The 144,179-nt window shown below is 45.7% G+C and overlaps 1 protein-coding gene across 1 annotated transcript; it reads right to left on the reverse strand.

Moving 5' to 3' along the window:
- Nucleotides 1-42,753: 42,753 nt before the first annotated feature.
- On the reverse strand, nucleotides 42,754-121,517 carry LOC146190468 (paired box protein Pax-6-like). Its single transcript, XM_084600166.1, has 10 exons — nucleotides 121,474-121,517; nucleotides 99,356-99,541; nucleotides 85,714-85,772; nucleotides 75,757-75,922; nucleotides 72,277-72,457; nucleotides 59,574-59,844; nucleotides 50,301-50,423; nucleotides 49,264-49,346; nucleotides 45,655-46,162; nucleotides 42,754-45,167 (listed from the first exon to the last, which is right to left on the reverse strand). The coding sequence occupies exons 1-10, from the start codon at nucleotides 121,515-121,517 to the stop codon at nucleotides 45,073-45,075; spliced, it is 1,716 nt and encodes a 571-aa protein (XP_084456292.1). The 3' UTR covers nucleotides 42,754-45,072.
- Nucleotides 121,518-144,179: the final 22,662 nt, after the last annotated feature.

Below are 144,179 nucleotides of genomic sequence, written 5' to 3' on the forward strand. Positions count from 1 at the left end.
CACATACGTTAAAATCCATTCGATGTAAGTATAAATCCCACTGACCAAGCTGTCCAAGTTCGTAGCTCCTGCCCACTCGGCCATAACATGTGGTTCCGTGACGTCACAGAACCCTGCGACCAATCATTACCCGACCGTGTCGTCTGCCAGCTTCCACCTACCAGACTTCATGCCGTTGACTTTTCGCTCGCAGCGTCGACGTCAAAAACACAGACAACGCCGTCGTCGGATTCTCCGGATAGCAGAGCCTTTAACGCCATCGCATTGAAGCAGTCTGTAGCAGTGTAACTTCCGATTTGAAAAATGTAACAACCCTGGTCTAAAGTCGACACGTATGACACTTCTCACCCCCCCCCCCCGCCCCTTTCCTTCCCCGCTCGTTTTTTTCTTTATTTTTTTACGGTCTTCGTTATTACATCGTATGGTCGACATTCTATACTGCGGGTTTTAATGACGGTTACGTGACCAATTCGAGATCTGAAGCACGCGGGGTGATGCATATATAGCACCAAAGAAGAAGGAAAGATTTATCTCTCTTTTATTTTTGACGTTATGCAGTAGAGACACTGCTTACACTAGGGGCACTGTACTTTCCCTCCTTTATTACATGCGCACTATATCCGGAAGGGAATGCCACGAAATTCGTGGAGCGGAAGCTTCGCACGACCCTCTTCCTCTCTGTATGCGTGCAAGGTAAAGAGAACGAGGCCCTCGTATAGAAGACGTCGAGTGAAAACCGAAGCGCAGCGCGCGGATATGCATACAAGACCCCTGTAAGACTTGAACGGGGGGAAAAGAATAAAAGCATTCTCGAGCTTCGTGTGGAAGCGGCGTGCGCCGTAGAGCGTAATTAATCAGGGCACTTCCTTTACGGGCCGCGGTGTCGCCGGCTTTTGTTCAGAACCGCGAGCCTGAACAATGGAACGACGATGAGGAGGACGCGGCATGACGAGCACCCTCTTCTCTCCTTTGCGGCGCCGCCGCCGTCGCTGCAGGGCCATGCTGCAGGGCACTGCCGCCGTGTGCCAGCGCGTGCTTTGTGGAGAAGCGGTCGTGGAAAGGCACATCGTCTTGTGTAGAGGTTGCCGCAGCCGCTCCGCTGCTGCCACTTCTCCACCACGCGAGAGGAGGCGGAATCGTAGAAGCGGATTCTCACTCCAAGGCGGCGCGCACGTCGCTACCAGGAAGGGTGCCTCGATGCGCGCCCGCTCTCCGAGAGCAGGCGCGCATCGAGGCACCCTACTACCAGGGAGAACAAACTTCGGGTGTGCGGGCACAAATCGATCGCACTTCCTCAGCGTGCGATCCTTCAACTGCGCAGACCAGGGTCTTGTGAACCGGTTCCTGTTGTCTTTGTAGTGCGTTAGCACTAGGTGACTCGCTGAAGAAAAAACCGTCCGCTGTGTGGGTGAAGCCGGCGGGGCAACAGGTGCGGCCAAGTAGAAAGGAAGAAAACCGGTTTCGCAGAAGCTGCAGACAAGTGGGAAGGATGCTATAGCGGCGTTTACATGAACTCGACAGGAGCGAGTTGAGTTGAATTATCGGGTCGAAAACCGGTTATCGGGTTCATGTAAGCCCCGTCGAGTCGAGTCCAGTCAACCCGCGTGCAGGGAGTGGGTTGACTGGACTCGACCCGTCGCGGGAAGCGTGTAAACGCTGTCGGGCTGAGTCGGAGCGCAGTGGGAGAGGAAAACAGTACGGAAAACACTAGAGATGCGCGAGGGAAAAACCGGAATCTGGCGCCGTCTGCTAGTTCTTCCCTTCGGCGCGAAGTGCCGCCGTAATCGCCGCTCGTCCTGAGCCGGTTCTGCGCTCGTTGGGTCGGGTTCATGTAAACCCGATAGAATTTGGTCCACACAACTCAACTGACTAATTCGACCCTCCGCTGTCGGGTCTATGTAAACAGGGCTTATATCGCCAGCGGCGTTTCGGGAACGAAACTATAATTTTGTTCGGCGACTTTATTCGACTGTGGCAATTGTCCTATTTTATTGAGTGTTTAGAACATGGTGGCGACACCTAGTCGTATTGTGACGACGGATCAAAACAAAAAGAAAGAAATGAAGAGCCAATTCTATCTAGATGATCAAGGGTGCTCAAGACAACGGGAGCGTCATACCTCCAAAGATACAGCTTAACTGTCCCCGCCTCCGCCCCCACCCACCAATTCGCCACTATATGGCTTACTCGTATATGTATACGCATACTTGCTCGATCCCTGGGCGCTGCAGCGCGTGAAAAGCCCCAAGTTATTCATTTCACATCATCGTTCACTTCATTAAATATAAAATAGTCTCGTAAAGAACAACACAAACAACGTACGCAGTTGTACTCTCAGTTGTGTTTATATGGATGTGAAATTTAAAAGAAATTGTGCGACTCTTCAGATCCGCCTCTAAGAGTAAAGGTTCGATTCCAGCCTCACCCACCCATTTCAAAGCCCGAGTTGGCAGCTCCTGTCATGTCTTGTGGTCTCGTGACGTCACACAGCTAGCCGACCAATCAGCACCTAGCCATGTCACCTGCCAACTACCACCTGCCAAAAATATATTCGCTCCACATTCGGTTCCGCAGCATTGAACCTTTCTCATCTATATATGGGCTGGTAGCTTACGCTCTCGCGTCATACTCTTAAAGGATAAGTGTCCCCAATAATGTAGCACCTTACACTGATAAGGCGTGATAGGGGAATAATGTAGCAGGCAAAAGAAGCTTCCGCCGTTGTATCGCCTCCGCCCCCACCCACCCAATTTTGGTCTTTTTTTTTTTTCACTCTTTCGTGCGCGTTGTGGCGATGTCCTGAGCAGAAAAAGGCGAAGATCTTTAAGCTGGTATAAGCGGCGTTTACATGGACCCGACAGGAGTGGGCTGAGTTGAGGTATCGGGTCGAAATTCGGTTACAGTGTTCATGTAAACGCTGTCGGGTTGGGTCGAGAAGTCGAGTCGAGTCACTCCGGCGCCGGGGGTAGGAATTGACTGGACTCGACCCCGCTGCAGAAAGCATGTAAACGCTGTTGGGTTAATTGAGTCGGGGCAAGTGGGGGAGGAGAACAGTACGGAAAACGCTAGATGTGCGCGGGGGAAAAACCGGAACCGGGTGCCCTCTGCTAGTTCTTCGCCTCGATACGAGGTGCCGCGTAAACACCGCTCGCGCAGAGCTGGTTCTGCGGTCGTCGGGGCGGGTTCATGTAAACCCGGTATGGTCGAGTCCACTCAGCTTAACTCCCCAACTCGACCCTGCGCTGTCGAGTCCATGCAAACAGGGCTATAATGCGCCTCTCGTCCAGCTGCCGGCAGCGCCCTCTGCGATCAAGGATGATGATATTCCGTCATTTTTATTTCCCATTCAACTCTTCTCATTTGCTTCCTCGGACAAAGCAGCCAGCCACGGGTGTGTAATCACGTGCTTTAAGGCGGAAAACAGTTGGAGAGACAGATAGCATAAAGTTGATTCCAGCTTTTTCTTGGTGCCGAGCTGGACGCAATCGGCTCGATAGAAGCTTAAAACTGAGGGCATCGCAGGTTCGTAAACACACACGTGTGGTTTCTTAGACTTAATACAGCGCTGTTGCCATTTTTGCACCTGTAGTGCGCCGCCAGAGCGCTTGGCTGCTCTCAGTTACATCTATCTTGCATGTTCATCATCCTCTTAGTTGGGCCATGAGACACTGACATCGACTACGGTGACAGAGTCGTATAGAAATTATAGCGTTCAGTGGCGTCGTTTATTTTGGTGGGTCAATTTTATGAGAAGATGAAACTTTCCGGTTTTGTTTGCTTAATCTGAGAACCATGCCCTGCATGCCAGCGTCAGCCACAACATGGTCTTTCTTTTGTCGATAATATTAAACATGTAATTTGCTTTATATATATATATATATATATATATATATATATATATATATATATATATATATATATATATATATATATATATATATATAAGCAGATCAATCAAGGGGAAATGAGGGTGCTCGTTATAATACATGAAGGAAAGAAGCCAACAGTCGGCGAGGCCAAGGAAAGCGTTGGGGATGGTATGTTTATGTCATTTTTTTTTTTAATGTTTACTTCGATAACCACAGAAATTAGTAATGTAATCTGTTTAGGGGAAAGATAATTAGACACAAAGTAGAAGAAAAAACAACGTGCCGATGGTGGGATCCGAACCCACGACCTCCGAATAACGCTGTGGTTCGGATCCCACCATCGGCACGTTGTTTTTTCTTCTACTTTGTGTCTAATTATCTTTCCCCTAAACAGATTACATTACTAATTTCTGTGGTTATCGAAGTAAACATTAAAAAAAGTGACATAAACATACCATCCCCAACGCTTTCCTTGGCCTCGCCGACTGTTGGCTTCTTTCCTTCATGTATTAAAACGAGCACCCTCATTTCCCCTTGATTGATCTGCTTGTAGCTTACGGGGGTCTCGGTTCTGGCAGTCTTGAAGCCATAGGTAGCGTAAGAGGGTTCTAGCACAGCTTTCGCCCTCGCTCTTGATCACGTTCTACGTGACGCTGGCGGTAACAAAGGACGTCCCACGTCCGCCGCTATGGCTGAGGGCGACGCTGGTGAACACTCTCAAGGTTCGTATACAGACAACATAAATACCCAAGAAAGTAGCAGGGGGGACAGCGGCCGATGTAGCTCAGTTGGTAGAGCACCGGACGCGTTATTCGGAGGTCGTGGGTTCGGATCCTACCATCGGCACGTTGTTTTTTCTTCTACTTTGTGTCTAATTATCTTTCCCCTAAACAGATTACATTACTAATTTCTGTGGTTATCGAAGTAAACATTAAAAAAAATGACATAAACATACCATCCCCAACGCTTTCCTTGGCCTCGCCGACTGTTGGCTTCTTTCCTTCATGTATTATAACGAGCATCCTCATTTCCCCTTGATTGATCTGCTTGTAGCTTACGGGGGTCTCGGTTCTGGCAGTCTTGAAGCCATAGGTAGCGTAAGAGGGTTCTAGCACAGCTTTCGCCCTCGCTCTTGATCACGTTCTACGTGACGCTGGCGGTAACAAAGGACGTCCCACGTCCGCCGCTATGGCTGAGGGCGGCGCTGGTGAACACTCTCAAGGTTCGTATACAGACAACATAAATACCCAAGAAAGTAGCAGGGGGGACAGCGGCCGATGTAGCTCAGTTGGTAGAGCACCGGACGCGTTATTCGGAGGTCGTGGGTTCGGATCCCACCATCGGCACGTTGTTTTTTCTTTTACTTTGTGTCTAATTATCTTTCCCCTAAACAGATTACATTACTAATTTCTGTGGTTATCGAAGTAAACATTAAAAAAAAATGACATAAACATGCCATCCCCAACGCTTTCCTTGGCCTCGCCGACTGTTGGCTTCTTTCCTTCATGTATTATAACGAGCACCCTCATTTCCCCTTGATTGATCTGCTTGTAGCTTACGGGGGTCTCGGTTCTGGCAGTCTTGAAGCCATAGGTAGCGTAAGAGGGTTCTAGCACAGCTTTCGCCCTCGCTCTTGATCACGTTCTACGTGACGCTGGCGGTAACAAAGGACGTCCCACGTCCGCCGCTATGGCTGAGGGCGGCGCTGGTGAACACTCTCAAGGTTCGTATACAGACAACATAAATACCCAAGAAAGTAGCAGGGGGGACAGCGGCCGATGTAGCTCAGTTGGTAGAGCACCGGACGCGTTATTCGGAGGTCGTGGGTTCGGATCCCACCATCGGCACGTTGTTTTTTCTTCTACTTTGTGTCTAATTATCTTTCCCCTAAACAGATTACATTACTAATTTCTGTGGTTATCGAAGTAAACATTAAAAAAAAATGACATAAACATACCATCCCCAACGCTTTCCTTGGCCTCGCCGACTGTTGGCTTCTTTCCTTCATGTATTATAACGAGCACCCTCATTTCCCCTTGATTGATCTGCTTGTAGCTTACGGGGGTCTCGGTTCTGGCAGTCTTGAAGCCATAGGTAGCGTAAGAGGGTTCTAGCACAGCTTTCGCCCTCGCTCTTCATCACGTTCTACGTGACGCTGGCGGTAACAAAGGACGTCCCACGTCCGCCGCTATGGCTGAGGGCGGCGCTGGTGAACACTCTCAAGGTTCGTATACAGACAACATAAATACCCAAGAAAGTAGCAGGGGGGACAGCGGCCGATGTAGCTCAGTTGGTAGAGCACCGGACGCGTTATTCGGAGGTCGTGGGTTCGGATCCCACCATCGGCACGTTGTTTTTTCTTCTACTTTGTGTCTAATTATCTTTCCCCTAAACAGATTACATTACTAATTTCTGTGGTTATCGAAGTAAACATTAAAAAAAAATGACATAAACATACCATCCCCAACGCTTTCCTTGGCCTCGCCGACTGTTGGCTTCTTTCCTTCATGTATTATAACGAGCACCCTCATTTCCCCTTGATTGATCTGCTTGTAGCTTACGGGGGTCTCGGTTCTGGCAGTCTTGAAGCCATAGGTAGCGTAAGAGGGTTCTAGCACAGCTTTCGCCCTCGCTCTTGATCACGTTCTACGTGACGCTGGCGGTAACAAAGGACGTCCCACGTCCGCCGCTATGGCTGAGGGCGGCGCTGGTGAACACTCTCAAGGTTCGTATACAGACAACATAAATACCCAAGAAAGTAGCAGGGGGGACAGCGGCCGATGTAGCTCAGTTGGTAGAGCACCGGACGCGTTATTCGGAGGTCGTGGGTTCGGATCCCACCATCGGCACGTTGTTTTTTCTTCTACTTTGTGTCTAATTATCTTTCCCCTAAACAGATTACATTACTAATTTCTGTGGTTATCGAAGTAAACATTAAAAAAAAAAATGACATAAACATACCATCCCCAACGCTTTCCTTGGCCTCGCCGACTGTTGGCTTCTTTCCTTCATGTATTATAACGAGCACCCTCATTTCCCCTTGATTGATCTGCTTGTAGCTTACGGGGGTCTCGGTTCTGGCAGTCTTGAAGCCATAGGTAGCGTAAGAGGGTTCTAGCACAGCTTTCGCCCTCGCTCTTGATCACGTTCTACGTGACGCTGGCGGTAACAAAGGACGTCCCACGTCCGCCGCTATGGCTGAGGGCGGCGCTGGTGAACACTCTCAAGGTTCGTATACAGACAACATAAATACCCAAGAAAGTAGCAGGGGGGACAGCGGCCGATGTAGCTCAGTTGGTAGAGCACCGGACGCGTTATTCGGAGGTCGTGGGTTCGGATCCCACCATCGGCACGTTGTTTTTTCTTCTACTTTGTGTCTAATTATCTTTCCCCTAAACAGATTACATTACTAATTTCTGTGGTTATCGAAGTAAACATTAAAAAAAAAATGACATAAACATACCATCCCCAACGCTTTCCTTGGCCTCGCCGACTGTTGGCTTCTTTCCTTCATATATATATATATATATATATATATATATATATATATATATATATATATATATATATATATACATACATACATACATACATACATACATACATACATACATACATACATACATACATACATATATGTGAGATGAGGTAGGGGCGCACAAACTAAAACAACGGTTTATTTCCGACGTTACACATATTTCTGGATCCTGGAAGACTTTTATGAAACACACACATATATATATATATATATATATATATATATATATATATATATATATATATATATATATATATATATATATATATATATACATATATATATACGGGGCCAGTAAACAACGTTCATGCCTATGAAACGTGCAAGAACTTGCAGCATATGTGCGCCGTATCTCTTTCCATCTTTAAAACTACTATCAAAGCTATTGTATATCATTCTGTAAAAACAAAACGATAATACGTTGAAACCATGGCGGAGAGATGAATTATGGTTGATGGTGATGCAGTTGTATAGGAATGCCCCTCGAACCTGAGTAAGTGAACGTTTATAATATGCTGCAAAGAACAAGCTTACCAGGGAGGAAAACTAATGACATTTGAAGAGGGAAAATATTCTGTCCTGATATTGGTTTTTTTTTTTTTTTTTCAGCGTCGCAATCTGGCTAGGTTTCATTCATTTGCACAAGGTTGCCACTTGGCATCCTCTAGCGGTGTTGCTGACAGCACATGTCCAGAGGGTACACAATCCCAGAAAATAACTATGTGGTCTTCGCTTCGACGAGAGGAAGAAGAAATAACGACATCTGTATCGCATTAGTCCTCTGGGAGGGGCCACATTCAGGCGAACCAATAAAGTCTGTACTAGATTCTGCACATATATACTATAGGGTTTGAAGCTCTGCTAAAGGTAGCTATATGTCTTTCAAAGCTTTCTTCAAGCATGCTATTCTTGGTGGCGAAGAATTCAGTTTTGCAATAACATAATTTTGCCTTTATAAAGTGGCAGTCATTGTAAAAGCATAATTAATTGAACTGGTTTCCTGCTTCTAGCAACGTTGCAACCTTCAAGAGACGCATATAACCTGAGGCCGAAACCTTCCGTAAGTTATCTGCTCAGCGAGATAGAACTCTCGTGCACACACGGGTGGAATACGCAGACCCAAAGGCGAACTCCATTACATACACACAAACACACCCCTGGAGCTTTATTCTTTGTTCTCCAAGCGAAGAAAGAACCAGAAATGAGGGCACAGGGAGAGACGGAGAAGCAGGAGACGGCGGCGGCGGGCTCTATGAGCTGACGTTTTGAGCCGGCCTGATAAAGTGAGCCATGCTTCGACGCTTGGGATAATCTGGGATTTCGCGCGCACCCGGAGAGCCTCCGCGCTCTCTCCAGCGCCGCCCGAGTTTGACGCTTTGTTCTCGCGCCAGCCGTCCAGCGCCGCCTCTGCTCTTCTCCGCTTGGCCCTGACTCCGTCGCTGCTGCTGCAGCCAGATCGCCGGCCGTTCGTACTTGCGAAGCGCCTTTCCGCTTTTATTTCGTCCGTCCGCCCCTTCTCTTATGGTTTGTCTTCGCTGCCCCTGTCCATCCCTCTCTTCCCTATCTCTTCCACCTTCTTCCAGAATTTCCGCAGCGACATCGCCCTCCTTCCTTTTCCCTTCCCTCCCGTTCTCTATATTGAGTTTTCGATAGCACCCGCACTGTTTTCAACTTCGAAGTTTTTTTCCTTTTATTGCGCTCACCTTCTCTTTCAAAGTTCACCTCGCTCGTCGTTTCTCGACTTCTCTGCGAATTGCTTCTTCTATTCCTTCTTGTCGTCCATCGACACCACATGGCCTTTCCTACCTCTCAGTTTATCTGCCCCTTCCTCTTCGTCTTTACCAACACCACCGCTCCCTTCAGCCTTCCTTCACTGGCTGGATTTTTTTTTCTTTCCGACACCCTTTTGTTTTGAGCAGTCTCTCACTCTCTGCTTTGTGGGTTTCATTTTGACTCCTGCGACGGCTTTTCGTCCCTGGTTATTTTTGAGCGCGACCAGGGGCCTCTTCTACCACCGCTTGCTGCTCTAGCGCCTCTTTGTTTGCGCTTTAGATCCCCTCCCATCTTGCTTTTTACACCCCTCCCTCCCCCTATGCCTGGTTTACTGGCTCTCAGTGGGGCCTACAGCGTTTTCTCCTTTGTGCGGCGACAAAATCCTATATTGGGCTTCTGCTATTGCTTCCAGCCCTTTCATCGTGCTTTTTCTCTGTCTTTTGTTTCTGGCAAAAAGCGAATTTCCGCCTCCTTCCTTCCATTCACTCGATTCACTCGCTGTCCTGCTGACGTGGAGCAGCCGGCGTTGCAAGCGGCAGCGATTGAAGTCTGTTCCTCGGAATTTAACTTCTTTTCTGCTGTAAACGCTGTTGGTCTTCTTTCTTATTTTCGTTGCACATAATTGCAGCCAGGCTGTACGCCATGTTATTGTTCCTTAGGTATACTACTTTGCACCGGTAGAACTGCCAGCTTATTGTCTGTCTAGCCAACATTGTTCTGCTGGGCATTGTTTCCTCATTATGATGCATGCTGGAAAAACAGTGGGTAGCAGTCCATGACCAAAGCAGGGGCGATACCCGCTACCGTGATATCCCCGCTATCAGATGCGAGTTCAGCATGAGGACGATTTTGCTTGAAACGGAAAGCAAAACAAAAGAAACGCTTTGGGCGGTAAATGGAATGCGCATGTGACTGGCTATATGTGATACGTGAAGTTTAACGTCACAGAAGTGCACATGAAATACGAGAGACGCTTTAGTGGATCACTAATGATGAATTGTGAATACCTGACGTTGATCGGCGTCGTACAGCGCGAGAACGTTTTCTGTTAAGCCTAGCTGATGACAAAATGCGACGACCGCGGCCGGAAGTCGATCCCGTGCACGACATTGAGCTCAGCAGCTGAACGCCATTACTGCGGAGCCGCCGTGGCGGGTGAAGCACAACAAATAGCCAGTAGGTTAACTTATATCATATATGTATATATATATATATATATATATATATATATATATATATATATATATATATATATATATATATATATATATATATATATATATATATATATATATATATATATATATATATATATATATATATATATATGTGTGTGTGTGTGTGTGCGTGTGTGTTTGTTGGGGGGGTTAAGTGTTACAAACATCTTGCAACAAACTGGTGCACACGTTATGCAATCTTTTCTGCAACCAGGAATGTCTCGCAGGATTAACGCTTTGCATAAGTTCTGTTTTCCGCTATGTTCACATGATTCCTCACTCCTTGCATGTCACTAAGGGCAACGCATACGCAGTTTTCTTCTGCCCTTTCTTCCGTAATCTAAATCCGCCGTAAAAGAAGGAGAGCAGATCGACAGGACAAGTTGTTCCCCATTGCTTCATAATCCCCATGTCAGTCCTGCAGCCACCGAGTGCGCTTGAATGAAGGATGAGGTCCCTCTGCAACCGCGTACACCTCTGATCTGGACAGCATCCGCCATTGGGCAGTTGCTCCTCACGGCATATATATAGTTCAAGCTGTGCAAGTAATATTTTCTCTCATTTAACGCCTTTGCCTCTTAAAAGCCCAGGTAGAACTCGTCAACTGCGCGCCTGTACAGCTGTGCGCAGGATTTGAATTCACGGTATACGTAACATTTCGTTTCAAACAGTAATTCACTGAGTTTGCACACTGTTTGCTATGAGACGTCTGACAACACCGTCACTACTATTGTACACAAATTTTTGCGCACAGTACGTGCCCTCAAAATGAGCGAAGCGATGCATGGCTGCATATCTGCCAGAAATTTTGCATAGCGGAGGTGTTTATAGTTGTGAACAGCATGTATATGCGTCAAACTTCTCGAAAAATGACGTTAAAGAATCTTGTATTAAGCACTAATGAGTTGCTTCATCGCACGCTTGCAATGTTTTGCGTGCTTGACTACGAGCGAGTTTGTCTTGTGCGTTGTAAGAATTAAAAAAAGCCTCAAAAGGCAGGAATTTCTCTATGTTGATCATGACTTAGCTGTCTTCACCAGTCGAGACGAAGTGTCGTATTTTGCCCCGAAAATCCCCCCTTCCCTTTTTCTGGACTTCATGTATGCTCATAAAAGGGAATCGCCAGGGTAAACAGGCCTTAAACAGGAAGTCTTCTCCAGTCACTTTCAGCGGGACACATGTTCTTAATCGCACAGGCAAAGCGACCCGTTTAAATTGTGCTGGCTTCTCCTTGTGGCGTCAGTTCTGGTTAACTTCCAACGGCTATTAAAATAATAAAGTCGTAATTATTCGTTACTGTCCATACAAACAATCAGAAATTCGCCTTGTCACGGGGATCGAACCTGCGACCTTGCACCACCTGTCGGGCGCAGCCAGTCGCGCTACACCGTCTAAAGCCTGTTTCACATGTAAGCTAAAACGCTAGCGATTTCGGTCGTGGCGACGGAAACACGTGTTTCGAGTTGTCGCGGCGGCTCGAGCGGCCAGAGCGACGCAGTTCCAACTTCCAACACGTTAGAAATAGTTCGCTGTGTCGCTGTCGCTCGCCGCTTAGAAGAGAGAGAAAAACACTTTATTCCTCTGAGTTCGCTCACTCGCTCACATGTGAACTAGCCTTAATCTATAGCCCGCACGGCTACAGATATATAGGGCTAGGCAGAATTTATCAACAATTTTCTCGACCTTGGGCGTTTCCCTTAAATAGGTTCCACTAATGAGCATTATACACGATCGGAGCCAAACTAACCCCAAACTAGGTATCTCAGATGGTGATGAAAGTACACCGGAGCACTTCTTTTTTCGACCGAGCAGTGCTGCATTCGGATGTCAACTTCCGCAGCGCAGCGTATACATAGCGCGCAGCAGTCGCAGTGTATTCAGAGAGTCGCGATTAGGTCTGTAAACTCGCCATACACCGTATACCGCGTCGACCGCGTTACCTATATCATTCTACTATTTTCTCTGTTCAGTTCCACTCCCCTGCAGTCTCCCACTACTTTTCCCCATTACCCTCGGCCGCGTCGGGCAGCCTTCTCCTGCGATCCACGCCTCTTCTCTCGAGCCGGCGGCAGCTTCTCTTCCCGCTCGGCGGATACCGACAGTCCCCAGACGGAGCGTGGCTCGGCGTGAAATTAATGAGCGCGTCCGTGTCTACGACGAGCGGGCCGACCCTAATGACGGGAGAGGGCCGGTCAACGGGACTTTTTCTCTCCCCCACACTTCTCCGTGTACGTTGCATCGAGAAGGAAGGAGAGCAAAGCGAAACAGAGGGAAGGGGATAATGAGAGAAAGGAGAGGGACAGTTAACGACTCCGTGACTTATTGAAGGATTTCGTGTTCCTGGCGGCTGCTGTCTGTTGTGATCACTCTGCGACCTCCCCGCTTTCTTCTTCACCACTACGCCCTCCTTACTTCGTGCCTCCTCCTTCTGCTTCCTTTCTCTGAGAGCTATCAGCCCTTCTTCCCCACCGCCTCTGAAGAGTTTGGGAAGAGCGTATAATGCTCTCGTTTGTGGATGCGGTAGCGGCGGCGGTGAGCCATTTGTGGGAATCGTGTCAAGGCTTTCTTCCGGATTTCTGTGTCGCAGTCACGGTTTTCTGTTTCCTGATATATTTATTTTCTTTTTGGTCTGGTAGTATACTCAGACTAAGCGCGCAGCGACTTCTTTAGGTTCCGTGTCCGAGAATGTTGCATAGTTTGTCCAGAGACTCGCTTTGTTTATACATTACCTTCTGTTCTTGCGCTTGGCGTGGCCGTGCTGTGGTTCTTTTCAACCGCAAACAGCAGCTTTTCCGTGCAGAAGAATTTCTATAACGTCAGTTTGCTGATGTTCTAGAGTACGTTACAGAATAGCGGGCGTTCAGATGCAACCGCAATTCGCCACTATATGGCTTACTCGTATTTGTATACGCATAGCTGCTCGATCCCTGGGCGCTGCAGCGCGTGAAAAGCCCCAAGTTAATCATTTCACATCATCGTTCACCTCATTAAATATAAAATAGACCTGTAAAGAACAACACAAACAACGTACTCAGTTGTACTCTCAGTTGTGTTTATATGGATGTGAAATTTAAAAGAAATTGTGCGACTCTTCAGATCCGCCTCTAAGAGTAAAGGTTCGATTCCAGCCTCACCCACCCATTTCAAAGCCCGAGTTGGCAGCTCCTGCCATGTCTTGTGGTCTCGTGACGTCACACAGCTAGCCGACCAATCAGCACTTAGCCATGTCACCTGCCAACTACCACCCGCCAAAGATATATGGCCGTTATTTGTATTGCGATAGCAATACTACGCCAGGTTTCGGCCCGTCGCATAGTCCCGAGAAGGGCCACGTTTCACCTTGAACAGCTGCGAAGAAGACGAAGAAGATGAAGACGAAAAAGACAAAGAAGAAGAAGGCGACGAAGAAAGCTCGTTCACCCGCAGCTAATGCTTTCTCTCCACATTCGGTTCAGCAGCATTGAACCTTTCTCATTTATATATGGGCTGTGTGGCCCCAATAGTGTAGCACCTGATAGGGCGTGGTAGGGGAATAATGTAGCAGGCAAAAGAAGCTTCCGCCTTTGCTATCGCAATTCAACTATAGGTTGAACCAGAGTTAAAACACAACTATTTTTTCGGGAAATCGTCGACAACGCCGGGTTTCTACAGAACTGGGCCTTTAACCTCATCGTGTCAAAATTTCAAACAGCTGATTTTGTCTGCAAGAGACCCCTCGAATGGATGCGTATACGCACTGAGAGCCAAGCAACTGATTTAACACACAGCTGCCTGCTCTGAACTATCGATTGCTTGGCCTTATTTCGCATTTTCAGCTTCAGTTGCTGTTGTCCTTCCTGCAGTGGGTAAGAAGAAATTAAAATAAAGTAAAAAAAAATTAAAACGTGCTATTCGGATTTTATTGATCCACGAAGAAGGTAAAGGGATTTGGGCCTGGCTATAACAGGATAGTCTATGTATACCGGCGGCATCGATGGGTATGCCGTTTCCTGTGGCTCACCTATAATCCGGTTATCACTATCACTATCATCATCATCATCATCATCATCATCATCATCATCATCATCATCATCATCATCATGAGGTACAGGGCAGCACCAATGCCTCTCATATTGATCTCTGGCGGTCATCTTATTGGCCTGTACCGGTGTATAACGCATTAAAACCAGAAACATGAACTCGCATTGGTCTACCGGGAAAAAGTTGACACACATATTCCTGTTATGTACTTCGTCTTCTATACATTCGTAGTACTGCGTTTCAGAGTTATTTCTTGAGCGCCTCATAACTCATTAATAAACTATACCGCACCCGTCTGCGCCTTCTATGCCGCGTCAAATACTATACTGTTATATAGGCTTGATATGTACTGCATTGTATTCCTGCAGATGTTGCGGTCGAGACAATATCTTGATTCGAAATGGAATTGCTTTGGAATCGGGCGTGATAAACTTTCTGGTCTTTTTCAATGCAAAGAAAAGCGTCACGACAAAGCCTAACTTCAGTACGCGTGACCACATGTGTTACTTGTCCAGCTGCCAAAAGTTGGAACAAAACGATAACATAACATAAAATAATATAAAATAATATAACGAATGATCCCTATCCATCCGAACGCGCCAGCTGCAGTTGGCGCGTAACAAATCGCTAGATTGACGAGGCGGCGAATGCAGGGGCTTGATAGAACGCAGTATATTCAGACTTTAAAAGAAAGTATGAGAGAAAGAAGGCGTCACGGGCAGTCACGAAGCAGGGGATTTTCTAATGAGGGGCACAATAACGTAATGAATCCGTCGTCAAGCCCCGTCAACCAGCGTGCTCGCGAGTGTGGAAGCTGACGACGCATTCACAATGAACCTCGCTCTCCACTCCGCACCCACAACCCGACCTCTGTTTCCCCCAGCTTCATGCGCGCTCGCGGTCGCGTCAACCCGAACCGAGAACGTATACATAACAGCGTCTCGCGGCTTGGCTGAAATTGAGCTCATGCTTGCCTCCCCCCCCCCCCCCCCCCCCCCCCTACCCCCCTGCAGAACGTAATAAACGAGGAGTAGAGGAGCGAGACAGATCGGATTGAAATAGCGAAACTTTTGTAGGCTGTCTGGTTATCTTTTCCTTTTTCTGTCATGTGGCAGCCGCTGTCGCCTATACAAAGACTCTTACCGTACATACTTGAAGCGAAATTTAAATGTATATATAACAGCTGCATCCTACGGGGCCGGAGCTCAGAGGCTTACAGTAAGGTTGAAATTAGACAGGGAATCAAGGAATGCGCTCGAGTTAAAAATGTAAAAAAAGAAAATAAATAAAAATACTTCGCAAACAGGTAAGCGACAACAAACAGCAAATAGCCCGTTAGGCCAACAAAATGGATTCCAATGCAAGATAAACGTAACAATGGTGGTATAGATTATGTCTGGTAATGAGAGTAGGAAATTGGTTAATTTAGTGCGATCATGAGTGGCGCAAGCCAGGACTTACTTTGTATCAGAGGGAGGAACTATTATCCCGCAGTGCACGTAATTGAGCTTATGTTCATGCCAATAAGTGTCAGAAAGGAGGTGAAGCGAGACTGATTGCTGTGATTGAAATGGACCGAAACGGACGTGAACCAGCTTCTGTCCCATGTACAGTACCAGCTTCTCATGTACGGCTGACTGTCGCTAATCGCTATACCTTCTCGCTCCTGGCTGCAGAAAATACCCGGCCGCACTCACTCCATTTCAGGCTCTTGCTGGGCACTCGCCTCTAGCATGTATGCTATACCGCCGCGACACATGAAGTTCTGATTAAAAAACAAAATGAGTAGGTCATGAGAGTAGTGAGTTGTGACGATGTTCATTTCCCTGGGCTTCCTTTCTCACTACCGTTTTCGTCTTGCTGGCCTTTTTCTGAGGCCTCTTTCTCAGCTCGCGCATTTGTTTAGCCAGCGTAGCAAGACGTGCTCAAAGCACTAATCTCGACGAACTGATTAGTATAGTCAGATTAAAGGATAGGAGGGAATATATAGAGAAGACGGGACCAGAAATGACAGGAAGCAGCAGTGGCAAATGGTGTCCTGCGAACAGTGCGGCTTGCACGCTTCTATCCCGCATTGCGCGAAAGGCGATCGCGCGCTCCAACCCATAGTCGCACGACTGTGCCGGGCTCGGTGGTTGAGGGGCGCGGAGTGAAGCAGGGCCAGATGTGGAACCAAACGGCCAGCGACGGCAGCAGTAGCAGCAACCTCCACTTTTGCTATTCGCTAGCACGGCTGTCACTGCTGCTGCCGCTGTTGCCGTCCTAGCAGCAAAAGCAGTGGTGATAGCGGGTGGAGGAGGATGGTGCTTCTCCTGCGTGCACCGTGAGGGCTTCTCCTCCCCCACCGCTCCTCCCTCCTCCAGAGCGCCGCGCGGCCATTGTCCCTGGCTGCTCGCGTCGGCCGCGCGCGCCTGAGCAGCACAGCGAAGCAGCACTAATCCGGCCGATCTTTTACGCTTTGCACCGACGCCAAGCTCGGAACGGGCAAGGGGAGGTGAAGGGGGGAAGCGGCCCGTTGTGCGCACAATGCTAGTTAATAAAGCCGGCACCGCTAGAACACTCCCCAAATAAAACGCGCTGGCCGCCGCCACCGCCTCTGTCTCCCTTTCCAGGGAGGCTCAGCTCTGCTAGCTGCATCGCGCAGCGCGTGTATCGCGGGCGGCCACTGCGAGGGAGGAACTTTTTAACGAGCTCCTAGTTAGGGGAGCCGTATCCAATTGATTCTGCGGCTGCCACGGCTCTGTAGGGATCGAGATCGGTGGGGCTCACCACGCTATCGCTTCACGTTTCTCTCCCTTATTCTTTTTAAATTCTTTCTTTCTGTCTCCCTCTTAACCTCCTGCGGATCCTTAGGCTCGCTCTCTTTGTCTTCTATTTCTTCTTCATCTTTTCCCTGTGCTCATAAAAGCAACTCTTCAGGTGTCCCGTGCGATGCATGCAGAGTTGAAACCGATCGCTATTATTCGATCGGGCGGTCGCCTGCGGGCAAGGGGTGATTTGTAGTTCGCTAATTAGTCTTAAAAAGCACACTGGCTCTCGTTTGATGCTTCAATCTCGTTGGATTCTGCTCTATACTCATTGGCAAAAAGGACAAATGTACAAAAGCTTCCCTATTGTGTTCTAGTACGCAACTACGTTTTACGTTGATCAAACTTCTATGATCAGAGAGAGGCAATGCATGTGACTTCTTGGGATGTAATCATTGGTAACACAGACAAGTAGGCAAGACAAGGAATTCCTGCCTAAGACTTTCCCCTTCTCTCTCTCTCTCTCTCTTTTTTTTTTTTTTTTTTTTTACCCAAGAAGAGATACAAGCACGATAATAACCGATAAATGTATGCTTCAAGTTTCACTTAGAACATGACGTCTTGGGATGTAATCCTTGGCAAGACAGATATAAGGAATTTCTGCCTGTGATCTTTCTCTCTCTCTCTCTCTCTCTCTCTCTCTCTCTCTCTCTCTCTCTCTCTCTCTCTCTCTCTCTCTCTCTTTATTTATTTTTTTTTTTTACTCAAGAGGAGATACAAGAACGATGATAACCGATAAATTTTTGCCTCAAGTTTCACTTGCAACAGTTAATCAATATTTCTGTTTTTCATGGCTGAGTATATATGCGAGATAAGACTCGAGTCTTCAGAGGTCAAGATCGTGAGAAACACAACCATTGGCGTTGAAAACACATACCGTTGGTATATAGGGTCTTCTCTGCAATCTTTTTCATTGCAGCTGTATAATAGGAGCCAGGGGGGGAGGGGGGCACCTAAAGCAGTATGTTACAACATTTAACGCTAGTTTTCTGTGGCACATTTGGTATCTTGGAGCTGAATAAACCGTACTTATCACTGCGGCGAACAAAATGGTCAGTGCCGCGCGTATACCGAACCGCGCGCTAAATTTCCGCTTTTTATAAGTAAGAATAGGTGATATAAATTAGAATAAAAACAGGTTTCTTGAAAATTTCAAGAGTAGAACCCTGGTTGGGAATCTATTATTGTGTACAGTTCTCATTGAATACTTCATGCAGGAATCGACCCGAAATCGCGTACGTTTTTAAATTCTATTTCAAGCGTTTTCCCCTCACGGTGCGGCGAGCTGCGAGAGCAATAAAAACATGCAATGAAAGCTCTTTCTTCCTTGGCTCTTCACGCAAAAAACGACGGTCAAGGTTTTACTGGAGCTCACCCTCCGAATCCCACAAAAGAGGCTTTGTCTGCCCACGGGTTTAAGAGCAGAGGATTACTTTCTCCCGCTGAAGAAATGAATAAATACTGCGCTCACAAAGAATATATGTGACAAAAAACGCGGTTCTCGACAAAACCTTTCGTGTATTGGTATACATCGTTCTGCTGCCAAAGTAGTTAACGTGAACATTATAAATCATAAACATGATTTAGAATCAGTATTTGTCCTCTTTCTTACACGAATCAGGATTCCAGGAAGACCCTGTACTATTAAAAACTTCTTGTAGATATTTTCTAGGCTCACAGCACGCGATCGCATTGCGATGAGACTATGAAGCTTGTGGTCTCACTACGTCGGACGCGGGAGTCCTCGCATAACAAAGCGAGGCAGCACAAATGGCCTAACACGCAAAGAAACTCCTGGGAAAGGTGACAGACATGACGATAGGCATACTGTGAAATGTTTGCAGCAATGGTTAGAAATTTATTTTTATTTAGACCCTGACCCCTTGGATAAACAATATAATCAACTTGATCGGGTTTCGGGAATTGCGCGCACGGTCGTCCTTATTCAGATTCCAATGGCTTATGGGCTGCCTCCCGGGTCCATGGTGAGCAGCATGCTCTGCTCAGAGGCCTGTGTGGGCCATCTTCGCCTCTCACACCGCCTGGCTGAGTGCTGGAGTGTTATGTTGATTTGAATGGTCTCTGCAGTTCCATACCATGTAAATGATGGCGGACATCTTGTGCGCATCTGCTGCAAGTGACATCTTTGAAGTTTTCGGGAGAAATTTATGGCACTTGCCTGGGACTGGGAAGGTTCTATAGCATACAAATCAATGCAATGTTGAAGTTGCTGCTGCTGATTTTATAGGGAGGGTACACATTGTCCTCGCGTGGCGGCGCAGTGCATCAGCATCTACGGTGTCGTGTCGTAGAATTTCAGAATATTTTTGTAACCATTAAGTAGCATTCGCAGAAGCGTCATGCAAATCCAAATTCGTACATTTTACGGATAATACGAAAGAATTGACAGACGCATATGCGATGCCGCAGTCCAAGACAAAATCGTTCGATAGCTTTGAACAATAGGCACACGCACAAACCCGCCTCGTATAAAAACGCACACTGTGTAAAAACGCCCCCGGCCTCTTCACGCACCCCTCAAGAGTGTGTACTCTAGTTTCTTCTCGTTCCGCCCTCCCCTTTCTATACATCTGCCCAGTATATACCCCCTCCCCTCCAGCGAAAAGCTGTCCTTCTCTCAGTCAGTTGTTTCAAAAAGTGAGGACGTCAGCGCGCAAATCTCGCTGCGTCGCACGGCTCGCTGTGCAAACAGAAAAGCGCGCGCTTTCTCCCTTCGCGCAACTAGAGGCGCGCAATTCGCACTTTCGCGCACGTCTGCGCAAAGGCGCTGCTCGCACGCGAACGCCTCGCTAGCAGAAGCAGCCGGGCGACGACGCTATGCGGCCTCGAATGCGCTGCAAGCTCGGGTGCGAACTCAGCTGATTGAACCGCGCGGTGCCGCATGTCCCAGTTTGTCTTCCGCATTACCCATGCGCGCGCGGTCGAGAGCACGCTTTGCACCTCGTCGCTCAACCGAGCCTGCATTGCCAGCGGACCTGGGGAAAACGTAATATTTAATACTTTTTCACATACGCATACAGAACATCTGTGCCTGAATAAGTTAATTATTTATTTCGTTTTTCGCTTTTCAGCCTGTCTTTTCCTAGCCAAGTATAATACTTCAGAGTTTGTGCATGGCGGCTAACTACTTCGAAAAAAACATTTTTTGTTGGCCCCGCCGCGGTGGCGTAGTCGTCATGGCGCACGACAATGCTGTGCCTAAGGATGTGAGGCTTAATCCGGTCCGCGGCGGCCGCTTTTCGATGCGGGCGAAAAGCAAGGCGCCCGTGTGCTGTGCGATATCAGTGCACTTTAAAGAACCCCAAGTGGTCGAAATTTCCGGAGTCCTCCACTACGGCGTCTTTCATGGCCTGACTCTCTTTCGGACGTTAAACCTCATAAGCGAAACCAAGCCTACACCAACCATTTTTACTGAAAGGAACTATAGACTACAACGTATTCGTGTTGAGCTTGTACTGGCATAGATGTGTTGCAGAGGTGCTCTAGTACTCGCCATTAAAACTCATTATTTTCCGTAATAAACTTGGTGCCTTTTGAAACTAAATGCTGTTTTTAGTTATTCCCAGAGTAGAGATCGCCTCTGCTGCCCGATTCATTACCATTGTAGTCTATTCTCTTTATAGTTCAGCGCCTTCGCGAACGATAACACTTTAGTGATTAATTTTCTTTTGTAATTCGAATACCATGCATACTGTATATACTCCAACTGCGAAGCCCTGCTCTGCTGAAAAAGCGCAGCGGAAGCCGCTGTTCACCCTGTGGGCCTCGCGTTATCTATACCGCATTTCAGTTCGCCCTATAGCGTTTCGGTAATAGCAAAATGAAAGACAAATACAAACGGACGTCTCACCGCAGCGAGAACATGGAATCCTGGGAGACCAGAGGGTGCCGAACGGGAGAGCGGCGCCGCATTGGAAAATACAGCATAAATACGGGGCCCTCCCCATTGCGAGCGGTAAATTTCATCGTGCACGTGCCCGCTCCCGTTATCGAGATATCTCCCCGGCTGCGCAATTCACAAGGCGCCGAAAGCCCCTTTCTTCCCGAACGGGGTCCTCGCTCCCTGCCGCCAGCTTTCGCTATTAAAATCTCACTCGATATCTCCGCCCGATAAGAGGAGCGGAAGTGTTTATGGAAAAGTATAAAGGGGACACATGTGTGTGGGAAAAGCATTCGTGGCTCGGGGATGAGGAAAACGGGTGACACGTTCCTTTCGTTTTCTTTTCAACGCTCGTTTGCCGCTCATTGCTCGTTCAGCTTCCTACATGTTGTACCGTGCCAGGTGGTCGTTGTGCACGCGAAGGCAGCACATGATTTAATGCGTACAAGTGTGTGTAAATGAACAAGTATAATATTTTTCGCATTACCAATGTTTTCCAAAAAGCAAGTCTGCGAAATTTTATTTTTATACAGATACACTTGGTTGATCAAATCAGGTTCCTATAAACGCGCCTTCAAAGGTAATGGCCATATCATGATGCGTGGAAGAAATCGGGGAACATTCTTCTAGTGCCTCCGTCTTGTTTCCACACTCAGAATTTGAATTTATTCACTTCCTCAGGGCTGCTTTCTAACCTGTTTCATTGCAGATTGTGCGAATGACACCTTTCGCGAAATTATGTTGCATCAATGAATCAACAATTCGATTTTTATCAGCTGCTTTTTAATTACCTGAGGTGGCAGAACACAGTGAAAAATTGCACGCTCGTTTTAAGTATATGCACACATGCGCGGTTCAGAATTGTGCCAAGATTGGCTTGTTTTTGCTTGGCCAAGAACTCTGCGAGTCCTCTTCGTATAGGCTACAAAAAGAACGAAGCCATTTTTCGTGGCTTGCTGAGAATTCGGTAAAAAAGCTTGGCCTTCTTTATGTTTTTCCTGTGTTTCGAGCAGTGCAGCAACTTGAGAAATCAAGTTCAGGTTTGCACTTGATTGTGCGCAAGCGAATTTTGTAATTTATCCCGCCAGTTATTGCTGCTCAAGGATACACGCTCACAAGCAGACATGGCAGTAATTGGATTACAGTAATGAAATTACTGTAATTTAATTACTTTTCTCGGTAATTTGTAATGTAATGAATTACTTTTTCGGTTTGGTAATTTAGTAATGTAATGAATTACTTTTTCGGTTTGGTAATTTCGCAGCAAAGTAATTAATTCCTCTGGAAATTACTTTTACTAAAGTGCGCCATCACTCCTTCGATAGAGAACAAAGTAGAGTGCGCGAAAGCAGGAACGATGTGCTGCAATCCGAAGCCAGCGTAACGGATTGGCAAAAGGAGACAGAATTGAGCAGAACTATAGTCAACTAGAATACTCTGGAGAACAAGTTGTTGTTTTGTTTAATAGCTTTACTTGGTTTTTGCATCTATGGAAACTAGAAAGTAATTTCAAAGTAATTGAATCACTGAGTAGAAGTAATTGTAATGCAATTTCATTACTTTTTGGGGAGCAGTAATGAGTAATGTAATTTAATTACTTTTCTGCGATCTTCAGCAAAGTAATTAGTAATGTAATTTAATTCCTTTTCAAAAGTAATTTTGCCATGTATGCTCACAAGTTACTTTATTATTCACATATAGACGTCCAGACGATGTACATATTTGGCATAATATGACGATTGACCCATTCGTGATCCAGGACAGGTTTATGCGGTTGAGCTCACAAACCAGATCGGTGAGTTCATACATGTGGAAGTGCGTACATGCAGTGTGGGACATATGCTTATCCCCATGGATCATATATAGTTGGATTCACTTGCTCATATATGCCCTATACAAAAAGCGATATTGGTCCGGCATGAGGGTTTATATTCGCTGTAAAATTATTCATGGATTGTTCAATAGGTTTGATATGTTACTGATACAAAACTAGCCGCAGCCAACGGTGCTAAGAGTGCTATTATTATACACAGTACATTTAATCGCTCAAAGAATTATTCGCTGGTTTAGCTTGTATAAACAAGAATATACATTTAGAAGCAAAATTTAGCCCTATAGTTAGCTAAAATTTGCTTCGTTCAGCCCTGCTATGTTGAGCCTAGTTTCTCACTTTTTTTTCAAGTGATTCCTCGAAGGAGCCTTAAAATGTGGCTAGTAAGGATTCTGCATTAAAATAGGTAAGGTCCGCCTCGCGTGCCCGCCACTACGATGCATGAAGCCCCTGCATGGTGGCACCTGCTCGGGCTGAAAGCGCCGCTTTACGTGGTAGCCATCGTTGATGGTATAGCCAACTCAGCGCCAGGCGGCCCTCCCATTATAGACGCCAGTGGTGTGCGGCTAACTCGTTGGCGAAACCGTTCCCTGCCAGGCCGTCCATCACGTCGTTTTCTAAAAGAGCGACGACGTGCCTCACCAGTTAATATACTTCGTGCATATATACCCGGCCAATATTTGGCCATCTAAAGCATTCATTATGTCACTGGACGAACTCATTCCAAAACCAAAGATATCCCTTCAAGGGAAGAATTTTGTTACACTGGCTGAGTTGTTATAAGGTGTGATGACCGAAGTTAGCCCATCTTATAAGGCTTCCGCTCAAGAGTCATGAAATGCTGCTCAGAGGCGTCAATTTAAACCGCAGAAAGCAGTGTTTGTGACGTATATAAGCGCACTTCTCGAATGGGCTTTTATTGTGTCCTCGGCTTTCGCTGACGGATACAAAGAGGGTATTTCGTCTCGCAATAAAAGTGTTCGTCCAGGCTAGCACTCCTCACCTATACAACCCCTCTTAAACTCCGCTCGTTAAGTGCGACCCAAAGCCATGCCTGCAACTGCATGCCCGGCGGAAGGTATGGAGTGAGTAGGGATAGACACAGCTAAGCGGGGGCACCCCCGAGGGTTTCCGAATTAACTCGATACAGCCTCCCCCGCTCCCTGCCGAAGTTTGCCAGTCTTCCGCCTGCTCCCCCCTCCTTGCTCTTCACAAATGCCACCGAACCCCGCTCCTGCGATCCCGAGGTCGTCGCGCTGGGCAGCAGTAGCAGACCACTTCCTTCCTTTTCGGGCCGCCGCCGTCTAAAGAGAGCGACAACAACAACAGCTACTCCAATAAAGCAGGGTGACCCACGCACACAGCAATGCCTTTACATCGGGCCCCTGCTCACAGTTCCGCCAGATCGCTTTGCGCTCTTTCGTTCGCCATATAACGCGTTCGGTTCACCAAAAAGAAAGCGACCGGCAGGGCTGCATACGGCGGCGGCGCAGGGAAAAAAAGGAAGCTTCGCCACCGCGACCACTGCGCCGCACAATTGACGCCTTTGTGCGCGCCCCGCCATTAGAGCCCGACGCATCGCCAGAGTGGTGTGCGTGCGCAGTCGCTTAGCAGCCTTCTTTAAACCACCCATCTGAGTGAAAGGAAGCCGCCGCGACTATAGAGACGTATACTGGTATATGTGCGCGGCTAGGTTCCGTATATACGCACTCTCCGTTCGGGGCGACAGGCGGGGCACGCCGAGGGTCGTCGAGAATAGCGCCTTGAGGCGATGCGACGGCGATATATACGTGGTGCGCGGCAAAAGAGTGAAACATCGGCCCGAGAGGCGGGGAGAAAATGCGTAAAAACCTCTTAAGCGGCACCGCTTCTGTGCGAACACGGGGCGAGGACAAATAGCGGAGGCAGCCGCCACGGGTTTGCGGTCGGTTGACTCTGCTCTAAAGCGACGCCGCCACCGCCTGCGGCTGCTGCTTCTGCCTTTGGCGAGATGGTCGGAGAGGCGAAACGAGTGATTTCTCCAGTGTGCCTGAGTGTGTTTGCTTATTTGCATGTGCGTTCGTGATCGCATTGTGGCGCTGAGCTTCTGGAGTTGCATATAGGGCGAAGTGCAAGGGAAAGAAAAGTGAGCGGAAAGGGATTGAAGACGGCAGTCATGGAGGCGAGATTCTCAGGAAATGTGTATGTGTGTGCGTGTGTGTGTGTGCGCGCGTGCGTGCGTGCGTGCGTGTGTGGGCAAGTGAAGCAAAAATGTTAAAGGATGGTTTTGATGTAAAACGCTTGAGTTCGGTAATAGAGCACCACATTAGGAAATGACAACGGTGTATAAGCCAGTTTCCACCAGTAGAAACATTTCCCTTCCATGAGATAGCATTGTACCTTATTTATTTATCTTTTTTTTTTTCAGCTGCGTCCTATAGGCAAAAAGAATACTCAAGAAATGTACACTTTCCCCAAACTACAGTAAAAAAAAAAAGGAAAAAAGAAAAAAAAAACTGGATGTGGTTCTTGAGACCATACAAGGCAACACGGAAGCCGCAAGGCTTAAAAAGCGGCACGCAGCCGCTGTTCCGCTTTTCTATTTATTCAGCACTTCATTTTTCTTTATCTGAAGGCTAAGGCCGTGGTGCCAAGCGGAATAAACGAATAACAAGACGATGTGTACGAAGCAAAATACGACGCACCGCCAGGAGGAGGAACTCCAGAAAGCGACTGTGCCTCGCTGAAGTAGTCGAATCAGATGCTGCAAAGAAAAAATATAACACCGACGAAAATATCAACCGTGAGACTGTCCGCGGGAAAGGGGAAACAGTAAGAGTAGTGAAGGTACAAAAAAAAAAAAAAGAAAAAAAAAAGAGGAATAGAAATGGCGGCCAAAAGGCAGCATGGGAGTACTGGGACAGCCAGAAAGCCCGAGAGGAGGAGGGTGATGCCGACGAGGTGTGGGTGTTACGATGAAGCACAGGGTGCTCGTTTTTGGGGCCTTATAGTATACTATAAAGCTGCGCAGAGAGAGCACGCGCGTGAATGAAGCTGCGAAGCTGTGTGTCGAGCAGCGCCCCGTGGCGGCGACTCGGAAGGTGACAGAGTGGTTTTGCGGTCTGTTAGATCGCACCGACGTCCTGGGCCTGTACATCTTTAGTCTGCCTTGTTGCACGCTATACGTAGCCAAAGTCTGTGACCCCGGCCCCCTTTTCTCGTCATGCATTTTTTTTTTTTTGTTCGTCGCATAGCCTGCCGCGAGATCGCGACACGAACCACCTTTTATGCGCTGAGAATAAAGGACGTTACGTCGTTTTTTGCTCCTTTTTAGCCTTTGTTTGCGAGCGCAGTGGCGACCGCGACGACGCGGAATACACCGCTGCTGAACGATGCGGTCGCTGTGGTTCTGGGATAAAGCCTGGCGCAGAGAAAAGGGAGTCGAAGGAGAGGGCGAAGGTTAGGAGTGAAAGAGAGACCCACAACCGCGCTCCAACCGACTTTTTGTGGCGCCGCCTCATTCATTACCCGAATACAGTGACTTGGCTTCGGTCAATATGCCGTGTGGGGAGTCGAACACCGAACGCGTTGGAATAGAGACGTAGGAAAGAGAAAAGGAGACGGGATGTGAGCGGTGACTGCTCAAATAAATCGACGCGCAGTGTTCGTTGGCCCGCTTGGGGCGGTATTTAAGCAACCCAGTTGTTCGGAAAAAATGGAAAGAGAAGGGGGAATGAAAAAAAAAAAAAAGGTTTGCATGTTATTTTAGTGGTGCTTTTTCCTAAATGCTCTTGGCTGGTGGCAGTTCTTTGTTGAAAACAATATTAGAACATGAAAAAAAAAATGTTATCGGCCGAGAAATCGCTCGCAAGTTTACCACATGCCTAGTCTGCAGCGAACAATAAAATGTGAGCGCGCTCCTAGTGACTCCTGCCAACTCGGTGTTTAAGGCTGTGCGATGCTTCGCCCACACGCGCGTCTCTTTTTCTTCTGTCGTAAGTACATGCGTTCCATTCGGATACAGCACGACTGCGCATGTCCAACCAATTCTTCGCTAAGTGGATGGAGTGCACGCGCGGTCACGGCCGCCACACGATATAAGCGGGGAGCAAGAAGTCAGCACTGTCTCGCCGGCAGCGGACAACGCGTGTACATTATAGAGCGCCCTAATATATCCTAAAGCTCTGTGGTCCCTTCCACCGACTCGCCTCTAGGGAAAGCGGAGTTCTCAGCGACAACATAGGGTAACATAAACGTAAAGAGGGGACAATCGGACCCTTTGCCGGCCAAGCTCGATGTTCCACGACTCCGCGATACGGCATTGTACCTAAAAAAAAAAAAAAAAAAGTTTTTGTTTAAGGACTGCGAAGGCAAAATAAATTACAGATAGGTAAAAGTAACAAACATACAATAATTGGTCGCTAAAATCAAGGCAAGAATAAGTGCAGAATATAGTAGTCGTGACTACGGCGTGCGCCGCCGCTGCCGCTTTATTTATTCATAAAGAAAGAAGCGCGGCCGGCGGGGCGGCTTTCATGCGGCTGCTGAATTTTCCCAGTTACAGTGACCTTTCAAGATGCAAACGGAAGGCTGATTACCATATCCCCCTCCTATATGAAAAGGTAGGCTGAGGGCGGAAGCCGGTCTGGAACGGGTGGAAGTAATTGGAGGTCTCAAGGTAATGTGTCGATTTGCAGCTGATTCGCCGACACCGCTCCAGGCCAGCTTCATATATAGGACGCTCGAGAGCCTATGAAACTGCTCTCTATAGGAGTTTGATTGGCGAGACACAATAGCGACAGCAGCAGCGGGAACGACGCCTTGAAGTCCGCTTTTCGCTGAGCCCAGCCAAACTAATAATAATTTCTCAATTTCTCGCGAAACTAAAATACCGCGCTTTTAACACCGCGAAACGCGTACCATCTGATATATCTCAGCTCTACTAGAGTCACCAGTGCATCTTTCCGATGAAGTCCATTTTTCCCTGGGCAGACGTTGGCACAAACTTGCTAGTGTTTTTGTGAGCTAGCACTAGAAGCCAGCGCATTTGCCGATATTTCGTTGTCCGGCCTTCTTTGAGCTCGAAATAAAATAAACCACTCTATGGACCGCGAGTCTGTTCCGATCCCGCGGCGACGCAAACAGATCAGCTCCGACGGCCACTGCTTTAGACCCTAATACCATCACCGCTTTTTATTATTATTATTATTATTATTATTATTATTATTATTATTATTATTATTATTATTATTATTATTATTATTATTATTATTATTATTATTATTATTATTATTATTATTATTATTATTATTATTATTACTATTATTGAACAACGTCATCACCGCAGCCGACCACTCGACGTGTTGAGCTGCCAATATACATAATGTTGTGCTTGACATGTCCTCACCAACTTCCATCCGTGCGCAAAATAATCCTTCACCGCACTGCACCCTTAAAGTGCGTTAAGCACTCACCAAAATCGCATATGCGCTATCAAGGCCCTCAATCACCAATTTCGCCGGTCTTTCTATAATGTGCTTCACCTTGAGAACCGAGAAATGAAATGAAAATAACAGAAACCTGACATACTATATGCACCCAATTGGGTGCATATAGTGCTTAAGTTTAGCCCCCCCCCCCCCCTTTCCTTCTTAACTATAGTTCGGTTGCACGTTCAGAAAATTATCCAGCAGTTTAACTTAAATAGGGAGATAGCGAATAGCATATATATAGAACAACTAGATTGGAACTATACCACTTCGTGGTAGTCCGAAACGAAGCACTAATACTTGCCTACTTGTGTCGTGCCTTCTTTATGTATACTTTATTAGAGTTAATACATTGCTCCAGAGAACCTTCGCGAAAGCGCTTTTAATTACGCTGTCGTTCATATAGTTCATACTCTTGAAATTTCTCCCATTGGCCGCTACGTGACGCTGCGCAGCCGGAGACAATAGGGTGCCTCGATGTAGCGCGCGGCGCTGCATGTATCGAGGCACCATAGGAGACACTGTGGACTGTGTGGGACACTATCACTGACAGAACGGATTGATACTTCTGGTTCATGCCGCTGACGACGAAGACGCCATGTATTTCTGTGATGTCAAGAGCTGAGGTCAAATTTCGCGTTGCTCGACTATCGTAATCGTTGGCATTCATTTTCCTTTGCATGTATGTTAACTGCGTGCGTAATCACAATGTGCACACGATGGCTCATTCTTTCGGCGCAATCCGTGTGAGATGCTAAACTACTGAAGTGTTCAAAAGTATGCAGAAGAGCGGAAATCTGGACCAGTTGGCACATTATGAAGAGGAGAACAAGTAAAAAATGACGAGAGAGCATATACGTACATCGTAACGACTGGACCAGTCACGTAGAAGTCTCACCTGTCATCTTCTTTGGTCTTCTGGAACCATCTTGAGGTCATTGGAAGAGGATGGTCAAAGATTCTGAAATCTGAATGCTGGTGGCCGATGACACTTCCACATGATTGGTTCAGTCGTGCTGTACGTATCTCCTCTCGTCCTTGTCCTTTTTCACGTGGTTCTTATGCTCAAAGATATCGCCCGCACGGGTTTATGTATAGGTCCTTATATTGAGTCAATATATAATGCTCTACCTAACACGGGCATGCCAGATCATGTGCTTCGCGGAGCAATGAAAATTATGTTAGTAATTTGCCAGAACTTGCAAAAAACATCCATATTTTACAAGCCAGAAATAAAGAAATGTGGTTAATTCCTACACTTAGAGCATATTACTCAGAACAATCTATCTCTTATACGCTGCCAGTGCTATTAAATAAATTAAAGAAAGAAATGTTTGAACCTTTCCAGCATTCAAATACTGTTATTAAGAATTTTTTTTCTGAACAAGCTTGTGTGTGATGCTGCATGTATTTTTGTGTTGGTACTTTTACTTCTTTTCCCACGGTGTGTTATCTTCTTTTGTGCTATAATGTATCGCTGAGTTCATTGCCGCTTGTCTGATGCAATGCCGATGTGAAAAAGGGGGCAGGACCTCTGTCAAGCTTACGAGCTTTTATTCCTGTCTCCTTCTCTAATGTAGACAAAATAAAAAGCTAATTGATTTATTGATGTACTAGCCGACCGCCCTATACCACTCAGCCACTGCGACGGGGGAGCCGTTAGGAAGAGGTGAAAGGGGCAGATATTATCCAATGTTTACGTTATGTCACACATTGCGCTAAACTCAGGAACAGCTATGCTGCATATTTGCACTGTTTGGGTTCTTTATTGAATTTTGATAGAGAATGTGTGAACACAGCTTTACAGATGCTTCAGCGTTTGCCGGCTCTTGCCTTTGTGTCCATGCCTGCAACGCCGATGGGAGTCTGGAGACTCCCCTGATGGGGCTGGGGCAGGTAGGTCACCGCCGCTTGCGGAGGGGGCTAGCCTGCCACAGAATGTTTATCTGTTGTAGGCCGTCATTGCTTCGGTGGTGGACGACGGCAGTTCTTGCGGCGCGCGTCTTTCTCTCCCTCTTCCTTTTCTTTCTTTTCTATTTTCTCTTCTGTCCGCACGAGGCAGCGGAGGTGGCTCAGCTACAGAGCCAGTAGTATGCCCGTGCATTTTATTTTCCTTCTTCCTACAGCCACAACAACAACGACACGTGGTGCGCCTAATAACGACACGTGTTCCACAGTGTGCGAGGCTGGAAATGTGCGCATGCAGGAGCGGCCACGTGATGAATCGGGAGCGCGCGGCCCACTTGAAGACGACGAAGGCAGAGCTCCATGTTGGCATTGTCACGCACTTACAAGTTTTCGCTTGTGTATTGCGGGAAGTTGCAAACACAGTTCAAACGCAACGTTCGTGCTTGAATTCGCGGAGCCTCTTGGTTTGCGCGGCATAAGCTATACGGCATAAATTTACGCGCGTAAGTTTTAAAATGGAAGTTGTTTCTGGGACTTCATCCCTACGGATTACCGCGACTATCGTTACCACGAATGGTACACACGTCTAATGTGACATACGTTCTCTGGGTGCCTGATAAACGGCGATTTGCGTGTGGAGTATATTGGGCTCGTGGCGCACCCGATCAATGGAGCTCGTGGCGCTCGGTTCGGAACCAGTGAGCTGGTTTAATTAAGTTCGTCCACACACACGCACACAATCGCATGGGTGAGGTGACGCCGCCTGTCTTGTACATGTTACAGAAAAATACTTAAATTCGAAATCGAACTGATTACAGTTGACAGTTACAGCCCCAGAAAAGCAACTGAGTAATTACAGAACAGTAATCGATTACTATCGAGTTACTATTTTCGAACTTTATTTGCCATGGCACAAACTCGCTCAAACTGCAATATGCTAAGGCGGCTTGCTTTAAATATTTAAGTGATAGCTTATACAGCTCGTTCGAATGGAAAGCCGTCGGTGTTGTCACTGGTCAGTAATACAAGCAAGACTACAGCGAAAGCGGCGGCGGAACTCCCATGTAAACCCTCTCCACTCCTTTGCTAATCGTGTTCGTAGCCATAATGGCACTTCGCACTTTCGCACGCGACTTTTGGACCAAATCTAGCTCAAATTTTGGCGTGCTAACCTGACAACGTTGGCAAAACGGCGGCCATGGTGGCCGCGGTGGTGATCGCAGATTGCAGTTGAGCCCTTACGAGCGAGACGTGAAAATACAGCCGTTAAAGAAACGGCTATGAAAGAAAGATATTCCCATTTGAAGTGGAAAAAAAAAAAAAAAAGGAACTACTTACACATGCAATAAAATATTTGAACCCTTTCAGCATCTTGTTTTGCCCGCGATGATGGCATTGTGCTTAAACTCGATGCATGAGACAGCGGTAGATTGCATGGCGCAGATCGAACTGATGGGAGGTTCTTGAAAGTGAACGGTTGCGTTGATTGCTTTGGTTGTGTTCTTTAGCTTTCTAGCGAAAGTAAATCCGCCCACTCATGGTCAACTGACTCTATAGCACGAGCGTTGGCTTCTCTGCTGCCTGTTTCGGGTGTCCGCTTGGACGTCGGGAACGGCCGGGCCGCTATACACTGCCGACGGCTCCGAGAATCCGTGCGCGATCGACCGACGCGCGCACAAGAAATACCATCAACCATAGTGCGCACAGGAAACGACTCACGCAGTACATGCTGCGTGTAGTAAAACATGGCACGTGCATAGATGAAACGATACTGAACTGTCGCAAGTACACTTTTATCAGCATTTTTATCACTCAAATTTTATGGTTGTAAAAATATGCAATTTTAAAACATTTTTTTCTGGCCTTTGTTGTTGTTGTATAGGTTTAATTTTTAGAGCCTTTTGTGAGAATAAAGTGAAAATAATGAGCTAATTTCATTAGCAAAAACGAACCGATAAGTACAGTCAACTATGGGAGTATACCATAACGATGCTACACGAGTGTAGCACAACCTCCTCGCCGCGCTTTACAACCGTGGGCGTCGTATAGTAATAGTTGTGGGCACCGCATGTCGCAAATAATTGGGGCTGCGTTACAAGAAAAAAAAAAAAAAAGACGTATCATGGTACCTAGTGGTTCTAATCGTTAATGACTGAGTTGGACGTGATAACTGGTGGAGTTAATTAAATCGCTCTAATTAATCTAATAATTGATAAATTAAAGGAGTAGAAAAAATGGAAAAGGCGTGCAAAGGTTTCAAAGGGCTCAGAAGGAAAAACTAATGCTGGATGATGCTAATTGGGAAACTTTAGGGCGTGTTAATATTTACCATGTAGTTTAAATAATTAAAAATGAGAAGCTGGAAAAAAAAAGGAGTTCAAAGCTATCAAAATGCTGAAAATGAAAAGCCAACTCTTGACGTTTCCAATTAAGAAAATTTAGAGTGCCATTGATCAAATAAATCTTTCAAATACTTGACAAAATAAATGAAAAGAAGCTGTTCAAAGGTGCCATAATGCTCAGAATGAAAACCCAATGCTTCATGACGCTAATTAAGAAAATGTAGTGTGTGTAATTGAATAATTAATTGAAAAAAATAAAAATGAAAAACTGGAAAATGGGAGTTCAAGGCGTCAAAACGCCTGAAATGGTAAGATAATGCTTGGTGTTACTAATTAAGATGATTTAGAATGTGTAAACTATTAATGAATCGAAATAATTGAAAAACTGAAAAATGCGTTCAAAGGTGTCAACTACTCATACTGGAAAGTCAGTGGTTCGTGTTAAACATCGATGCATAAAGAATAAAAAGTGAGAAAGAAAAATAAAGAAGTGATAAACTTTGGTCAGTGCGTGTGAAGCACCATTGCGTCATACCTGCAACGACGGAGTTTATCCTTCCCCAAAATTTTTTACAGGCTAAAAGCAACTCCTGTAGTCAAAAATTAACAGGAGTTGCTCAAAAATCATTTGTAGGAGTTTTTTTTTTTCTTGAACATCAGACGTGGCTTCTGGAATGGAGCCATAGTAAGACCTGTTCAGTTCTTCGGTAAAAGGTTATTCCTTTACGTTATCGCAGCACGCCAGGTAGCCATGCGCACTGTCGTCGTCAGACCGAACGAACAATCGGCGCATGCCACTTCGTCATGGCCGCTTCGCCGTTGTAACCTATTTTGTAAATATGCAATTGGTTACCGGTAATCAATGCAGTGAAAACCGAATTCGCCGAAACGTTACTGCTTGAAAAAATTAGTCAATTGATTACAAAAATACACGAAACTGCTACGAATTACAAGTAATCAATTACCTACAACTCAAGATAGCGGCTTCAGTGCAAGAGAGGGTATGATGATGTGGGAACCACAGGAGGGCGTGTTTTACGGCATTTCGGATGCTTGGAGCCCTGAGGATAGGGAGGAGTGAGTTTTCACTTGAGGTTACAAAATTATTGCCTTAAAGGACCTTTTCTCCACGAAATCCCGCGGCGACACTGTAGGCGTTGGTGGGGTGAGCAAAAAAAATCACAATACCTGAGGTAGGTGGTAGTTGGCAGCTGACACGGCTGGGCACTGATTGGTCGGCGGGTTGTATGACGTCACGAGACCACGTGACATATCCAAGATGAGTGACCAGCCCTGATAACTCCTTTAAGATTAGAAATTGATTGCATCATCTGTAGAGAGATGCCTGTGGCATCGCTTGCTTACCCATATTGTAGCCCCGTTGTGCCTTTGGTTGCGGGCGGTTGTTAAGAGATGACGCTAGCTACGTCCCTATTTCCGCAAAGGACGTTGGAGTGGTGTGGTGTCGAAGCGGGAGCGAATGTCCGTAAAGCTTATGCGCAAAAGCGAATTGCCGGCGGGTGCCGTAAGGATCGCCAGCTACCACCTCATGTGGAAAGGAGGAAAAGATAAAGGTAAGGGCCGCGGGATTCCGGCACATGCGGCAGGCATCTTTCTAAAGGAGGCGATGGGCAGGGGAATCTAACCCCCCGGGGACACTGTGTTCCCCGGGGCTTGAGACTCCTTTAGGCCACGCAAGCCTGTTCGTACGGCTCGGTTAAAGAGTGGCTTTATAACCTGGTGGGTGGTCTCTCACACAATGTGCTAGCGTATAACTGTATTGCAATTAGTATGTGTAAGATATTGCAGAGGCATAATTTAAGGGATTAGGGATTAAGTGAGCTGCAATATTCATGTACGCGAGCAAGTATCCGCGAGGGAAGCAACCGACGGGAGCCTCTTGAATGAAGACAAAATCTCGTGACAACATGGCTGATAGGCGACTTTTAGTGTGTGCGGAGAGGGGAAGGGAGGCTAGGGGAAGGGGGGGGGGGTGGCAGAAGGGGCAGTCGCCTCATTCCTCCAAGAGAGAAATTTTGCAAAAAGAAAATAATAATGAAGTTCATTTTGTCGACGAAAAAAGTAAAAAAAGAGAAAAGTCCAAGAAGTAAATTGTTTAATTAGGACTTGATCCAAAAGATGCCCCCTCAAGGATTTACCCATGAATATGGCCCTGGTTTATTGTCCTCGTTTCCTTTAAGATTGCCCCTTCTAACTAATCCTATATCCGACAAAATTCGCTTCTGAAAATATTCATGCACCTCGCTGCATTACCGGCATCTCTTCTGGGTCAGAAAGAAAGTTGAAGGAATTGCACTTGAAATAATTATTAACCATGCAAGATCACATACTTGAAATAATGATTAACCAAGATCACTGCGATGGCTACTTATTTCGCATATAAACCTCGATGGCATTAGCCTTCTGTACCAGATCTTTATCGTGGGTTCGTGCGCTATAAGGCTTATTCCGAGCCCGCAAGTAAAATCCCTGCCTCGGCGATCATTTTAAACAAAGGTGAAATGAAATGCGCGTATTGTGAAACGGCAGTGCTCCGCGTATACGTATCTCACAGCCGATGTCGCTTTTCAACGTTAAACCCCCATGGTCCTTGCATACCGTGCCTTATCTACAGAGCCGCATGGACAAAGAGGATACAGAATAAAAAAAAAGAAAACAGCGAGTCAAGAAAGTGCTTCAGCGAATTCGCGGAAAGAGCGCAATTTCTCGCCTCTCAGTGGCCCACTTACTCTCGTGGTCATCGAATGGGCAGTGTCAATGGGCGCATCCCCAGCGCTCTCACTGTGTGATAGTCCGGCTAAAAGGAAGCGCCGGGGGGTGCTTCTCGGCGGCCAAGATGGATGCGCGTGCGGTAACATGGCGCACCACCCCGAATCTCCCGGGAGGACACGCGCGGCAGCAAAACGGATGGCGGCGGGAAAGAGAAAGGGAGAGAAGGGGCAACGACAGCAGTGCCCAAGCTGGGGACGAATTTTGCGGACATCGCCTCCGCCGCCGCGAGATGAACGTTCCTTGATGATGACGGGTCCAGTCTGTTGCAGCAGTGGAGGGAGTGAAAGGGAAGGAAATGCGGGGCAGGGTCCCAACGCCAGACACTCCCCATCCATGCACCACTGGCGCTACTCGGTTGCGCCGTCCCCTGTCGCTCTTCCTCTCTGCGTCTGTTGTTTATGGGAGGTGGTTGCAACTTGGCTAGTGGTAAACACCGCTCCTCAGCCTACTTCTTCTCTATGTGTCCACTCCCCGATGGTTGTGGAGGGAGTTGTTGCTGTTGTGACTTGGCTGGCGGTAAACACGTCATTATGGCCAACCCCTTTGTTGAAGCCCGTGTTCAGCGGCCGTCCAGCCGTGACCATTGATGTCGGTGGTGTTTTCTGGGGCTGCCGATGACTGGCGGACAGTAGGGCCACTGTTGCACACAGTGTTTAGGGTTTCTATATGTTTCCTATATGATCTGTTCAAGTTGTTCACTGATAATGTGCTTCAGCTAGGCAGTCCTGAGTCCACGATATAGTCTAGCCTGTGCGTGCACTATCTCTGTAAGAAACATGAGAGAAAGATTGACTAAGAAGAATGAGTCACCATACTACAGTGCTGTGTTTCCATGAACCAAGAGCACGATGTGAAACGCTCCTGCAAAAGTATAGAAGTAGCAGTATTATGTCTTATCACGCAAAAATAAGTTCTCTGTTTTTCTTTTAGAGCGCAGCTCTTCTGCTCCCGTTCAGCGGTTAAGTACCGTTGTCATTAGCGCAGTTTTCGGTGTCATCGAGTGAAAGAGCTACAAGCTCTGCGCCACAATACGTACATACATACATACATACATACATACATACATACATACATACATACATACATACATACATACATACATACATACATACATACATACATACATACATACATACATACATACATACATACATACATACATACATACATACATACATACATACATACATACATACATACATACATACATACATACATACATACATACATACATACATACATACATACATACGTACGTACGTACGTACGTACGCACGCACACACACATACATACATACATACATACATACATACATACATACATACATACGTACGTACGTACGTACGTACGCACACATACATACATACATACATACATACATACATACATACATACATACATACATACATACATACATACATACATACATACATACATACATACATACATACATACATACATACATACATACATACATACATACAAGCATCTCATATTCTTTGCCTCAATATATCGCATAAACGCTTAAATAAGCCTAAATTTCGCATTATGATTGTATCGTAATTGTATCGCCTTTAGAAATATTTTATCTCGTTTATTCCAATAAACTGACTGCAAAGAGAGGTTATTTCCAAATTATTTGGAATTCGGGATTCCAATACTGCATCATTATAGTGCTCTTGTTTGTTAATATAGTGAAAAAAAAAAAAAGCAACCGGCGAATGGCATCCAGCAAACCAGAAACTACTTCGCGCAATGCTTGCTTGCAGAAAGATTCAAAAGGACACCATACAATGCAAGTATAAATATGCTACAGAGATGCCTCAGCTATAGCATTCGGCCATTCGACGGGCTTTAATTTTATTTATGATATATTTGCTATCACCAGCCACAAAACACACGAACTGGGAAAAGATTGGCTATTATAAGCAGACTATTTCCAGAACATCTAGGAAACAGCGTACATTAACAGACAGCACACAAAAAACAGTATCTATACCACATGAAACTTTAGCAGGTATAAGGAGGGACATAGGACATAGTTCAGGTTGCTACTTCCCTGCTTCTATTGGATGAGGCAGTTAGGAATCAAGCTTATTCAAAATAGCACAGGAAAGCCCTTCTCAGGGCTTGCCGTGACCGCCATTTCGGGCTCCATATCGCTCCGACCCATTTCGCTGACCGGGAAGCTTTACGAAAAAGGTATCGAGACAAGACTGAGTAACTGTCTGGAGGACGACGATATGTTTCCGGACACGATGTTCGGCTTCAAGTCCAGGCTCTCCGCAAAGGACGTCCTACTACAGCTCAAGACTCGTAAACAGAATATCGGCAAGAAATGAAAGCATCATACTGGGCATAGAATTGGAGGGCGCATTTCACAACATTAGCCACGAAGCGATACTCGGGGAACTCTCAGCAACAAATTGCTGAAGAAAGACCTTCGAGTATACCAAAGAGCTCGTAACGGACAGAACAGCCACCATTGGGACAGAGCAGCCACCATTGCTATTAATATAGGGTCAGAAACGAGAAAAACCCATAGCAAGGGCACACCACAATGATCAGTTATATCTCCAATACTGTTTAACATTGCCGTGATAGGGTAGCGAGAAGACTGAGGAATATACAACACATATACAACACGCAACATACGCAGACGATGTAACATTATGGTTTCCAGAAGGAGCCTACCGGGGAAAAAGAACGGTTACAACTCGCTGCGCAAGAACTTGAAGATTTCGTCAGCGCAGAAGGAATGCAGTGCTCACCGGAGATGTCACAATATATAAGATTACACTCTCATATAGGTACAAACCAGTGGACATCGACATAATCATGAACGGACACCCGCTTCGCCGAACGGACAAAATGAGAATACTTGGCCTGTGCTTACAAGAAGCAGACAATGCGATCCCACGATCAGATCTCTTACCATTGTAACCAAGTCTCCAGAATGATAAGCAGGATAACAAACAAAAGAGGGGGGTCAAGGAACAAGACGCAATACGGATAATGACAGCATTCGTCATCCCGCGCCTCACTTATACGGTCTTCAAACTGGCACTGGGATTGCCACCTTACGCCTCTAACAGCAAGTTTGACTATCTGGGAATGCGCTGCATCTTCAAAAAACATAGCGAATTAAGCTTTGTTCGACTACCAATCACAAGACTTAAACAGACCAAGATGCACGCGCACCAAAAGTGCCCCCAGTGACGCAGCGAATTACAGGCTTCTCATCCGCCATGGCTCTGGCACACATCTGCTGACCGCTGATCCGAGTGTGAATGCTGGGTAGGCTCATGTTACACAGAAGTAATTTCCTCACGAGGCTTTGGGCCGCTAGTCGCTGATTCAGTAGACTTAACTACAGCCATACCACAGCATCCAAAACTTCTGTTGCATCCATTAAATGCTCTTTCAGAGTGTCATTCACAACATGGCTACTACTGCGGAGTTTATCTGCGTACGACACTATGCACGCCTCTGTATAGTATGGCCGAATCGCCGACATTCATCGCAACGAGGGGTACGGCAGTGTCGTCGTATATGACCAACCTTACGGAAGCGAAGACACAAGGGAGGCCTACCCGGCACTAAACCCAGACACTGCAAACCACAAACTGTCAAAAGATGGGGCACGTCGTTCACAGTGACGCCAACAGTAAGAGTCAGGGTAATGTTACGATTCAAAGTCCGCATCCCCTCCATTTCCAATACTCTCAAATGCTCCACTGTGATGGAAATAACTTTACCACTAGCACGGAAGACGTCACGGATGTAAAGGCCTTCCATATGTTCGGGGAGCCAAAGAAGCTTGAGTTTCACAATATTTGGTTCAGTGTCATTAACAATTGACACCGGTGGTCTTTTACCTGAAACTCTCCGGAGCTCACGACCTTAGCTTCGGCCAGCGCTGTCTTGCATGTGACCATCCACAAAGAGACATCTGGAACTGTCTGATGGAATTAATATCAGTGAGCTCTATGACGCCACGTAAGGGGCTTCGAAAGTCCTGGGCACGGTAGGGACGGCCGGCGAGGTCGGCATGCAAAAAAAAAAAAAAAAATAATAATAAAAATAAAAACAACAACAACGAGTTGAAAACCAGCTTACCAGCAGTTAGACGAGGAAGGACGGTATACGGTAAGAATTACTGGCGACAGACGCAGCAACAATACCTCGGCCGAGTGCCGATATATCCATTTCGGCGGTGAACATATAAACCGGGATCAATTAGGACGCAGTCATCGTCTTTCTCCATAGCAAAACGCACACTTTAATTCTCCTTGTCCACCATGAGGATGATAGTAGCGATGACAATGACGCCGCAATTAGTTGCAATGACAATGGTGACATTAGCAATGATGATGATGGTGTATACAGTTGATAACGATAATGACAGCAAACATGATGCACCCTGTGCAGCAGCAACTCTCAGGCTTTCGCATTTCTGCAGTGTATACATTCCACAGTGCTGCTGGATTTTTTTTAACTCGAGGTACACCGTCGTCGATTGAAATCCCTATCGCAAAATAGCCCTCAACGTGACTACGATGTGTAATTCACAGCGCAACAGTGTTGCAGTCTGCACGCGAGGCGTCGGCTGTTGGGTTCTACGACGTTCCGTACTCGGTACCAACAAGAAATTTCTGGTTTCGAATGCGATATCCCGCGACGGTTTCTTTTTATTTTAAAGCGGACGCACTACGAGCGCACATAAAAGCGTTACACGATTTCTCTACCTCCGAACCTCTCGATGTGTTAATCCCTTCGCATCAAAAAGGAAAGAAATACCCCATGGCAGTTAGCTGACATGGCCGAGCACTGATTTTTGGATGGTTTGTGCAACTTATTGAGACCATACATGATGTCAAAAAGTTGGGGGAGAGCTGACAACTCGTCTTGCTCATTTAAGGTGGGAAGGTGAAATATGAATCAACCTTCCAGGTGCTCTGGGGTGCCGAATCAAGCACGCTACTCCTATGTGCCACGCGGGCACGTTCATACGGCTTGCTTAAAACAGAGCTTAAAAAATGTCAAGTGGTCTCCTACGCTATTCCGTCATACCCTTAAAGGCAGAGCTTAAGCGTCCCCATATTTCTTCCTAAGCATTGTTATGAATTTTTGTTCTGGTGAAATTACAAATTTCCAATAATCAACCTTATAAGCGAAAAACAAAGTTTCGACGACTGTTTTTCGTCTACAAATGTATGCTGTAATAGCCCCTAACGTTATATATCTGCTTATCTTTATACTTGGAAATTTTTATACGACACTGCACGAAGTAGGAAGAAGCGTATTCCTACCATTGTGTCTCTGTCACTCGGTCTTTACTGAGGGTGCTGTGTGCCGTAAATAGCAACCTGTGTATTTTCTATGGTGAGGCAGATGATTAAGAATAACACGTGATGCATTGTCTTAACAAGCATGCCATGTCATGGCTCACAATGAATACGTAATTTGCGGATGATTCAATGGTGGCGATGTATATCCGCCATGGCAGAATAGTGGTGTGCATGACTCATGTGACACCTGACTCATAGTCGTGTATGTCACCAGACCATAATTGACGTCACACAAACAGGAAGCGGTACCCGACAGTCGGAAGTCGCGACACCTAATCGAAAGTGAAGTCACAAAGACGTGCCTTTAAACAACTCGGAATTCTCTTTGTGTTATCGCTAACCAGATTAAGCATTGATCAAACTGTACTCAGCATGCTGTAACACACTGTAAGCATGCAAAATTTTAGCTTGCTTTCTTTCGCCGGGAAAAAATGTAGGCGCTGTAGTTGATTTTTATATTAGCCTATACAGATATGCGATAACTGCACTGAGCGGTTTTCTCCAAATGCATATGACGTGAAAACTCTGAAGGAAATTTTATGGTTCCCGCGCACAAGCACATGTCCGGTCGCACCGAGACATGCACATGGAAGAATAATTCAGTTCAATTCAACCGACAACCTAGGTCGCACATTAGCAACCAAAATAAATTCATTACCTGGTCCTGAAGCATGCACAGTGCACTGTTGCTATGAGCGTGAGTGAATTAACAGCGATAATTGAAGAGAGCGAAACGACCTAAAGGTGCCGATCGAGGGTTAGATGGTACACGGAGGGCTACAGGGAGAGTTTACATGGGGCTGTGTAAACAATAAAACTTATGGAAATAATAAACACCAGGGAGTCGCTGTTTTGTGTGCACAATGCTTGTCATTGACAAGTATTGGATAAAGGAGTCAGATTAGAGAATAAAACAGATAATCAACAACCTCATCATGGGGTATCATCGGGTTGCCGAAATCTACGGTATAAGTGCGAATTAATTTCTTTTTCATAAATTTCTGAGTTATTCCATCTGCATCATGTACGGCGGTAAACGCTAACCGGTTTAATGAAATGGTACCCGTATTGAATAATTTTGCATTTTAGTGACGTGGACAGCTGCATGACAGAGAGCTGTTTTCAGTGCATAAGAATGACAACCTCTATCCATGTCTCACGACGAAATCAAGTAACAATGCGTATTGCGTCATTAGATGGGCGAGGGCCTTGCATTTTTATAGAAAAGGATCTGCTCCAAGTCTTGGAGTGCACACGAAGCCATTTCGTGTAAGAATCGCAAAGCTTCTTATCGCAAAGTGCTTCAAAGAATGGCATTCCTTTAACAGTAATGGTAATATCTTATATGTCGTCTTAGTTCATCAGCAATAAATCCGACTGATGTTTCACCCTTTTCACCTCAAAACTTTCCTCGAAAACATACAATATAACCGCACCATTTCGCACGACCACTAAGCTGTGCGAACAGTCCCGGAATTGAAAAGTGATCTTTATAATGGGATGTTTATCACTTCAACGTGCTATTTGAAACAACTCAAGTTAAGATAACCGGGGCTTGACAGCGGCTACGACGCTCAGAATTCCAATGGTGACGGACATATTAGTGGAATTCCTGGTAACATTAGCATGTCGGCATTGATTTGACAAAATTAGGGATCGCAAAATATGTAAATTTGTGTACATGTTGAATGCAGATCGAAAGCTGGAGTCACTCTTTGCATTCAGGGACTATTGTAATTGGCCGCGTCAAGCTGCAGGCGATGATGTAATAAGAATCTATCCAAGGACCGTCGAATTACTTCATTTCAGCAGCGGAAGCTTTCTCTCTCTCTCTCTCTCGACACCGCACCCTCACCAGCGCGAGCATAAAACAATATTTCGCAATCCTTCCCACTTTGAGGAGGCAATGAGAAACACAGTGAACAGCTTGCAGGTGTGACGATGAAATGCATTTATTTATTAAACTGCGAGGCACTATGGCGCGCGCGGCGACAGTGCGTCACGTTGCTGTGAGGGGGCGCGAAGTGCGCGTGCCAGCGCCCCGAAGTTCTCTTCCAGCCGCTCACAGCGGAGAGGAGAGCGCTCCCGCACGCGCACACATGCACACACAGCACAGTTGAGTGTCACTTAAGGAGTCCCCGGGAATCCCTGGGTCAGCTGAGCGAGAGACTTGAGGAGGTGCATGCAACCGGCCCGCCACTCATCACCGACACGTCGCCCGAGGTGTTTTCGATTGCAAAACTGGGCAGCATGGTGGTCAGAATATGCCGAAAAATTTGCATTCTCTATTATTCGTTTATGCGCACCGTATAATTGAAGCAGTCGCACGAAGAAAGAACGTAATGTCATCTGTCGAAGAAAGGATGCAACTTTGAGCTATCTCCTAATCAGTTAGGACGTGCTTAACATATATCTTGGAGTAAAAACAACAAAAAACAAACAAACAAAGAAAACAGGCCCAATACTGTTTACGGAGTCTAGATAACTTATTTTTGTCGACAAGAACATCTAATGCTCTGCAGAAGCATTTCTAATCAAGAAAAATGCGAAGCCAAGAGCACCTGTTGTACGCGGGAAAGTGAAGGGCTACATGCTCAGGATACACATCAGGTAATGTGACAATACACGAAGCCAAGTGGTCTATTCAGGTCGCCCTATTACACAGGTGTCAATTTTGCCACATTTCTTACTCATTCAGTTTTGTCTTATTCATTCATCGAACCATTCCATCAGTTATGATCGATTGCAGCATGTTTAAAATACTGTTTACGGAAGAAGTCGAGATGTCGGACTCTCAGGTTTTCTACACAACGAAAGACTGAAATAGTACGGAGGCCGGAGACCTGACCCAAGTGTTTAAATCACGTGATCACATATTCTATTCGAACTCAATTTCCTTCCGAAACCACCCTTTAAACAGCGTCGCTTAACCATTTAGAGCTTGGTTGTTCCATAGCAGCTACCCTTTTCTATACGCATATCGCACAATTAATGACCTTAATCCCGTTTTCCTTAAATGATTTAGAAATCCGCTGCACCTTTAAGGCATAAAGCTTACTTTTTCCTCCCCCATTCGAAGTCCGGTGAGCACGTCCCTTCCTCAGCTGCGACGTCACTTTCACTATACGCTGTGGGCGGCGAGCCGGTGAAGAATTTCAGTTCTGTGGGGACGACGTTCATGAGACGGATCACACAATGAAAAAAAAAAAAAAAAAACGCGAAGCACACACGCCCACTTTTCACTCTGTCTTCATCGGTGCGACAAGTTTCACGAGCACGGGAGTCAGACGTTGCGCACCCGAGTTGATCGTCCGGGGTGTCTTTGCCTTCTGGGTGGAAAGCGTTGTCGACGGATGCCAGTGAGAGCCGCCCAGACTCTGCGGCGGCAGCATCTCCCCGTTCGAGGCGACGGTTCCACATCCACGACGATGGCACACGCACGATGAGCCTCACGACTTGAGCTGATTCACGGATTAAGCACTGCGGCCACACAGGCGAGATCGAGTGCCACGGGGTATGCGTTCGGACGGTTGACGAGCCGATGAGGAGCTGTGTTTACAAACTGTTTTTTTTTTCTTAATTAGTGAAATCAGGCCAGTTCACCAATCATGCCATATGTAAGTACGCTAACGTTTTCAATATAATGGGATGCCTTACAGTTTGCTAACTATTGTTTGCAGAAGTGTTCTGCAAACCGTGCGAGCATAAATCGTGTTCGCATTTGTGGATATACGAAGTGCTGTTCGGCATTGCTAACCTGAGTTATATTTCCTCTCCTGTCCCCTTCTTCTACCCTCCTGTTTAAATGTACTCATTCGTAGTTCAGTACCCGGGTCAACGTGTCTGCAAAGTAAAAAAGAAGAAGAAAAGACTAGTATATCAAGAAATGCGTGCAGCCCGTGATGTATTGCGAATAACGACGCCCCATGCATGGTCAACGCTTAAACTCACGTACCAAAAATAAAATAAAAACTATATTTCGCATCATTGCGCTTCATTTTACTATGGTGTCCGTCGCAAGTCACATCCTCGCTGATCGGCATGCTCTGTGTTCACTTCGCACTGACTTGTCCGCCGCGTACTCGTTATGCCGTGTGCCGCAGTGCCTAACCGTGGCGCACTTTCCAAGCTCGCGTGCTGCCGTAGTCACTCTGTGATGATGCTATTCCGGGATGACGCCTTCGTGGTCATCAGAAGTAGCCCAGTCGTTGGGACATTCGTCCGTTCGCCTCGGCCGCAGAGTCAGGCGGTGCCTACTGTATCCGGGGCCAGTAGCTGGACGCCAGGTGGTCGCCACTGTTGTGACCGGGCACTTGCACGGGCACTGACACGCCCGGTGAGATGAGTCCTGCATATAATGCGCCATCGAGTGAGCCTCAAGCCACCGCTGGCAGTCGTTTTCCTTTCATTACTATTATTTTTTTGCGGCAATTCGTACAAATGTGGCTGGAAATAATTTTTTCTTGGTGGTGGTAATGGCTTATTAAAAATAAGCAAAAAAGCATCAAAAGAATGTTACTGGTCGCCGCAATTGCTATGTAATATCATGCACATGGGCTGCGGTCGGCGGAAAGGAACGCGGAGTAATAAGAAATTTCGCACGTGCAGAGAGAGGGGAAAGAAGGTGTCTGAGACACGTTTTACAATATGCACGTTATAACGGATAATATGTAGATCCACACTATCTTTACACTGCTTTAGACTAACAGAGAAGCGTCCTCTTGGGAAACGAATCAGCACGCATATTGAAAGGGCAGCCATTAGAGTACGACGTAAAAGCGCCTTTCAGATCGCACAGGCATCAGGGACGCTAACAAGAGACCAGTTGCACTCACCCGTCGATCCGGCTCCAGCCAGCTGGGCGTTGAGGTGCGATGGCCTGGACGGGTAGGGGCCTGTGATGGAGTCGTACGGAGACCGTGACACAGCCGCTGCCGCTGCACCTCCCGACGGGCCCAGAACGCACGGGGCGTACGGCGACGCAGGCGCCGGCGGTGCAGCCGCGCCGTGGTGTTGCTGTTGTTGATGCTGTTGGTGCTGTTGCTGCTGCTGCTGGAGGCAGGATGCCGCGGCTGCAGCGGCCGCCGCCGCCGCGGCGTATCCCGTGGCCGGAGACCCGCCGCCGTACATGTCTGGCACGACGCCTCCGGAGCCTCCTCCGCATCCGGAGGGTGCGTGCAGGGACGGGTAGAGCGGGCTCGCGTAACCGGGACTGGGTCGCGGCGGGCTGCACCCGGTGCCGCCGAGACCCGCCGCGCCACCGCCGCTGCCGGCGCCGTCGCGTCGCTGGCTACGTAGCTTCTCCTCTCGCCGCCACTTGGCCCGGCGGTTGGAGAACCAGACCTGACCGAGGTGGAAAAAGAAAAGAGCGCTCGAGCCGTCATGTGGGTTTGCAAGAAGCTCAGTGCGGGGCCACTCCGTTTGGATTCTTTCCTCGTCGTCCGGTTCTGCCGTCTACAGCTCGTTGTTATATACGACATGCACCATCCGGACAACGAACTCGGCACTCCTTCAGGCGCAATTCTTTCTCTCAGGAGCTGGGCTTGTTGCTGCAGTGGCAGGGCTACAGAGTAAGGGGGTATGCTGCACCCTGGCAAGCGCATAGGTCTACACCGGACCGCTGGCTAGTGCCTCACTTAGGTCACTTCTAATTTTTCTTATTGAGACAATACGGCAGCCAAAGCGAGACCTCGGGTGGCCGCAGCTACGCCGTGAAGAGGCGTGAAGAGGCCTATTCACTGCGTAGCTGCGGTCTCCTCATAAAAAAATCAGCCTGCTATGACATTTGAATTCACTTTACCTCTATGCCACGGGCAGGAGCTGCCAACTCAGGTCGCTCCTTTCATATGGGAGGGTGATCACCAGAATCAGCCTGCCAGAACCATTTGCATTCTTGTTACCCCTACGACATGAAGGCACGTCCATACGGCTTGGTTGAAGAGTGACTTTATATATGGACTGGCAGCTTACGCTCTCGCGTCATACCCTTAAAGGATGAGCTTAAGTGTCCCCAATAATGTAGCACCTTACACTGATAGGACATGATAGGGGAATAATGTAGCAGGCAAAAGAAGCTTCCGCCTTGGCTTCAATTCAACTAGGGTTAACCAGAGCTAAACCACAAATAACTATTTTTTTTTTCCGAAATTTTTTGGCAGGGCTCATAAGACGGCAGAACTGGAGTAAAATATAGGTCACTTACAGTCATGTCATTTCGCTTTCACTTCACTGTCGTTTACCAAACGGTTTATCTGCTCGTACAATCGTACATAAAACTTATTTCTCTCTGTACTGGCAACAGCGGAGCGCTGTTTTGGGCTGCTACATCAACCTGCGGTTGAAATGCGTTGGTGGCAAAAAATGCCTGCTGGCGAAAAGACGGCCAGAATAAGATCTTGAAAGGAGCTTCGGTTAAGTGCACTTAACGTATATGTTCCTCTTCCCCATTTGACTCGAAATCCGGATAAATCTAGCTGCGATATATAAGATTGACAGTTCCCGAATAACCAGCGACCAAAAAGAAGAGGTATTTAATATGATGTTATCAGTCGTACTGATATCAACGCATACAGCGAGATGCGAATCGAAGGGAAACAACAACAAAAGAAAAAGCAACCTAAAAGTTAAAACAACATGAGTATCAGCAGCTGAGTGTCCGGCCACCATCAACCCCTCCAGGCCCATCCAAACATCTGCACACTTCCACTCCCAAGCGAGGCCTTAAATCACGATAATAAAAGCAATCACACTGAACGGGCACAAAACGCCTCATCGGGAGTGAGGCAGCGGAGAGAGATAAAAGAAAGGAAATAATAGAAATCCAGGGAAAGAAATCTTCCAAACAAACCACTCGGTAGGATGCGCCGTCGAATAAATCTCCGCGCATATTCAATAAGTGAACCCCTCCCCTTCCTGTGGCATCCATCTGCGCCGTATAGCACGTCTGTCGAACTTGCCATCGACGTCTCGCTCTTGCCGTTCCTTGCGCCCCCCTCTTTCCCGAAAATGGGTTTCCGTCGCTACAGCGTGCATATGCGCCCCAGCTTGGGATCCTTTGTTTGGTGCACGTGCTCGCTGTTCGTCGATGGCCTTCCGCGAGAGCGAGCACAGTAGCGCCGCCTCGTTGCACCCACTCAATGGCGGCGCCATGCGGGGCTGCGCGCGCAATGCGATTCGCGCGCCATCTATGCGCAGCACGCGCTCTTGCGTTTTTCTCCTTTCCTATGCATGATTGGTTCGTTCGTTTAAAGAATAATAGACAAATAAAAGCGAAGAGCATGCACCAATGGTCATAACTGCTGTCATTAGAAGCCATGCAAACTAGTCGTCCGAACTGCGTTTTGGATGTATGGGAAAAGAGTGCGCATATGGTATGCATTGTGTTCCCTCAGATTTGAACAAAGAAGGAGAGGATTGTGTTGGGCTTTCAGCACATTTTCCAGTCAAATGTTTAAGTCTCCTTGAGTATGGAGTTGAGCGCCATAGATAGAAGCAAGACAAAATTATAGATTAAACGCTGAAAGCAGTATGATTTGATGCAACAGTGATGCAATGCAATATACAGCATTGAAGCCACGTTAATAGGGTGAATTAAGCGTCGATTTCCTGAAAAGCTGATAAACAGTACAATAGACTAAATGCGCCACTCTTTCGTTTTATCCCTATCATCTGTGTCACGAGCGCTGAAATTCTCCATGCAACTTCAGCAATTAAAGACTGGAGATAATCATAGTTGCCATTCATGAGATGCAGTCGGGTTATAGCACATGAAGCGGCATTGGGATGCTGAAAATTAACGGCGTCCGTACACACATATTACGCAAGCACGTCTTTTTGATATTAATATCTTTACAGATCTGGACGCGCCTTGTTTCATAACCATAAAAAACTACGAAAAAACAAAAGGCTCATTTAATTCTTACCAGTGCAGCATGGTTCTGTCCCTCAGATGACGAAATTCTCTGTGAAATAAGTACCTTGTCAAAACGGAAGTGTGCGATGGGCTTGCAGAGAAGAAAGAAAGAAAGAAAGAAAGAAAGAAAGAAAGAAAGAAAGAAAGAAAGAAAGAAAGAAAGAAAGAAAGAAAGAAAAAGAAAGAAGGAAAGAAAGAAAGAAAGAAAGAAAGAAAGAAAGAAAGAAAGAAAGAAAGAAAGAAAGAAAGAAAGAAAGAAAGAAAGAAAGAAAGAAAGAAAGAAAGAAAGAAAGAAAGTAATGTTCAGTGAGATGAAGACTGGCATCTGTATGTATAATGGTAATGAATGTATAGCACGTTTCATGCAAGCTGTTTGCGCGTCTATATAGGCTCCAGCGAAAGCCGGCGCGATAGCAAGGCATGTCACGTTCAACACAGTGAATGATTTCCCCCAAAGGAGCCGTGAGAGAGAGAGAGAGAGAAAGAGAGAATGGCAGAGGGCAGTGCGAGCGTCGGCGCTTGCAGTCCTCACCTGAATACGTGCCTCGGGCAGGTCGATCTTGGCGGCTAGCCTCTCCCGGGCGAACACGTCCGGGTAGTGGGTGCGCTCGAACTCTGCAATGCATGGGGCGCCAGGCGTATTACAGCTTGTACCGGCGAGCGAATAATGAGCGCGCAGTGGTTTTCTGATTCTCATATCCGGCATCCTTAAAACTTCCTGGCGACGTCGATTTATTTCTGCAAAACGCTCCGCTATAGAAGCTCCCTTGCAGTTCATCCTTCAGTCCGCATTAGTGAATCCCTGCCCATACTTGCTGGAGCAGTCTGAGTTCGAAAGAGATTTGATTCGTATATTTCATTTCATTTCATTTCATTTATTAATACTGTCAGCCACCATAAGGGGCTGTATCAGGAGTGGAAAATACAAAACGAAAAATGAGCAATATAGAACACGATGAAAATCAATAGTCAATCAAAAATTGTCTCTGAATACACACACACACACACACACAAACAAAACAAAAATGAATTACACAGAAATCGGAACAACAGCCATCCTACACAACAGCAATAGAACCTCATCACCCTGTGGTAGTGCCATAGATGAAATTTTCTCAATGGCGTACAAATTCAGATAATGATGATGATCGAACAGCAGAATCTGGAAGAGAGTTCCAGTCCTTACAAGTTCGCGGGAAATAACTAAACTTGAAGCAATTGTTTTTTATAGCCGGCAATGGAATGAACCTACTATGACGATGCCTTGATGTCTGATTAGTTTTGATCTCAAAGTAGTCTGATTTATTAATTTTTAGATAATTATTGATAATGAGGTAAAGAGTTTTTAGTCTTTCATACCTGGTTCTGCTTTCTAACATTGGTAGTTGGGCTTCATATTCATGACGCCAGTAACACGAGGGACCTATATAAACTAGACAGCACACGATACAGTACGTGCTGTACAGGACACATTATACAACACAGTACAAAGTGCAGCGCGCGAACAGCGAACAGCACACAATGCCCTACGAACGTATATAGCTGTTCTCAGCCGCAGAAAGCGCGCACCTTTCTCCAGCGCCTCGATCTGCTCCATGGAGAAGGAGGTACGGTTTCGCTGCAACTTCCTCTTGAGCCGAAGGCGGGCCGCTGCTTCGTCATCGCCGCTCTCTTGGGACTCCGGGTCGAGCTCTGAGAAAAAGATGATAACGTGCGATTGATCCATCTCTCCAGCGATTTATTCTATCGGTCACAAAGAGATGGAACCGACAAAATAAGAAACGGCGCGGGAACAACACAAGGACAAAAGCAAGAAAATATAACGCGAGGAGACTGACGTTTACGTCCTGATTGTTACATAATGGCAAAACAGCGGTCACTATATACATGGGCGCTGCTTTTAAAGAACTTGAAGGCGGGCTAGATGGTCCTTCTTTCTGACAGTGTTCGTCTCTGGAATTGTACTATAATGAATTTTGTGAAAGCATACCTGGGCGACAGGTCATTGAGAGCGGAATGCAGATCTCCTAAAAACAAACTAAAAAGCACCAAACCCGCAACTCCAACCAAACCCTGACTGGCATCGTGCTGAAATTTACCATTTATGGGCGTCAGGCTGTCTTCATGTAACCATGTGTCCTCTGAGCCAGTATATAGCTTTTCCTCGCGTCCATGGACATCTGTTTATCGCCTTAAAAAGTACTAACATATGTCCCGAAAACTTCAGGGAATCCTCAGTTTATCAAAGAAAACACATGTGGCTCGCGCGTCTCAGTGCTCGACCTATACGGTTATGAGAGCTCAACTGTTCACGTGAACCACCTATATAGTCCCTGATCACGGTTAATTCAAAATTGATTTAATGCCATCACCCGTTGCACATATATCTGGTCTGGCGTGCGTTTTGGCGGCGCAAACGAGCCCGCAATGCAGACAATATATATGTGGTTTTCGCCGCCTTCTCTCCTCAACTGCGGCCGCCAGAGCGAGGCCCTGTGCAGTATAACAGCAACAGCGCTCGCTTGATGCACAGCAGTGTCACAACAGCAGGAGATACCCTGTAGCCATAGGAGAGAACAGGCAGCACAGGCCAACACATCGGTCGTCTCCTCCTAAACAAGGAAGGGCGCGGAAGAAAGGAAGGAAGAGCGAAGGCCGGGGGAAAAGGAAGCACCGCGTTATCGGCTCGTTCCGGTCCAGCGCGGCCAGGAGCGACGCGTCCCTTCGGCTCCGATCTCGGTGGCCGATCCTCCAGCGGCGCTCTTCGCCGCGGCGGTTGCCGGTCGGGCCAACTCATGCCCGACCAACAACCGCGACGGCCTCTGCTACAGCTGCGTCGCCGCCGCTGCCCTTATCGGCTGCACGCCACCGCGGCCAAGAGCAAAAACCGCGGAGGCCAACCGCTCTCGATCGTAGGGAAGAAAGGGCGAAGGGGCAGGGAAAAGGAGCCGGCCGAGTTGGCGACATCCATTCCCCTTTTTCCCTGCGTCGATAAGGGAGCCAGGGATGCGCACCACTGAGCCAGTGCGCCGCTGTACCCAACGTCTTTATGGAGGACGCCGTGTGCACACGCGTATATAGCTGGCGCTACAATCTACATGTACGACGCCACCGCGCCGAAGCAGGGGAAATGGAAGCGTTGCTGTGGGCTTGAATTCGATGCAACAGTGATTAAACAAAAAGGCGAAAGACTGGCGGTTCATGTGCGTGCTTCGTATACCACGCGATTTACAAGCTTCGACGCCAGTAAGTATATGTGTGTATCGTTTACCATTCGCACGACCTATATATCCGCCATTCGGCGTTAAGTACGAATGGCACTTGCACGCAGAAAGTCGCACACTGTGGGATGACAGTTGCCATTGATAAGTTAATTTTGTGTCTTCATACTTCTATGTGTTGTGACGGAGAACAAGCAGAGACGCGGCCGTTCTTTCGAACGCCCAGCTTTATTCTCTCTTCATCGTGTTTATTTGTTCATCTGCTTTTGTTGTGCGTGCACCAAGAGAAAGATATGGAGGTCTATTGCAGCATTCATCACTCGTCTATACGCCGTACAATCTGGGATCCTGGCATTTTATATTCTTGGTCTGTTAATGGCTTACGTACAGCACCTTGTTATTAGCGAGTAGGCATGGACGCTACATTATATGCCTATTGTTCTCGCAACTCAGCGACAAACAGCAAGTTGCGTCGATTAGTTACGAAGGAGGGAAGAGGATAAAACTTTATTTAAATAAAAGAAATGTAAACACTCCCAACATGTAAGCACCAAGAACATACAACCGCCACTTATCCTTGCATACGATAGTATACCATACTCAACATGAAACGAGAAAAGCGGAAATTAAGTAAAGAAACAATGCGAATGAGGGATATCGGCTGTTACCAAACCAAGAAAAAACGCGCCCAATATACAGGTAGATCATGCATGCTGTACTGACGATCACCCAATCACCGGTGAGCAGAGTTTTTCTTTTTTTCGGACACAAGAACTCTTGTTCTGATTCGTAATCGACATTCAAGCAGTGCTATACACTTAATTCCTGAATATCGCCCGAATTTGCTGTAAGCTTAGCGTGAAAACCAACGGGTTTACCTGCTTTCTGGATAGATTCTTCTAAGACATGAGATTTATATCGGCAGCACATCTCAAAATATGCCATAAATTAGTCAAAATCACGATTTCTATACACCGTAACAGAAACGTGGTACACATCTACATAAGCCCACCTCGAAACAGTGAAGTCGACAGCCAGTCATTAGACGTTCCATTAAGGTAAGCGTGGAATTATTTTTTCATGTGCCTATAACGTCGGTAACTTGATTTTTTTTTTTTTATCGTAACGGGACGCTGCTGGGAGCTATTACATCAACAATAGTGCACTGATGAAGTTATTTTGAAAAGTTTGCTGTGCATGAAACATGTAAATGACTCGAACGAGGAAGAAACACGTCCGTCGCAAACTGCGGCAAACGCGTGCCCTATGTCAGTTACAGTTAACATGAACACGTTGAAATTGCAGAATAAAAATTACGACGGGAACCAGCTTTTCTCAAAGCTTGCTGTATTTTCTATTATAAAAAGAGGCGTATTTTACTTCAGAATTACGTGTTTCGTTTATGGGCCTAGCTCATTGTACTTAAATGACTAGATAATTCTCAAATATTTAGCAATTAATACAATCATAAGAAGAAAGGACAACTGTCTTTCTAATTATTCGCAAGGGAGTGGGATCCGCGCCAGACATTACGTATACACGCAAATATTTCTTTGCCGCGGCGCGTATCGCCGAAGTGCAGGCCGGCACACCTCGCTATAGCCTTCTGCAGGGCGAATCGAAGCCGCTTTCTTCCGACCCAGTGGATTTGACAGCAGCAGAAGGACGCCGTAGCCTGACGAGCACAACTTTTGACAGCAAAGGCCATGGCGGCGAAACTCAGTAGCCGCTTATCTGGCCATCGTTGCCTCCACTCGCCGCTTGCGTCTGTCACCTTTCTCATAGGAGCTTTTTTGACTGCGCTCATTCACGTGGTTTGTTTTCCGCGGGTGGTTTCGTTCGTACAGTTCTTGCACCCCCGTGAAGTCTCCGCTGGTGTACTAGGCAAATGCTTTCTGCGACTAACATGTGGGGTTCCCACGGATATCTTTTTTCGTACGGTCTTCGGTCCGTGGAACCGATATGTATGACGAAAGTTCAAAGCGTTAGCGATAAGAGGAATGCTGAAGACGGGGTCAGAGTCAACCATATGTCGAAAAACAGAACTTATACATACATACCGAAACCAAAATAACAACTACTGTGCCATCTCTTAGCGCTTCAAGAACATAAAGAAGATGCAGATGAATATTGCTGACTAGTCGGTAAATGTGTGCGCCAGACATGCTCTCTCGGTAAGATAGGCTGTCAAGTGGTAAGAAAAACTGGTGCCACCGGCATCAGCAAAACGTAAATAAACGCTAGGATACAACATAAAAAAAAATACTAATAAATAAATAAATCTGCGGTTAATAACCATGCCACGTGACGTATGCATTACTCCCTGAACAATCAGATTCAATACTTCACTATACCAAACTACTTATGAAGCATCGAAATTTTTTAGCTTAAAATTGGGTGGATGATTAGCTTTCAACATATGTAACCAGAAAAGCATTAACAGCCAACTACTTCTTGTCACGGAGGGATTATGTATGGCGGTTACTGCAGACATGTTAATTTCCCTGTTAAAAATGAATGCAGCGATTAAAGCAAACAAAAGGAGCAGAGAGAGGCGATCTTCCGGGCGCATATTGCCTGAGTTCTGCGGAAGAGCTCGTTAATGCAAAACTCGTACCGAAGCGTTCTCCCAAACCCCAACGTAATTCCACACTAAGAATTTTAGATATCCTTCATGTGAGCCAATGAATATTTTCGATGCGATCAGGTCATCTTCATTAGAAATCATTTTCACTGTGAAAGAACTTTGGAGAATTAGAGTGTTATGAACATATTAATGGGTAAGGTGGAATCATCCGAGTGAAAAGAAAGCACAATGCAAGTAATGTCTTTCATTTAATGTTTGTCCTTTACTAGCAGAAAAGCAGAAGCCTACAGACGGGATATCTGAAAGTATATTGATTTTTATGGCAGAAACTTACGCCACGCGGACTAATTTCGCTCATAAATAACATACGCGTTGAAAAGTGCGATTTGCTGAGAACTTCTATAAATATGCAGGAAGCAAGAATACAGACCACTATGTCTTCAGTCTGCTTATCATAGGACCCTAAAAATATTGTATAGCGTAATGTGACACACAAAATTCACCGCCTATATATCAGCTGCAGCGATTATCGCTCGTTTTGTTAACCGATGCTTTTTTTCGTTTCTCAGCGAGTGGCGAAACAGCTCCGTTAACTGTTATAAAGTATATATATGGTCTTTACATCTGCACAAATTAACCACAATAACACGAACGACAAGCTGAGTGCATGAGCCGTTGTATAAGAGAAAAAAAAAATGCTTCAGCTATAGGCGCATCACGTTGTATACACATACGCGAGCTTTGGATGGACTGCGATCTATATTATTTATTCGCAACGATTATAGATTCCACTTAGAAATAGCGCCCTGTACATAGCTTAAAATATGATTATTTTCTGTGTGTGTGGGTGACATAGTTTGTTGACAGACTCCCCAGTAAGGTTGCACCCGAAATAAAGGTACCGTCTAGTGCTTGCATTCTGAAAGATATTTGGCCATGAGCAATAGGGAGAGCATGGGAGAAAGTGGACGCACTACAGTCATGCAGATGCCGTCCTCTCTTCCAGCCCTCTGCGCTGTCACAAGCATTTATTTCAAGCGTGATCAACCTAGTGTTAGCCGTGCCAAGATGTGCCACTTCCGTTCTCCACTGTAATCTGATCGCGGGTTCCTGCCGGTGACATAGCAAATCATACGTGCCTTTTCTGCAGCCATGTGCTGTTTTAAGCATTTCTTTAACGACCAATAACGCCCCTGGCACTTTTTCTTCTTGACTTAGCAACACATGGGCGACTTTTCCGCGCCAAGTTTGTTCTCCACGGGCGTCAGCACATGAGCGGAATTCAATACACCCCGACAGGTGGGTCCGGGCCCGAGTCGCGGATACAGTACAACCGAGGGCCGCCACTGTAAAACCGGCGCGGCGCTGTCACGAGCGGAGAGGACACGTCGTTTTTGACGGACAGGCCACCCGGACGCGTCAGTGTAAGGAAGAAAGCGCGGAAAGGACGCCGTTCCTCTTTCTTCGCGCACATTGTGCCTCATCTTCCGTGGGAGCCGTAAACGCACATCCAAACAAGCAAGCAAACGGCCGAACTAAGCACCCAGGGCGACCTCCAGCGGCGCATTTGTTCTCCCTTGTCCGATCCGCGGCCTGTACACAGACAAAATGCCCAGGGTTGCTTTTTCTGCATGCGTTCCCTCGCTTTAATACGTTTGTGTTCGTGTTAGTGCTCTTCACCTACTCCCTCTCCTTTTTCCTAGGCCCGTTGTCGTGTGGCACTCTGCCCCCAATGCAGCAATGCCGTCTTTGACGTTTCGCGACAATCAGGTGGCGTATATGCATATAGCCGAGACCGCGCCGGGGCTGTCGGTGCTGAGTTTCGCCAAAGGTATATATATATAAGGGACAACCTGTATATGCATTTCTACATGTATACTTATTTTTCTCACAGAAGGAAGGAAAGCGGCCGTGCGGGGGGAGAGCTGTAGTACGCTGTGTGCACAACATCCAGACTTCTCTGCACGTGCATTTGGCCGCGCGTGCGCTTCAATCTGTGGCACCAAATTCTGAAGTATACGCAGGAAGCTACGGCAATTCTGACGTCCCTCCGTCTGCGGGTTCTCTGGATAGGGCTGGTGGCCACCCTCGGGTCTTAGCTCGATGCGAACACACGCGTGCATGCCTGGGCGGGTGAAGAAAGCGCAGGCGCATGCTTCCTCCGGGCCCTCCCGCTGCGAACATTTGTGCGCACCTTGCGACGCGAGGACGGCGTCGACAACGGAACGGTTGTAAGTTTTTCTTGGAAGAAAGCGGAGCGCCGGCGCTCCTCGACGGCTTTCGAATGGGCGCATCAGGCAGGGTGGTTTTTGAAGAGCAGGGGCATTTCGTTCGGTTATGAGGGGGCAGGAGAGCTCTCGATTTGAGAATAAAGCGTCCTTGTGGCTCTGCTTGAGTGACATTTGTGTGCGGCATTGAGGCCCTTAGCCTTGTGACCGACAGTGAATCATTGCATATGCCTGTGTGTGCGTATGTTTGTGTACGGCTAGGTATGCAAAAATATATGTATATATTATAAAAAAATAGACGTACTATGTTGCTAGATATGTATGCCCACGTAATTATTAGTCATTAAATAGAGCTAAACCAAGCAGCAGTATGAAGCACTTTTTACGTATGTATAGCATGTATGTAGTATAAAACGTGCAATCATTATGCCCGATTGTACTTCCTTTGGCAAGAATAATGCCTATAAGTCGAAGGTACGGGGCTTTTTTTTTTTCCTTTTTTTTTTTTTCCCACTCAGAGTTGACTTCAAGGACTAGCCGTGCTCATTAGAAGCGAAATCTGGGCAGGAATGCAATGGCATATATATCATTCCGAAGAGCAACATGTTCCATTTTGACACGTGCCTTGAATACTTGTTTTGGCAAGCTGCGCTCTTGTCTCTGGCTCTTCTCCGTTAGAAGCAGCAGCCCCTTAAATGGAGCACGTTCACCGCACGGCCCCAATGTACGTGGCACCAACGATCCCGCCACCCCCTTCTGGAGGTCATCCGACCTCCACTGAATACAGGATTGGACAGATTACGGAACAAGGTATACGAAAAAGTGAAATAGCTCATTTGAAGAGCAAAGCGGTCATAAAGGCTTGGTCGTACTTGCGGTGCATGATTTAACGCGCTACGAGTGAAAACCTATAACCACACGCGGTTACCATAGGGCACAAATATATACCTTGTCTTTGCTGGCTTTTTATGGTTTGTCTTTCCCTATTGACCATATGTTAGCACCCAGTGGTTGCACGTTAAATCGTCACCATATTTTCAGGAGTGTAGCAGTGAGTGTAGCAGTTAGCGTCACTTTTTTTTCCCCCTGTTATGTTTGTATAGACTCCTTGAAAACAGAACACAGTGAGATTTGTATAAACAAACTTCATTTCTCTCAAAGCACCCCTCCGCGGTGGCTCTATGGCTGGGGCGCTTTACTGATAATCCCGAGGATGCGGGTCCGATTGCGACCACGTCGGTTGCGTTTCGATGGAGGCAAAAGGCAAGGCGCCCATGTAGTGTGGCTGTCACACACGCGCATATTCAAGATTCCCGGGTGGTTGAAATTACCGGAGTCCTCCACTACGACATGCCACACAACCGATCTCGCTTTGTCATGCTACCCATATAGCACACCAAACAATAGCATACCATGTCATGTCATATATATCGTGTCATACGATAGCGTAGAATACCACCTACGCATTATATTAGACAGTTTGCAAAACTATGAGCAGCAACAGAAAAGTTCGTCCCCCATGGTTGAATACGAAGAGGGAAGCTTCCAGGCTGCATCCGCTGAGAATACATGACTGATCATGGAGGCTGTTGACATGTGTATAGGATGAGTAGCACCTTGTGGTCAATAAACCGGGGTGGCTTCGTCACCCCCTCTGCTGCAGCGGCAGAAAAAAGCCTCACGTGCGTGTATGCGTACATGCATTATGGGTATACGCACCAGCGACCCCTTTCGGCGACACAAATGGCCCCGGAAAGCGGCAATAATCCGACCGCGTAAGCGGTTGTAGCTTATATGCATGCCACGTATGTGCCATTTGGCGGCGTTGCATACAGTTGCCTTGTATTTATTTTTACGATAATATTTCTCAAAAAGGGACGTGTTATAAACTTTTTTTTCAGTGAATAGCTTTCGCGGCATCGCTTTGCTTGTTATGTTTTCACTTCGTCAAAGCCGGTACAAAGGTATTGCAAAGGAGGTCAATGTATATATCCGCCTGACTCAAAGCTGCCGCCTAGCTTCCTGCTTAGCACGGTAAGCCTAGCCGCGGCACCCACATCGAGGCACCCTACAGGAAAGCCGCGACAAAGGCGGTGCGGTCAAACCGGAAACGGCCTGCTTATTCGCAGGTTCAATTGGCACGTACGCTGAAGGGCATTTATGCAGATCGCTGTAAATACGTGATCAAAACCAGTCGTACGATTTTTGCCAGCCGTGGGCGGGCGAACAAGCCAGAAGTTTGTGCATCGAGTTCTTTTTTTTTTTGTTACACATATATAAGAAGAAGGCAGGGCAGCGCTCGGATTACCGATGATTCTAAACTGGACTTAATCATTGTACATCCCTCGAACACGCTACCGCACTGTTACCGCCACGCCACCCAGTCACTATTAGGTGAACAAAAAAGAACTGTATTCAGAGTTGTCACGTGCTCTTAACCATGCAACGATATAGTCTATATAGCGTGACCATTACGACTACATTAAACACGTTTCAGAAAGCAGCCTCCGACTAAATTCAACCAACCATATTCCGCCGCTGTCGCTCAGTAGTTGCAGAGCTCGACTACTGAGGCAGGGCAACCCTGGTATATATATAGCGCTTCGATGAAGGCGAAATGCAAGGTGCTCGTTTACTTTGCGATTACAGTGCACATTAAAAAATCCCAGGTTGTCGCATTTTTCCGAAACCATGTCAGGAGGGTGTTCCTCATAGTGTATAGTTTTGGTAGCAATAAATAAGCCGGTCGTGGGTATACGATAAACCCCACAAACCACAAGAATTTATTGAAGCTCGTGCGACTCACCGGCGGCGGCGGCGGCCTTGGCGTGCTGCGCATGGAGCGTGGTGGATGCGGCAGCAGCAGCCGCGACGGCCGCGGCCAGCGGGCCTTGCCCCGGCTGGCTGGGTTGGGTGCATGGTGTGGTGGTGGGTTGCCAGGGGCCCCAGCACGCGGCCGACCCCAACGGGGAGGCCCCGCTCAGCACGCGCAGCTTGTCGTACACGCCCTGCACGGCAGCCTGCTGCTGCTCCTTCTGGGCGGCCAGGTTGCGCAGCACACGGTTGATGGACGACACCTGCGGAGACACGGGTCGCCGATCATCCTCCAGGGACAGCACTGCTCGCTACAACTCCTATAACGTTTCTATCCTTGATTATATATATATATATATATATATATATATATATATATATATATATATATATATATATATATATATATATATATATATATATATATATATATATATATATATATATATATATATATATATATATATATATATATATATCATCCTATACCGGCCGGTGCCCGTAGCGGGACCGGGTTCGTGGTATTCTGTGGCCTGTGCAGGTTGGCGAGAGATGCCCGCTTGTGAGTTACGCATCGCTCCGTGCACTTCCACCAAACATTGCCCGAACGTAAGCCAAGTGCGTCAGGCCGCCGCCAGCTCCGCAGTGGATGCGAGGATGGTGTGGTTGAAACGTTGTGGGACTGTTAGCGACAACTATGAAGGATACGTTTTGGTCTGTGGAGGTAAGTTTTAAAGTAAGGCGGGCATCACGTACGTGATAAATTATACTGAAAACTGAAGGACATCAACATTAAAGGGACCCCCCTTTTTTTCTTTAACTTTTGTTAATCGGCAGCGTGCTTTTAATTATGGAATGCCGAAGAATTGGCATTTGAAAGCTCGTGGGGTTGGCTTTCCGGCATTGCATATTCACAAAACAGCATCTGTCTCATTTATTAGACTTTTGTGTACTTGAAACGCCGTTTGAGAGGCTGTTTGTGTATTTGGCAGTTTAGAAAACTTTATCACGGTTTGGCAATATTACCGTGCTTAACGAGGATATTAGATGATTATGCGCTTAGTGGGCTCGGCGGCACCACGGAAATGGAGCGCCCTAACTGTCTTCACTTCGTTACGCAGGTAATGAATTGCCATAGCCTTTACGCTAAGCGCTCCAGTGACCGCTGTCTCTTTGTGCTGCCGGGCCCACGGCGATCTTTAACAATATTTTATGAGTGTTCATACATGCTGTTGAAACTACTTCTGCTCGCCGGTGATGTAGAAACGAACCCTGGTCCTGACCCTACCGACAGCTCAACTGAAATACTTGCCGCGCTTACAGCTTTACAATGCGGGCAGTCAACTATACTTGAGCAATTAGGCTCTATCAAGTCGACCCTTGCATTCCACGAGAAAGCTTTCGCGGACCTAACCACTAGGCTTTCGAAGATTGACTGTGACTTCCAGTCTATTTCAGATGCAAAGTCTCAGATTGACAACATTCAAAGTGCTACCGCTAATTGCTCAGCTGAGGTATCTGCTCTGACTGCTCGCATTGATGACCTTGAAAACATGTCCCGTCGAAGCAATTTAGTGTTCTATGAGCTCAAAGATGCACAAAACGAAACTTGGAGTGAATCCGAAAAACTGGTAACAGATCTTTGTATAGAGCGGCTCAGCATAACCCTTGAAAGTGAGGATATTGAGTGAGCGCATCGTATAGGCACATTCAGTGACGGAAAACAGCGCCCGATCATAGTAAAATTCTTGCATTTCAAAGACAAAGAACGCATTTTATCTTCAGCCTATAAGCTAAAATCCACCGATTACGCAATTAGTGAAGATTTCTCTGCTAACACCCGTCTCGCCCGTAAACGCCTTATTGAATTTGCGAAAGCTAACCACATGTCTTACAAACTGCGTCACAATAAACTAATTTCTAATGGTAAAACCTACATCTTTGACCACGCAGCCGGGAATGTTCTTGAACGTAAGTCATAGCAGCTACCAGTTCTCAGGAAACCCAAAAATGATCATCTATCACTTCTTTACACTAACATTCGCAGTATGGTACCCAAACGTGAATCCTTGTGTAGTCTTATCAGTTCTTCGTCTAGTAACATCGTTTTACTAACTGAAACATGGTTAAGTTCCTCTATATCGGATTCTGAAATCATGCCTGATTTACCCGAGTTTCATATATTCAGGAAGGACAGACCTGACGGCTGCCGTGGCGGTGGTGTTCTGATCGCTGCCAAACGCTCCCTAAATTGTTCTATTATTAACATAGTCACTTCGTTGGAAATGATTTGAGTGTGCTGCCATGCTTCGTCTCCCCGCGTACTCATAGGTGTATGTTATCGACCACCTGATATGGACAGTTCCTTTATAACACTGTTTCATGAAGCGCTTGAGTCGCTTATCTCTTCTTACCCCAACACCCCTATCTTACTTTTCGGCGATTTCAATTTTCCGTCCATAGACTGGAACGACATGGCCCAAACCCTAATGAAAAGTCATGTATCTAGCGAATTCCTAAACACATGCCTAACTTTCGGCCTCACTCAAATGGTTTCTGAGCCGACCCGCACTACTAATCATTCAGCTAGCATTCTCGACCTTGTGTTGACTATACTCACCCTGAGGCAATCTGCACTCCTTCGTATATTACGGGCATTAGTGACCACGTTGTAGTTCATACTACTTTCTCTGCCAGCTTTCCTAAAATCCCAAAATCCAAAAAAATACTAACACTGTACGACAAAGGTGACTACATTAGCATGAATCGTGACCTCCTTGCATTCTATACCGACTTCGCTTCTACGTATCCCTCACGTTCTGTTGAGTCGAACTGGTCTCTCTTCAAATCGGAAATGTTGCGCTTGATAAGACTTTACATCCCTACCATCAGTATAACAGAACGAACACGCTCGCCTTGGTTTAATACAACATTAAAACGTTTAAATAACAAGAAAAAACGCCTTTTCCGTTCTGCCAAGTTATCTAATACTAAATGTGCATGGGACAAATACCACACCATTTCTAAGCAATACTCCGATCTTACTGCTAAACGCCAGTTCTTTTCCAATACCCTCCCTGAAATGTTACAAGCCAACCCAAAGCGCTTCTGGAAAACAATTAACCCTGACAAAAATACTAATATTTCACTATGTGACAGTATAGCGGCTCGTCAGTAGGCGTATCTGACGTGTCCCATGTATTAAACTACACATTCTGTTCAGTTTTTACTAACGAAGAGTCTCATGATGTTCCCAGTCTCCCACCATTGCCACATCCACCAATGGACAGCATCGCATTCAACCCGCATGGTATTGTTAATATTATTGATTCGCTAAAATGTTCATCTTCCTGTGGTATTGATGGAATTACTTCCAAAGTATTGAAAAACACTAAACATGTTTCCAGTCTTATTATTTCACTCATTTTTCAGCAATCTTTTGATACTGGCCCCGTTCCACTTGACTGGCGAATAGGGAAGGTCATTCCAATCTTCAAAAAAGGTGACCCATCATCGCCAGGTAATTATCGACCCATTTCACTAACCAGTGTATGCTCTAAAATTATGGAGCACATCATATACTCTAATGTCGCTACATTTCTAACTTCAGTTAACTTCTTCCATCCAAACCAGCATGGATTCCGGAAAGGCCACTCATGTGAAACCCAACTAGCTTTGTTCCTGCATGATATTCATTCCAATCTAGACTGCAATATCCCAACTGATGCTTTATTTTTGGACTTTGAAAAAGCATTTGATAAAGTACCCCATTCCCGCCTCTTACTCAAACTGTCAGTTTTAAATCTTCACCCGCTTGTCTTCAACTGGATCCGAAGCTTTTTAACAGACCGCATGCAATTCGTTTTCGCTGACGGCTTCTCATCTACTTACTCGCATGTTCTTTCAGGAGTACCTCAAGGCACAGTCCTGGGCCCATTACTTTTCTTAATATACATTAACGACTTGCCTTCCACAGTAATGTCTATCATACGCCTTTTCGCGGACGATTGTGTAATATACCGCCCTATAACTAACATCGACGACACTGCTGTCCTTCAAAATGACCTTACTAGCATACACCAATGGTGCTCAACGTGGCTAATGTCTCTAAACACTACAAAGACAGTACTACTTTCTTTCCATCGCCGCCGAAATTATACTCCGCATGCTTATAAAATTAATGATTCTGCCGTTACTTCCACTAAATCTTTTAAATACCTTGGTATTAACCTCACTAGCGATTTATCATGGACGTACCACGTCAACCACATAATAAATTCATCTAACCGAACAATTGGCTACCTTCGTCGTAATCTACGCATGACTCCTTCTTCCTTAAAACTGTTAACTTACAAAACACTTGTGCGACCTAAACTTGAATACGCTAGTGCTATCTTTGATCCTCATCAAACTAACCTTATCACAGCTCTTGAATCTGTATAGAACCGTGCTACTCGCTTTATCCTATCAAACTACTCAAGATATTCTAGCATATCTGCATTAAAGCTTCAACTTCAACTTCCTTCTCTCGCTTCCCGTCGCCAAATTTCACGCCTCTGCCTTTATCACAAGTTCTTTAATAGTTCACCTCGTGACAGCCAGCTCATCCAACCTGTACGTCGAACATCCCGCACAGGCCATTCTAACAGCGTCATCCCGCATCGTGCCCGCACTACCACATTCCAGAAGTCTTTTTTCGTGCACACAGCTCGCGACTGGAATGACCTTCCCAGCAGCCTTGCCCATAATCTCCGACCCTGCTCATTTCAAGACTGCCATCGAAGAAGCCTCATCATCTTTGTAATCACTTCACAAAAACCATTGTTAACCGCCGTTCAAGTGCCCACCCCTCATGTAATGTCCCATCTGGGGGCCCTTGAGGTTCTAATAAATAAAAAAATAAATAAATGCCTGAAAGCCAGCTCTTTCAAATGCGCATTTTCGACGCTCGATATTTGGGATCATACCGCCCGTTAGAAAAGTTAAAAACGGGGTTCGAGCCCTTTGGTGTAGATGGCATCTCACTTCACAACATGACATCTTTTCCTGAAATTCAAATGAAAAAGGTTAATTAGTTAATTTAGTTGATTAATTTCCTAATCATCAAAGTATGTCACGTACGCGATTCTCACCTCGCCGTAAAACCCACCTACACTGACCGCACAGACGTATCGCTAATAGTTTTGAAATATAAGTTTGTAAACGGCTAAAAAAATCACCCATTGTATGTCATCTATGATGCTGTGCTGAGTAAATGTTATATTGAACGCGTGAGTGCTGCGCAGCAAACAGCAAATGCGTTAGAAGATAATTGCGAGAAATGAGAAAAATAAATTTATATGCCTGATTTGGTAGGCTGCTCCTCGGCGCAGCGTGCGCAACTTCCTTATTATTTATGAAATAAAAAACGAAAGGAGGTCATTTTATTCGCCATAGAAAAACTAGCGCTTCTAGCAATTTGTCATGCGCTCCAAAATCAATTAATGTTCCGGAAAACAAAAAGGAACGCCAACTCCTGGAAGTTTTTCCTAAATAACTTGATTTTCACCCGCACTTAATTCAGGTAAAAGAATATATCGACCACATTTTGTGCCACTTAATTCTAGCAAAAATAAGAACTGGAATCCATGCATGGGCCGTTTCTATTAGTTAAATATAGTTTAAAACGAAGAATATGAGGGGAGCCGAAGCGGAGTCAATGTGAAGGTTAAATGTGACACATGAAATATTTTGTCAAAGGCATTTAAAAAAAAAAAAAAAAACATATTATACATAGCGACTGTCAAAGGTTATAGCTTACGAGGGCTTCAGACTTTTAACTCGCTGTTGAGCTTGAACATCGGTTTAAATTTTATAGCTTCATGTTCCCGTCTATATACTGTGAAAGGACGCAACCGATTATTGCTCCTTGAGTTTGGTGAAAGCCTCGCGTTTTGCTTCGTTTTGTAGGTATATATATATATATAGCTTTTCTCTAGGCCATAATGCCCGTGAGGTATCCCCAGATTTAAATGCAGAAGTAAAGACATAATTCGTCAAGTGCAACTATCACTTACTGCTTCTTTTAATTTCCGGACATAGCCTATATTTCTCCACCGCCATGCGAAATCTCTGCAAATCCGATGCACACTATACAGCATAAGTTAATTTTACACTGCCAGCAGGTTCTCATTAAGATAACACTTTACAGAGCGTTTTAATTATCAAGTGATTTTCTTCCCTAAGTTATACGTATAGAGGAATAGCATGATTTTCCTTCTATGTACTTTTTCTCCTAGAAACATGATATCTTTAATGCACTTATAAGCCGAACCAGCTAGACGAAAAAAATAAATTTAGCTCTGAAGTGCGAGCAAAATATCTTTCCTTTTATATTGGCCATGCCTGTGCCTGCAATAGTCACCCGCAGACGTTCGCGCCCAAAGAAATTCATTGACGCGCTAAGCTGCGACGGTATTGAGCAGGCCTATTCTATGTAAATGAGCTTGCTGCACGAGAAAGCGAGTGTTGCAACTTCTCACGCCGAGTCACGCCCCAGCAGACGCGTTACATCCGCCTCTGACAACACGTACTCGTCTACGCCGATACCTAACGCCTGGACGGGCGATGATGCATCGTGTCTCCAGACGGAAGCCGATTTCATCGGGTCAAGTTGGCGGAGCAGATGGCTTTGATGACGACACCTCCACGTTTCTACACTACGTATATGGGTACACGCCTCGAAGCAGCGTATTGTGAAACGCTTCCTGTCTTCTTATAACGCCTGCGTCTGACGGCGGTGGCTGCAAAAGACTATGCCACAATATGTCTCTCTCTATCCTTTTGCCGAGACAACAACTCACGCAGGACGAGGAATGGCATACGCAGTCCACGATATACACAAGTGGCATATATATATATATATATATATATATATATATATATATATATATATATATATATATATATATATATATATATATATATATATATGAGCGCTTCTGTATGCGATATACCGGGATTTTTTTTCCCCTTTTTAACTGTCCACAGATCGTTATTTTAAACTTTGCGAGAGAGATATCAGTGCGCTCTGTGCAGGTGGACTGTACAGCAGAGTGGTTATTACGTGCGTGATGAAGTTCAGTAATTTAGTAATAAATTAACTAAAATCGATTAGTCAACTTTTCCTACATTCCATTTTAGGGGCCAACATCATATCAAGAAAGAAAAAGCCGTCAACATAAGAGTTGAGTCCAGTTTTTACATTTCTTTTATCGGCAGTACAATTCGAAATATTTAACGTCAAATATACTCATGTAAAGCTGGCTTCTCGCACTGCACATCTTTAAAAGGCTGTCTCTTAACGTGATATTGTCAAGGAAATAATGTCCACTGCATCTACGGTATAAAATAAACAAAGTGACGCCATGAAAAAAAAAAAAAGTAATGTATTGCGGGAAGCCATCTTTACGAGGTAAAATAAATGTGCCATTTTTTCACGTTAAATATTTCGAATTGTATTGCCGATAACGAAAATTAAAAAAAAAGTGGTCTCAGCTTTTATGCTCACGGCCTCTGTTTCCTTATATAATGTCGGCCCCTAAAATAAAAGAAAAAAATTGGTTAGCTAGTTTTAGTTATTTAATTGCTTAATCGCTGAGTCCTGCCACGTACGTAATGTTCGCCTTGCTGTTCAATCCACCTGCACAGACCGCAGTGATGTATCTATCACAGGGTTTAAAATAACGATCTGTAAACAGCAAAACAAAACATTGTATATATAGAGTCTTCTCAGTACCCCAGACAATCCGCGCAGTTGCAGATATGGTGGAGCAACGTTCAATTTAATTCCGCTTTGACGTGCACATCGTAAAATCTCTCCGTAAGTCTTGCGAGCGAAGATTAAAGATGTTCGAGTGTGTGTGTGTGGGGGGGGGGGGGGGGAGGGGGGGGTAATAAATGTAATCCGGACGGCGCAGCACACTTTTCCTGAGACGCTGTTCCACGTGTTACTCGGCATGGTGGCTCTTGATCAAGACGATGGGATGCTGAGTAGCTACCGCGCACACAACTATCAAATTTAGATCGAGCCTAAACAGTATATCAGCACACAGGCACAACATGATGGGATATCGCAGCACGTTTAAAAACTGCAGGTGATTACGGAAACGCCATCGCTTCTTCCACTAAGACTCCCCTTTTAGCTCACATCATCGCTCTGACACTCTATAAGGACTAATTAACAATCGTCAAACCACGTTTCAAAAAAGTATTCTTAAGTAAACCCTGCATGTAAGAACTAACACTGACATACTGGCAGACCCGAAACAAAGCGGATGCCCCAAATCTGAGTCATCTTTCTTTATTCTCTATCGCTAAAGAGGAAGAGGCATTGAAGCTAACTTCGGCACGCTCACCCTCTTAGATTCCTGCTTGTGGAACTCTTCTATGGGTAAACAGCTGTATACGTTAATGCGCATCGTCCTGCGGTCGCCCATTTCACATCACGCAATTTCGCCTCGAGCGACCAGTGATGCAGAGAGCTGGACGCCATTATACACTGTGATACGAGTGCGTGCGAGTGTCGCAACAACAGTCCAGCGGAATTTCTACCTGCCGCCACCAATGTCTGCTCGGCGACGGTGGCGCTTCGGTTCGCGTCGCACAATCAATCTCGGTGACATGCAGGCGGCCAAGGCTCCTTTTCCCCGAAACGCGACTGCTCTGAAATCCCAGTCCCGCCTAGCTAACGAGGAGGGGAAAGCTTGTTAAGGGGAGGGGGGACTTGTCGTAAACAGCCCCCGAGTGATGCAAACTCACTACACACACACACACACGCAAAGTTGGCACGCACCGACGCACACTGGCCCGGCTTAAATCCTAGCGGCTATATCGCTGCGCAGAAAGCGCCAGCCAGGGACGGACGGCGCTGCCGGTCGGAGTCCACCGCGCGCTTGTAATTTATGCTCCGCGTTATGAGTCGGGGACAATCCTCGTTTCGCGCACTTCGTAGACGGGGCCGGCTAGTCTCGAAGCGCGCCGGCACACGCAGTGCGCGCGGGCGCGGCTGGCCACGCACAAAGCCTGCGCAGTCGAAGCGTACGCTCGGTCTTGGAACAGTTCTATGCAGGAGTAGAAGAGTTCCAGCAGTGGTGCACTATACAGCACAGAGCAGTTACGTGCGGTGACCACTGCGCAGGCCGCTTTAATTAGCTGTGCATTGATCGGTGCTGTGTGAGCAGTCCGCGAGTCTCACGTGTACTGAGGATGAAGATACGGCTATGAATCATAGGAGAAAGACGAATGCATCTAAATATGGCATTTAGCGCAGGAGGAAAGCGTACGCCCTTCAAAGTAAACATTTTCATTCAGCTAAGCAACAAACGATTCTAAACGTGTCATTATCATTGAATACGGCGGTGCGCTACGCAGCGGTGCAGCCAGGATCTCTCTCGAGCTGTCTGAGTTTCAGGTGCTGTACGCAACTAACTCAGACACCGGGAGTTGAGATACGCATGCCAGGCAGGCATCGGGTGACGAGCTGCTGGCGGCAGTGGCGAGCGCCTGCCATGCCTGCTCCACTCGCCCGACGCACCAGCGGCTATGCCACGCAGGAGAGCAGGGAATGAAGCGCACGCGGCCGCCGCACAACCCGCACTGCAGAGCAGCGCTGCGGGCCGCGTAGAGCCGTCGCCTAGGCAGCTCCACCACCGCCACCGCTGCCCCTCCCGACCCCCCCTCTCCTCCCCTCCGCTTCCTTCTCGGTCTTGCCGTCACCGCGTGTTGGGTCGGGCTGGCGCCACATCGCAACCAATTTTCCGCGCTGCTAAAGACAGGAGCGGATTAACGCTTTGCCGCCGCGGCTCTTGTGCCCCGAGGGAGAATTCGGCGGCGGCTGCAGCCACGAGAGTGGAGATACCGAGGAGCCTTCTTCCCCGCTCTTCCATCCCTCTGCTCTTTCCCCATACTTCGAGATGGGATGCGCACGTGCGCGCTTACTAGCATGCCCATCCCTCGCCTGGAGAGAGAGAGAGACGAGAGGGGGGGTCACGACTACGCATGCCCCATCACCGCCCCGGGGTGCGTGGCCGAGCCATGAATGGATGGGGAACCCCCGGAGATATGGTATGATTCGCTCGTTTGCGGCCCAAAAATGAGCCGAAAAGAAGCCGACTGCGACGAAATAGGTTCTCGGCTCGCCAGTTTATCGCTGCGACTCGTTTCGGAGCGCTTTCTTTCTTCCCTCCTTCTCTCTTTCTCCCTGTGTCCTTTCCCTATCTTACACCGGTGCACCAGCTCTCTACGTGACAAGAGCGTGGCAGCGTGTCACTGGTCTCGCGTAATTGCTCAGCTGTTACAACTGCGGAACACTCAAAGGGCGGAAACCTATGAACGCAAACTGGCCTCGAAGCGAAAAAACTGCGTAATTCAGCTTCCAGAATGCATACTTCACCTCGTTTGCCCGGCAGTAAACAATCTAACCGCATTCCAGATGTCGATGGGCACCGTCATGTTGCCGGGGATTGAAAGTCGTTGACCATTGAAATTTTCCTTTTCTCATACAGCACCAGTCAGCTAAGACTCAGAAGTCTCGGCCAACAGAACCTGTCGATCATTCATGCATTACCGTGCAGTGTATCCACTTTTTCTTCACCTTGCTGAAGCAAAGACTACTACTTAAATATATATTCCCCTCCTGCATAGGCAACACAGTGCACCTCGCAGCTCGAAGATGAGCATCAGTGCAGGCATATAGTATACAGAGGCCGTGCACACTAGCTTCTTTACGCTCGAGCTGTTCTATCTTCGCCACTCACACTGGCATTGCGACGACGACGGCGGTGGCTTCAAATGTTTCCACGAGTTTGCGGTCCCCGCCGTATATACGTCCACCCATGAAGCTGGCGGCACGACCGTTCCTGAGGGAGCTGAGATAACACACCGCTGAGGGGCCAGCCGCGTCCGCCACCCCGCCTGCATGCTTGTATGGAGCGCCAGATAAGGCAGACATCTTCCCACCACCGACCTGCCCTGCCTGTCAGTTGCAGGAGGGCTCAACGCCACGGCTATGCCGCATGCGAGGTTGCTGGATGTATGCGCTGTATACGTGCGCATACGTTCTCAAAATAATCTGGACAAGACATAAAGAAAAAAAAGGACGTCGCGCACGAAATTGCATGCTGCGATGCTATGGAATACAGCGTATAGGCAGACAGTCTCCCCACTGGTCTGACTAATCACACAGGACCGTTGTGTTAGACCTCTATAAGTCAAAATGGATCCTATTCTTTCTGTTGTGCAGACCCATATAGCGTTAAGCTGAATTACGCACGAAGGCCCTTGCCTCGCTTGACGTCGAGCAGCAACACGATTCGTGTTGTTTTTTCCTCGGTTTCATGAGATTTAAACTAAGTTCTCCTGCACAAACCAATTATTTGTCAAGAATCAACAGTACAGTGTTCTTGCTCGGGAGTCGCAGGAAATTATGGAGGACCTATAAACACATATATACTGCGGAATTAAGACCACAAAGAATAAATACTTCTACGAATTCTTGCCAATCGCACAGGTTGTTTAACGTAACATGAAAAAAAAAAAAAAAAAAGGGTATTTCGGAGGGGAATTGATTTAGTTTGTAGGGTTTAACGTCCCGAAACGACTCAGGCTAGACGTCGTAGTGGAGGACTTCGAAAATTTCGACCCCCCTCCCAAGGATTTTTAACGTGCACTGATATCGCACAGCGCACGGGCGCCTTGCTTGTCGCTTTCACTAAAAAGCGGCTGCCGAGCCGGGATTCGATCCCGCATCCATGGGAGCAGTACAGTCGAGCGCGCCTAAACACTCAGCCATTTCGACGAGGCAAATGACGAAGTCCGGACAGATGATATTGGTTGTAGATTAGAGTGACCCAGGCTATTTTTCCTTTCCTGTTGACTGTCTTTATACTTATGCAGAGGGCTATGGAACGAAAAATGGTAGCCGTAACGTTAAGATATAGGAAGCGCGCAGAATGGGTGAGAGGAAAAATTAAAGAGCACTGCAGGATCTGCATTGGAGTAATGCGAAAGCACGGATGCTGCTGTTGGTTGCTTCTGGTTGCTTCTAGTTGCTTAATTCACTTCTTGTTTACCCATTTTAGTCTTCGGTACTTTCAAATTGCGCGCCAATCCCTTCCTGTGCCCTTTTTCGGCTCTATACTTCCGGTTGCGTGACGTCAAATCCTTGACGTCACCCTAATTGACTGCCTTAATTAACTATTTTAGTCTTTGGTACTTCCAAACTGCGCATCAATCCCTTCCTATGCCCTTTTTTGGCTTAACTTCAGGTTACGTGACGTCACATCTTTCACGTCACCTTAATTGACTGATTTAATTAACTATTTTAGTATTTAATACATTCAAATGTGGCGCCAAGCCATTGGCTAATGAGACCATTTTCGCCTTTACTTTTACATATTTTGCCTCTAATTAATTACCTAATTTACTTATTGGCCTAATTATATTTTCGGACACAGCATTATGTTACCCTCTATTGATTGACACCAGTCATTAACCTCTACCTCTTCTCAATTACTCACAACTGCTGCAATTGTGAGTAATTGTGCAGTTGCTGCAGTTGTGAGCACCCGAAGGCCGTCTATACATCGGGAGTTCCCATTGTGACCCTATCTCGAGCGAGGTTCGTGCCAATTTGGAAAAAGTTTGGGCGCACTCACGCTGGGCACGTTGTCACCAGAGCACATTCCCTCGGAGAGGAGCCGGTCCCGTATCTCCCAGGCGAAGATGGACGGGCACTCGCGCTTGAAGGCGGCGATCTTGCTCACCACGTCGGGGGTGGCCACGCGCGGCTTGCTGCCGCCGATGGCTCGCGGACGGATCGAGCCCGTCTCGTAGTACCTGCGCAAAGCGGTCGCCTATTGGCTCAAATGTGCATCGGAAATTAAGAGAAACTGCATCATCATGCAAAGACCGCCTAAGTCCGCGCGCAACACACCGTTCAGGAGCGTTCTTCTACGTCTAAGATAGATTCGCACCTGCTGGGAAACCGTGCTGTTCATGCGTGATATATATTACATCGCAAAAAGTTGCCGGGCTAGTTGGTACGCATGATTCTTGGAAAAACAGCGTGTATGGTAAAACGACACAAAAAGAAGAAGTAGATAGAGCGCTGAGTTCTGTGTCTCTCTGTGTCTTCTTTCATGTGCCCTGTTACACAAAATTCGCGCTGTTTTACCAAGAAAATATAATGCTTTCCAGAGACACCTTGCAGGGCCGCGCATACAGCACCATCATCACCATAGCATCCTAAGTTGTGGTTAACAACTCTAAAAGATTTCGAATGTTGAATAGCCTGGTGATTTTTTCAAACAACCCGGTTTATATCTTTTTTTTTTTTTTTTTTTTTTTTTTTACCACAGCCAGGTCAGCATTCTGAATGACTATCAAGAGAGGTTACGCGGTAGCGACTGAAGTATGCATGTACAAGAATTTATAAAAGTAAAGATGAATAACATAAAATAAATGCCAGAACTTTAAGCCCAGAGGAGAGCGCAAATATGAAACATGCAGCTTTATCAGCTGCACCTGATGCTCTGCCTTATTTTCCGACTCGATACAGCGTAGATATTCGCTTTCGATGCGTAGTCGCTGAAAGGACCTCTGTCTATGGAACAAGGCTTTCAAGATTAAATTTGGACATGTGACTGTTTTCTGTTATTGACGAGTGCTCGGGAAAAAAAATACATTTTGGCGCTTCGGCGTGTTGAGCTCTTGATTGAGTCAAGGTCGCAATAAGGACTGTATTTCAACAGAGGCAAGACGACCGCCTGCCCATGCAGTCAAGTTTGGATGCTGCCATTGTACGAAATCAATCCAAAGCCTTCAGGTACGGCTGGTTACATTGTCTACTGCGTTGATTTGTCAGCTGTTGATTTGCATGAAAGGGAACGAGAGTTGAAACTATTACTCAGCATAGAGCCATCCCTGAGAATTTACGGCATGCCGCATGGAGGAGGCCACCAGCGACATCAGCACTCTCGTTTCTCTCACGCGAGCGAGTGAAGCTTAATTGGCCGTCCTCTCAGAAGTATACGGCGACCAACCCAACATCTGCCTCTCTGCACACAGAAAAAAAAGAAAAAAAAAACAGTAACGCGTGCTGCACTACATTCACGGACGCAAACGACACCAATGTGCTGTGCGATGTCAAAGCGCTAACGATATATATCCCATGCAGCGGCCGAAGTCGTTCCGGATCCTGCGTACGCCGGGATAAATAAGGCCGGGATTCTGGGTCCTCTAGCGCAGAGTCACCGTGACCAGTATTACCGTTCCTATACACGTTATAAGCGATGAATGTAGGGTAATATGTAAAAAAATACTGACTGACCGAACGCGATCTCTCTGAGATGTATCTGCTAGAAACGACTTTCACGCTTTCTGAACGCTATGCATGAGATACTGTATATTCGCGTCCTGTGCCATTGTATCACTATGTCAGCACCCACTTCCTCCCCTCCCCCATCCCCCGCTCCCGCCTTTTTTCTTCTCGTTTAGCAGTCTAGCTCTGTTGAAGCCCGGAACCTGTTGACGTCACCACTCCGAGATCACAAGATTGCTTTCTGACCAGTCAGAATAGGACATCGATGCGAGTTGTTCACCTGCTGGCCAATGAGAGTGAGCCGTTTGCGGACACGTGATCCAGGTCGGCCGGGGCCATGTGGGCCTGGGAGAGCGACCCCTCGCGGGACTGCGGTGACGGTACAGCTATGGCAGACATGGCCCAGGCCCACCTGAATCGCATGATAGCGCATCGGTGACGTCATTGCGCTTTTGGTTACAAGCTGACAATGGCCCGCGGGCAGCTGCACTATACGTAAACTCGGGAAAGATGCCTATGGCGTGTACATATATATTTCTGTGAGAAGATACGAGATAGAAGTTCTAGCTCTGAACATTTCATTACCTTCCGCGCGTGCTGTTATACTGGTCGTTGCCGTTGTTTCCCAAATTCAGGAGCGGCCGCATTTGTAACCGGCGCGCGAGAAACCGTAGCCTTGCGCACATCTGAAGATTATATGCTTCGATATGGCGTGAAAAAAACAAACAAATAAACATTCACAATGAATGCATATTTCTTTGAAGTTATAATACTGGCCATCTACATCTACATCTTGTAATACTGGCCATCTGTAGATGGCCTGTATTACAAGACGATATACCGTCTTTTTTTGTATTTGAACATTACATAAAAATATCAGCCATTAAGCACTCAGTGGCATTGATTTGCATTAAGCAATTAAAGATACAAATATGCAAGCAAACTTTTGTTTGAAGGCTGCTGAAGAAACAGCGCCACAATCAATTTTCTCAAGACATACATGAAGACAAAAAAAAAAAAAAAAAACGAAAATTCCGGGAGCGCTGCGGAATCTACACTGCAGAAATGCGAAGGCGTGAGGGTTGCTGGTGCACACGGTGCATCACGTTTGCTTTCATTATCATTATTAACTTAATGCACCGTCATTATCATAGCTAATGTCATCATTGTCATTATCACTAATTGCAGCCTCATTGTCATCGCTAATATCATACTCACGGTAGACAAGGAAAATTAAGAGGTGCGTTTCGCGACGTGCTCTACATTGCCTTTTGTTCAGAGTTTTTTTGGCTGGGTGTATCCTATTGCGCATCGTGTTGATTTAATGATCTTCTCTTAATCATATGTGCATATTCCATGAAATAGGACATAGTTTCAGTGTAACAACTACTATGCTTAAAAAAATTTCCGGGCGTGGCGCAGTTGGTGAAAGCGCTCGGCAGGGAATCCAAGAGATGGATTACCAAGATACTTTGTTGGGCGAGTTGGTAAACATCCATTGTTAATTTGTATATTGTCCTGTGTCTTGCTGTTCGCGCTGTTTAAATTAACCAAGAAATGGAGGTTCAAGTCCCGGTGGAAACAGGATTGTTTATTTATTTTTAACTACCTTCCTCGCGGTAGACTGGCACCATTTGGCTGTATCGCACGGAATCTCGCGAAGAAGTGTAACACTTCTCATGGCCGGACCGACAGCGTCCGCGAGTATGAGCCATTAAAGGCTTTCTCCTTAATATCATTGGCTCGAGATGCACGGGGCATCCAAGTTTGGGCTATAAAGAAACGTGAGAAGGATAATGACCAGGAGGGGACTTGCCTTCCGAGTATCTTGGAGACGCATCCGTTGGAGACCTGTAGGATGCGCGAGATGTCGCACGGCCTGGCTCCGGAGTGGGCCAGCTCGACGATCTTCTGGCGCGTCGAGTCCGGCAACGGCCGGCCGTTGACGTACACGCCCCCCAGCTGGTTGACGCCGCTGTGCCCTGCGCACACAAAACGATAGAAGGAGATGATAAATGGTCACACGATTTCATGAGACGTTTTGGGGACGCACTTTTTCCATAAATGTTAAGCGGGCTTCACCTCAATGTCACTTACCAGTCTAATGGAAGAACAGTATTATGTACTTTATGAAGCGGTACCAGTCAGCATTGTTCCCATGACAACATGACATGCATCTGTCACGCTTCGGCATGCTTGCTAGCCTTTTAACCTTGCATTATACTAATGGCTAGAAAAAGAGGACCAGCAATGTGGGGGAGCCAACTTTACAAATTCTGAAACAGAGTCGTATGCATCAATATGAGGCCAACTTCATTCAAAGGAGTGAGATTGTCGCACCAGAGGGATATATGAAGCATGCAACCTTCTGAACGTATGCAAAGGTCCCCTGTACACTTTAAGCGTTTTTCGTCATTTTGGCCTAAACGTTCCGATTCTAACTGCGTTGCCACAGCCATTAGTCCTTTTCGACACTAACAGTGAGATTAACCGCTAGTCGGATACGAATCATTCGCTTGTGCGCAACTGTTGGTCTGAGGAGAGCAACGCAAAGGTGCGACTGTGTGCATTCAAAGAGGACAACAGCTACGAGAAAAAAATTATAAATTGAGCACCGGAAGTAGGAAGTCAACTTCCGTCTTTTATGTTTCCTAATCAGTTGCGCTATCTACTTATGGAAACTAATTAAATCAATTTCTTTAAATCGCACAGATACAATTAATTTACATCACCAATTACTGTTCACAAAGTAACATTAGAATTATGGGAATCATTGCAATTATTTCTTCTTTTCTTTCTAACGCACAAACTTACAATAAGATCATTAGACACAGATCCTGTACAAGCATTCCAGGTTCCTAACATATAGGCACCTACCTGCCGGGGAGGCTCAGTGGTTAAGACACTTGATCGGCTTCATTGCCACAGTACCTGGATTCGAACCTGGCTGCGGCTGCCGCGTTTCGATGGGGGCGAAATGAAAAATGCGACCATGTACTGTGCGATGTCAGCACGTGTTAAAGATCCCCAAGTGGTTGTAATTCTGAGTCTTACACTAAGATTTCCTTCATATATAGTCTGAATTACTTCGTGTTGTTTAACCCTATGCACATACCAACCAACGTCGCAGAAGTAACCGAGCTTCAAAGCTTGACATCGATAGAGCAGACAGTATATGAAAGAATCCGTGCGGAAATGAGACTAATTCACAGCTCTGCTGTGGCATCCGTCATATAAGACATGCTCAGCTTTCAGACGTTAATGTCCAAGTATCTCACACCATATCACACTACGTTTTTAACATATGCACGCATAGGTGTCATTCCACAAAGTGAATTTCTAGATACAAAACGGCAGTAAGACGCAAAGACGCAAAAACGCCCGCTGCCGATTGCCTGTTTCCCGCACAGCAGCCCGCTCGAGTATAGGCTAAACATATAAAGATAAAGAAAAAAAGGAAGGCGGCTCGTTTCTCGTTCAGTGTGTTATGTATACTTCACCTCTGGTATTCCCCAAGGACATAAGGCCGCTTTCAACAGGTGGCAAGTTCAAAACTTGTATCCTTTCCTGTGTACACTGTTCAAAGCCAGGTCCCTCTCCGTCAGCAATCTAGCTGGCTCCAGCAAACCCAAAAGCGAAACTACAGGGCCTCCTGCCGCGTCCGAGTAGCACTTACACATCTTAACTAACTGGCGTCGCCGTGTCCCCTTTTTCGGCCAAGTATGCGCACCCCCTGCGGTGGCTCAGTGCAAAACAGCGCACAACAGCATGCTGGAGGACACACACGGCCACAAACGCACTCGCGTATCACAAAGCCCTCATCCATCCCATTTCTACAGCGATCATGCCGCACCGCCAGCGGCGGCGGCCGACCTCCCGCGGCGTAGCGCAAAGGCAGTTCTTCGCTGGAGGACCTTAATCTGTTAAGCCCTCTCGAACGGAGTACACGAGCGCAGCGCCGTATACCGCGTGTTTGTCGCCGTCTCCACCGCGGTCGTCTCCTCGTCGTGAACGCGGGCTCTTTTGCAGCTTTGTGAAAATTTTTCGTTTTTGTAACTGTGCCCGCTGCCCGGCGTAATTGGGGGCCCGACCATGACGGTGGCGGGAGACGAAAAATGCGCCCGCTCGCCCGCTTTTGTGCGATCTCCCCCTACCCATCCCTCTCACCCGTCCTCTGGTTCCCGGGCTCCCTTTTGCCCTCAACTCCAACCGCTGTGCCCCACAGACTCGCGACCCTGCTGCTGTCTTGCAGCTCGGTCCCGGTACACGGGCTGGGAGTTTCCGCAGGTGTGGTCTACACCACTTGTGCTCTGTAAAGCCTCACCGTAGTCCATGGTGCTAGCCGCCGACAAACACTCGACCAACTATGACCATATATGGCCCTTGGGTGTTTGTCGAAACCATCAGGGCTCTGTATCATGGGGACTTTATAAGTCCTTGTCCTCCATTTATAGCACAACTCACATATGAATGCTTCCATAATGCCCAACCCCACGCAGAAAAAGATTTGTGCTCTGTTTGCATTTAGCAAATCCCTTCTCTTCGACACATTATCGCGTTTGAGTATCGACGGTTCTTAACAGAGAGCCTTGAGTATATTCGTGGGAATGGGATCACGGCAGCCTAAGATCAATCATGTCACGAATACTCATGAGCCTGATGACAGAAAAGTAAATGAGCTGGTCTCAGCCAAACGAGAGTCAGGCGAGAAATTGAGGGGCTGCGAATTCCTACTACGAAAGGCATCTCATTCGGGATGATGGAAATCAACTATAGGGTATGTATATGAGAGGGGGACATCAGAATCAGCCTTCCAGGACCCTTTTAATCCCTACAAGCCTTGCAGGTTAAGGCGGGGCTTTACGTGTGGAGTGGTATAGCCTGCATGCGCTCTCGCGGGCACAAAGGCAGAGCTTAAGTGTCCCCATAATTTTATTTTACATCAGAAAGCCGCCCGCGCAAAAAGGAGGCTCCGATGACTTAAGTGCGAGTGGCATGAGGTTGCTGTAAGCTATACATACTTTACTGCATGCTTGACTGCAGTCTTTTTTTGTTTGTTTGTTTGTTTGTTTGTTTACCGATTAAAACATGACGATACTGACGTTGCTGCAAAAGCACTCGAGCTGCGCCAAACCAATAAAGCTCGAACATCTGATGGGAGCTTGGGTTTGCAGAGTACTATAGTTTCTATGAAGGAAAGGTCAGAGGTGCGACTATGCGTGAAAATGTGGGTTGATATTTAATTAACTGCCGACAGCAACACCAGTCATGGCCAAGCGACCTTATCTCCTCTGAAAGATGTGCACTTGGCCTCGGTGCTTCATGACATGCATGACGCAATTTGCATTCTATTGCACGGATACCTTTCGCCGAATAATGGGTAATCAGAACAAAAGCAACAAGTAATTATAGGCAGATTGCAACAAGTATTACGATGCATTCGTTGCAGGAAGCAAACAACGTATACGCGGTTAACAAGAAAACCCAATCGTCGTGCGTTCAGTCGTGTTGATTTTCTGACGTGTGAGATCACTCATTCGCCATCGTTCCGACATCGCGTCGTCCGATTCGGGTCAACGAAGGAAAAGGCCCTGCAGCAGGCGACATGGCAGAATCAGAGCCAAAGAAGCAAAATCGGCAAAAACGACAAGTGAATCAAGCCTTCGCCAGGGCTGGAGCGGGCTTCTGCAAGCATCGCGCGCCCGTGGCGCGCGGCGTTCGATTCGGAACCGCGGAGCTCGCGTATTGTGCCGGGCCGAACAATGACTCGCGGAGGCAGTTTTAACACGAACAGCGGGGGGGAACCGCAACCCACGGGGGAGGCTCGCCGCCTCTCCTTTTATAACGCTCACTCGGCTCCGCCCCCTCTGCCATCATTTGGCGCACACACGCACACAACTTCGTACAGTTCCGCGAGCGCTCACAAACGCGCTGTGTACGGGCACAAACTCGTGCTGTCCGTGAGCGGCACCATGATATGTTCGTGCTATGCAGCACACGTGAGCGCGGACAGTACCTATCGGAAAGGGGGGAGGGGGGGGGGGGGATAGCGAAGCGACGAGATTGAGACACAATGGCATCCTGGGAAAGGCCTCTCCCATCGCTCTCCCCCCTATCTTTTTATTCTCTCCACACGCGGCTACCGCGCGGTCCCTGTGTGCCCCTCGATTTTCGCTACGTCCCACGTCTTGGCGAAACTAGGTGCGTGGACAGCAGTGCTGGACGAGGCAGCTGCTGCTCAGCCGCCACTCCCATTACTGTGTCTGCATGTGTGCACATCGTGACGGGCATGCTTCGTGCGTTCCTGCATAGAGAAACAAGTGCCGTTCAGCCGCAGTGACTGACGCTCGAGAGTTTTCAGTGTGCGAGAAGTATACACCCTCTTCATCAAATTCGCCAAAGTCTGTCTGCGTGAACCCGCAAAATATTGACAGGAATTGCTATCTTGGCAGCACTTTTCAGGTGGGAACCGAGCCCGCTGGGACTCTGAATTGCGAGTCATACGCGATATAATCATATATGCCATTCACGGAACCTTGACACGGCTTCATTAAAGCAGGGCTTCATATATATATGTCGGGTTTTCTTCCACACAGAGCGGTAGATTATACTGCTAATGATACACAGTTTTCATAACCACCTTGATCGGCCGCCATCATTTTTCTATTTGTCTCGTGCGTGCGTGCGTGCGTGCGTGCGCGCGTGTGTGTGTGTGTGTGTGTGTGTGTGTGTGTGTGTGTGTGTGTGTGTGTGTGTGTGTGTGTGTGTGTTCAGATAATGGTAATCGAAGTCCCATGACCATCTTTCGTTTTCAATTAAATTTTCATATGTGGTGGGCACGTGTCTGACACACAGCTAGGAACCAGCCTTAGTTTTGCAAGATAAGTAGTTTTCTGCGCGCGCGTGTGTGTGTGTGTGTGTGTGTGTGTGTGTGTGTGTGTGTGTGTGTGTGTGTGTGTGTGTGTGTGTGTGTGTGTGTGTGTGTGTGTGTGTGTGTGTGTGTGTGTGTGTGTGTGTGTGTGTGTGTGTGTGTGTGTGTGTGTGTGTGTGTGTGTGTGTGTGTGTGTGTGTGTGTGTGTGTGTGTGTGTGTGTGTTCAGATAATGGTAATCGAAGTCCCATGACCATCTTTCGTTTTCAATTAAATTTTCATATGTGGTGGGCACGTGTCTGACACACAGCTAGGAACCAGCCTTAGTTTTGCAAGATAAGTAGTTTTCTGCGCGCGCGTGTGTGTGTGTGTGTGTGTGTGTGTGTGTGTTCAGATAATGGTAATCGAAGTCCCATGACCATCTTTCGTTTTCAATTAAATTTTCATATGTGGTGGGCACGTGTCTGACACACAGCTAGGAACCAGCCTTAGTTTTGCAAGATAAGTAGTTTTCTGCGTGCGTGTGTGTGTGTGTGTGTGTGTGTGTGTGTGTGTGTGTGTGTGTGTGTGTGTGTGTGTATGTGTGTGTGTGTGTGTGTGTGTGTGTGTGTGTGTGTTTTCAGATAATGGTAATCGAAGTCCCATGACCATCTTTCGTTTTCAATTAAATTTTCATATGTGGTGGGCACGTGTCTGACAGACAGCTAGGAACCAGCCTTAGTTTTGCAAGATAAGTAGTCTTCTGCGTGCGTGCGTGCGTGTGCGTGTGCGTGTACGTGTGCGTGTGTGTGTGTGTGTGTGTGTGTGTGTGTGTGTGTGTGTGTGTGTGTGTGTGTGTGTGTGTGTGTGTGTGTGTGTGTGTGTGTGTGTGTGTGTGTGTGTGTGTGTGTGTGTGTGTTCAGATAATGGTAATCGAAGTCCCATGACCATCTTTCGTTTTCAATTAAATTTTCATATGTGGTGGGCACGTGTCTGACACACAGCTAGGAACCAGCCTTAGTTTTGCAAGATAAGTAGTTTTCTGCGTGCGTGCGTGCGTGTGCGTGTACGTGTGCGTGTGCGTGTGCGTGCGTGTGTGTGTGTGTGTGTGTGTGTGTGTGTGTGTGTGTGTGTGTGTGTGTGTGTGTGTGTGTGTGTGTGTGTGTGTGTGTGTGTGTGTGTGTGTGTGTGTGTGTGTGTGTGTGTGTGTGTGTGTGTGTGTGTGTGTGTGTGTGTGTGTGTGTGTGTGTGTGTGTGTGTGTGTGTGTGTGTGTGTGTGTGTGTGTGTGTGTTCAGATAATGGTAATCGAAGTCCCATGACCATCTTTCGTTTTCAATTAAATTTTCATATGTGGTGGGCACGTGTCTGACACACAGCTAGGAACCAGCCTTAGTTTTGCAATATAACTAGTTTTCTCAGGAAAAAGCATCGTATATCACTACAGGTGGAAAACGCCGTTCTTGCCATTTCAAAACGTTGCAAGTTTGGAGCCCTGTTGATTGCACACTAAAATTTTAACGCGCAATATTTTTTACTCAATAAAGCTATGGACTTTTTACTTTAATAAGCGTTATTAAGAGCGTTTTTTCTTTCCTCAGTTGTTTTTAGTAAAAAATCGCAAACTTTGATCCAGGAGTAGCGCGCTTAATCTTACATTGGCAGGAACACTTAAGTTGTCGTCAATACATCTTTTTTTCGGATTGATTATGCTGTGTTAATTCTTGATTTCGCGTAAAACTTGAAGCTGTAGACTGTTAGGTGATTACTCCACTATGCATAAAATTTCGCCAAATTTAGAAAACAAAGGAACAACTTTGATTCCTTGAAAAAAAAAAAAAAAAGAAGAAACCACCATATTCGATTTTTATTAGAATCTCCCTGAAGAACCTTGTGTACCTCGGAATCATTAGGGACTGAAAAGGTGTTGCAGTATATTGTTTAAAATTATAAATATTATTATAAAATGGGAGCATGTACTGAAAATTGTCAATAAGTTAGCCCTACATTCTGGCACTATCCAATAAGTTGTTGAGATTGACACATTTTCAAGGTACTACGCAGACCTTGTTCTTTACTCTTGCAGAAATTTGAAGTTTTGATGTTGTTTGTTAGCTCTCCATATTACATGATATTGGCCAAAATTTAAAAAAAATTAAAAATAAACAAATTTGATTCGAATTTAAATAACACTGCCATCTTCGATTTTCATTTAAACCACCTACAACAATACTCACTTCATAAATATCAGGCACTAAAAAGTATTGCATTATGTAGAATAAGAATATAAAAAATAAAAACTCATCGCATCGTTTTATTCTGTAGAATTGATTACGCCTTCACCCTTAAGAAGCAGGCGTTAGAAATTCATTTCATTATTTGCTGAATTTAGTTATATTTTATCTCATGTATATCCAAAGCCATCAGTGCTTATAAAGTCATTTTCTTCTTGTTGGTTGATCATAGACTAAAATAAAATGAACTCGCTATTTCTTGTCATATCACGCGAAAACGCAAGTGACGGTTTAGCTTTGAACACACACACACACACACACACACACACACACACACACACACACACACACACACACACACACACACACACACACACACACACACACACACACACACACACACACACACACACACACACACACACACACACACACACACACACACACACACACACACACACACACACACACACACACACACACACACACACACACACACACACACACACACACACACACACACACACACACACACACACACACACACACACACACACACACACACACACACACACACACACACACACACACACACACACACACACACACACACACACACACACACACACACACACACACACACACACACACACACACACACACACACACACACACACACACACACACACACACACACACACACACACACACACACACACACACACACACACACACACACACACACACACACACACACACACACACACACACACACACACACACACACACACACACACACACACACACACACACACACACACACACACACACACACACACACACACACACACACACACACACACACACACACACACACACACACACACACACACACACACACACACACACACACACACACACACACACACACACACACACACACACACACACACACACACACACACACACACACACACACACACACACACACACACACACACACACACACACACACACACACACACACACACACACACACACACACACGCACACACGCACGCACACACACACACACACACACACACACACACACACACACACACACACACACACACACACACACACACATATATATATATATATATATATATATATATATATATATATATATATATATATATATAGGGAGGGGGTTGAAGCTCTAATGGGTCCGGTAGGTCATAAACTTGAAGTAGGTGACACACGGTGAAAAAACAACACTTTATTCCGACGCCGGGGGCAGGCCTTTGTCAAGGAATGTACATTCCTTGACAAAGGCCGGACCCCGGCTGAAACGTCGGATTAAAGTGTTGTTTTTTCACCGTGTGTCACCTACTTCAAGTTTATAATATATATATATATATATATATATATATAGAGAGAGAGAGAGAGAGAGAGAGAGAGAGAGTTGGTTAGAGAAATAACCCGAGTTACTGACATTCTATCTTAAATCAAGAAAAAGAAATGAGCATGGGCAGGACATGTAGTGCGAAGAGAGGATAACCGATGGCCGCTGAGGGTAACAAATTGGATTCCGAGGGAAGAAAAGCGTACCAGGAGCAGCAGGCAATTAGGTGTGTGGATGAGGTTAAGAGGTTCGTGGGGTCAATTGTGGATACCGTTAGTAAAAATTGCAGTGTGCTAATTATCTTTTTATGTGCTAGTGGCATAGGTATAGCCCAGACCTGAAGAATTTTCATTCATCTATATATTGTACGTGTGAGTTCGCTTCTTATTATACAAACAGAAGCCTTTACTAGCGTACTATTTCCATGCATCTTCCTTTTTTACCTGTCTTTTGGGCAGTGTTATTTTTAGGCGTGAATTAAGTACCCCATAAGCATGCTTTGTGAGACTTTCTTTGTGAGGAATGTATTACAAATTCTCTTTTCTGTGCAGGTCAAATACGTGGCGCATTCCCGCCCTGACTGCGAAGATTATCCAGTCCGTTTCTGCAACTTGGGTGTAGTATGAGGTGAAATAAATTAAAGAGGGTTGCAGAATCTGCATTGGAGTAATGCGAAAGCACGGATGCTGCTGTTGGTTGCTTCTGATTGCTTCTATAGTTGCTTATTTCACTTCTTGCTTACCCATGTTAGTCTGGTACTTTCAAATTGCGCGCCAATCCCTTCTTATGCATGCCCTTTTTAGGCTCTACTTCCGGTTGCATGACGTCACATCCTCTACGTCACATTAATTCACTTCTTGTTTACCCAAACGCAGCCGCCGTGGTCGGGTTCGAACCCGGGTACTCCGACTACTGTGCCGGAGTACCCGGGTTCGAACCCGACCACGGCGGCTGTGTTTCGATGGAGACGAAACGAAGTGGCGTCCGTGTGCTGTGCGATGTCAGCGCACGTTAAAGATCCCCAGGTGGTCGAAATTACTCCGTACCTCTCCCCTACGGCTCCCCTTTCTTTCTTTCCACTTTCACTCCCACCTTCATCCCTTCCCTTACGGCGAGGTTCAGGTGTCCACATAGCAAGTGTGACAGATACTGCGCCTTTCCCTTCCCGTGAACCAATTATTACTCTTTGGTACTTCTAAATTGCGCGCCAATATCCCTTCCTATGCCCTTTTCGGCTCTACCTCCGGTTGAGTGACGTCATATCCTTGACGTCCTTAATTAAGAGAGAGAGAAGACTTTATTCACGCCGACGTGGACCTCGGGGCAGAGGCTCAGCCAGGGGGAGGGTCTCCTTGCGGGCTCTCCTGCCTTAATTAACTACTTTAGTCTTTGGTACTTTCAAATTGCGCGCCAATCTCTTCCATGCCCTTCTTTAGCTCAACTTCAGGTTGCGTGACGTCACATTCTTGACGCCACCTTAATTGAGTGATGTAATTAACTATTTTAGTATTTGATACATTCAAATGTGGCGCCATCGAATTCTAATGAGACCATTTTCGCCTTTACTTTTACATTTTGCCCCTAATTAAGCAACTAATTAACTTGTCGGCCTAATTATTTTTTTCGGACTCAACATTACCTCACCTTCTATCGATTGACACTACTCACTAAACTCTATCACTTTTCACTTACAACTGCTGCGGACACGATTTTGCGGACACGTCTGCGGACATGGTCTGCGGACGCGGACTGCGAACAGAAATCTGTGAACATAGCGAAGTAATGCTGTCGCATTAATAAATACCACGTTATGTTATTTTCACTGATTGTTCTGTGAATTATTTTTGTTCATTCTGCACCGGAACTATATGACTTGAACACAACATGACACAGCCTACCCCACCTGAAACATTGCTCACTGTTACACTCCAGACGGCATACAAAATATTGCAACATTTCAGCATTACCTTTCCTTCCAGAAAATCTTAAAACATATTCGTCAGTTTTGTTCCTGCTTCCAGTGAGCAAGTTTAAGATGCAGATTGGTAATGATACTCTTGCGTGAACAGCATATGTATAGCACTAAATGACGCATAGACCCCCTGTGTAATATGGCATTACTTTAAACTGCTCGGATCGAGGGTAACATTATCCTTTTTTCTAGTGGTATAAACTTTCACTACAAAGGTGCAAAACTTTGCTCTCTCTGTCGCAGTATAAATTTATACTCTAAAACTGTAACTTTGCACCTCTGCATACAGAATAAGCTCACGTCCTCAAGGTGCGAACTTCCACCTTTGATGGAAGGGTATATTTATGCCATCTACAGAGTAAAACATAGGCCTTTATGAAAGGTGTAATATTATACCTAGATAGCTTACAGTTACACTGCTTGTCAGGCTGCAAGTTTAGGCTTCCAGAAGCGTAATATTACACTACATGCAATGGTATATGTAAATACTTAGTCTCCGAGAAACAGCGTAACCTTACCCCAAAAAAGGCGTCAACTCAGCGACAAGCTATTTATCCCCCAAATAAGAATAAGATCACACCCTTTATTATTATTATTTTTTTTTTTTTAGAGTGTAGATAGTTCTGCGGCGATAGGAAGCGTACAGAGTGGGTCAAGGAAATAACTCTTACTGAGATTCTATCCGAAATCAAAAAAAAATAAATGAGCACGGGCAGGACATGTGGTGCAAAGAAAGGATAATCAATGATCGCTAAAAGCAGCCAATTGGACTCCCAAGAGAAGGAAAGCGTAGTAGGGGACGGCAGAAAATTAGGTGGGTGGATGAGAAGCTCGTAGGGGTTAAATGGATGCAGCTAGTGCAGGACCGGGTTAATTGCAGAAAAATGGGAGAGGCCATCGTCCTGCACTGGGTACAATCCAGCTGATTTGTTATGTATATATATATATATATTCTGACGACGCGATAATGGGGGAATAAGTGATCTATAATTTCACGAGGTGTGAAAGGTTGAGCCACTGCACCCCGTGTCCTTGCGATATCGCCAGTTTTCACAGCCGGTGTCATGAGGACGCTGTCTCTAGTCTTGTTAGCGCCTACCAAAAATGTAGAGGCGCCACTGGATATTCCTGTCTTAGCATCTTAGCAGAATATATATATATATATATATATACTGCTAAGATGCTAAGACAGGAATATCCAGTAGAATATATATATATATATATATATATATATATATATATATATATATATATATATATATATATATATATATATATATATATATATATATATATATATATATATTCTACTGGATATTCCTGTCTTAGCATCTTAGCAGTATATATATATATATATATATATATATATATATATATATATATATATATATATATATATATATATTCTACTGGATATTCCTGTCTTAGCATCTTAGCAGAATATATATATATATATATATATATATATATATATATATATACTGCTAAGATGCTAAGACAGGAATAACCAGTAGAATATATATATATATATATATATATATATATATATATATATATATATATATATATATATATATATATATATATATATATATATATATATATATATATATATATATATTCTGCTAAGATGCTAAGACAGGAATATCCAGTGGCGCCTCTACATTTTTGGTAAGCGCTGACAAGAGTATCACTCTCGAGAAGAGACAGCGTCCTCATGACACCGGCTGTGAAAACTGGCGATATCGCAAGGACACGGGGTGCAGTGGCTCAACCTTTCACACCTCGTGAAATTATAGATCACTTATTCCCCCATTATCGCGTCGTAACGGCTGACGGATGCAGGCGGCCAGCTGAAACAACCGTGCACCGTGCGATGCCATCCAGCACTCTTGTCGTTGCGACTGAAGGAAGAAGGAAAATAAAATGCGCGGGCCTGCTACTGGCTCTGTAGCTGAGCCACCCCCGCTGCCTCGTGTGGACAGAAGTGAAAATAGAGAAGAAAGAAAAAGAAGGAGAGAAAGACGCGCGTCGGCTACAGGCGCCGTACATCGAAACGGTAGCCGGTGCAATGACGGCCTGCAAGGAATAAAATTAGGGTGGCAGGCTAGCCCCCACCGCAAGCGGCAGTGACCTACTAGCCCCAGCCCCGTAAGGCCAGGAGCAGTCACCCACCAGCAGTACTCTTTACAGAACCTCAAGTCAAGTGGTTGAATTAGTGATTTCGTACACTCCACTGTCCCTCCCGTATATATATTGCCCCGCTGCGATGGTGCAGTGGTAACTTGTAAAACGCCCGACTACTGCGCCGGAGTACACGGGGGTGCGATTCCGACTGCTGCAGTGTTTTGAAGGAGGCGAAACGAAGTGGTGTCCATGTGTTGTGCGATGTCAGTGCACGCTAAAGATCCCCAGGTGGTCGAAATTACTCCAGAGCCATCCATTATACGGCACCCCTTTCTCTCTTTCCACTTTCACTCCCACCTTCCTCGCTCCCCTTACGGCGCTGTTCATGTGTCCACAGAACAAGTATGACAGGTACTGCACCTTTCTTTTCCTGTGAATCAATTGTTATTATTATTATTCCCTCACTTATAGCCTTCGTTACAATCATGTCATCAAAACAGCTGAGTCGGTATAAAACTCCTCGTTGATGCGACTGAAGCAAGAAGGAAACGAAAATGCACGGGCCTGCTACCGGTTCAGAAGCAAGTTGCTTCGGCGTCGAGCTAAATGCGCCGAAAATAAAAGGGGGCCGTAAAATAGCTTGACTATTGAATAATAGTCGCATTAAAACAGGAAGTGGGATCATATGTCGAGTTGAAAACATCAAGCAAAGGATCCGCTGCATCACTTGGATCTCGCCTCCGTTGCAGCCTGCAAAAAAACTGCCGAGGGCGTGTTTCCTTAAACATTGTAGAGCCCTCTGGTATAATGCCGGCCTTTTATCAGCAGCAAGGAGGGTGGGTGCTGTTTGCTTGTATCGCGCTTGCTTCGCCAGACGTACCGCATAAATCTTTTTCGCTACTTCGTCTATATGCACGCGAGCTCATTTCGTTGTTTAGTTCTTTATTTCGTCGCTATAGAGCTTCGAGGTGGCGGGCGATGAATGGATCCGCGCGGAGAAAACCGTGGTGGTTTTCACAACGGCGGCCACCGTGGCTTCTTGTGGCGCACATAAATTACCACGCAGATAAGGGAGGCGGAGCCCAAAGCGCCGGGGGATCCACGCCGTGCGCGCCGAAACCGACCGGTAAGGAACACGCGCGCAACACGCCGACGGAAGATTAATTCCCCGCTGCACGGCCATGGATATGCTCGAGGGAGAGAGAGAGAGAGAGAACAAGCAGGGAAGCGAAAAAAAGTTGTTTCCCTAGCAGCGTTCTCTGTGTATATAGTTTAGTGCAGGAGCGCTACAGAGCCGAGAACATGCCGATGCTATTATATATAGGAACGTCTGATAAGCCGTCCCACAAACTGCGTACAATAATAATAATAATAATAATAATAATAATAATAATAATAATAATAATAATAATAATAATAATAATAATAATAATAATAATAATAATAATAATAATAATAATAATAATAATAATAATAATAATAATAATAACTTGTTTCCAAAATACCTTGCACTGCTTGCACTGTTTTCATTTAAGATTACAACGTGCAATTATTATTAAAAAAAAGTGGTCCTTAAGGCAATTTAACTACAGTTGCGCATAGCGACTTCTTATGCCAGTACATGAGGTATGTTATGAGCAGTGTTTTCAGTTTTAGTCCTTTGTCATCGCACATGTTCATGTATAATGTCTAATAAAACGTTTTCTAAATACACGATATATCCTCGCGACTCTCTCTTCTGTATAATCTGCCCGCAAATCATATATTAACCAAAACGTTGACAAAAGAAATGTCCCTTCGAAAATCGCAGAGCAGGCGCGCGCAAACACACGCACGCACACACACACACACACACACACACACACACACACACACACACACACACACACACACACACACACACACACACACACACACACACACACACACACACACACACACACACACACACACACACACACACACACACACACACACACACACACACACACACACACACACACACACACATATAATATATATATATATATATATATATATATATATATATATATATATATATATATATATTCTGATTTTGTATAGAAGGAAAGCGACGCAAAAAATAAATAAAATTACGGTGTTTTATATTTTCCTGTTTCGCCTGGCACTTAGCGGAAACGAGTGTTTTGTGCGAAGAAAACGCTCGCGCTGGCCTTTTGGCTGCGACTGGACGGACAAGGGACTCCATCCATGTAACGCAAGCACCGCAAGGATTTACCGAAAAGCGTCATCACGCGTCGCAAATGGGCCATGCATGCTTGCTATAACTCAGTTTCGTCTCTCTCTCTCTCTCTCTCTTCTCCGCCTCATGGTGACCTTCCTTGTCTCGTATACTATTTTGCGTTGCTCTATGTGCGATGATCAGGCGTGTTCAGCTGGAGAACGGGCGTTATTTTTTCTCACCTGGTTCTGGCGGTGCAATGGCGAACCCCGACCGCAGCTGGCACACATCTGGGCACGAGGGTAGACAAAGAGAATAGAGAGAGGGAGGGGGAGGGAGGAGAAAGGAAGAGGGAAAATGTACACTCAGCCAGCGCACGAATGAGGCATATGTTTAATATGCACATGGACGCCAGCACAAACGGCACGTAATGATGCCGTAATTGTAATGAGAGTGTATATAGATACTTTCGATTGACCCGTAGAACTTATATGATATTAATGGGCCCCCCCTTTCGCAAAAGAAGCGCAAAAACGCTTCTGGAGGAAACGCACCGTCACAACACAATCAACCCGCGCGCCTTGATTATTTTATACTGCGTGAACGCGCATCCAGAGAGAAAGAGAGAGAGAGAAAGGCGGATTACACAACATGCATCGCATCGTGCAAGTTCCCTATAGGAATCACGCCTCTATTGGCCCATTATACTCCCAAAGCATTTCAGTCGATCATATATACTATATGTAACTCTATAGTCTACTTTAGTATAAAGTATCAACTAGCGTCATCTGGCGTTACTCAACAGTATCCAGTACACAAATATTGATGATGAATCAAGCAAGGTATAGTTGGATTTATGAAAGCAGCTTACTGATCCAGGAACTGAATGTGGATATACATGAAAAACGCTCTTCGAAAATGTCTCTGTAAAGGAGCCCTCCAGTGTGTATAAGATGCTTGCTTATAATTCCCTGATAGGATTTGCTCATGCATACAGTTGTATCATATAAAATAGAAACAAATAAACTGCACTTCACTCCAGTTTCTCTTTGTGAGAAATATAAGCTGATGATGGTGCCGCATGCATCTGGCCGTTCGATGACAGAATGGCTTCCCAAGAAATCTTGCGTTTCAGTGTGCTCACAATATATATATACACATCCATAAACTGGTGCCGCAAGCCAGAGAAAGAAAATTATCACACGAGAACACTTGATCGTTCCGGCATATACCTATGTGATTTATTCTTTCGCGAAGGCTGTCAGATTTCTTCTCCGGTTGAAACGCTGCCTTTCTACAGTCCCTCCTCCTCTTCTGGGCAATATCTGGAGAAAGGCAATCGGTTCTGCAGCGATACGCGAACCATCAAGGCATGAGAGCGCGTTCGAGTGCGATCACCTTGATTGTGGTATATAAATTCACGCTTGATTTGCGAAACGATTCAGCCGAGGGAACATTACAAAGACACAAGAAAAAGAAAAGAAAACGGTAAGAAAGCAACAGCCCCCGGCCAGAGGAGCGAGTGGCAAGAAGAGAGAGCGGGGGATTATATAGACGGCTTGTATGTATACGGGCATGCATGCGTTGTGCGGGCTCTATAAGTGGAGGCATCGCGCTACATTTACGCAGTATTGATTCTATGTTTGCTCTCTATAGCGGCTGCGAAGCTGTGCGGCTGAAGGGAGTAATTGCCCAAAAGCTCCCATATACCCAAGGTGTGTTACTTTGGCTCCGCGAGGTGCATAACAGCGGTTTGGGTGGCGATGGTGCATTAGTGTCTCCCTATATTTAGCCTGCCTTGACTTTGCTGTGCAGAGAAGAGCCCTATATAAAGGTCGTCCCCTTTAGTTGTGTCGCGTATATATAGTGGGATACGAAGTTGTTTTCTTTCGAAATGCTGTATGCTTTGCTCGTATACGTGCATACTTCACTCTTTGTTTTCTTGCGTTTCGATATATATATATATATATATATATATATATATATATATATATATATATATATATATATATACATATATATATATATATATATATATATATATATATATATATATATATATATATATATATATATATATATATATATATATATATATATATATTTCCTTGGCCTCGCCGACTGTTGGCTTCTTTCCTTCATATATATATATATATATATATATATATATGTACGGGAGTTCCAGCTAACTTGGACCAAGATTATAAAAAATATGGTTAGCCCTACCACAGTGAAACCAATTCAGAGCTGTTCAGAGTCGCCTATGCTTTTCTCATTCAATAAAGTTAATTAGTGAAAACTAATTAGCTATTCTTGTAATTATTAGCTTGAGAGAAAAAGTGTCAATGCAAAAGTTGTAGATCTTTTCGAAAACCAGGTAGCTACGCTGTTTTCATCACGTTATCTTACGCCGTCCTATTTATATGCTTTGAAAAAATGTTGTCACGTGACCAGCTGTTACTTTAAATCATTCGCCAAGTGCGTACATTCAGCTCCATCGAGCACGGCCCAGAAAAGCAGATTTTGTTATCTCAGGCGCGAATCGAGGCTTTGTTGACGCTGCAGTCACGAGGAAGGTTTTTCTCTTTTTTTTCTTTTTTTTTTTTCATGCGGCCGGAGTGAACTGTTTTGGGATGGATGAATGGTGTGTTGCTATGATATTTGCAAATGCAGAATGTGGTCTCTGCAGAGGCTGGCGGTGATGCTGTGGAACCCTTGAAATAGGTCTGGCGTGTGCAATGCTTCCCAATATAGATGCACTCAGAGGAAAGCCCAGGCATGTGCGTATAGGGCCTGACCCTGGGCTATACTTGGAGGGAACGCAAATTGGTCCTGCGCGTGTTTCATAAAGCCAGCATGCACACACGTCCTTAATTGGGCAGGGGTCGTTTTGTTTTGTGGAACTATCAGCTCCGCATACAACGCATATATTCTACTGCCTTTGTGTATGGAAAGTAAATCAACATTAAACTAAACGCAGCAAAATACAAAGGGTGTATATATACCTTTACGCTATATACACGCGAACTGCATGCAATCTTCAGCAACATGCTTTCACCACGCAAGTCGGCAAGCTGTGCATCCGCAAAAGGGCACACACCATGCACGCGCGCGCGCGCACCTCTTCATTTTCCTGTCCGCGACAGCTCTCTGGTGCGATAAGGGATGCGGCGAAAAGCAAAGGACATGCTTTCCAATACACACAACCCCCGTGGCGAGCGGCGAAATCACGAGCGAACGCCACCGATCCATTAAAGACTGCCTCCCAAGAAGGGCACCGTTGCCGTGGCCGCGGAGGAGATGAAACAATCGCCACCGAAGCATATCTCGAGACATGGCGGCGCCCCTGTGTCCCCCAGATACAAGAGCTCGGCGGGATGGCGCCGGCGAGGCTGCTGCAGAGACGTGTGCGCAGCGAAAGGCGTCGTCTCGGTCAATGTGTGTACACGCGCCTTCGGATTCGGCTCGATCTGACTGTCGTTGCTCCGGTACGGCTATATCCCTCACGAAAATGGACACGGAGATAGTTGTTAAGTATCTGTGGCACTCACGATCCGACAGGATGTCAACAGAAACTCGGATCGAGTGCACTGACCCCTGCTTAAGCCCCATAACATTTTGATGCGACATTGTATACGGTATCCTGTACAGATTCACAAATATTCAGGGTTCTACGGTCGAAATTTATCCTGTAGAGATTCACAAATATTCAGGGTTCTACGGTCGAAATTTATCCTGTACAGATTCGCAAATATTCAGGGTGCCCCAGCTAATTAACGTAACCAAGATTTTAAAAAATAATGATTTGCGGGCTAGCCAATTGAAACCAGCTGACAGCTATTCAGAGTCGTCTATATCTATTGTCTGTGGTATTTTTGCGTTCGCGAAGTTTAAAAAAAGCTAGGCTAATTAGCTAACATTTTTGTTTTTGGCTTGAGGACCGAAATGTCAATGTAACAGATGGTAGATCATCTCATCGTCAACACCAGTTAAACCAGCTGAGAGCTGTTGAAGAGGCGCCCATTTTAGTCTGGAATTTTTTTTTTTTGTTCACCAAAGGTCTCTAATAAAGACGTACCAATTAGCCGAACCTTCAATTACTGAAATAACCTATCAATGCATAGGTTACAGATCGTCTCGAAAAATGGCTTGCTGCGTTGCTTCCATCCAGCAAAACACTTTTTTTTTTTTTTTACCGACAGTAAACAATAGGGTCTATTTTTTTTTTAAGCTACACTATATAGTGTAGAAAATCTCCCACACTTCCGATGACTTTTTGCTACGCTAGTGTAGCTGATGTAGCTTAAAAAATGGCCCCAATAACTCGCTCAGTAAATAAAGTGACAGGAATCGAAGCCACTTCAAAGACTCGAGGCGCGTCACAGATCACAAAATCTATACTTTTCTCTCGGACCACACTTTATGGTGATCTCCCCTGATGGGGCTGGGGCAGGTAGGTCACCGCCGCTTGCGGCGGGGGCTAGCCTGCCCCCGAATTTTTATCTGTTATAGGCCGTCATTGCACCCGCCACCGCTTCGGTGGTGGACGACGGCTGTTCTTTCGGCGCGCGTCTTTCTCTCCGTCTTCCTTTTCTTCCTTCTCTATTTTCTCTTCTGTCTGCACGAGGCAACGGAGGTGGCTCAGCTACAGAGCCAGTAGCAGGCCCGTGCATTTTCTTTGCCTTCTTCCTACAGCCACAACAACAACAACATTTTATCTGGGTCGCTTTCTGTACGTGATGAACATGTGCGCATGTTTAGGCTATTCGTTAGTCATGTGGCAGCGTTCTTTAAAGGCCAATGAATAAAGCTACGTAATTCGTAACTTGATAAATGCAACATAGATAACCATTTTCCTAGACATGTCTGCAACTGTTGCATTGCCACTTTGTTGTTGAAGCCAATAACTAGGGGAGCAATTCTTCTATGATGACTAGAAAGTTTACTGAACCAAACAAAAAATTCGCACACTATAATAATCGACTCTGAACGCTTTCAGTCTCAGTCTGGAACACGCTTTATATTTTAAAACCTTGGTTACATTTAAATGGACACTATACATATACATCAATACCAGGCGTTTCAACGAACACTTTCAAAAATTCTTGAAAAAAGTGAGTAAAAAAAAAACATTTCCAAAAATAAGCTCCCGACCGCTGCAGACACAACATGCTGCAAGCTCCTCTACTTATCTAGCTGAGTAACTAAAACACACTAATTAAACACACTAGTTAAATTTTTAATTATCGTAGTTGGTGATTAGTCCAGTAGGGAGCCGGGAAAGACGACGTCGTCATCATCATCATCTTTTTTCTTTTTTTATTTTTTTGAAACTAAGTAGATGATTTCTAAGCCTGCAGCGCGAGGAACTCTGGCGCTTTTATTCTTCGTATACGAAACCAAAGATGAGTGCAGCGAAGCGCAGGAACCTCGTAACAGAAGCGACGTCCAGTGGTGACATCAACAGTGGCTGCGAAAGGGGAACACAAAACTCAGAATCGACATTATATATGTGGTTCGATTCCTCCGGATGCGCTAGTAAATTCCACAGCACGACGCAGCAGTCGGATAGCGTATATTGATTTCAAAGGAACTCCTATAGGTCTCTATCGATAGGGCACCACTGTGATGCAATCCTGATCTCTCACCGGCATTGTTCTATATGAGAAAGGAAGGAAAAAAAAAAAGAAGCAACGCATACAGGTGCCGCCACCATCATCACCTATTTCAGCTGCACACACCGACCTAAAGCTTTCGGGCGCGAATCTCGGAGCCAATGACACATCGCCATTCACTTCAACGCGGTGGCAACCCATCCTTCTCGATAGATTTAATTTTCTTGGCAATAAATCCGTATTTTTCAGCCGGCCGGACAAACACCAAAATGGCCAGGAAGAGGAAGAAATTCAATTTAGTTTGTTTATAACATTGAATGAGCTCGTCCTCAGTATTTAAAGCAAATTCTGCGCATAGTCGGGTTCAGAAGTGCACGCAACTTTGCGCTGATGTATCATAACGATGCAACAGATCGGTTACTACACACATTCGCTGCCACTGAAGAGCTTTTCGGCCATCAGACAACGAGCGCGAAGGTTGGCGTGTATTTTCTTCCCTTCGCGTTGTCGCCGGAACGGGGCTATGCATGCGTGACGCGTTTGAGGTTTGCGCGGGCGCCTATAACCACCGGTAGCGTATGCCTGAAGGCCCGGTGGATGTTAGTCATATCACGGCCACTCAGTGGAGGCGCACTTCATTGAGCGGCCGTGGTCATATATCATCGGGGATGAATGATGTTACCTGCGCTGCAGCACTATAGCGTATGCCCTCACTAGTGCTGCGTCATTTAGATTCACCGCATATATTGCGAAGAAAAAAAAAAAGAAATACGAACGAAAAAAAAAAAGCGCGCTAATACCTTTCTTTTTCTTTTTTTTTTTTTCTTAGGGAAACACAAATCACAGAATTCGTTCTTTGGTTTGTTCCTTTGACGTCATGCACTGAGAACTGCGCGCGTGAAATTTGCGCAAGGAGCTCATTCGGTAACGGCAGATATTTTTTTTTTTTAGCAGTGCACGGCCCAGAAAAGCGGATTTTGTTATCTCAGGCGCGTCTCGAGGCTTTGAAGTGATGCCTTAGTCATGAGGATTTTTTTTTAAATTTTTATTGCGCCAGGCGTGGTTTTGAGCTGGTGAAAATAATCGCTTTACTTATGCGCTAGTTTGATGGGAACAACGTTGCTAGCCATTTTTCGAACAGATGTATACAACTTTTGCATTGGCACTGTCCCTTTGAAGCCAATAATTAAAGATAACTAATTAGTTTCTATTATTAATTAACTTCATGGAACGGAAAAATTACAGCAGATTAGCGTATTCGATTTTGAACAGCTCTTAATTTATTTGACTGCGCTATCGCTCACCGTATTTATTTAAAACCTTGGTTACATTTAGCTGGGACAACCGATATATGTGCGTTGAAATAGGAACTGATATATTGCAATTCAGACGAGCGTTTGGCATACATCTTTCCTCTCCGAATAAAAGTTTGTGGTCTGTCTGGCTTGTGAAATGTGGTGCATTTGGAACGAGGTCAACTATAAGGATGTCACGTCAGATATAAGTTATTCGATAATTTCGGTATCCAGATGCATGCCTTCCTATATAGAGAGAGCAAAAACGCTGCGTTTTAAACTTCAGAACTGGTGCATGCAGTATACTGGTTTACAATAAGCATAAATCGGCTGTTGAGTATATTTGAATTGAAAACATTCTTTGCACTGTTTTACTTCATTTGTTTTCAAAGAAAGCTCCGCATGCACAAGCAGCATAGGAAAGGCATCAGGATGAAGCATAATTTTTCAATTTCAATTCGGTGCCTTGAATTGCTTGTGCAAAGCACCAAATGAATGAGAATGTGAAGTATGATGAAATTTATTGGAGGGGAGGGGGGATCGAGGGAAGCTTCCATCCCCGAGCTATTCATGGTTACAGGGCAACATGTCAATTCTAACCCTTCTTCGTGTATAATATGTTCATATTGCACGGATACACATCACACAAACGTTAGCATGCCCAAGAAACTAGCGCGGTCATTTCATTTTCTATTTCTTCGTCACTTGTATCCTGCGCGGGCTGGACATAAAAGCGCACCTGCTTTTATTGAGTGTTACACGGAGGATTGCGTAATTCGTAATGTAGTTCACAGCGTCCCTCTAACTGGCTGCTATGTTGCACACAGGACGTCATTTTCGTAATCTTGGACACGGGATATATGTTTGAGAGGTATTGCGTTTTTTTTTTCTTAATTTGCATGTTTAAAAAATTACGGAAAGTGGACCGAAACAAACTACCTACAGGTTTTTATGCTAACTGGGGAAATATTTATTTCTTAGCGTACATGGTATACATGCTATAGCTGACATATGCAGCGACTGCTACCGCAGCGGCGTCTTATCTTGGCAAGCAGAAAGTGTTCAGTTGCACGAGTTTAGCGAGAAAGCATGCATACCGATATAGATTGCAAATGAACATCGCCCTGAATGAGCTTCTAGCCAAGAACGTCAGACCAACCTGCCCATGGCATGAAGCGGTATACATACACATAAACGCGTCCGCGCTTTATATGAACCGCATCCTGCATGAATGGGTATCTCGAAGCAATGTATACTTGCGATTATTTCTCAGCTTCGCAAGTGCACGTGCGCAGCTTTGTGTAAACTCAGTATGTTTCTGTCCAATAACGTAATGCTTTTTTTAATACTATAAGAATATCAACTCCTCAGCTGACCTCGCCACAGGAATACCAGCGTGAGATCAAAGCCAAATTCATGGCAATAAAACGTTTTTTTTTTTCTTTTCTTTTTTTATTTGCATCGATATACCTCCCGTAACGAATTGTCATCGTTCAAGCCTCTTCGTTCAATTGACATATCGGCCCACTCACAGTGCTGACCGCTTGGAACTAAGTTGTCCGTGTCATGCATTGTTCTCGAGAGTTGGAGATGTACGATTAGTGCCATGCCATTACTGGCAGCGCGATGGGAGCACGGAGCTATACGTGCTAGTTGGTTGTTGCCTTCCGCAGCCCAAGAGATGGGGCAGCGATATGTGAGGGGTATAGAAACACTGTGCTCGTCGTGCACGTACCCTTGTGGGGCATAGTGGCGAGTGGTGGCCAGAGTGGCCACCGAGACCCCTTCGGCGGATCCCGCACGCCGGCGGCTTTCCAGCGCGCGACCGCGGTTCACGGCCGGGCCGAGGGATCGCAGACCGCTGCTGCCGCTGTCGCCTCTGTCATATCGGGCGCCCCTGCAGTAGCCGCCTCCGCTGGGCCTGCGTGCGAGCATGTGCTCAGGCTGCTCTTACATGCGTGGGACATATAGTCGTGTACGTGGACGGTGCAGCCCTCCTGATTGTGTGCCCGTTTGCGTCTATACATCCATCATATCCCTTCAAATGGCAAATGTATACACCCGGTGTGTCACCGAAAGTTCTCAAAAACTCCCAAAAGTAAAGAGCTCAAAATTAAAAAAAAAAAAAATTACAGGAACAAACGCTCAGCTTTAACGGACACAGTTTCTGCAGAACTATTTTGAATGCACAACTAATAAACTTTTTAATTAACTTAGTCCGGTTGTTACCTGGGGAGTTTGAAGCTGTAGGCAAGAGGATGCCATACTGATTCATTTACGATGTTTGAAAATCGGTTTATGAAATGACAAAAAAAAATTCTATTTATTTTTTATTCTATTATAAATGTTTTTATTCGAAAACTGATATACATATAGTCTTTTCCACGGCTTGAAACTCGCGAATGGCACCAAACAACTGGAATATACTAATTAAATGTCTTATTAGAGTTCCGGTTAAGTAGCGGTATAACAAAAAAAAAATTGCAGCAAATTGTGTCCAGTTAGGCTGAGAGTTTGTTTCTGCAAATATTTTATCTTATTCTGAGTCACCTATTTTCAGGGATTTTTGAAAATGTTCGCTGAAACACCCGGTGTGCAAAGCATGCAAAAGTTACAAATCAGCTTCGTGTATCATATATATGCGCGAATCTTGTGCGAATTACTGGCCAAAAAGCAGTTTACGGTGTATACTGTACGCAGCGGGGCTCGATTTTCCATCGTCGCGGTATTTCATAACGACCAGAATAAGTTATCAGGTTGGCATATAATGACCACACTATCATTTTGTGCATGCAGATATATGCACAGGTCTGATATTTGTGGCGAACTGACCGACGACATCTATACAATTTCGTCTTCAACGCCTTTTTTTTCTTTTTTTTTTTAAAGTTAACAACGAGATTTTTTGTCGGTTAAATATTTCTGAGGGACGTGCAAATGCGTCCCGCTCAAAGAACAAACTTCATGTAATGTGTAGCGCTAGAATAAGTTAGTTGCAAACAAACAAACAAAAAGCGCATATCTCAAATTGCGTGAATCGGGGGTTTAAAATGACTGAAAACTGGCCAAAATATTTACCATGAAATTATAGTGAAAATGGAAACGTCTCGCCTCCTATGTAGTGCAGATCCCTGAGATCACCAATATCCAAGAAGGAAGGATTTAAAATTAAATTTGGCACGGAAATACACATAAAAAAATATGAAGTGACCTCTTGCAGCGAAGCATTGTCATCATGGCGTAATTTATTCAAGAATACAAAACAATACAAGTAAAAATTATTATGGTCAACAATTTTCTTACAACGAAATAAAATAATTGATGAAAATTATTATGAAGCGGTGCACCATTGCAAAACAGCACAGTATATCAGCTAATGAACGAAAATGCCGTACTTAATTAATTAGCTTTCTAAGCGGCCTTTTAAAACTGAATGGTATCATTGATGCTAGTTAATGAAGCGAGTAAGGAATTCCGTTCTTTACAGGTTCTTGGAAAATATGATTCTGCACATGTCACTGCATTGCAATTGCATGGGGACAGACTTTTTGTTGGTGATTACTATACGGTGATGAGAAATGAAGGGTGCTAGTTGAATCAATCGGGAACGAAGTTTAGTATTAGGTAGAAGACCTTATGAGACAAATTCGGGTGTGCTTTTGGCAGGTATATAGCTAGAGGCATGAAGTTTAAAAACGATTTCTTTTTGGCGACGTTATATGAACGAAGTTAGACAAAATAAAACGTCCTGCACGGTTTTGCGCAGATTCCAACATGTGTGTCAGTGACGTGTTCAGAATCTCATGCAGATGAATTGTTAATTTCATTCGTGGTTGCACGTTAATAAGAACTTTAGAGATGACTGAACAAGAAAAGTTTCTTCGAAGGTAACCCTTGTTTTGTTCGCTTTGGTTGTTATATATTTAGTATGTAATTTCCAGGACAGAAGAAACGTTCGTGAACGTTTTTGTGGAATATTTTTTTCTGTGAGATTTATACATTCAGTTTCCTCTTACGAGTAGTAAATTGACTATTTCGACTAGCATAAATGAAATATAAAGTTCGCAAACTTGGCTGATACTCCTCAATGTTGAACGAAATACGGTCTCTTTTAAAGCGTCGTTATTGATTTTTGATGCTGGTATTTATCAACATTTTACTTTTATCCTCTCGCAGTTTCGGTTAAAATGGACTATGAATGTACATTCCAAACCGGCATGGTGAAAGCCTATAGTTTTATAGAATTACTGTCGTTGATACATTTAGATAGTTAGCAGAATTGTGTTAAAAAATGGTTAATCATGGCCTGCAAAAATGGTGCAATGTTTTGCATGTTACTGTAAACGAAAGTGGGAATATGTAGACAGTACATTTACAGAAACTTGGGAAATTGGGATATAGTAAGCATTTCACCCATATGGATATCAGTCCTATATTAACTTTTCTTTAATAAAACGTTCCAAAGGTGAGTTCTTGATTTGTTTCATTTTTCTTTGTGCGGGCCGATGTACTTCGTTCCCTTTCACCGGGTATATATATAAGCCTGAAAGCGGGAAGAGCTATCGCATTTTTTTCTGCACGATCGTCCTTAAGGATGCGAAAATTCGTTGGAGGCTCTTAGGTTTCTCTGAAGTACGAGCGGTAAAGCGAACGCCTTTCCTGTATTCGACCCTTTGAACTAATTTGCTCTTTTTTTTTTCCTTCTTTTTTCTGTTTTTCTCACGTTTTTTATGCAATTTTGACGCATCTTGAGCAATTTCAACGTCTGGGGTTTGCACACAACACCGGAATCCTTGGTTATTTTGACGTCTAGCTGGCTTAACTCCACATTAATTAACTAATTAACTTAACTCTAATCAATTAACTAATTACTTCACATCAATAAAAGTTTGCGTAAAGATAGACGCTTTCACCATACCTCACATAAAAATTCATTTATACTAATCAATCAATTTATTTATCGACAATGGCAGTGTGACACCCTCCGCGGACGCACAAATGCTGTCAACTTTCATGGGCTTATAAAGCCTTTCGCCTTAATATTTGTCAATCGCAAAGATGCATGGTGTCGGTCACACAGCTTGTGAAACGCGCCTTTTTCAAGTAAATTTCCCGAGGAACGTCCGTATATACGGCTTGGTTAGCTTTATACATGTAAATGCAGTATGATTCTTCATGTAAATCTATGGTGGGCCGGCGGATGCAAGTTAAGAGGTTTGCAGGGATAAGGTATGTGCACTGGAGAGATAATGTCGTTTGCCTTGCCGGAGGACGCATAACACGCATGATGGTGGTGGACTACCAAGCGGAGGGCATAGAAGGCATCATATAAGGGTATACGGGGAGGGCATATATAGTGCTCGACCAGCACCACAAAATGCTCTCTCAAAATGCTGTATCAAATTCATAGTGATTGCACTCGACAAACGTGATGTGAAAAAAAAAAAAAAAAAAAAAATCACCCCGTCTCGCAGATATATTTATTCTCGACAATATAGGCAGAAGAATCGTCATATTTTTTCTCGTGCCTCGGCTGCCAGACTTTGTATATACCAGATAGTCATTTGTTGCCGCGCACGGCATTTTTAAAGCGTGTGCGTCAGTGTTGCCTTCCCTCCAAAAAGGCTTCTTATCTATACATTTTTGACCATATAGGTGCGCCGAGGAGTAAGCACTATATAGTAATGCAGGAACTTGTACAATCTATATAAGTTGGTCGTCGTAACAAAGAAGAGTTTGTGGTGGCCCCATTTCTTGTTACCTCGGCATCAGATATGTACTGTAAAGCGAGAATAGGAAAGGCTACAGCGGCTCTAAGGTGAACTCACGCTGCAGCTTTTTATAAACCCGAGGCGTCTCCTTTTTGGCCCGTTACATCCGTCCGGCCAGTCACCCAGTTGTGTTTTGTTTTCATTTATACGTTTGATTGATTGATTGATTGATTGATTGATTTATAGGAAGGGAAAGGCGTGGTAACTGTCTCACTGTGGACACCTCAACCACGCCGTAAGGGAAGGAAGGAAGGAAGGAAGGAAGGAAGGAAGGAGGAAGGAAGGAAGGTGGGAGTGAAAGTGAAAAGAGAGAAAGAGGAGCCGTAGTGGAGGGCTACGGAGTAATTTCGACCACCTGGGGATCTTTAACGTGCGCTGACATCGCACAGCACACGGATGCCTCTTCGTTTCGCCCCCATCGAAACGCAGCCGCCGAGGTCGGGTTCGAACCCGGGTGCTCCGGCACAGTAGTCGGGCGTCTTACCACTACACCACCCCGGCGGGGCTCATTTATACGTTTACGCGTGTGAATACGTGAGCGCATGTGAATACGTGCGCGCAAGAATGGCACAAAGTGCGAACACGCACTTTTCAAGCATGCACTCGCACCACAGCTAAAGGGTTCGATCTCCAACCAACACGTTCGGCCGCAGCGCAAGCCGATATAGTCCACACAAGCGAGGCATCGATTATCGAAGATGCAGGCGCGCGCAGCCCAGCAAGGCCCTTCCGCCCGGTGGAACACGGAACTCAGCGACCGCACTGATTGCCATTCGGCACCTCCGCCTTCCCATCGCTTCCACTTCCAGCCCTCCGCCCCTGAAATGTACTATACCTCTATACGTGCCATCCACAAACGGATTCCCTCTGTGCACTATACTTACACTCGGCACTGCCTGCGCAGGAGCAAGCCTGCATGAGTGCACCTCCGAACCGCCGCACAGTCGAAACGGCCCGAATCCATCTTTGGCTCGTTATCGGAAGCGAGCTCGCGCGCGGGCGCACCCGCAGCCGCGAATGATACGGACGGAACCCACGGCGGTGCACGCGGCACGGCTTCTTCCAATTAACACGCCGCCCCGGCACAGAGGTGCGTGTGCGAGCGCGCAAATGGGCTTTTCGCCATTGCCGCCGAAGCGCCAATGAGGAGAAATTGAGCGCGCGCAGTCCGTGGCTTGCCCGCGGAAGAGGGGTGCCTAGTGGAGTAAGAACGAAAAAAAAAAAGAAAGAAAGAAAAATACACTAAAGGGCAGAGAAGCCATAAAAAATATCATGCGGTTGATAATTAAGCGACATGAAAAAAAAAAACGAAAAGAAAAAAAAAACGACAGGGCTATATTTGCTCGTAGGATGAGGCAAAAGTCAGCTGTGGCATTGGGACGCGCGGTATGAAAAAGAAATTAGGATGAAGTGATGGGAAAAATAAAGAAGCAAAAAAAAAAAAGGAATGAAGAAAACGACCACGTCATTGATAAATAAACCTTAAATAAAAGAAATAACGGAAGTTGCACGATGTGTTCAGGAAGGAATGAGAGAGGGGAAGAAATGATGAGGCGGTCATCAGAGGTCACGACAAACGAGCGGGCACGGATGAAAACAAACAAAAGTGCCACGTCGACTTCCGTAATGAGCGCGAGCGCTATAGGTTATACTGCGGCTGCTTTCACGTACGTCGTCTCATATTTTATTTACTTATTTATTTAGCGCTTTGACAGGCATCGCGGCTGAACTGAGAGTGATAATTTACCCTTCTTTAGTTTGATTTTTGCGAATGAGGCGACAATGATTAAACTTTTCCTACTGAAAACAAAATACTCATAAGAATCTCCAGCAATGAAAGATATATGAAGAAAAGAGAGATATAGGGAGAAATAAAACAGAAACATACCGCATCTAATAAACAGAATTTTTTTTTTTTTACGCGACAAAAAAGAAAAGAGGAAAGGGAGTAAGACTTATAAAGAGCAGTATGTCGCAACAATCTCCCCATCACCCGCCCGAAAAGAGAAAGGGTAAAAAAGGAAATGTCGATTGATTTTTCTTACCCATCCCGAGCAAGCAGAATATAAACGTAAATAATAAGCGGTGTGAAAAAACAAACAAAAAATTTGGCATTAATAAGAAGACAGCAATAATTCTGACGGTGCGGGAAATTAAACAAAAGACTCGCGCTCACTTCTCGAGCTTGCAAGGATAGCGCACAAGAAGTGAACCATGCATCGCTTCTTTGTTTGAACTGCGCTTGTATGACACACTCAATATGGCCAGATGTAACGAGACCCCGCCATTTTTTTCTCTCTCTTCTCTTTTCTGTATGTTTCTTGTCTTCTTTCTTTTCTTTTTAAAGATTTATCCGTTGTGCGTCACTGTTTCTCTGCCAACTGTCTCGAGAAAATTACCCGGCATAATTATTGCTTTTTTGTTTTCTTCTCTTGACGTCAGCTGGAATGGTCGCGCCTCCGTCCTTATACAAATCATGTGAGCAGGCGTTGCTTTAAACGACTCTGCCTTATCTCGTGCTATCATGTAATCAATCAGAATCCTTTTACTCGTTCTCAACGTCGTTTTCCGTCTCCGAGTGGCTACTCAGCTGCGAACAAGGTTATCAGCGATATGCAAAGCTGATACGAAGCATGAAGTGCGATTGCTGATGATTACGCAAGTTATTAAACCTCAAGAGCAGATTTGCATAGCGTAACTGATAAACTTCGCACCCCTTTCATGCCTGACGACTGACGTAAGCCGGGTGAAAATGAGCGTCGATTAAGTAGCCACATTAACTTCCTTCTTTAGGTGCGGTGTGAAATTAATCCTTGAAACCCCTCTTCCCGGAAGCAGAAAGACAGAAATTTTTTTTTCTTTCAATTTTAATCGTCTTATGAAGCACTGGAGCTTAGGTTGGTGGATAAAAAAAAAAGTGTAGCGTGGCGAACGCCTCATCTGCGCCTAAAGAAACAGAATATCGGGAACAAAAACAAGGAGAAATATAAAAATCATAATGTAAACGTTTGTACTAAACAAATTTCATAAATCAAATAAACATTCCATCCTTATTACGCAGAAAACACGCAATAAAGACATATTATTTTATAATCTTATCGCATAGACCCAAGAGGCGGAAAACATAAACATCTTGTTTAAGCATTCGAGGCAGCATTCTCGCCATTGCGGCAATACAATTTGTTCTGCAATACGTAAACGCTAGCTGCGGATCAGTAGTATATTAATCCTAGAAATGGGTAATGAAATATCATTTTCCTTTTTCTTCATGCTTGACGATGCTCAATTTAACTGTGAACTTCTTGACCAATGGGTCATTGACCCTATTGAGATAAAGGAACAGTACATTCTGTCGTGAAGCTGTGTGCCCGAAGTTGACCTTAATTTCGTCATAAATTTAGTCACCATTATCATCATCCTCTTCATCTTTAATTGCTCTCCGACCACAAAAGGTGCGTCAACGTCAACTGTTCGGTCACTTACAAAAAGCCAAAGACGGCGTCGCGCTTTTGCCTCTTCCTTTACCAGCTTACATGTATACTGTAGTAAACCATGCTAATTAACCGGTTTCATAGGGTTTCTAATAATGTTCTTCCAGTCGCATTACCGTGCATCCTTGCTCACATTCTTCCATGCTGACGTGTGTGTGTGTGTGTGTGTGTGTGTGTGTGTGTGTGTGTGTGTGTGTGTGTGTGTGCGTGTGTGTGTGTGTGTGTGTGTGTGTGTGTGTGTGTGTGTGTGTGTGTGTGTGTGTGTGTGTGTGTGTGTGTGTGTGTGTGTGTGTGTGTGTGTGTGTGTGTGTGTGTGTGTGTGTGTGTGTGTGTGTGTGTGTGTGTGTGTGTGTGTGTGTGTGTGTGTGTGTGTGTGTGTGTGTGTGTGTGTGTGTGTGTGTGTGTGTGTGTGTGTGTGTGTGTGTGTGTGTGTGTGTGTGTGTGTGTGTGTGTGTGTGTGTGTGTGTGTGTGTGTGTGTGTGTGTGTGTGTGTGTGTGTGTGTGTGTGTGTGTGTGTGTGTGTGTGTGTGTGTGTGTGTGTGTGTGTGTGTGTGTGTGTGTGTGTGTGTGTGTGTGTGTGTGTGTGTGTGTGTGTGTGTGTGTGTGTGTGTGTGTGTGTGTGTGTGTGTGTGTGTGTGTGTGTGTGTGTGTGTGTGTGTGTGTGTGTGTGTGTGTGTGTGTGTGTGTGTGTGTGTGTGTGTGTGTGTGTGTGTGTGTGTGTGTGTGTGTGTGTGTGTGTGTGTGTGTGTGTGTGTGTGTGTGTGTGTGTGTGTGTGTGTGTGTGTGTGTGTGTGTGTGTGTGTGTGTGTGTGTGTGTGTGTGTGTGTGTGTGTGTGTGTGTGTGTGTGTGTGTGTGTGTGTGTGTGTGTGTGTGTGTGTGTGTGTGTGTGTGTGTGTGTGTGTGTGTGTGTGTGTGTGTGTGTGTGTGTGTGTGTGTGTGTGTGTGTGTGTGTGTGTGTGTGTGTGTGTGTGTGTGTGTGTGTGTGTGTGTGTGTGTGTGTGTGTGTGTGTGTGTGTGTGTGTGTGTGTGTGTGTGTGTGTGTGTGTGTGTGTGTCTGCGTGCGTGCGCGCGTGCGCGCATATATACACGGCGGCACTCCAAGTGGTTTGGTCGCAACCGCATGTATAGAGTATATATAAGATTCGGTCACTGAAATATACCATACTAGAAATCGATATCGATGTTAACCCTTGCCGCACTAGAATTCTATTAGCCGCATGCCAGTATTGCTTATATCGTATCAATGACATGCGTCTCGCCACGTTCCCGCGCCTTCATTAAAAAAAAAATCAACCGCTGGTTTCCATATTAGCTGCCTACTAGCCAAAAGTACCGGGCATTTTTTAGCTATATTTTTATAATTTGCTTACTTGGGCCTTCACCTACGTTTATTTCATTTAAAGATCTCCTCCTTAAAGCAATATATAAGGAGTGAGATTACATATTTGAAAGTAAACTAGACAGCTACAGGTTATCTCCTTCGAATACAAATTGTCACGGCGTCAAGAAATGCTGACGGGTATACGTGATGGCGGCGACTTCGCGAGAAAGCTATAGCCATTCATGCCCGCCGCTGCTGAGGGAAACGATCTGGAGAAAATTGAGTGTGGCCAAAAGGCCGAGTTATAGCTAAAACGGATGCGCAGCGCGAAGAGATATAGGTGCATACTATGCCCAATATGAGGTGCATGTCTGACTGAAATGTTTTGGACAAAGGCCGGTAGCATTATCAGCAATTGAGACCCCTCTCTCATATACCATTCGTCAAAATCATGGCGAAATTTTTCCTGTCATAATGCTCAGTAGCCGGAGTAGCTATAGAGGGTATAGGAGCACACGTGGCATGCATGCGCTAAAAGCTATACGCTGAAAAAAGCTGAAAAGATTTATCGTGATGTTTTTAGGAGCGGAATTGCGGAAGTTTCTGCAGAATTAACGCCAAGATTTGAGGAGCGGCCGCGGGCGTCACAGACCAAATGCGTAAATGAATGAATGAAGCTTTGGGGATGTTCTGTCTTCCTCTTCTGATGGTCTAGAGGATTGAGGGCATAAAGAAAAGAAGGAAGGGGGCGGGAGGGGGGGGGGGCAAAAATTGATCTTTTGATGACATTAGGGGTCCTTACAATTTGCTACATAAATGCCGCCATCATAGGCACATTTTTACTGATTCAGAACAGTGGAGGCCTAGAAGTTGAAACATGAGGAGAAGTAATTGTTTTAAAATTGCAGTTATTTGAATTTTTGAATTATCCCGCATTCAGCCTACTAATAACTACTGTGCCACCTAAGGATGGAATGCAAGCTATCTTGACGAATGAGTATCTGCCACGATCTGCCCTGTACATGGCGTTTCTTATTGATTTATTTCATATTTGTAAATATTTATTTATTATTTAACGCCTGCATCACTTCTAAATTATCTGATTTGTTCTACTGAAGAAAATACCGTTCTCCCTATAGACAGCAAGGTTCGGCGCGTCATTTTCTTTTTATTTCATGTCTTATTATGCATTGTGGGGTTCTATATAGAGCAGAAACCCAGACTATTTCTTATTATACGGAAATGTACTGCGTTCTACTAGCAAGTGTGGGGCTTGGGCGTGGGAAATTATCGACTGAACATGTGCCGGTGAGTGGGATGATGTCAAATGCACTCGCGTTAGCAGCTTACATCGTTTATTTTGGAAGGCTCGAGTTCGCCCCATCAGCCTATAAACACTGTTGCGCAACCGAAGGTCTATAACTCTACGAAGGTGGGTGATCCTGACATCACTTTTGACGATTTGGAAATCTCTGAACTGATGTCAAGGAGAGTTATAATTTGTTTCCTCCACTTTTATGTGCGGAGAAGGTGCGGGATATTTTCCTATTTAGTCGCCATCGGCCTTGCTTTTCAGTGATCGACTTGTCTGAAGCTATGTGGGGAAACCACACTCCCTAGTACAAAGGTCATCTGCAGAGCGGCTAGAAACTGCCTATATATCTGGAAGTCGTCGCAAATAGTTATTGCTTAAAATAGTTTGCCATTGATCTCTCTCAAGTTTCCGTAAAATCCAGAACTCTGAAGACGAAAACGGGAAAGCAGGACCTATCTTCACTATCATCATCATGTCGGATTGCATCCACAACTTTCTTTATCTTTCCCTTCGAATTAAGTGCCCTGCAAACGCTTTTTTTTTTTTTTTTTTTGCTTTCATAAACATTTATGATACAGACGTTTACGTTGTTGTTCCGATTTTAGAGACTTCAGCGGGAATATCCTTGCTAGCAGGTATGTTTCAGCTGTAATATCTCGCACATGGCAAATATCGTACACAACGAAATCTTATTTCCTTCGGATGCTCTCTCCATACGATGCGAGCCTCGACTGCACTTTTCGTCACGTCGACGTCATCAAGACTCGCTGAAAGAGCGTCGTTCGACGGAACGAAAGCAAGACAATACAAGGGTGCGCAATAGCGACCAATTAAGTAAACGAAAGGAAAGTGATGGGTGGAATCCATTTACCGAATTATTATAGGCCTTTAAAAAAAAAACAAAAAAAAAAATGCATGGTATCCTTCTGCAACTGAGCATGAATTATAGCATTTATGCTCAAATTGAAGCCGCTGTCTTACAAAGTAACGTATTACAGAACTGTTAAAACAGCGAAAAAAAAAATACAATTCTATAGTAAGCAATTTATTTTGTTCTCGGGAAGGGAGATATACCTTATACGCCTACATAGCCCGAACCTGTTTTCAATGCCTGCTGAAAAAACAGCTGCAAAATGAGCATGTCTTGCATGAGACCGTATATCTACAGAGGATACATTTTAGCGTACGTGTACATATAAGTACACATACACACCCGCACACACCTGTATACCTGCAGCGTGTGTCCCAGCTAAATGTAACCAAGGTTTTAAAAAGTAAGGTGTGCCCCTGTGAAAAAGGCACTTTTTATCAGAGCGCGAGCGATGCCTCTTTCAGCGTTACATAAATTTCCAAAAAGTAAGAAAAGCATGACGAAGAAAGAAAACGTTGCAAATATGTCAATCCGAACTGACGCTTTTTAAATGGCCGCAGTGCGTATATAAACGCTGGATATAACCGCGCGTACTTTTATAAGCCTGCGCCCACCCTCGTGCGAGTTTCCGTCTTCTGTTCAGACTATACAAGCATCCATGTTTAATTATACGTACCCTTGTTTATCCAAACATTTATCACTATACCCGTGGGTGTTCTTGATGCAACGCGTGAGCAACTGAATCAGCGCGAAATGCGTAAACCGTGTTTGAGTGAGCACAATGTGCTTATATAAACTCAACTATCACACGTGTCTCTGGTGAGATAATGGACAGCACGTACAGAAAAGCGGATATCGTTTTCGGTGAAAAATAGAGAGGAAATGATATTTACAACGCCATCTTTCCAAGAATGCGCTTGCAGGAACATGCATCGGCGAAGACACACCCGCCCGCGACACGGTCGTTCTTCCTGTACATGGATGAGCACTTAAGTGAGGGGCGCGGATACGTAATGGAGATACACACATGAACCTGTTAATATACAGGGCTAACGCGGGGGTTCTAAAGAGCAAAAGGCACCCCAGAGGTCGCGTTAATCTCTTTTTATATATAATGCGTTCGGTTATTCGATAACCAGGCAGGATATAAAAAGAGGACCCGGCGAACTGGTTCCGGGCATATATAAACGCCGCGGCTCGCGGGGAGCAGAGCGTATATACGTTGCACCCGCGGAGACGCTGAAAACGCGAAATTAACCTGCACTCAACGCGGCATGGTATATACGCATGCAGTCTCCCTGCCATGCGACTGCGCTCCTTTCAGCGAAAGGCGCGCATTTACATATTGACCTAGCGCACATTTAAAAATTGCAAGAATAAACGTAGTGTTTGAAGGAAGACTCTATACTCCATTGGGATTACACATGCAAAAGAAAAATTGCAGTGCGGATTCTTCTATTAGTGCAAGCTTCTATACGTCACATATAACGCCATATCCTGCAGTGGACGTGTGCACTGCGAGCCTCAGCAGCAGAATTAAGGAAAGAAAACAATGCGGCAGTCTTGCGGAGTCTTTCTCTGTCAGACTCGGAGTGATGCTCACTGGTCATTAAACACTATAAATCGCATTAAATTAACCAAGACAAACTATTTTATTAGTATTGCACTACTTTGCTGAAGCAGCCTTGTTGCGAGGCTTCTGCGTTAATTTAGACCATGCACCTGAGGTTCAACGGCAAATAAATGTCAGCTAATGAGCGTATATCGTTGAATAATGGTGTCGCCGCTGCTTTGAAGCGAACAAGCAATCTCGACGTCACAATGAGTTCAGTGAACTTTAATCCTGGCCTATGAAAGAGAAAGCTGTGCACAATCGAGGTCGGTAAACGATTCGATGCAGCGGTGAGCGTAGTTTTACGAATATTAAAACGCCCAAGTTGTTCCAGCATCGATCCCGAGAAGAGATTAGTCAGGTACCAATCATATAATATCGCAGCTGAAAGGTAGAACCTGCGGGGGTAAATACAAGGCAGAATGCATTCAGAAGCACAGGGACAACAAACGACCTTTTGCGTATTCCAAGCGCTGCTCTCGTTAAGAAAGGATTGTAAGCGACAATAGACGGAGTGATCCCATCGGACACAATCGGTGTGTGTCGCAGTAGCGATGGTTTTAGGTGCCGCACGGGACTCCGCCACGGTCAAAGTCCCCTAAAGGAATGCACAGCACTGCCTGCACAGCGCTGGACGGTCATCGTAAACTCATTTATCTTTTGTTTCCCCGAATTGCGTTATAGGCGATTCTAACTTAAAGACAAAACAAAATATTGAGTACATTATAGAGACCACAATAAGAGATCCACATCCATTCGGATAAAACAGGAATGTGTGCAGTTTATAAAAATGCCTCAGAACACTCCCCCCTCCCCTTAAAGAAATAAATAAAACAAAGCAGCAAATGAATGATCAAACAGCAATTTGTCAAGTGCTACTTGAGTGACCGACGCAGCCGTGCGTAATGCATCACGTAATCTATTCAGTTATGTCATTGTTTTCCTTGTAGTCTGCACATGTACACGATCGCGACATTTCAGGACATTGGCATTCAGCAACAAAACAGCTACGTACGGAACACATATAGGTATATACAAGCACATAGGCTACGAAGCGCGCTTTACGAGCTCCGTCGGGTCATCCGGTCATCGCGAAAACAGCGCGGTCGTATATGCAGTGACGGTACGGAGTGCCGAAAGGTCGCTGCTTCGTTGTTTGAGCTGCCGTCAACGCCAATAGTCCGCCTGTGTCCTATTTGGAGACTGGCGCCCTGTAATGGCACACACTGTCATTACCGCTAACGAAAGCTCGCAATTCCAGTCGTCGTACGGAAAGGGAACCGAACACTGCGCTCCTCAAAATTCATTTGCATCGCAGGCATCCAGCTCACTGCCATTGGCAACCAAATTCGCCCAACCTTCGTCCGCACATCCCAGGCACGTGGTCGCCAGGAGTGCCAGTGGCGGCCAGTAGTGCGCTTCGCTGTAGCGAAACCGACGTTCCCGCTTAGCGGAATCGTTCGCTCCCTGCACGATCACTCCAGGCGTGCGCGGGAGGTGAGCGCTCGCTCGCAGACGCGTGTACAAATACGCGCACGATTCCGCTGACGACGGTCGAGCTCGAGTACTCACCGTCCGTGTGGCAGTCCCAGTGTCGCATGGCGGCCGGGGTACAGGGGAACGCGGCGCCGGACGCCGCTCGCGGTTCGTGACACGCTCCCGGGGTGCTTTTTCAGCGTCTCCGCGTGGCTGCCATCTTGAAACGCTGCCGGCCGTGCGCCCGACGCGGCTCTCTGCTCGTTGTGTCCCCTCCCCCCCTCCACCCGCCACTGCGCACCCCCTCCCTGCACCCCCTACCACTCCCTCCCACCTCACCCGCCATCGCCGGCGGTGCCTTCCCTCCTCCTAATATCAGGCATGAGTGGGAGGGATGGTGGGGCCCGTACGACTACGCAGGGCGCAAGTTCTGCGAGGCCGGAGCACCGGACCCCACCATCACGTCCCCCCTGCAAGCACCGCCCTTCTGTTGCAATGGCCACACCCACAAATTTTGCGACGCCCCGCCCAGTGAGACGACGACCACTCCTCCTAAGTTACCTGAGAATCTGCTTTCTTCTTCTTTTTATTTCAGTGTAGGAGAAAGGGAGGAGTTTGCCGAGTTGAGGAGGAACAAAGATAAAGGGCAAGAGAAAGAACGAAGGGCAGCGCCGGCGGGCGAGCCGCCGCCGCGCCGACCGGCTTCGGCGCCAGCTGGCGTTCGCGTGCCGCAGGCCGGTCCTTCGCGGGCGCTACTACTGCTACTACTACCGTACCCGGCTGGCCGGCTGGCTGGTCGGCTCGCTCGCGCGCGTTGAGTCGTGTAAACAATGACGGGCGCTGCTGGGTACGCTGGTGACGACGACGACGACACTTCCGTTCCGGATAGATTGGTTTCTTAACGGATGGAATCCATAAATGCGTGCAGTGGGCGAGGGGTGCTCTTCGGGGAGTACCGAGAGGGGGTGGGTTGACGGTGGGATAAGCGTTGTGGATTGGTAAAATTGTGCAGGGGAAGTGACTGCGAACGCCGACAGCCAGGAGGGGTGGCAAATTTTGAGGATGAGGGGGGAGGGGGTTAGTTCTTCGCAGCGAGTCCACGTGCGTCACGTGTTACACGTACGCGTGGTGTGGATGGGGGGAGGAGGCGCTCACGGTGTTGAATTTGTTCCGCGAGGCAAGGATGCGAAGCCGTTAAACGAGGCTTACCTCACACTGAGGCCCGTCTCTGGAGCGAAACCAAGGGGGAGGGGCGCTCTCACAAAACGATGGGAGTTACAGGGGTAGTGGGGTGTCACGTGATGCGTGAGGCGAGCTTCGGCGTCGAACCGTTACGCAACACGAGCGACCCGTACGCGGCAGAGATTGAGTGGCCCCTTTGCAGCAGCGAATATTGGCGGTGGTGGCATCAGAAAAAGTGTTGAACGCGCGCACAGACACTGGCAGAAGCGGGCCACGGCCGTGCCCCCAGTGACACGCACGCGACGTTATACGCAAGACATTTTGCCACTGCATGACATCCCGTTCGCTAGATTTGCTCGCGCGTTAAGTCCTGCGTAACGTTTTCCCCTGAGAACCAATTAGATGTAGCATATTGGCGCAGCATCGCCTCCCACTCCCCCATTTCTCTCTCAAATATTTGCATCTGGTTGCCGCGACTAGTTGCACGAGAAACTAGAAACAGCAGCACCAGCTGCCTATCGAAGGGGCTGTGCTGGGTTCGATATAGAAAATTCTGCCGGTATGAGTCCTGAAACCAACGTGATTCCAGCTTCCGCACAAAATATATTGCACGCTTTGTGTGGAGGGGTTTTTACTTTGCCTCACTCTGACTGCGCAGTGACTTTTGCTTTCATTATTCCGCAAGTATGTGCATGCTCTTTCACATAAAGCTGTCAGGCTGCCTGAGAAAAAGCGTTTTTTTTTTTTCAATGTACAAATAAAGTTTTCCCTCTCTCTCTCTCTCCGCTGACTGCAAGTGCAATCCTTAAGCAAATAAGAAAAAAGGAAAGAGAAACAGTAGATATCAAGCTATCAGTGCATCATTTTCTCTTTCATTATAATTATGTCGTATTCCTTTTTGTTGCGTAAATCGGTCAGCAGCGCTTCTTTATAAACAGAGATATCACATGCTCCGAAATTTGTGTCTTTTGGATGCGATATATGTCGTGGGGCAAAGTGACGCTTTTCTCAATTTTCCTTTTTTCTTAGCCAAACAAATGTATACACGAACAGAGGGAGTGGAAGGGGATTCAGTGGAGCTGTACTGTTCAAGCATTCTTGAAACTATCATATTGGGGCATTTATTCGTGTGGTGTTGATTATCTATAGTGCTCAGTATATTTATCTTATGTTGACGAGCAGGATTCCATTTCATCTATACAAAAATGCGCAAATGCATGCGTATCTACATTTCGGTACGTCTTAAAAAATCTCAAGAGGCTGTACTTGTTTCGGAAGCCTCCAGATACGATTACTTCGATATCGGCAAATTGAAATCAGTCCAATCATTTATTACATTTCTCCGCTCTGCGCGAAGGTATGCTCCACAGTTCATGCTCTAAACAGCGTGCCACTTGGTTGCAAGTTTTTGTTTGTTTGTTTGTTGTTATTCCTATTTTCTCCATTCAAGTTTTCATGCATATATCAAGTTTTCATGAACGAAAATGACGTGTCCAACTCGCGTACAATAATTATTTCCTGCAGAATACTTCAAAATAGGTCTTTTACATTTTTTTTTTAAATGGCTCAAAGTATTCGCATAACTAGGGTAAAACCGCGACAATAAAAGTTCAATTTATGTTTTTGGCGGGTCAAAAGCCCGAAGCATGGCGGATGAAAGCGTTTCTGTAAATTACAGAACAAGGGCAAATTTCCCCAGAACTCTGCGCGAATTACTCTGCGATTAACTCTGCGATTAAATGCCATTCAAAGAGCGCTTCTTAATTTAAGCGTTGTGTTTCTCAGTCATGGTGCCTGTGACGTCAATGTCTGAACAAAATTCGATATGAACGTCACATCATGCCAAGGGAGTGTGCTGCATTTAGCCCTTATACTACAAGGTATAGCCCCGAAGCACATGAAGAGCGCAGCACTGGCAGATTTTTTGAGAGAGCGATCCATCATAAGCCTCCGGGCTTATTAAAAAAAAAAAAAAAGCGCTAACAAGATAACGGGCAAAAAAGACAAGACCCCACGGGCTTCCTGAGTTTATTTACTTTTTCGCAGCATTCATCACAGTGGTTACGGCGCTCGACTACTGTTCCTATAAGGAAGCGGGATTAAAAGCGGGATCGAATCCCGGCGGTCTCGGCGACCGCTTTTCGATGGAGGCGAAAAGCAAGGCGCTCGAGTGCTGTGCGTTGTCAGTGCACGTTAAAGAACCCCAGGTGGTCGTAATTTCTGGAGTCCCACTACGGCGTCTCTCATAGCCTGAGTCGCTTTGGGATGTTAAACTCCACAAAACGACAACATATATCATTGAAAATCTCAAGCCCCGTCATGAGTGGCTATAGGACGCTCAACTATACTGTGCAAGGATACGGGATCGAATTCCGGCCGCTTTTCGATGGAGGCGAAAAGCAAGGCGCCCGTGTGTTGTGCGATGTCAGTGCCCGTTAAAGAACCCCAGGTGGTTGAAATTTCCGGAGCCCTCCACTATGGTGTCTCCCATAGCCTGAGCGCTTTGGGACGTTACACCGTATACGTACAACCCACAAAACAAACCGAAAATCTCAAGGTAATCCTCTTCACACATCTAACGCTTAGAGCTATATATAAGCTGTGCACATATAATGCAAAGTTCGCAGAACGTTTGCTCTTTGGAGAGCACGGTAAAAAACAAAAACAAAAACAAAAAAAAAAGAACAAATTGGCAGTGGCTTAGCTTCGTTAAGCCTGGTAATTGCGAAAGCAATAGCTATGGCTACGCCTAGGTTCAGCTGGTGGTGTAGCTGGTTGTGGCGCTTGTGGTTATGCTTATGGTTATGCAGTGATTCACTCTGGCCACGGCATATGGTTCAACTATTATTTATTGCGGGACGTGCCTGGTTATTCTATGTATAACTAGTAGCGAGGCAAGGAGTGCCGTGTCTGCAACGATATACTTGGTTGTGGGTTTAAGGCAAAATGTACAACTGCCGCTCCGGCACCGGCTGCAACGGCATTCTTTACGCCAGCAGAAATGAAAGCATCCCTGGAGACTGCGTTGGTTCCCTGCCGCTAGGCCACCTCCTATAGTATCCAACGTTGCACCCCCGGTGGTAGCTGCGGCTGCAGCCCCATAATTCTTCTTAGCTTTAGGAGCATGTGGCACAACTGTAGCTCCGCCCGGCCGTAGATCAACGTTGGGCTTAACTCTCGGTGTGTAAGGGCGTACCCGAACCGACGCCCCAAACGTCGTTCTAAACGGCCTCACAACAGTCTCAGGGATGACGTCACTCCGGCTGTAGCGCTCCCTCTCTGAGGGAGCGGGAGTTAGGCCGCGGCTGGTAGCTACCGCTACCTAGACTACCGCCTCGCAAGCCAACGGCGAGAGTTGGGGCCCCTGTTTTTGCGGCAGATGGGATGACGTCACTCTGGCTGTAGCGCCTCTCGTGGAAGGAGCGGGAGTTAGGCCGCGGTTGGTAGCTATACTGCCTCGCGAGTTGACGGTGCGAGTTGGGGCCCTTGTTTTTGCGCAACTGTGCTTGGCGGCGCGAGTTGACGGTGCGAGTTGGGGCCCTTGTTTTTGCGCAACTGTGCTTGGCGGCGCGCCAAAGGTCATGCTAAAGGTCAATGGTAGCTACCGCCTCGCTACGCGAAGGGCTGAAAAGTGAAAGTAGTATTGCTTTCACAACAAAATGATCCGCATTCGGCATGGTTTGGAATACTTTGGATGCATTATATGCAAACCTTGCTGCGGCTTAGAAGCGAACCCCTTGGGCTCCTGTGAGGCTCGGCGCGTCGTTTTGTTATTTTTGTGTGGCATCATTTATATTTTAACTGTCGGCCAGCAGGATACAGAAAATCAAGTCATTTTTCCTGGCCGGAAGTGTAACGTTCTTCTGGCGTGGCCAGGGAGCACCTTGCTGACTCCTGATGCGTAGTAACTGCAGGATCGCTTCGGCCAGCGAGCGCATGCGGAGGTCTCAAAGTTCTCTTGAGTTCCCGTCTGGCATCCGGTCTGTTTATATGACTCATCTTCGCGCCGTCCGCCCTTGTGCATGGTTGCGGGCTACGCGATGTTACGCAATCCACGGATGAGTGCGCGAAGATGTTCGCACCGTGTGTATTGTGCACGTGGTCATATTATGCAATCTGATGTGAAGCACGAAGGAGAGTGAAAAAGTCCTGACATCATTTGGAAGCAGTAAAACAGTAAATTAATTAATTAATAATTTTGAGCGATTAGGAAATCCCTATGCCAACTCATGTCACGGAAACTTCTTGTTTATATCTTTTATTTTTGTGTGCAGAGAGGGTGGGAGTATCTTTAAGCGCCATCGTACTGCTTTTCATTGTCGACTTGTCTGGAGAAGGTGGGCGGGCCCATGCTCTAGTCGCCGCACAGAGTTCTCGGGGCGGCTATAAATATCGTCCATTGCAACTTGTTTTTAACTTGTCTGGGGCTAGATGGGCAGATGCCATGCATGCTCGAGTAATCACAGAGAGGGTCCTTGAGGCAGCCAGAGAGCTTGCGCATATTGCAAGTCGTTGTAAATATTCTGTATATATTTCTTTTGATAAGTAGTTGTCATTGATCTTTGTCAAGTTTCCGCAAATCCAGAAGAATTAGAACACAACGGGAAGAGAATCTATATATGTGGATGTGTATATACACACATCATCTCACATCATCTCCAGACTTTTTACGAAACGTGTACACGCATCCCATGCAATAAATATACAGTGACTCTCTTTCATCTCCCGAATCCCCCAAAGAGTGAATTGCTTTTCTATCAACCCGACGCATAAATAACAATTTTATTTCTTTCTGTTTCCCTTCTCACAACACTGACAGATTTGTATACTGACGCGTAACCTGTTCGTTCTAAATTTTTCTTTGCCCATTATGTTCGTTATTGATGCTTAAGTTTTGAGTCATTGTTTATTTGAGAACTTGCATGGGCATGTGTATTGCAAATATATTACACTATACTTCCAAAGGAAAGCGAGACGTAAATGTTAAATTTCGTTCGTTAAACGCGAAGGCAAACAGCACAAAAAATAATCAGTGTCTCTTCATTGATTCTTTTTTATTTTTTATTTCTTATTTCCAGTGCATGCACAAGACAACCTGACTCTGCATCTCAATCTCCTCAATGGAGGGCCGATTCAATCGCCTGAACCCAGCGCCAATGCCAAGGGGGGGCGCTCCTCATTCCGATTCCGAAGCACCGAGCTGTGTATATATGAATACCCAGTCTGTGTGCATGCACTTTAAGAGGCATAGCCATATATATACATATGTATATATAAAAAAAAGGAGACGAAGCAAAATGGTCGGCGAGAACGCCAATTCCAAAAGAGCCCGCGGTCCTTCAGATCAGACACCACGCACGCATGCATGCGTAGCTAACACTCCGATCGGCTCTGCATCACGTATATATACACGCTCGAGATGGTTCCCAAAACCGCGCCGCGCCGTCAAGGGCGATCTTGACTTTCACCGCAGAGCGTATAGCGCGCACTTCACTTTCTCATCTCTCATTCACTTTTTTTTTTGTATACGCGGCCGTACTTGTGCCTAACGCACACGTCAAACTCGTCACGCACTCACACTCAGACACCCTTAATTTCAACGAACACACTCTTCCATTTGCACTCGTACTACAACGAAAAAGAGGACAAAAAAGTACGGGGGCTTCCCGTGTACAGAAAGAAAGCGAGAGCGATCGAGATGAGAGCAGCCCGAAGAGCCCAGCGAGAGGCCGTCACGACGAACCCTCCTGCGTTCGTCGAGCTCTTCTCCCGACGCGCCCAACTTATAAAACCAGCGGGGATCCCGCCTTGAAGAGCCCGTCTCCTACTGCGAACCGTTACGACAGCAACCCCGGGTCCTAACCCCCCTGCTTTCCCACATGATATAAAAGCAAATGTAGGAAAATGCACACGCGCAGGGATAGAATGAGGCCGGGGAAGGGAGAGAACGGCCACAAGAAAGGACAGGCAACCCCGGGGCCAGTCAGTCACCGCGAGCGTTTCCCTTTCGGCGGCTGCGACGAGTTCCGTTGACGTACGTATCTCTCAGCGCCACAGCAGTAACCATGTATGTATGTACTCCGACGTACAGCGTCGCACCACCGTTCCCGCGATCGCGAGGGGGCATTCAGAGACGGCAAGGCAGCAGCCAGCCCGTCGTACTCACTGGGCCGTGCTCGAATTAATGGGGAGGGGGGGTGCCGCCGCAGTGGCATCGGCATCAGTAGCGCGGCAAAAGCGCCGCAGGTTGCTTTGCTTCCCCGTGCTGAAAGCGCACCCGACCCCCTGTGGCAGACGCCTTCAATGGCCGACCGGAAGCTAGGACAGCGGGGCGCCATTCAGGCGTCAAGCAGAACCCGCGGGGGAGGACAAAACCTGAACGAGGCAGGAAAAGCTGTCTTTTCCGCAATACTAAAAAGTGCTGCAGAGAAGCCCTACCTTCTGTAGCCTTGCGTTCTTCATCATCTTCTGCCGGTTTCTCTGCGCAATCCTCTGCACCTCACTCGCCTCCCGTTCGTGTGACCTTTATTTTCTTCCAGTCTCCCCTTTCCTCCTCCTCCTTTCACCCCTCGCACTCCACTGGTGTCCGGCGTTCCGCTCGTAAACTCGTACACGTTTTCGCGAATGTGTATCTCCTTTTCAGCCCCTCTCTCTGCAGGCCACCCCACCGCGACGTCGTCGTTCAATGCGACTCACGCGGCGACGTTAACGAGATGCCAATTTGGCGCTCCTGCGCCGGCCGCGTCTGTGGTCGTTGACGGACAGCTCTTTCTCTTCCTCTCTTTCTCTCTCCTTTTTTCTCTCGGCACTTACCCGCGCTCGCTTGACGTGAGGAGGGAGATGGCCGCGACCGCCATTGTGGCGAGTCGTGGTGCCGTGAACGGCGACCACGTGCGCGTGCGCGAGAAGAACGCGTGCACCAGTTTAGATTCGCATCGGTGGAGGCGCATTGAGTGGCGCCCGCCGCGCGCAGCGTTGCGCGACGAGCAGGTCGTCACAATAGCGCCCAAGCGCCGCGACGACAAATATCGTTCCGCCAGTTCGAACACGGAGTCCTCTCCTCACCCACTCCCCTTTCCTGCAAGAGCTATTCCCACCGAAGCCTGGTGCTGTTTGTGTACATATAGAACTACGCGCAAACGGAAATTTGTAGTTTTGACACTCGGAATGAACTACAGTATACGCGAGTGGATGTGCTCTTCTTTCATGCATCTCAAACCTGAACTCGGTGTGCGTAACCTTCGTTATCTTTTTTTTTTTGCTCGTTTCTGTTCGCGAAGCCCGTTTCATTATGCGTGCTTTTGACGATCAGCATATCTGCGAGGTTATTGACGCGCAAAGCACGCTTTGACTCGCGGTTGGATCGCTGAGCGTGCTTTGTATGCGAGAATTGTCAGCGCTCGAGGCTGCATGCACGGCCGGCACAGAACGAAGGGAAAACGAGAGAATGGAGGATAGGATTGTGAGCAGAGACTTGGGGCTTAGGCGCGGGAGCCGCTCGTGGCGTTACGTGACCTGAAGTCACAACTGCATTCGGCAGCGCGCTTCGTTTCAACTTCAAGGTCTGCATTCGCGTCACTCCTCTCTCTCATAGCCCGCTTTCACTCCACATTTCTTTCCCCTTTCTGGGCGCAAGCGAACAACAGGCAGCTGCATATTCGTTATGTATATGCGCGGAAAGACACACTGTGTAATGTGAATGCTCGTATGGGATTTTGCTGGGGGTTCTGGCGACGAGAGTATACGGGTACAGCGGCCTACATCAAACGGATTTCAGGCTCCTCGTGAGTCAACTTGGGCGTGCAATTATTTGCCAGCGGCGCGAGCGTGCGGGTAAAAAAAGAACGCACTTCGCGATCGCCCGACGAAGTCGTTCCTGCTACACCGGTAGGAAGTATATAAGGAGCGTGGAAGGACCACTTGTGAAGAGACGCGTGCCTTCTCCAGGGGAACGGTCGTTTCGAGTGGAAGCTGGCGGCCAGCGAGAAGGAAGTGAAAGAGGAGAGCAACGCGGCCATTGCAAGAGTCTTCAAACGCGGAAGTTTGCGTTTCGTTTTGTGTCGCTCTTCTGCGCGAATGCGCCCTGTTCCCGTGGTCAGTCACTTCAGAGGGCATCGCGAAGTCGGTGGGGCGCGCGTGGTTTGAACTCTCGTTTTCCGAGAGGCAGCAGACCGGGCTCACTGATCTTCGGCCGTCTGTGCACCGACTCAAGGAAGGATGCGCAGTCAGTAGCGAATACTCATTTTGTTTGTCTTCGTGCGTTATATTTTTTTTTGCCCGCACGTGGGCGAGAGCTTAGAAATTAAAGTGAACGAATTTTTTAAAGAACGCGACAACTAACGGATACAGATCAATTGTGTACACTTCTATTTTTTGATAATTTTTGTGTAATTTTCGGGGACTCGAAAAAACAGTACACGAACAAACAACGAAGCACAGTCCGAAGCACGAACGAAGCACTGTAGAATATACATGTGCAACAACGAAAACAGGTATGCGTTCATTATATAGAAAATAAACTTTCTTAAAGTGTTCTATCTATGTATAGACTAAAGGTGTGCGGATATTATAAGCCGTAAAGAAGCCGAGCTCGAAGAGTCTAGCTTTGCGACAGATTTCAAACCGAATAAACTAAAAAAAAAAAAAAAAACACTAAAAATGAATCGATTATATACGTACCATTTTTCGCACTTGGGGTATAATATGCGTAAAAAGCGAGTATTCGATTACTCGTAAAGCATGGTGGCGGCGCTATAGCTGAAATCAAACCTGTATTCAGCTGTCGGCTGACGCAACACTGCCCTATAACTGGTGGCACGAAGCGAGTGTAATCAAAATATTATATAAAGACCGTCTGCGATCTTTAATATTGGTACTGATGGTGACACCAAACAAAGCGCCGCATCTCAAACGAGACTCATAAATGAGTATATTCATGTCCTCATTATCAGGCATGAACCGGTGTTTCCAATAGTCTAATTCAACCCTGCCACCTCATCCATGTGTTGAAAGGGCTGGTACTCCCCTGATGGGGCTGGGACAGGTGGGTCACCGCCGCTTGCGATGGGGGCTAGCCTGCCACAGAATTTTTATCTGTTGTAGGCCGTCATTGCACCCGCAAACGCTTCGGTGGTGGTGGACGGCGGCTGTTGTTGCGGCGCGCGTCTTTCTCTTCCTTTTGCTTCTTCTCTACTTCCTCTCTTCTGTCTGCACGAGGCAGCGGAGGTGGCTCAGCAACAGAGCCAGTAGCAGGCCCGTGCATTTTCTTTTCCATCTTCTTACAGCCACCACAACAACTCATCCATGTCGTGGAGGTTATGTGTGTAGCTATTTCTATTTATGAACCCACTATGAGTCAACCCATGTTCCTTCGCGGCAGTTGTGCTGCTTAGGAGTGTATCGTGCACTGCTTTAACGCGATGGCGTTAAATGTCCCTTTCTACAGAAAATTTCATCGGTGTCAGCGTTGTGAGTAAAAAAACCACGATCATGCCTCTGGAAATTTGCAGTTTGCAGGTGACTTAATTCTGCGGGCACTGATTGGTTGGCGGTTAGTGCGACGTCACGAGACCACGTAACATGGCATGACCAAGTTGCAAGAGCAGCTTCAGTATAGCTGCTTAGAGGTGAAAAAAGTGAGGTGCGAAATCGAAACCTCTGGTGCCCATGCATGCCGAGGCACACACGCTCATATTGCACGCTCGTATACGACTGAGTTAAAACGGAACTTTGTATCTGTCTGGGACGATATTTCACATAACGTGTTCGCTTATGACTGCTGCACATGCATATATGACTATACATGTGGTATGAGTGTATATAGAGATAAAAAATATGGAACTAATGATTAAGAGAGTAAACAAGTGCATACACGAGAACGAGGATTCGCCGACGGCAGCTTAAGACGTTGCTCGTGTCCCCAGATGTTTAAACCGCCCTGAAAGAAAGAAAGCTCTTGCCCATTCAAGCTTTCTTCCAATTACTCGAAATCCCTATATCGTAGTACATTCGCTTTAAATAAGCTATTCGACTCTGGAGGAAATTAACCCGCACAGCCCTGAGAACAGGCAAGAAATTGAAATTCCAAACATTAACGACTATACTACTAATACTAAACAGCCCCGCCGGGGTGGCGCAGTGGTTACGGCGCTCGACCACTGTTCCCAAGGACGCGGGATCGAATCCCGGCCTCGGCGGCCGCTTTTCGATGGAGGCGAAAAGCAAGGCGCCCGTGTGCTGTGCGATGTCTGTGCACGTTAAAGAACCACAGGTGGTCGAATTAAATTTCCAGAGTCCTCCAGTACGGCGTCTCTCATAGCCTGAGTCGCTTTGGGACGTTAAACCCAACTAACCCAACAAAACTAATACTAGACAATACACAATGATACCACACGAAGGAGTGAGCAGCGCATAAGGATGGATTGGGTAAGCCTTCACTCCTTATTGGGTCATTGCGCAGTTCATGACATTTCGGTAGAAACTCAACCTTTATTGAACTATTCGTAAAGTCATCAAAACATCATCTACTAATAAATTCAGCCGTAAACAAAGTGACTGCAAGCCAATTAAGCCGCCTTTGAATATGAACGAACAAAAATCTAACAGTCTACGAGTCTACAGGATCGCAGATAATTTCGTTTGGCAATATTTTTTCTCTTATATTTTTTTTTCCTTGGAACACTGAGTAAAAGGTCAATTAGTAGCGTTATAGGTAAAATGTTTCAGAAATATTTGTGGAATAACCACTTGAGACCTTCAAACATCGGTGCAAAAGGAAAAATTAAGCGTTTCAGACAGTGGGAGTATACACGAAGAATCGATTTTAAGAATTGAATTATTCATTTTCCTCAGCTCATGCACTAATGACGCAGTTAAACTAACAGGAATTTGCAGAGAAACTTCTTGATTTATGCCGTCTACAGATTTCTTCAATAAAGCAAAGATTTCTTTGGAAATCTGCGATTAAAAGCAAAATTAGGATTAATCTTAATAATTAATTTTTAATAAAATATGGTTAAGATTGAGCGTCCTTGGTGACCTGCTGATAGCGCTAACGATGTAAAACTGCATGACGAGGTGAACGTTGAGCCACTAGAGAGGGCTTTAAATCCGCCTTCGGTCTAGCATGCTTGTTCTTTAACACGACACTGCTGTCATGAGGGGAGGCCATCATTCGGTCCGGAGGTCACTGGGAGGTGATGCCAGCCTAGCTGACCGAATTCTTCGGCCGGTCTCGTGTAGCTTGCTTCGCTGCAGAAGGCGACGCAGAAGTCAACTGCACTCAAATGCAATTGAGTTATTATTGCAGTTACTAAACAGCATGCTAGTCTTATGATCGGCGATGTCTTTTCCCAAAGCACCGTCCACTGCGGCTTTTATGCGCCTTCCCATCTTCAACGGCATTTGTGCCACATGGTGCGAAACGTGAGCAGCGCGATATTCGACACTCCGGTGTTGCGCACGGAGCGGCTTGAGGGTAAGCGCGAGGTGCTTCTCGCGAGGTGCTTCTTGGTACGCGCGTGCGCCTTGTGGGTAAGCGCAGTCAATCAGACGACGAGCGGCGTGTTTTCAGTACGTCGGCGGCAGCACGTCGCCGCAGAAAGTGGCCCGCTAGACGAGGTGCATCGTGTTCACGTTTCTGATTACAGATAGGCTCATCTTCTGGCACGCTTTATATATCGAATTATCTATATATCGAATTATATCGCGATCTCTTCGAGTTCAATGTATCCAGGTATGACTGCATAACGTGGTTTCTCCATATTTTCTGATGTTAAATCTAGATAACAAAACAAGCTGCGTTGCCTCGAAACTATCTCTTACTGCTGCAAACGCGACACACCATTTCCAGCGTAATTTGGCCACCAATTATACAACACTGTTTCTTGTTCTAATAAAGTCCTAGATGCAGATAAACTTAAATACATTTTTTTTTTTTTTAGTTTTATCGGAGTCCCCAGGGAAGATTGAGGCCATATTTCGAGAGGGTGAAACGCAAGACGTCCATGCAGCTGAGCGATGTCAGTGTAAAATATAGGTGTTAAAAAATATCCAGTCTTTCCATTACGGACTCGCTTATAGCTTAATTGTTTCGAGACCTTAAATGCCAAATGGGGCAAACCTAAACCGCACATCACACATTTATTTTGTAAGCCAACAGCTTACCGCAGTGCGTTGATAACGTTGAAAGCATGGACGTATGTGAGATGTGAGCTGGGCTCATGTAGCATTTCCTTGGTATAGTTTGTGTAGAAATAAAAATGAGAGAGAGAAAGCACGGCTGTATTTCCAATGTATTTTAATATTTGTACGAAAGTATCAAAGCTTGAATTATTTTCGGCAAAATTATGACAAGATTCAAGGAAACGGTTGTGAATCAGTCTGATGCCAGAGTAGAACATAACGTTTATTGATGCAGTGCCTTTTTTATAGACCGAAGAACGTGTGAGCTGCCGACGGCTGCTTGCGTGGATGATAAGTGATACGTGAAAAATGCAGTGTCTGTAAAACATGCACTATTAGTACACAACACTCGTTTCTGCTGAGATTACTTGCACAAACCAAAACTGATTGGCTAGTCATCAATGCCATAACGCACGACAGGTCTTCGAACGCGTATTGATCTTCGTGGCTTGGGTGACATGACCCGGACTCGCCCCTCGGTTTGCTTCCGGGCTAGCAGGCAACTGCTGCGCTGCCTGGCTGAATGAGGAAGCCCTAGTGGAACCTTTTTACGCCAAAGACCATAGCCAAACCACCTTTATTGATCTGAGCATAGTTGCGTTCACTGGCGCAAAGGGTCCGAGAAGCATAAGCTATGGGCTGCTCCTTCCCCTCAGCACTGCCCAGTGCCCCCGCAGGAGATGCGTCGCCGCATTAAACTAAAGGACGACACAGGGCACAAGTGAGCTGAGTAAATTTCTTAATCTCTAAAAAGTCCGCTGGTGCTCCATTTGTGGACATGGTCGAGCAGTCGATATAGCGGTTCTGCCGCTTCAGTCTAGCCCTTGAGGAAACTGCTTTAAAAATTCAGCAGCTCCAAGAAGGTTTTCAGCTCCTTTCTATTTGTGGGCGTATAGGCGCTTGCGATGGCGTCCGTCTTGCTTCGACTCGGATGTGTTAATTCCTGCGTCATCAATCCTGTATGACCTAAGAATCCGGTGCTCGTCTGGTTCAATTAGCACTTGCCCTTATTAAGTCTTAACTGCGCCTTCTACCCATGCGATAGCACGGTCTCCAGCCTCTCAGCGTGCTCTTCTGCGTTGCATCTAGCTAGAAATTAGGATATCACCCAGATAAGCTTTTACTCCGGGAATGCCTGCTAACATTCATATACTCGTTGAGACACCTACGGCGCTATATACCGAAATTCCAAACGGCAGCCATTTGACCTTGTACAGTTCTTTTATTCCAGTAACAGAAACTTATATATATACAGACGACGAGTTGGCTTATAGGTGCTCACAGTTATAACACAATAAAAGAACTGTACAAGGTCAAACGGCAGCCATTTGACCTTGTATAGTTCTTTTATTGCGTTATAACTGTGAGCACCTATAAGCCAACTCGTCGTCTGTATATATATAAGCTTCTGTTAGGCTTCAGCTATAGATTCGGCTTGGTAAAAAAGCTTGCTTGTACCCAGAGCAGTTAGCACTTCAAGTGTAATAGCTTTGTTTACGATGCTGCGATAGATCTCGCAACGACGTAAAGTTCTGTCCTCTTTCTTACCACTGCATGCACTGCAGATGAAGTTATGTGATGTTAGGAAGATAGTGAGAGACCGGAAAGCGTGGCGTGACATGGTCCATAGGGTCACGAAGAGTCGGACACGACTGAACGCCTGAACTGAACTGATACCAGTGGTGTTTCCCAGTTGGAGCACTCAACGGGCTTCCACCCCTTGTTGCACCAAGCAGTCTTTACAATGCATTGATCCTTTGCAATGATTCTTTACAATGTATTGATTATTTGCATGATTTTTTATAATGAATTACAACGTTTGTAATAAAGTGTCGAAGCTTGAAGTCATTTTTAGTAAAATGAGAACAAGATTCAAGGGAACACGAACATCTGGGTGACCTTTTTGGGACTAAGTATGAGATTATATACTGTCACCTTTGAGATTTTGGGGGTTTCATTCTCTGTCATTTTTGCACAACAATAAATTTCACATTTTCTCCATGTACGCGGGTGCAGTTCTTGTATTCACTCAAAGTGAAATGCTTATTTAAGGCAAAATAATGTTTTCAAACAGCGTACTTGCAATATAAAGGCCAACTATAAAAAGGCCAAAGACGGCATTACTGCACTAGCCGTAAAAGCTGCTGCTACATTTATTACCTTTCCTCTCGTACATATCTGTAATCTAATGCTTCTTACAGGTGAATTTCCAGAAAAAATGAAATCCACCCGTGTTACAGTAATTTTCAAAGGAGGCAATAAAAATGACCCCAGTAACTATCGTCCTATTTCCGTACTACCTTTGTTTTCGAAAGTTGCAGAGCGAGTTATCTTTACGAGGGTATACAAATTCCTGAATTCTAATAATATAATTTGTAAGGAGCATTATGGATTTCAGCCTGGAAAATCCACGCAGGCAGCACTGCTCGAAATCAAAAATAGTTTGATTAATAATATTGAACTTAAGCTTTTCACTGTCGGTATATTTCTTGACTTTTCCAAAGCCTTTGATTCGGTAAAGCACGACATTCTACTTCATAAATTGCAGAGATATGGTATTCGTGGAACGCCTCACAGGTTACTGCAAAGCTACTTATCCAATCGCACTCAGTATACACGACTTAACAATGCCGTATCTGAATCAGAAATAATAAACTTCGGTGTTCCGCAGGGATCTATACTGGGGCCCCTTCTTTTTATATTATATATCAATGACATAGTAAATATTTCAACTTATTCTAACATTGTTTTATACGCAGATGACGCAAACATTTTTTTTTTCTGGTTGTGATCTTCGCGAACTAGAGCGTCGCACCAACTCCTGGTTACATGAACTGATGCTTTGGCTTGCTGCAAATAAATTGAAATTGAATGTTAAGAAAACTAAATTCCTATTATTCCGACCTAAAAATAAGCCTATAGATTATCCCATTCAACTCCGGTTTAACGATACCCTGATTGAATCTGTAACCTCCTGTAAATTCCTGGGCGTATTTTTCCGTAGTGACCTAGGCTGGGGAGACCATGTAAATTATGTTCGCCTGCAGGTAGCTCGGTCAATTGATGTGATCAATCGTATCAGACACCTGTTGCCCTTGCAGATAAAAAAACAGTTGTATTTTGCCCTAATCCATTCTCAACTGGTGTACTGTAATTTAATCTGGGGGACTTGCAACAAAACTTGTTCAGACAGACTATTTTCTTTGCAAAAAAGAGCTTTACGCGCTTGTTCCACAAACCCTTCAAACGGCGACCACTCATTTCACGCCCTACATATTCTTCCATTCCCTGTGTGCCATAAGTATTCTGTTGCTGTGCATATCTTTCAAAAAATTAAGCAAGACATCACATCATTTAGAAATACATATCTGAACAGAAATACTGGCTACAGTCTGCGTGTTACCTCTCTTGTTTCCACTCGTGCCCGGACTAACTACGGCACCCAACATACAGATACCCAAATTAGTATAGTATGCAATGCCTATCCTTCAATAATTGATGATGCTATAAACAGTAAAACTATCTTTCAATTTAAAAAGAAAATGAAGTTGCTTTTTTCCACTTCTTAGGAATGCACCAAATCTATGTGACTTGTAGTGCTTGTCGTATATTATTTTGTTTACATCTTGTGTCGCGAATTGTAGCGTTACTGATGTACTTACCTTGTTTACGATGCCATGGTTCTTATATACTTTCTTATAATGCCAAATATAATCTATGAGATTTTTTTTTTCTTCATTGGTTATGTTTTGTTTTGTTTTCTTGGTGAAACTTACCTTGACCTTGTCCATCCTTCTGCCATTGATGTGTGACCCGGGGTGAGGCCTCGTCAGGAAGAATGCCATCAGCTTCTTCCTTTTGCCTCTTCCCGTGGGCATGTTCTGTGTACATGTTTCATGTCTGAATAAACTTATTATTCTTATTATTATAACTAGGCTGTTTCAGACCATTATTTTACCTTAAACCTCAAGAGGCTTTATATAGAGGCAGATAGTAGTTTGAATTAAAGATAAGGCCTCACTCGCACCCCTATCGCGGCGGGTAATTGACTTAAGCTATGAAATTCACTGCGGTCCACCGCAGGTTCTTCCATTTCATACATATGGGCGTCTTAAGTTTCTTTTTTTTTTCTCTTGATTTTTTTTTTTTTTTTCAGAAACAGAAATATCACTTTAACCGCATACTCTTTCAATAGATATTCCTGACATGATTGCGACAGATGAGCTTCGAGTTTTATTTCGGTATTGAACGTCTATTTTAGGGCATGCATTGAGGAGTCGTTGTGCCTTCCATGCATTTAGTACACAATTCGCATATATATACTCGTATATGAAAGGAATCGAACGCGGGTTGCACGAAACTTATGAATACAAAACAAAAAAGCACCCCCGTAAAATAACGCTGATAGCATGTATAAGCGCTATCAGCGAGGGAGTTTTCTCCCAAAACTGTTTCAAGAAAACTCGCCGAAAGTCCGAATTTAGGCCGTCCAGTAATATTGGCACTAATGATAGAGTGCATACCGTTAGTAAATGCTGTCAGCTTCAGCAGTATCTGCTACTCTGTAGTGCTCAGGGCCGGATTATCCAGGGATCAAAGGGTTCAAATGAACCGGGTCTACCATTCTCAGGAGCCCCCCGAGCGGACAAAAAATGGCGGACTACGATGTTTCACACACAAAAAAAGTAGTCAAATCATCATCTTCCTGATTTTCCATGGTTAAAATGTGAGCTTAGGTACTGCAATACCGAATGCTTGAAAAGCTGTTCGGCGGACCATGCGCTTGATCCTAAAGCCAGCCCCATATTTCGCCATTCAAAGTACAAAACTTTGTACTCGTCCAAAAGGATAAAAAATACAAAATCATTTGAGTGGTTCTGGAAATAATGTTTTGTTGGGCTAGTTGGTGGCAGTTTATAGTAAGTGATCAAGGCGCGAAAACACACACGGGCGCAAGAAAGGTAACCTTACCTTTCTTTTGTCCGTGTGTGTTTTCGCGCTTTGAACTTTCGATGATTAGGTGGTTCTACCTGGTATAAGTTGGTTTCAGCTGGTCCTAGCTGGTACTCAATTTGCATTAACTGGTTTCAGATGCCTACCAGCTGGAAGTGAGCCGGTCGCAGTAGGTGGCCAAGTGGAATCAATGAGCTAGCTCTGGCTTTCAGTCAGCTCATACCGGATGGTAGACCAATTGACCTCTGTCATGTTGTCGAGGTCAGTTGTTAGTTTTATCAATTTGACCGTAGGCAGTAAAAGCTGTGACGAAAGCAATAAATTATTAGTTGGAGATTATGACTGTCAATAGTTGACAGCCGCATCAGTAATTTGATTTTTTTAGCTGCTGTGAGTAGAGAGCCGAGATTCTCAGATGGCTAAATGTCCTAGATCTCACCAAGAAACTCGATCTTCCAGCAAAAGGTTCAAAAAACGCTTATAGAAATTTAAATAGACTTATTCACTTGCTTAAGAGTGGAATGAAAAAAAAAAAACACACATGTTATGCGCATACACACCCCGCTTAAAAGCTGAATTCTTGTGAAATATTTTAACTATATTTTCTTCATTGTGTAAAGATGTAGGTTTCTGTAAAAAAAAAAAAAATAGGGCGCTTAAGTTCTCTTGTAGACGCGACAGCAGAGTTACCCTATTTTAAATGTGCATGTAAGCGAACTATAGAATCGGCATGGAAAGGTGGCAAAGAGGTACCATTGACGTTGTCTTATATTAAACTTAAAGGTGGAGCTCAGGTGTCCACCCTATCTTCAGTGCCCACCGCATGTTTTCCGACCGCCGTCTGCCGGGGTGGCGGCTTTTCGGTGGAGTGAGCTGCACGCGCTATCTCGTAAAATGTAAATTATTCTGTAAATTAAAAACAGAGTATAGCATATGATACATGCAAAAGTGCTTCCTTTTGTTTTAAAAGGGAAAGTTATGTGCAAAATGTAAATATACAGGCTTTGTAATTGTGGACAACCTGTATAAATGTAAATAATATTACTGATTATTAGAGCGTGTTAAAGCTTTAATTTTGTGCCAGTTCATTAGCGATCGCATTTTCTACAGGTGTCATCATTTTGAAAATATTTAGCCCCCCGTTATGACAGCGTTTGGAGTAGTGAATATTATTTGCCGGACTATACGTCACTATATATATATATATATATATATATATATATATATATATATATATATATATATATATATATATATATATATATATATATATATATATATATATATATATATATATATATATATATATATATGTGTGTGTGTGTATGTATATGTGACGATCCCTCCCATGTGTCCCCGCCAGAGCGTCTTCTCTACGGCAGCCGAACCGGTCTGCGTGGGGGAAGAAGCGGGAAGGGAAAGAGTTAATAAACGCTCTCCCCGCGTACAGCGAGGAGGACCAGTTTGTCTCCCGCTAGCAATGTGTACAGTCTCCTTTCTGGGCGCCTCATCCCTCGCCCCTTCTCAGGGCACGTTGGTGACCCGGGCATAGACGTCTTCGGGCTCGGCCCCTAACAACCCCATAACAATATATATATATATATATATATATATGGTCCAATCACGTTGGCACTATATGTAGGAATGCCGGTATATGTCATATATGTGACTCCTTCCAGCTTCTGCGTCGTTTTGTTAATTAAGCCTATGACGTCAAACAGCATGGTTTGGATAACATTCAAACATATACTATCGGAGCGGATCAGGATCTGCCCGAGAGAGGCTGTAAAATGCGTAATCTGGATCATGCATGATGTCGACTCTGTGGGTTGGCCTCTGAAACTTCACGTAACTTTCGTGAATCAGAGAACTTGTTTAAAGAATTTTCTGCATTTTTGTTTAAGGGTGCCCGTTTTATGAGTATACGGAAAGTGGTTGTCAAAAATTACCTCCAGGCTTTTACGTAAAACGCATGACTTTTTTTTTTTTTCTTTACTTACGCCCGTGCCATTCGCGAGCCATTCGCCCATGAGACGAGGCATAGAAATGCCCTCGAATGAGAGCGACATATTTATTCGGAAACAACCTCGAGACGCTCTGATTATAGCTTGAACTGCAACTGATAATTACAGAGGATGTCACCATAGCTTCCGCCTTGAAAAGTACTCGTGACACGCGTCTAAACGTGACGGCGTGTCTATTCAGCCGTTGCGTCATGCATGCGGTCCATGCCACGTAGATGCGGCTGCAGTCAAGCACATAATTCGACATCGATGCTCTAGTTTTGGGCTTGGACCGATCCACGTGAAGGAGAAAAGAGACCAGAGGCTGCCACAAAACTCGTGCCACCCTCCGCACGCACACAGAGCACGTGGCGTGCGGGGAAGCTCGCGGTCTAGGCGCCATCAGCACTCGAGGAAACACTCACGGGTCGCTGGTCGCGCGTCCGACCAAAGGAGAAAACCCTTCGGAATGCCGAAGCGGGGAAAGGAGGAGAAGGAACGCGTTTCGCAGCGTATACTCCCCTTTCTTCTTTACATTTTATTTTCTCTCTTGTTGTGTTGAAGCTTCTTTTCTTATTCTGCACAGCCATGCCTCGCGTGCTTGTGCAGGATCGAGGCCGTTCTTCCTAACAACCACACAGAGAAAACGACCGCGCAGCGCACGATCGTCGACTCGGGGGCCGACGGCACGTGCACCACACACTATGCTTGATCCCGCCGCCGCCGCCGCGTGCGCGGTCAACAGGCCGGAAAAATCGGCCGTCGGATGACGACGACGTCGACGACGACCGGGGAGACAGAGCGGGAGAGCAAAAGCGGGCCAGCTAGACATCCCCGTTCTCTAGCCCTCGGCTCAACGCCAGCTCAGAGTGCGCTCTCTCCTGTATATGTATACGACGACACGCGGCCTTTCGCGTCGCTGTTTTTTTTTTTGTGCAAATGTACTTTTTTGTTTTAGGCTTCACATACTTGTATACGAGTAAGCATTCTCCTCTCATTATATATATATATATATATATATATATATATATATATATATATATATATATATATATATATATATATATATATATATATATATATATATATATATATATGTACATATCCTTCTCGCTTTTTTCATATCAGCCGCTTGTCTCATTACTCGCGTTCCTTTCGATCACGTTTTTTATCTCCCTGTCTTCTGCATCCAATATTTCCTCTTATAATTCGGCTGATTTTTTCTTCTTCTGTTACTGTCTCCACACTCTTCCGCGACTGCATGTCCGTATGTACGGCGCTCTGCAGCAAGGACAAAACAATAGACGGGGAGTGAGAAGAGAAACGGAAAGAGAGGGCGACGGTAGGGAGGAGAAGCAAAAACTTAGGCAAAAGGCCCGAAATTCGCTCCGCCATCTCCCTCCGCCCACTGTCCTCTCTCTCTCTGTCTTTTCTTTTTTTTTTTTTAATCTCGCTTCACTTTTTTTTTTTCCTAGCCATTTCCACTCGCCATTGGCTCCGAGATCCACCAAGTGGAAGCTCTAACAGGGTGCCGAAGAACAAAAACAGGACAAGAAAACAACAGAAGAGAAAAAGATTTCGGCACGAAAGAGAGAGAGAGAGAGTAACCAGTGGAGCGTAAAGCAGAAAGGAAGGTTTCTCTTTTATTTTTTTTTTCTTTCTTTCTTTTCCCGAAGCAGTTTCGTATGCGAAGGGCGGCAAAATGGAAACAGTATAGAACGTCGAGAGACAAGAGAATGACCGAAGGAGAAACCGTGGTGGGAGAAGCGAAAACGAGAAGTGCGAAAAAAAGAAGAGAAAAAGATGGACAGCAAGAAAGAAGAAACGCGAGCGCCGAATGCGAGACGGAAAGACGAATAGGCCACACAGTCGCGACATTCGGCCCGCGTGCTGCGGCTCGCGACTGCGCTCAGATACACAGCCCTCGCGGCCCGTCGGCTGTCGCAAATCTCTCCCCCGTGTTCTTGGTATGGCTTTTGACTTGGCTTGACTTGGCAGCAGCCGTGCCGCGTGTGCGCGCGCGTGCCGCTCTCCGGGGCTTTGTGAAAGCTGTGAGTCACGCTTAGACAATTCTTTTCCGAGGGAAGAAGTAAAAAGCCTTTCGTCTTGTTTCTGGCGCCTTCGCTTGTTCTCTCTCTCCAGTGATTTCATTTGTTTTCTTTTTATCAACTTTTTCAAGGCTTTCTTTTTTTCTTTCTTTTTTTTTTTTACATGTCTGCTCCTTTAACGGTTGCACAGAGGTTCCGTAGCTGCCACTGATTCAACGAGACTTTTTCACTCCTCGATATTTTCAGCAACCGCTTTCTCTATAAAAAAAAAAAGTATGAGTAAATTAGGCCTCTGTTTAGCATTAGAGGAATTGAAGACGATGAAGACGACGTCCGAATGCAGCGCAAAACATTGTGGGCATGTGCCATTTTGACAAATGACATCATCATCATCATCAACAACATTGGCAGCTTATCGAGATGGTGGTGTAGTGCAGCTCCTCTCTTTACCACGGCCTCACTTCACAACCCACTGGCGAGTACTTTTTTCTGTCTTTTCTTTTTCCGGGTGGTTGCACAAAGGAGACAGTAATGCTTCTGCAGCACAAAAGATTTCTCCTCTGTTGTGGCGAAAAAGGAGCGATGATAAGTTGATACCTGTGCTGCATAGCACTGCATCATAAGACACAAACATTTTCTGCGAGGACCGCCTAGATCGCTTAAATTCTCTATAGATTAGCGTGAACTCTTCGTCCCAACACGCCCACTCCTGGAAGCACAATCTCCCGCCCGCATGGTAATAGTCTAAATATCCCCCCGCCCCCATCCAACACACACGTGTGCGCACGCGTACGCGCACACACTCAGCGTCATGCTGTGACCAATTACTTCGCATCTACCACCTTCGCTTTTTCATCGTCTACTACAAATGTTTAATGAATTTAGCTTTCGGTTCCTGATCGGGTTCAGTCCCAAACTTGGCATCCGTATTCCGATGTAGGCGAACTACAAAAAATCTGTGTGATGTCAGCGCAAGTTACCGATCCCCAATAGCCTTAAATTAGTCCGAAGCCCTCCACTACGGTGTCGCTTCGGGACTTAAACACCACAGTTTGCATATTTTCAATCCTACAAGCTTTTTTCGCTATACTGCTGAATTAAATCACGCACACACACACACACAATAGATTTGACCTTCAGGTGCACACCCTCGCATCGAAACCAAAGTGGAGTAATTCTTCACTGAAGTATACATCCATCTATGAGGATTTTTATTTGCATTTGCATCACATTACTTTTCAAAAGGAAACTTTGTTAGAAAAACGAAAAGTCTTCACTTCAACACTCATATGCTTATAGGTTCACTATACTTATACGCGCGTCTATAACATAAACTTATCGTGAACTCCCAGCTAGAAATTCGTTCGCGCCCGAATGCAGACTCGGTTTTTACAAAGAATATATTGCTTATTCTGCTTTAACCATCACTCTACAAAGCCTTTCAGGATTGATCCTTCGAAACGATCACTTCAGCGGCAACAAGCATACGCAGAAAATGTAACGTCTCTTCAAAGACATTAGGCCGCATTTTTCAGATGTGACGAGCACGAAGTCACCGCTCCCAAAGCCCATCTAACGACCTTAAGCCGCTTCCAGCAGGATCCGGGATAACGAACGCGCATATACTTATCCGCGGGTGACCGCCATGCGCTGCAGCTTCTTTGTCCGCCAGGCACTACCCCCTTCTTGACGCTGTTTTTTCTCTTTTTTTTTTTCATAATGAGCAACTGATATATCACTTGTTTTTCTTGCAGAGAGAAAGAGAGGGGAGGGGGGGGGGGGTCAATTTTTTTTGCTTGGTCTTTTCGACAACGAAAGCGAAAATAGTTATATGTGAGCAGTGCCTTTTAGCTTTACTTCCATTGAGTAGACCGATAGAATATGTGCTGCACTGATTTATTTCTAGCCATTGCACCAGTGATGATGTCGAATATATATAAAAAAAATAATTGTTTGAACATACCGCGTACCGTGCTCATAAATATAACAGCAATTTTTTTATATGTTTATACGTGCGAACACATGTTACGATAAAAACTTGCTAATTGTAAAGTGAGGTCTGGTTGTAGATAAGCATCCCAACTTCATTATTTTTTGTCATAACGTATACGTGTACACAGTATAGGGGCCAGGTAAATTTAGAGGCGTAACCAGATTTGTACTATTGTCATCTTTCATAACATTATAAAGTGTTATATGCGACGGCATAGTCACAAAGGCGTCGCTGAAACGTCTTGTGCCAGTCCTTTGCCTGAAAATGAACAACGTGTGCCGCTATAGTCCATTGAAAGCAACTATAATATTAGCTTTGCCAATTAGCGTCGCCAAACTTTTGAAAATCGCGTGTTTTACATGTTCGCGTGCTATAGTTACCCGAATTCAGGTTCACCGGTATAAGGGCAGCCCCCCAAATCCACCCACTCTGACCTGCAACTTGTGTACTTATAGTTCCTCCTCAGCGGCCGTCACGATCATGTACATATTGACTTCCATGAAACGTCAGATGAACTGATTTGGCGCTTAAAAACGACTACCGAGATCAGGAAATCAGTCACCACATGCCTCATGGCGCTATACAAAACTCATAACCATTAGTGTTCCTGTTTATAGGGAGCAAATATACGAACCCTTCTTTAATAGAAGGGAGTTCTGTCGTCACTACATATTCCCCGCCGCAGTGGCGCTGTGATTAGCGCTCGACTTCTGTGCACAATTGGATGCGACCGGGAGCGGCGGCCGCTTTTTAATGATGGAGGCGAAAAGTAAGGTGCAGGGGTGCCTGTGCGATGTCAGTGCACATGCGTTAAAGAATCACGGGTGGTCTAAATTTCTGGAGTTCTCCAGTACGGCGTCTTTCATAGCTTCAATGGCTTTGAGACGTTCAACCACATAAACTAACCAACTATATCAACATATGCGTATACCGTTTTCCAGCAAATAATTACGTTGTTGCGATTGAAGAAAGAAGGAAAACAAAATACAACATGGCGCATCGATGTGACGATGGCTGTTTCGACGATGGTGCTTCGCAACAGCCATCGTCGCTAACGAAGCGGTAGTGAGTGCGACGGCGGCATGCACAATAAATGCCCCAGAGGCAAGGGGCCTCCGCCGCAACCAGCAAATACCCCTATAGGGCTTCCAGCCCCGGACGGCCAGGAGCAGTTTGTGCACCGAGCGGCAGATATAGACACGGCGAAGGTAAAGAGCCACATACTTTACCTTTCTGCTAAAACGTTACAAAAATACCTGAATGTTTTGTCCTTGTTAAGTAGAGAAAGGAGCTGCTGATACGTGCGCGTGAAGCTATAAGCAATGCATTTCGGTGCTGCCATGGTAACTCCCCCTACCCTCTCCACAGATGCATCTCCAAGATTTAACTTCAGATGCATTCTTAACAATGGCTGAAAAAGCAACTTGAGAAAGTCGTTGAGGATAACTTAAGTTGGGACGCCTTAAGGTTCTCAAAGTCATGTGGTGAACGGCAGCATTGACGGTGACTTGGACGAACCTGGCTCGTCACAAGCCGATGGTCATCCTGTCTCTTGACAAGCACTTCTCATCGCACGTTTCGTGGCACCAAGTACGGCTTATCCAACACACATTTTTTGTTCAGCCGACCAATAGCGTCATATCATCATCATCATCATCAGCTGGACTATATATCCACTGCAGGGTGAAGTCCTCTCCTATATTCCCCCAATTAACCCGGTCCTGTGCTAGCTGCATCCACTTGACCCCTGCGAACTTAACCTCATCTGTCCACCTGACTTCCTGCTAGCTTTCTGCCGCCCCCTGCTACGCTTTCCTTTCCTTGGCGCTATATATTAAGTACTAAAAACCATTATGGCTAAAATTTTGTAAACAAAAATATCCGAAAGGAATCCGTGTTTAGGTCTTCATCTAGTGTTTAACTAGTAAGACCAGGGCACCTTCAAATTACACCTTTCTCCCGTTCCCACGTGAATTGGCTTTGCCACCGTACGGATGCATGTGAGGTGAAGCACGCTTTACAAGGGAAACGAAAGTAGAAAATAGCGAAGGAAGGGTGGAAGTAGGTCACGACCGTAAAGCCGTTCACGAACCAGGAATTAGCAAAACATAGATGTACGGAATCCTTGAAAATATATATGTGGACCATGAGAATAAATTATGAAGTGGACAAAGAAATTACGTATGCCATTGGCCGCAATTCCATCACATTGAAATGCTTAGATGACAATCCGCAGAGAAATGAGGCGGTGTTCACGCTCAAGACTGTGAGTACTGCTGTTTGATCTTGACCAGTTTGTTGAAAACAACATTGACTCGTACTTAACAGCTCTGGAAAAACGGCATATGCATTTGCTAAACGCAACCCTTTGAAGCAAGTAGCCTGAACAGTATAGACCAGATTTTTTATTTTTTTATATAACCCTCACACGTAGGCTGCTAGCGCGCTCCTACTCTCGACACCAGGCAACATCTGTCGGGCTCGCCCGGCCAGGGGACTGCGGGTAGCGCGGGCTTCAATTTTGTCGTTAACGCGCTCTACCACTTATGCATGTAGGTGAGTGCTGTCCCTGTTCCAGAGAGTACTGCAGCATTTTCAAGCGCACTGTTCTCTCGTTGACGCAGTATACGAGGCACGGTTACGAACTGGAAATCGCCGTTCATGCGCAGCGGTGGCGTTTCTTTCTTTTTTTCTTTTTCTTCTAGGACTGCCCTTCACATGGAATAAATGCACAAGTTTTACTTTTTACTTTTATGATTTTGCGCACGAGAACGTAGAATTTTGGATCGGTCTCCATGGTGAAACCGGATCGGCGAGCTTCGCTCTGAAGGTTTCTTTGAGAAAATAAGTGTTTCCGGCCCACAGTGGGTCGTCTCTGGCTTTCGTTTGCTGTTCCTTAACGGCAGTGTAAGTCCGACTATAACAGACGCTTGCGCGAGTTGGTAATCCATGAATGCTGACAGCGCAAAATAATAATATAAGACGGGGAACTACGTCTTTTTTTTTCGTTTCTTTCTTGCGCTGTCTGCACTCTGACTACACACAGTCCAAATTGTCATATCCTTATTTCAGAAAGAAGTCGGCGTGCAAAACGGTTGCGTGTAGTAGCGTTTTGTCGTTGGTATCTGCCGAGACGCAACAACATGATTTCACTGCATGCTCTGTCCTGGCCCGAACGGATAAAATGCTCTTTCTCATACACCAAAAGCATCGAAATAGAATGTACTCGCATTCAGCCGCTATACTATGCTAATATTTGTACAAAACTTAAAAGAAATAGAAAAAACGATCTTGTGCCCTCCAGCTGTGGATCTGTGGTTAGGGCTCTTGACTGCTGAACCCGAATGCATGGATTCGATCACGGAAGCTATGACCGCTCGTTATGAAGACGAAGCTGCAGGCGCTTGTGTAGGGTGCGATGCCAGCGCACATTAGGGATCCCCAGGTATTAGTTACACTCCGCGGCGGCACTTCACAACTGCGTATCTCATAGCCGATGCAACTTTTGGAAGCTAAACTCCATATACCACATGGAAACTGAGTTGCCATGCTCCAGCTTAGCATTTCTTCGCTGCTGTTTCTTCATTTGGTATGTACGACAATGTACGTGCAGAATTAAAAAAAAAAAACTATCATGCTTGGCATGCTGGCACTACAGTTTGAAAGGCGCTAGATTTTCCATGGATAAAAAGAAACGATCCTAATCCGACGGTGTTTATAAATAAAGCGCAACAAAACTGGCTCGATGTTAGCTTGTCGACTCAGATGAGCACATCGCGATAATTTGTTGGTGTTACTGGCACACACCACGCAAACTATACAGCACAGCCTAATTGGTGAGGTTCGAAATGGCTGGCATGAAGGAAGAAGAGCTCATTGGAAGCGGAATTATGTGCGAGTCATACGCAAGAGTGACGTTTGTAATTGTTCACAAATGTTTTCCCTCGTCAGTAAGGCACCGAAGCGGCAACTTTATAGCGCAACTGCGTGCTGAGCACCATCACAGTTCACGTAAGCGTCAAACTAAATCCCACTCGAGTCGATTTTAACTCTATGAGAATGCAAATAAACTTGGTCCAACACAACCGTGCGCTGAAAATATTTTTGGCAATATTCTCTAGCACTCGAACGCTAGCTAAACGTGGCTACCGGGCAGGCGATGCCATGGTCCCGCAGTCCCCAAGGAAGCGATCGGTAGAAAATGGCCGCGCACGGAAGCGGCTAAAAAATATGGTCTTTCTTTCTTTCTTTCTTTCTTTCTTTCTTTCTTTCTTTCTTTCTTTCTTTCTTTCTTTCTTTCTTTCTTTTCTTTCTTTCTTTCTTTCTTTCTTTCTTTCTTTCTTTCTTTCTTTCTTTCTTTCTTCTTTCTTTCTTTCTTTCTTTCTTTCTTTCTTTCTTGCTTTCTTTTCTTTCTTTCTTTCTTTCTTTCTTTCTTTCTTTCTTTCTTTCTTTCTTTCTTTCTTCTTCTTTCTTTCTTTTTCTCACTCAATCACTCACTCATTCATAGCAAGCAATCGCTTGCGTGGGATTCAACTGTTAAAAGGTTGTTGTTTGTGGCAGCTTGCGCTTACTGCTAATTTCGACAGTGGTACTGGCGGTAACACTATGTATTTGTTCTGGTATACAGGTACAAACGACGAAGACAATGAGTTCGCCTCAAATGTGTGGGCAGGTTATTATAAGTACTTTTGAATTATCACATATGTGGGCATACAGTATTTACTCCTGAATTAGCTTTTCGTGCATATTGATGCCTTCGACCTCTCGTTAAAAGAGGCCGGCTTTCTCCAGACATAGAAAGACACTATATACTCAAAACATGGAGCTTTATTGCAGAGTGTGGTTTACCTAGCACCAATTCCTTCGCTTCAGTTAAATTTAGCATCCTTCGCTTTGTAGACAATACGCAGTGAGGTTGGCATAGCATGTATTCCACCATTTTCTTCCTGACCGAATTTTTCACCAATACGAATGTATAAACATTGTTTTTTTTTTTCATTTTTGTGTCATTTACATCTTTGAAACAAATATATTCTATCACCGCTATGGCGTTTTCTTCATAAATCTCGGTGTTTCATTATTAGTTTCCAGCTATTTTGATAGATTTTTGTTTTTTGTTGGAAACAAATTAACTGGTTTAATAGGGGTTCATATATGCTATATATACCAAATATTATTTGGTTTGATTAGAAATAATAAATGGCACCTGAAAGGGTTACGCATATTGCTTAGCGAGAATGGCGGGAAAAGTGCCGAGATGCCCGAGGAAGACCTTGCACTGAAATGCACTCAAACTGCACTCAAACTGGAAGGCTGTATGTCCCAATTAGTAAACAGCTTGCGCATGACGTCACATGCACGGGCTCACTGCCGCGGCTGCCATTTTTATGAGCCGCTTGCTGCTTGCCTGACGCGCGCGCGCGCTGCGGGATTCGTTCAAGCATTCGTTTTCTCTGTGCCTTTTAGCCCTCTGCTTGGAATGTCGGCATTTTCGGGTGTACCGCCTTTTCGCGTGGAGCACTATTCACAGTTGATTGGATCTGCGCGTGTACGATACCAAGAAAAGATCCAGCAGTACGGGAACGTTGATCCGTACACGTTGCGCCTGGGAGTGGACACAAGCTCTGACGCCAGCCTGTTGCCGAACATCGCTCACGGCGACATCGTGAACTACTTAGTGTTCAACACCAGCTTTGTAACCCTAGACCAGATGAAAGCATACAAATCGCTAGAGTCCCACAATTACTTCACTAGTGGCTGGGTGAAGAGCTTGTCGGCTAAGAAGCTCGGAGAAGACAAGGTGCTCTATACTTGGAGAGGTAAGCGCATAGCGTTTACTTCACCTTCAATGTCTTTCAACTGCTTGTATGTAAAAATTAAGGCTATGTGTCTCACTGGTTAGGAAGCTCGGCTGCCGGGCACTTGGTCGACTGAGACGAAATTCGAAAGGCGCCCTTGTGTTGTGCGATGTATACTCAACCCGTGGTGATAGAAATTATTTGAGTCCTGCATAAAGGAGTTTGCCACAGCCCATGTGTTGCTTGTTAAACTCTAGATGCGATGTCACACCTTCGGCCTCGGCACGCCGTTTCTGGGCTTTGGCTTCATGCTTTTCTGCTCCCGCTTGCCGCTTTTCGGCGCGTCGTTTTTCATTCCGCTGATGTCGGGAGAAATTAGCGTTCTTCGTGCCGTACCCGAGGAGAAGCAACGGGGCCCAGTCGGGATCCGGCTCTTCAAACAACTTCGACGGCTACCCTAAGAACGCAAAACAGTGGGTAAGTTAAGAGAGATTTCGCGCGTACCGCGCTGTCAACAGCCGAAAGTGATTATTTACCTGCA

This window comes from Amblyomma maculatum, chromosome 4, assembly GCF_055883805.1.
Source record: "Amblyomma maculatum isolate TAMU_Amacu chromosome 4, ASM5588380v1, whole genome shotgun sequence".
In the NCBI taxonomy this organism is placed as follows: domain Eukaryota; kingdom Metazoa; phylum Arthropoda; class Arachnida; order Ixodida; family Ixodidae; genus Amblyomma; species Amblyomma maculatum.

Coding starts and splice junctions, on each gene's coding strand:
- LOC146190468 (XM_084600166.1), bottom strand. CDS start 121,517: ATGGCGGTCGCGGCCATCTCCCTCCTCACGTCAAGCGAGCGCGG. Junction 72,458..75,756: donor GTCTCCAAGATACTCGGAAG/GCAAGTCCCCTC, acceptor CGCTTTGCGCAG/GTACTACGAGACGGGCTCGA. Junction 59,845..72,276: donor CTGGTGACAACGTGCCCAGC/GTGAGTGCGCCC, acceptor GTGTCTCCGCAG/GTGTCGTCCATCAACCGTGT.